This window comes from Aotus nancymaae, unplaced genomic scaffold, assembly GCF_030222135.1.
Source record: "Aotus nancymaae isolate 86718 unplaced genomic scaffold, 86718_ANA_hifiasm-v0.15.2.pri h1tg000049l, whole genome shotgun sequence".
Lineage (NCBI taxonomy): Eukaryota > Metazoa > Chordata > Mammalia > Primates > Aotidae > Aotus > Aotus nancymaae.
The window spans coordinates 3,030,211-3,159,515 of record NW_026988463.1 but is presented as its reverse complement, the minus strand read 5'-3'; the positions used below and the strand labels follow the sequence as shown (position 1 = coordinate 3,159,515).

At 53.9% G+C, this 129,305-nt stretch overlaps 6 protein-coding genes, 2 long non-coding RNA genes and 5 other non-coding genes across 25 annotated transcripts; 4 read left to right on the top strand and 9 right to left on the bottom strand.

Moving 5' to 3' along the window:
* Positions 1-3,052: 3,052 nt before the first annotated feature.
* Positions 3,053-3,125, bottom strand: TRNAK-CUU (transfer RNA lysine (anticodon CUU)). The gene has a single exon. It is a non-coding gene; the product is annotated as a tRNA-Lys (tRNA).
* Positions 3,126-13,131: 10,006 nt separating this feature from the next.
* Positions 13,132-13,203, bottom strand: TRNAP-UGG (transfer RNA proline (anticodon UGG)). Its single transcript has one exon. It is a non-coding gene; the product is annotated as a tRNA-Pro (tRNA).
* A 1,065-nt stretch (positions 13,204-14,268) lies between these two features.
* Positions 14,269-14,341, top strand: TRNAK-CUU (transfer RNA lysine (anticodon CUU)). Its single transcript has one exon. It is a non-coding gene; the product is annotated as a tRNA-Lys (tRNA).
* Positions 14,342-16,700: 2,359 nt separating this feature from the next.
* On the bottom strand, positions 16,701-16,773 carry TRNAR-CCU (transfer RNA arginine (anticodon CCU)). Its single transcript has one exon. It is a non-coding gene; the product is annotated as a tRNA-Arg (tRNA).
* Positions 16,774-20,111: 3,338 nt separating this feature from the next.
* TRNAR-CCG (transfer RNA arginine (anticodon CCG)) lies at positions 20,112-20,184 on the bottom strand. The gene has a single exon. It is a non-coding gene; the product is annotated as a tRNA-Arg (tRNA).
* Positions 20,185-20,484: 300 nt separating this feature from the next.
* Positions 20,485-26,874, bottom strand: LOC105709715 (caspase-14-like). 5 transcript variants are annotated; one of them, XM_064362365.1, is made up of 11 exons: positions 26,390-26,874; positions 26,160-26,300; positions 25,838-26,033; positions 25,665-25,753; positions 24,717-24,827; positions 24,414-24,581; positions 23,322-23,544; positions 22,653-23,018; positions 22,430-22,504; positions 21,796-21,899; positions 20,485-21,139 (listed from the first exon to the last, which is right to left on the bottom strand). In XM_064362365.1, the coding sequence occupies exons 1-11, from the start codon at positions 26,462-26,464 to the stop codon at positions 21,026-21,028; spliced, it is 1,662 nt and encodes a 553-aa protein (XP_064218435.1). In that variant the 5' UTR covers positions 26,465-26,874; the 3' UTR covers positions 20,485-21,025. The 5 variants fall into 5 exon arrangements, 4 of the variants coding, with proteins under 4 accessions (XP_064218435.1, XP_064218437.1, XP_064218434.1 ...); XM_064362367.1 differs by having other exon boundaries at positions 22,902-23,018; XM_064362364.1 differs by having other exon boundaries at positions 21,080-21,899.
* Positions 26,875-29,036: 2,162 nt separating this feature from the next.
* Positions 29,037-34,381, bottom strand: ZNF213 (zinc finger protein 213). Of its 2 annotated transcripts, XM_021667239.2 has the most exons (6): positions 34,238-34,381; positions 32,090-32,600; positions 31,232-31,355; positions 30,975-31,048; positions 30,679-30,802; positions 29,037-29,702 (listed from the first exon to the last, which is right to left on the bottom strand). In XM_021667239.2, coding segments are annotated over exons 1-6 (1,422 nt in total). In that variant the 5' UTR covers positions 34,240-34,381; the 3' UTR covers positions 29,037-29,115. The 2 variants fall into 2 exon arrangements, with proteins under 2 accessions (XP_021522914.2, XP_021522913.2); XM_021667238.2 differs by having other exon boundaries at positions 32,090-34,381.
* Positions 34,382-51,752: 17,371 nt separating this feature from the next.
* LOC135269007 (uncharacterized) lies at positions 51,753-68,120 on the top strand. Of its 2 annotated transcripts, none has more exons than XR_010337338.1 (5): positions 51,753-51,840; positions 59,968-60,082; positions 60,763-61,165; positions 61,932-64,319; positions 67,081-68,120. It is a non-coding gene; the product is annotated as an uncharacterized LOC135269007 (long non-coding RNA). The 2 variants fall into 2 exon arrangements; XR_010337337.1 differs by having other exon boundaries at positions 60,251-61,165.
* Positions 56,232-64,043, bottom strand: ZNF205 (zinc finger protein 205). 5 transcript variants are annotated; one of them, XM_064362370.1, is made up of 7 exons: positions 63,924-64,043; positions 63,123-63,261; positions 60,754-60,967; positions 60,425-60,516; positions 59,817-59,937; positions 57,837-57,950; positions 56,232-57,607 (listed from the first exon to the last, which is right to left on the bottom strand). In XM_064362370.1, exons 2-7 carry the CDS (start codon positions 63,177-63,179, stop codon positions 56,538-56,540), a joined length of 1,668 nt encoding a protein of 555 aa, XP_064218440.1. In that variant the 5' UTR covers positions 63,180-63,261; positions 63,924-64,043; the 3' UTR covers positions 56,232-56,537. The 5 variants fall into 5 exon arrangements, with proteins under 5 accessions (XP_064218440.1, XP_064218441.1, XP_064218439.1 ...); XM_064362371.1 differs by having other exon boundaries at positions 63,123-63,193; XM_064362369.1 differs by lacking the exon at positions 63,924-64,043 and adding an exon at positions 63,675-63,888.
* A 10,307-nt stretch (positions 68,121-78,427) lies between the features above and the next one.
* Positions 78,428-89,112, top strand: ZSCAN10 (zinc finger and SCAN domain containing 10). Its single transcript, XM_012441694.3, has 7 exons — positions 78,428-78,473; positions 81,562-81,712; positions 84,644-85,117; positions 85,346-85,613; positions 85,800-85,864; positions 86,032-86,089; positions 87,356-89,112. Exons 3-7 carry the CDS (start codon positions 84,722-84,724, stop codon positions 88,909-88,911), a joined length of 2,343 nt encoding a protein of 780 aa, XP_012297117.2. The 5' UTR covers positions 78,428-78,473; positions 81,562-81,712; positions 84,644-84,721; the 3' UTR covers positions 88,912-89,112.
* A 5,920-nt stretch (positions 89,113-95,032) lies between these two features.
* Positions 95,033-98,681, bottom strand: IL32 (interleukin 32). Its single transcript, XM_012441905.3, is given in 8 exon segments — positions 95,033-95,251; positions 95,253-95,561; positions 96,302-96,361; positions 96,529-96,555; positions 96,923-96,982; positions 97,121-97,159; positions 98,470-98,515; positions 98,619-98,681. Coding segments are annotated over 7 exon segments (555 nt in total). The 5' UTR covers positions 98,485-98,515; positions 98,619-98,681; the 3' UTR covers positions 95,033-95,206.
* A 90-nt stretch (positions 98,682-98,771) lies between these two features.
* On the top strand, positions 98,772-110,173 carry LOC105709806 (uncharacterized). 3 transcript variants are annotated; one of them, XR_010337334.1, is made up of 5 exons: positions 98,772-99,087; positions 101,013-101,108; positions 104,908-107,487; positions 108,493-108,541; positions 108,638-110,173. It is a non-coding gene; the product is annotated as an uncharacterized LOC105709806 (long non-coding RNA). The 3 variants fall into 3 exon arrangements; XR_010337335.1 differs by lacking the exon at positions 108,493-108,541 and having other exon boundaries at positions 109,990-110,168; XR_010337333.1 differs by lacking the exon at positions 108,638-110,173 and having other exon boundaries at positions 108,493-108,619.
* A 158-nt stretch (positions 110,174-110,331) lies between these two features.
* On the bottom strand, positions 110,332-123,896 carry MMP25 (matrix metallopeptidase 25). Its single transcript, XM_064362743.1, has 11 exons — positions 123,341-123,896; positions 123,116-123,300; positions 122,588-122,720; positions 119,745-119,880; positions 119,344-119,636; positions 112,355-112,531; positions 112,171-112,255; positions 111,956-112,038; positions 111,223-111,375; positions 110,888-111,145; positions 110,332-110,735 (listed from the first exon to the last, which is right to left on the bottom strand). The coding sequence occupies exons 1-11, from the start codon at positions 123,894-123,896 to the stop codon at positions 110,464-110,466; spliced, it is 2,331 nt and encodes a 776-aa protein (XP_064218813.1). The 3' UTR covers positions 110,332-110,463.
* Between the last annotated feature and the right edge of the window lie 5,409 nt (positions 123,897-129,305).

Genomic DNA, 129,305 nt, shown 5'->3' with positions numbered 1-129,305 from the left:
TTCCTGCTATCCCGGGTTCCCGACCACACTCCCAGCTCTGGCATCGACGTTTATGGACAGAGCAGAGAATGGAAAGTCCTGGGTTCCAGAAAGATAAAGGGGGCGGGTGGGGGTGGGGGAGAAAAGGTGGTGCTTCCCGCCACCGAGGCCTGTAGTCTAGAGGTATGATTCTAGCTTTGGGTGTGAGAGGCCCGGGGTCCCAGTCCCAGAGGAGCCCCTGCAGCCCGCCGTGATCAGCTGCTGTTTATGTTAGCCTGGGAAATCCAGCGCGCGAGAGCGAGAATGGAGCGAATGAAAGAATCTTTCGCAGGAACAGCCGGCTCTGCTTCCCTCTCCCACCTTCTCCGGCCCCTCAAACTGCAGCACGCGACCCCACCAGGCGGGGCCTTGGACCTGGGGCCCGGGTTCAGGAACCCGGGAATCAGCTCCACTGCCACCTCCTGTATGCAGGACTCTTGGACAGCGTGCGACCGGCTGTTTTTCTTGTTTTAGGGAAGGACTGCAGGTCGAGGTGCTTGACTAAGGGTGAGAGTGGGTGAAGATGGTGTCCAGGGGCCCGGGTGGCCCCAGCCAACTCAGTCTCCGCGTCCCTCGCATGTTGGCCCAGAGAAGTAAGCGAACGAGGCGGACGCCTTCCCCGGCAGGAGCCTGTGCACTGCGCGGGGGCAGGCGGGCGGTCCCGACCGAGCAGATGGAGCCCGAGTGCCTGGTCACCCCGCCCCCCAGGTCCCCGAGCGCCAATACGCTCAGAGGCCCAACTGTCTTCCTTTTTCGACCCCCTTTCCTCCCTGCGATCTGAACCTAGAACAGTTCTCAAGTTCACACCCCTTTTCCAAAGTAAAAGACCGAGCCCTTATTTTAATTTTTAAAAAGAATAAGTTAGGTTGGGCGGGTGGCTCAGGCCTGTAATTCCAGCACTTTGGGAGGCCTAGGCAGTTGAGGCCAGGAGTTCAAGACCAGCCTAGCCAACATGGTGAAACCCCATCTCCACTAAAAATACAAAAATTAGCTGGGTCTTGTAGCACGCACATGCAATCCCAGCTACTCGGTAGGCTAGGCAGGAGAATCGTTTGAACCCGGGAGGCTGGGGTTGCAGTGAGCCAAGATTGTGCCACTGCACTCCAAGCTGGGTGACAGGAGCGAGACTCTTTCTCAAAAATAAAATTAAATAAGTCAGGTCTAGATTTATCTACATGGAGTCAAATTTTTATTGTCAAGGATCATAGGCATCATGTGTTAGAGCATGCACCTAATTTTTTAGGGGGTGCAATGGTGAGCACAAAATAAAGAGCACACAGTTCAGAGTGAAGATTGACAATAACCAAGAAAAATACGTTTAAAAGAACAGCCAGTGTTCATTTCCTGACATTGATATTGAACTACAGTTATGGAAGTCTTAGGGGAAACTGGGTGAAGGGTACACAAGAGTTTTCTGCACTTTTTTTTTTTTGCAACTTACTATGAATCTATAATTATTTTAAAATAAAAAGTAAGATAGGCTTGCCTAATGGCGCACATCTGTAATTCCAGCATTTTGGGAGGCCAAGGAGGGAGGATCACTTGAACCCAGGAACTCAAGACCATCCTGCACAACATAGCAAGGCCTGGTAGCTAAATTTAAATAAATAAATCAGGCCAGCTACGGTGGCTTGCACCTATAATCCCAGCACTTTGGGAGGACAAGGCAGGTGGATCACTAAAGGTCAAGACCAGCCTGGCCAACGTGGTAAAATTCTGTCTCTACTAAAAATACAAGCATGGTCGTGTGCGCCTGTAATCCCAGCTACTTAGGAGGCTGAGGCAAGAGAATCACTTGAACCCAGGAGGTGGAGGTTGCAGTGAGCTGATATTGGCCATCACTGCATTCCAGCCTGGGTGACAAAATGAGACACCATCTTAACAAATAAGTAAATAAATAAATAAAATTAGCCAGGCATGGTGGCATGAATCTGTTGCTCCAGCTACTTGGAAATCTGGGATGGGGGAGAATTCGTGAGTCCAAGAGGCTGAGACTGCAGTGAGCTCTGATCACACCACTGTACTCCAGCCTTGGCAACACAACAAGACCCTGTCTTGGAAAAATAAAATAAAATAAAATGAATAGATTTTCAAAAATTACAGACTGAACAGTTCGTACCATTCCGATGTTACAATGGTGGAATTGGCAGGTGTGCCCAGGCCAAGCGGTGGGGCTGGACACAAGGTCAGTGGTACAAAAAGAGCGCTCAACTTTTGCTGCACGAGCTTAAAAACGCAGAGAGTAATGCTGAACTTAGGAGTTTCAATGCAGATTCTCTGGTCATTGGGCATATCCAAGTGAACAAGGCACCTAAGATGCACCGCCGAACCTACAGAGCTCTTGGTCCCTGCCGCATTGAGATGATCCTTACTGAAAAGGAACAGATTGTTCCGAAACCAGAAGAGGAGGGTGCCCAGAAGAAGATATCCCAGAAGAAACTGAAGAAACAAAAACTTACGGCATGGGTAAATTCAGCATTAAAATAAATGCAATTAAAAGAAAAAAAATTACAAACTGTGATAAGGGCGTTGTCAGATACAGATGAGTTGCCGAGATGGGAACAACAAGAGTCTGTGAGTGACTTTTAAGCTGAGGCAGGAGAGAAAATAAGAGGCCCAGCCCCTGTTGACCCATGGTCTCAGCTGAACTGTGTGGGCCCTTCTCCCCTGGCTGAACTTTCAAGCAGCGTGGCTACCTTGGTGTCTCCAACCCCAGCCTTGGGACTGTCTCCTGGGTGAGGGGGAAAAAACCTTGGATCTTGTGCTAAAGGAAGGGCATCCAGGTTCTCTATCCCAGTTTAGGGGTGAGCAGACAGACCTTCCTAGGGTGCAAAACCACTGGGACACTGACCCTGAGAGATGACACAGCAGCCATCACCTTGATGAATTTGGTAGTAGGTCCTGGAATCTCCCGTGGGGACAGGGATTGAGTCGAGACTGAATGAAAGTTTACCGTTGAGTTAGGGGCCAAGCATCAGAATCTGGATCACCTGTGATTATGCTGAATTCTGTGTACCAAGGATGGTAAAAGTTGCGCCCAACGTGGGGCTCGAACCCACGACCCTGAGATTAAGAGTCTCATGCTCTACCGACTGAGCTAGCCGGGCTCACAGGGTAGTGATGCTTCCCACACTAATATTCAGAATCTTCAAAGCAGATGCTGCAAAACAAAAACAAAAACAAAAACAAAAAATGGCCGAGACGATTCTAGTTCCGAGGAGGTGGTACAGGAGTGGCTACCCACAAAGCCAGCCTCTGGCATTCAGACAGCTGGGTGCACAGTCCCGTCCCTGCCAGGGTCTCTGGACATCTGGGACCTCACATCTGCCCCCACCCTCCCTTTCTCAACCAGCTGTGGGCAGAATGTGAATCCTTTAACTTCAAGCCCGAGTCTCCAGTCAGGTGGAATTTGTAGTCAGGAGGCATTAGCCATGGCTCCAGGCTGGGACCTCTCAGGGTGGTCCCGAGTGGGAGGCGGGGAGGCAAGGAACAACCTCTCTCCTGGGCTCAAGTGCGGATATGAAGGGGCCTGGGTCCACACTCTGCTGCCAATATAAATCCCAATCCCTGCTTAATATTAAGCCCAGCCTCTGTATAGCTCCAAGCTGTTTCAAATGACCCAAAGAGCTCACCTCTTCTCACGCCACCTCAGATCTGCGTGCAGGGTGGACGCAGCGGACCATGAAGTCCCAGTTGGGGGGCTCCTGGGTTTTCAGAGGTTTCTGTGATTAAAAAAAAAGAAAAGCAAGGTTTTCTTTGTTTGTTTTGTTTTTTTTAAGACGGAGTTTCGCTCTTGTTGCCCAGGCTGGAGTGCAATGTCGTGATTTTGGCTCACCTCAACCTCCACCACCCAGGTTCAAGCGATTCTCCTGCCTCAGCCTCCTGAGTAGCTGGGATTCCAGGCAAGCACTACCATGTCTGGCTAATTTTGTATTTTCAGTAGAGACGGAGTTTCTCTATGTGGTTAGACTGATCTTGAACTCCCAACCTCAGGTGATCTGCCTGCCTCGGCCTCCCAAAGGGCTGCGATTACAGGGCATGAACCATTGTGCCCTGCCAAAAAACAAGTTTTTGTTTGTCCCTGGGTAGGGGCCTCGCGTCTGCAAATCCACGGAGCCACAGCTCTGCCCGCCATGGCCAATGTCTCAGGAATATCTTGGAAAAATCCTAAGCTTGGTGCTGGCCCTTGCCCACAATGACTTGGGTGTGAGAAGGTTCCTGGGAGAGGGGCTCACTGCCTCCCCTTGCTACTCACACTGGGTGCAATTCCCCACCTGGGGCAGTTTGGAGGCGGGGTGTTGTTGAAGGGACTTTCCTCAGCTTTCTTCCTGCGCTTGGCTTCTCCCAAAAGTCCACACTAAAAAATCTGTCACCACTGGGCCAGGCTTGGTGGCTCATGCCTGTAATCCCAGCACTTTGGGAGGCTGAGACGGGTGGATTATCTGAGGTCAGGAGTTTGAGACCAGCCTGACCAACATGAAGAAACCCCATCTCTATTAAAAAATACAAAATTAGGCCGGGCATGGTGGCTCACACCTGTAATCCCAGCACTTTGGAGGCCAAGGTGGGCGGATCATCTGAGGTCAGGAGTTCAAGACCAGCCTGACCAACATGGTGAAACCCCGTCTTCAAAAAAAAAAAAAAAAAAAATTAGCTGGGCATGGTGGCGCATGCCTGTAATCCCAGCTACTTGTGAGGCTGAGGCAGGAGAATCACTTGAACCTGAAAGGCGGAGGTTGCAATGAGCTGAGATCTCACCATTGCACTCCAGCCTGGGCAACAAGAGAGAAATTCCATCTCAAAAAACGAAAACAAAAAACAAAAACAAAACCAAACTGTCACCATGAAAAGTCAAAAAAGAGGCCGGATGCGATGGCTCACACTTGTAATCCCAGGCCAAAGTGGGCAGATCACCTGAGGTTGGGAGTTCGAGGCCAGCCTGGCCAACATGGCAAAACCCCTACCCTACTAAAAATACAAAATTAGCCAGGCGTGGAAGGCTGAGGCAGGAGAATCGCTTGAACCCAGGAGGCAGAGGTTACAGTGAGCTGAGATCACAATATCACAACATTGCACTCTAGCCTGGGCAACAGGAGTGAAACTCCATCTCAAAAAAAAAAAAAAAGAAAGAAAGAAAGAAAGCCCAACTCCATCCTACTGGGTCACTGGGCCTTACCCTCACCCAAGGGCTCCTCCCCTCCTTCCCCCTTCATCCCACCACCTACCACACGCCCCACAACACCATATCTTTGCCTTCCTCCTCTTACCTCAAGGGCACACCTGAGTCAGCCCCTTTCCTCCAGCCCCCATCCCTCTGGTTCAGGCCTGTGCCAGGTTTTCCCAGGTAGATGTTCTAGACTTGCTCCCTACAGAGTGCCCAGCACAGTGCCTGGCCCAGTATCGGGGTGAAAAGTTTGTAGGGTGAATGGAGGATGGTTGTGGGGAAGGTCAGCAGGCAGAAGGGGCACAGGAGAGGGCAGTTGGCCCGGGGCCCCTCGCCTCCGTAAGAGAAGGCTGGAGAAGCCTAGGCTTGACCTCTTCTGAACATTTTGCCAGGGGGACTGGAATTCCCGGGGAAGAGGGGCTAGGACCCTCCACAGAGCTCTGGGGAGGACGGGACCCCTGGGCTGGAAGAGCTGGGGGCTGTGACCAAGGACACCAGCTCAGGGATGCGGGCCCCTGAGGGAGGCCCGGGAAAGACCACGCTGGCCATGCAGGGTGACTGTGCACTTGACCTGAAACCTCACAACCCACACTTCCTCAACTCCAAATTCGTGCCTCGTCTGTGCTTATTGGGATGCAAGAATCTGAGGACGCAGTCCCGGCCCTGCAGAATCTCTGAGCCTGGGCCGGGGAGGCCGGGAGGGACCCACAGCTCCTCACGGGTCGAGGCCTCAGTTTAGAGGCGGGGAGGAGCCACCAGGTTCAGGACTGGTGGGAGCAGAATGAAGTACCGAACCCTCCAAAGGTGCAGCCCTTTGACTTGGCACCGGCAAAGTCGGACACGCTGAACCGTTCCTTCCCCCAGGGCTGAGCGTGGAACACAAAGGAGCTCACTGCGGACGCTGTGCAGCGGGAAACGCGGGCGCTGTTGCCAGGCTGGGGAAGCGGCATGCAAGCGACCAGGGGCAGGCCAGCTCCAGGGCCTCCCAGGAGGCTCGTGGTTCCAGGGGTACGGGTCTCGCTTTGGGTTCGGGAGATCCCAGACGAGCTCTGCTCTCTTTCACCTCCTTCCTCAAAGGGAAGCAGCAGCGGAGGTTGGAACACCGGGTCTTGGAACCCAGTGGGACCCTTGGGGATCGACCCCAGGCCAGGAAGCCTTGAGCTGGCGCAGACCTGGGGTCCGTCTTTCTGCAGGAGTGCGGTGTGGCTCTGTCGTGCACCACCTGTCCCCACATATCGCAGCCCACTAGCCCGGTGGGAAAGGCCAGCCGATCCCCAATATCAGAGTCCTGAGTTGGAGCCCGATGGGATAGTGTGGGGGTGCTGGGGCTCCCAGGTTCCCAGACGCCGGGGTAGTAGTCTGCGCCCCGAAATGCGCCGCCCTGAGCCCCCACTTCGCAACGCCTGCACGGTGAGGCGCAGCCGTTGGGAAGAGCTGTCGGGCTGGGAGGGGGCTCCTCCCCGCTCAGGGGGAAGTGAGAGGGCGCGGGCGATCCCGGCAGCCGGCCTGCGGGGCTTCTTCGGTAACGATCAGGGCGGGGTCGGAGGGGCTGGGGAGGCCGGGAAGGAGGGGCTGAAGTGGGGAGAACAGGGGAGCGGGGTAGGACCTGTCCTGAGTGAGCCCCTCACGAAACGGACCCCTCTCCGGTTTGGGCTCCAGTTCCTCCTCGCCTCCCCTTCCCTTCCTGAGATCGGAACAGGAACTGCAGGGCGGCCTCGACGTGTGACCCAGGGCCCAGCAGCAGCCTCCGGCGGCCCCGCGGTCATCGGACATAGGCCCAACTTCCTCTTTGTCCGCATGGGGAGCAGTCGCAGGCGCCCCTCCTGCTCCCAGCCAGGGAGTGTCAGCGCAGACCTGGTCATTCCAAAAGCCTGGGAAATTCCAACCTGAAAATGTCAATCAACTGACAGACACCGTGTTGCACCATCTGACAGGATGACAAAGGCGGGGAAGAGGCCACCATAAACATGCTTCAGGGAGCAACTAAAATCCCTGCTTCATGCAAATGAAAAGACAGGAAGTCTCAGCAAAGGAGTAGAAAATATAAAGAATAACCAACCGGAAATGAAACACACATACACAAAAGAAAAGAAACAAGAAAAAGAATAACCAACCGGAAAGTTTAGACCTCAGAAATACAAAACCAAAGGAAAGAGCTTTAATGAATGGACAGCAGCAGAATGGAAAAAAACAAGAATCCTCACACTTGACAGAACAATAGAAATCACCCGGAGAGACAATAAACTTAACAAAACAAAACAAAACGAAAAACAGAACTGCTGGTGTTTGTGGGACTTTAACAAAAGATCTAACACTGGAGTTATTGGAGACCCAAGAGAAGAAAAATGTGGGCTTAGAAAACAAAAGGAGGCCGGATCACAAATGTAAACCCAGCCCTTTAGGAGGCCGAAGCTGAGGTCAGGAGTTTGAGACCAGCCTGGTCAACGTGGTGAAACCCCGTTTCTACTAAAAATACAAAAATTAGTCGGGTCTGGTGGCGCACGCCTGTAGTCCCAACTACTCGGGAGGCAGGAGAGTCAACTGAACCCGGGGGACAGAGGTCGCAGTGAGCCAAGAGATCACGCCACTGCACTCCAAGTCTGGGCAACAGAGTGAGATTCCATCTAAAAAAATAAGATAAAATAAAATATAAAAGTAAAAATGAAAGCTTTTTGGCTAGAGTCACAGAGGGGGGAAAATAGAAAGCAAAAATACAAAAGTATTCAGCCGGGTTTGGTGGCAGGCGACTGCGGTCCCAGCTATTTGGGAGTCTGAGGTGGGAGGATTGCTTGAGCCTGGGAGTTTGAGGCTGCAGTGAGCCCTGATCGCACTAGTGGACTGCAGCCTGGGTGACAGAGTGAGACTCTGTCTCAAAAAGAAAAAGCAAGTGGCCGGGTGTGGTGGCTTATACCTGTAACCCCAGCACTTTGGGAGGCCAAGGTGGGTGGATCACCTGAGGTCAGGAGGTCAAGACCAGCCTGGTCAACATGGTGAAACCCCGTCTCTACCAAAAATGCAACAAATTAGCTAAGCGTGGTGGTGCCTGCCTGTAATCCCAGCTACCTGGGAGGCTGAGGCAGGAGAATCACTTGAATCTGGGAGGTGAAGGTTGCAGTGAGCTGAGATTGCACCATTGCACTCCAGCCTGAGCAACAAGAGCAAAACTCTGACTCAAAAAAAAAAAAAAAAATTCAAAAATAGTAGCTGTAAATTTCCCATTCATTTTAAGACATTTTAAGAGCAGTTTTAGGTTTTCAGCAAAATTTAGTGGAAAGTGCAGAGTTGCAAATGCCCTTCTGTCCCCACATGTACACAGCCTCCTCCATTTCCATGTATATTTTTGTTTGTTTGTTTTTTGAAACAGGCTCAAGAGATCCTCCTGCCTCAGGTTCCTGAGTAGCTGGGGTCACAGGCATGCACCATCATGGCCTGCTAACTTTTAAAATTGCTTTGTAGAGGTGGGGTCTCACTATGTTGTCAAGGCTGGTCTCTTTTTTTTTTTGAGACGAAATTTTTTGTCACCCAGGCTGGGGTGCAATGGCATGATCTCGGCTCACTGAAACCTCAGCCTCCCGGGTTCAAGCGATTCTCCTGCCTCAGCCTCCCGAATAGCTGAGATTACAGGCACCCGCCACCAGGCCCAGCTAATTTTTTGGATTTTCTATAGAGACAGGGTTTTGCCTTGTTGGGCAGGCTGGGATTACAGACTGAGCCACCGAGCCCGGCCTAGGCTAGTCTTGAACTCCTTGTGCTCAGGCGATTCTTCCACTTTGGCCTCTCAAAGTGCTGGGATTGATTACTGAGCCACCGGAGCCGACCGCCGTGATTTCCAACCACTTTCTGATGGGCGCGTCACAGGGGCCGAGGGAGGCGGGCATGAATGCCCTACAGTCCTGAGGTCCTGATGAGCATGGTGCCAGGAGGGGAACTCCAGGGTGGCCACCTCTGCGGCCACTCTCTTTTTTTTTTTTTGCCCACCTGCAACTGTCTTGATCGAGTTATATGCTGCGCCCACTCTCCGGGGGACCTGAAGTGCCTGATCATCTTGATGATTTGACAACCACGCCCCTGCCGCCTGTGCAGCCCGGCCTTGTGCTAGCCGGCCAAAACTCTCTCTACAGTGGATACCAGCCCCGTTTCATTTCTCTCTGACCAAGGCAACTTTAGAATAAGTCCTATCGGGAATTTGAACCCAGCTACCAGAAAAAGTCACCCACTAGTTTTCCTTAGTTTAGTCAACGGAGTGAGGCACTGCTATTAGCCTTGCATCTGCGGGAGAGCCCCTGCGCAGTCGTAAAAGCTCAATTTCCGCGAGACTTGCTCCCTTGAGGGAGAAGGTTTTGTCTGGGAGCTCCAGGTCACAAGCCTCACTCACCCCGGGATGAAACCACCACTCCAGTCACTCGGGGATTCCCTCAGGGCAGATCTGTGCTGACTGCCCCCACCCCCAAAATCCCCTGGTTAAACAGCCTGTATCCTGAGACGCACGTGCCCAAGGGATAACACAACAGGCACAAACACTAATTTTTTTTTTTTTTTTTTTTTTTTTTGAGACGGAGTCTTCCCAGGCTGGAGTGCAGTGGCGGGATCTCAGCTCACTGCAACCTCCGCCTCCCGGGTTCAAGTAATTCTCCTGCCTCAGCCAGAGCGTGGGCCCCTCTGGGATTTTAACCCGGGACCTCTCGCACTCTAAGCGAATATCATACCCTTAGACCAACGACCCACACTGGGGGTCATGGACTTTGTCGCCCTTAATGAGCCCAACGCAGCTCCGCCCTCTCTGGTCTGGATCGGTCCTAGATTCTTTGGTCACAAACTGTCCGCCTTTCGAGATGCTTTTCCTGGACCGGATTCTGGTCCTCATGGGGAGAAGGGGAACGGCAAGCTTCAGTATTGCCTCACCTCACGACTCCAAGTAGGAAACCAAGCTCGGGTTTGGGGGCGTCTCGCTTTCCCCGGCGCCCTTGCAGAACTGAAACCATCAGCTAGGCGAAGCTCCCTAGGTCCTCGGGCAGAGGGCTAGGAGCCGGACTTGGACCCCTCAGAGGCTTCCCAGTCTCCTGGAATCGCACCCCTTTCCTGCCACGCCACATACGGGAGGGACGCACTGCGGCGACCGTAGGACCTGGAGCCTCCATCTCAAAGGCTTCTCAGCTCTGGACCCCCTGCAGAAGTAGGGGCCCTCCGGAATTTCACACCCTTTCTCACGCCCCGGCGGTTCCAGCTTGGGTGCAGACACCTACCTCCAGTAGTCCAAGCTTCCCCTTCAAATGAGTGAGCTTAAGACACAGGATGGGGAAGCAGACTGAGCCCTCATGGGAAACACCCGTGGCCCGGGTCAAGGTGCTCCTCTGACCACCCGGAAACCCGGCCTCAGTGCCCAGGCCGATCTAGCCATTCGGTTCCAGCTGGCATTTGTGTTTGCTGCACACTGAAGCCGTCTCTGATCCAAACTCACAAGTGCAGACCCCAGGCAGCTCTGCTGGGTGCTCCATCCATGCCCCAAAATGACAAAAGCAAACTGTGGTTCCTCTGGGATTTGATCTAGAAGACAGTTAAGACCTCCTTTTCAGGGACCTTCTTCCACAGTGTGGGTTTCACCCTCAATTATCTGCTTTCTGTTCGTTGGACAAATGGAGGCTGAGCCCCAGCATCACCAGGTCCTGGGCTGAGGGCACCGTGCAGAAGGGAGTGGCCTGGGTGTGGAAGTGGGGAGGGAGTTAGGGCAGGCCTGAGGAGGGACGCCCCTGGCTCCCAAGGGGACTTCGGAGAGGAACTGTCCAGCTGGTGGAGGCCATAGTGGTTTCCCTTTAAAGAACCAGAGCCTTAAAATGTTCTGGCCACTAGAGAAAAACACGCCTGCTGGGGAACCTGCTTATCTGCCCTCAGGATCAGGAGAGGCCTCATCAGGCAACCTAGTGGCCCCTCGGGTTCTGTGCAAGACAGCTCCAATTACGGGTTTGAGAATCAGGAGGCATGAAAGGGGCACCCAGCACATATATCCTTGGGCTTAAGAAGAGAAACTAAGGTCCCTTTGGGTCAGAGACAAGGCCGCTGGTCTGGACCCTTCCACGCCCTGGAGCTCAGGCTCTGCTGCTCGGCCCCACCCTGGTGGGGGCAGTAATCCCAGGTGGGTATGAATCTGGGTTCACATCAGGATCAGGCAGCTCTTCTGAGCTTGGGAGGCCCCAGAGTTTCCGCCGAAGACCTGAGCCCCTGCCTGTATTCATCGTGTCTTTTCTTTTCTGTATTTGGGTACTTTGACATCTGGTACCTTGTTGACTCTGGCAGGACTGCTCTTCCCAGGGTTAAACCGTTTCCTAGAGGTTGCGAATTTCAAATGTAAACCAACCAATCCAGAGCTCACACGCTGGCCGCCTCCCCTTCTATCCGGTCTCACACTCCAGGCCACCCCAGGGCCAGGTACCAGACTAAGGACAGCCCCAATGCCCCAGAGCTCGCTGAAATTACCCAAACAAGTTAATCCTAAGCTTTCCTACGCTGCCTGCCTTTTCCTTCCATAAAAACTACAGTACAGGCTTTTGCTTACCAACCCCCCTCCACTGACGCTGGTACTTCCCTGAGTGGTCCCCAGTGGCATGGCGTGCCCCTCCTCTTGGAAACTGTGAGTAACAATCTTTTCAATGGCTGTCGTCTCTTGATCTGGTAGCCTCACCATAAGAGAATAATGATAGAACCTACTTAAGGCCAGGTACGGTGGCTCACGCTTATAATCCCAGCACTATGGGAAGCCTGGGAAGGTGGATCACCTAAGGTCGGGACTTCGAGACCAGCCTGACCAAAATGGAGAAACCCTGTCTCTACTAAAATTACAAAATTAGCCTGTAATCCCAGCTACTCAGGAGGCTGAGGCAGGAGAATCGCTGGAACCCGGGAGGTGGAGGTTGCAGTGAGCCGATATCGGGCCATTGAACTGCAGCCTGGGCAACAAGAGTGAAACTCCGTCCTCCCCAAAAAACAAAAAACAAAAAACCAACCCACTTAAATGCTGCCATTCTTCCCGCATAGAGAAAAGTCACCCCATTCCTGGAGCGCAGCCCACTGGACTTTCATGGTGACCTCACGCCCTTCATTGCCCCAACACGAGGTACAGACCTTGCCATCCTCAATCTCGGTTTCCACTCCCCTCGGTTGTGAAAGCACCTCTGGCAGCCTCTCAAGAAGGAAAAGGAGCCAGCTGGGCATGGTGGTTCTGGCCTGTATCACAGCACTTTGGGATTGGAGGCTGAGGCAGGAAGATTGCTTGAGTCCAGGCTGGAGACTAATCTCCAGATCGCAGTGAGACTTCCGTCTCTAAGAAAATTGTATCTATATATCACACCAAAAAAAATTAGCCTGACATGGTGGTGCCCACCTGTAGTCCCAGCTACTTGGGAGGTGAAGGTGTGGGAAGATCCTTGAGTTTGGCAGGTTGAGGTTGCTGTGAGCCAAGATTGCACCACTGCATTCTAGACTGGGAAAGAAAGAAAGAAAGGAAGGAAGGAAAGAAAGAAAGAAGGAAAGAAAGAAGGAAGGAAGGAAGGAAAGAAGGAAGGAAGGAAGGGAAAAAAAGGAAGAAGAAAAGATAAGGAAGGGTTCAAAATCCTGGGCTCGTCTAAAATTTAAACTTAGACTCTTCCCACTCAAAGGAAAACCACACACCCAGACCAAGTTCCACAGTCACCTGGGATCTAGGGCCATGTCTGCAGAGGCAGACGAGGCTGGGGAGGGGGTGGCCCTACTTTCGGGTCCCAGGTCTGGGATTCCCTGGTCTAGCGCCTGGCCTCGGGTGCACCCAGAACTCAGAGGTGGAAGTCTCCAGTCAGGAGGCTCAGGCGGGTCCTGCCTGAAGGTGAGCAAGGCGAGGGGCTGCAGGCAGGACGGAGGCGGGAAGTCGGATCGGCCCCGGCGCCTCTTCACCGTGAAAAAATGAGGTGTTCGAAAAAGACGGGCTCGTCCGGGATTTGAACCCGGGACCTCTCGCACCCAAAGCGAGAATCATACCCCTAGACCAACGAGCCAGCGTGACAACGAACTTCTGACGTCTCTCTCTGGATGTTCCTACCCGTGGCTCCCCCCTCCTCCAGCCCCACACAGCCCCGCCTTCAGTCCGCCACTACCCCGCCCACACCCGGTCCCGGCCACAGCCCAACTTCAAGCCCAGCGGGGAGGGTTGCGCGGGGGCAGGTTTCCGTTTCGATCCCAGGAAGCTGGTGGGAGGTGCAGCGCCGCGGGGACCAGCCCCTGGAGGAGTCCCCGCAAGACCCCCGCCCTCAGGCACGCAGAGGCGGACCCCGCACCCCGAGCGCCACCCGGCTCCCAGCGGTTCCAGGCGGCCCCGGCACCCAGAGAAGGCCCAGTGACCAGGGGCTGCGGCCCGCGTGAGGGGGTCTGTGTGGCCTGCGTGAGGCAGGGGTCTCTCAAGCTCAGCCCCAGCCGGACGTCCTAGGAAGGGATCCCCTGTGCCACGCAGGCCCCGGGCCCCTGGGTCCTCAGCCGAGCCCCCTCTAGGCCTGAGCTACGCCCAGGCGACCCTCGCAGCCCTGGGACCTCCGTTACGGGGGCCAGAGCTGGGGTCAGAGTTCATTTCTTCCCAAACGGGCGGCTCTACGAACGCTCCGGACTTTTCTTCCCTTTTCCACTGGCAAGGGACCCAGCATTTTACCGGGAGCCTAAAGAGGAGAAAGGTCTTCCGGTCTTGTCCCTCCGGTGAGGCCTCGCTGCCCGCCCTACACAGGGATGAGGGTTTGAAAATGAGGGGACCTCCGTGATTTGACCCCGGAACCTCTCACAACCCTAAGCGAGGGTCACGCCGAGTTTCCCCCTGGCTGTTTGTAGCGACCTTCAGCCCTTCAGCCCTTGTCCCCGACGTTGCCGCTCCCGGGAGCTGCAGGCGCCGCGCACCCCCGTGAGGGACGGCAGACTAGATGGACCTGGCAGCGTCTTTGGTTCGCGCCGAGCTCAGTGCTCTAGCGCTCAGGATGTAGCGCGCCGTGGATCCAGAACTCAGTCTCACCGATTTTATATAGTACACGAAAGTTCTGGAAAGCTCCAATAGACCTATGAGAGACAGGTCCACCATCATTGCCCGGCTAGCTCAGTCGGTAGAGCATGAGACTCTTAATCTCAGGGTCGTGGGTTCGAGCCCCACGTTGGGCGTAGGTTTTGTCGGAACAATTAGTCTTGCAACTTGGAAGATACTTAAGAAAAGGTGAAAATGTGAAGGTAATCAGCGTCGGGGCGGAGCATCACAACAGCCTCCACCAACCAGCTGGCTTCAGGATTCATCGGGACCTCTGTGGTTTTGTTTCATAAAAAATAGGCCGAGCGGGTGGCTGGTACCTGTAATCCCCACACTTTGTCGCCAGGAGTTTGAGACCAGCCTGGGCAACATAGTGAGACCTCAGCTCTTAAAAAAATAGAAAATTTAGCTAGGCCTGGTGGGGCGTGACTGCCCAGTTACTCCGGAGACTGAGGCAGGTGAATCGCTTGAACTTGGGAGGCAGAGGTTACAGTGAGCCAAGATCGTGCCAGTGCACTCCAGCCTGGACGACACAGTGAGACTGTGCTTCAAAATAATAAAAATAAATAAAAATTACATATACATAAAATTTACATATACAGTCCATATTCAGTACACAGAGCATTTGGGACACTCTCTGCATAATATTTGCCCTGACAGGAATTCCCCTTCTATTTCACCCCAGATTAACACTGGCAAAAATCCTCATACTTGCACACTACAGCACACCAGGGACTCTCACCTACCATCAGGGATGTAGTCCTCATTGCCAGCCAGCCAGCATGTAAGTCAGCTTTAGAATCTCACCCTTAAATTCTGGTTCTAGGCTAGGTTCCATAGCTCAGGCCTGTAATCCCAGCGTTTAGGGAGGCCAAGGCAGGATCATCACTTGACCCCAGGAATTTGAGGCTGCAGTGACCCACGATCGTGCCACTGCAACCTGGGCAATACGTGAGACCCTATCTCCAAAAATCAAAAACAATTATTTATATCCATTTAATAACTGTCATATTAAATATTTCTGTGAGGATAGCTGATGGCAGGTGTGGTGGCTCATGCCTATAGTAACAGCACTTTGGGAGGCCAAGGTGAGAGGATTTCTTGAGCCCAGAAGTTTGAGAGCAGCCTGGGCAACATAGCAAAACCCTGTCTCTACAAAATATAAAAACATTAGCCTGCGTGATGGCACGTGCCTGCAGTCCCAGCTACATACGAGGCTGACTGGGGAGGATTGCTTGAACCTAGGAGGTTGAGGCTACAGTGAGCCGTGATCACATCACTCCAGCCTGGGTAACTGAGTGAAATCCTGTCTCAAAAAAACAAAAACAGAAACATAGCTGATGGTTTTCTGACTGCTACCTGGACACTGGGTTGGTAACAAATTTTGGCTTGAATCCAGTGCTGAGGTCCTTACCAATGGAATGTGAGATACTATAATTCACAGCACACAAGGGCATTGTGATCAGGCAATGCATGACCTGGTTGATTACAAGGAAGTGCAGACTGAAGCAAGTGCCCTGGGGGTCCAGTGGCTGCTGCTCGTGACTGTTGCAGCACAGGTGACCACATGGGCTTTTATCAGTTCATGGCATGGAAAAGAAGTCTTCTGAAGGCTCTGGTCTGCTTATAGAAAGAAAATGATCAGGCCCTTAAACTTTTAGACTAGGTCATGTTTATGGCAACCATACAATAACCTTAAAGGCACAAGGCTGATATTACTTAAAATCAAACATGTTGGCCGGGCGCGGTGGCTCAAGCCTGTAATCCTAGCACTTTGGGAGGCTGAGGCAGGCAGATCACCTGAGGTCAGGAGTTCAAGACCAGCCTTGCCAACATAGAGAAACCCCTCTATTAAAAATACAAAATTAGCTGGCTGTGGTGGCACATACCTGTAATCCCAGCTACTTGGGAGGCTGAAGCAGGAGAATCGCTTGAACCCAGGAGGTGGAGGTTGCAGTGAGCCAAGATTGCACCACTGCACTCCAGCCTGGGCAACAAGAGCAAAACACCATCTCAATAAGAAGAAAAGAAAAAAAAAAAAAAGAATACTAGGGACTATTTCAAACATGTATTAAAACAGAGAAAATAGTACAATGTCCCCTTATGTCCCCCATCATACCGTTATCTACTCATGGATAAGTAGTTTCATCTATACTTCCATCCAGCTTATGATTTTAAAACAAACCAGTTATCCCTGTAATTTAATTCATAAATAATTGTTTTATAAGAAAATAAGGATTTTAAGAATATACGTAACCATAATAGAATTAACAAACCTGAAAAACAATCATTCCCCTTTTTCAAATTGGATAGTTCTTAACATCCTGTTAAAGATTCAAGTACTTTTTTCTGTAATCTGAAAATACCCTTCCTCTTATTTGAAACCAAATACAGTATTTCTAATGTAGAGCTTGTCGGGGAACCCTCCCACGGCTCCACCGGGCAATAACAGCTTCATTTTTCTCCCTGGTAAAGATCCTAAAATTCAGCCCTTATTACCCCGGGTGGGACTCGAACCCACAATCCCTGGCTTAGGAGGCCAATGCCTTATCCATTAGGCCACCGGGGCAGACAGTAATGAAGCAGTACTTGTCTTAGACCAGTCTCTATCACCCCGCTGCGGTTCCCGCATAGCCTACCAGCCCCATCCTGGCTCTCCCCCGCCTCTCCAAGGGAATCCAAGCTCCGGTTCAGATTTTGTCTGCTCCTGAGCATTCTCAGGACCGCAGAGAGACCGCGCACGTGCAGAGGGAGCTGAAAGACACCGAAATCAGCTTTTGGCTCGGCCCTTTGGTCTAGGGGTATGATCTTGGGGTGAGAGGTGCCTGGATCAAGTCCCTCGGGCAGCCCTAGTCTCCATTCAGGAGAGAACGCAAGTCCAGGGGTAATTGGTCGCGAAAGACGCTTTTGCGACGGAGCGTATGGGAAGGGGCACGCGATGCCTGCTCAGCAACTGACTCCTCATCCCGAGCCCGCCGCTTGGGGAAGTGCTGGTCTTCGTCCTCCTCTCCGCTTTGTCTCTTAGACAATGGGTGCCGCTGTGTGGTCGGAGGCCTCTTAATAATGACTCTCCAAAATCCGCCCTCTACATCCCCAGCTGGCTCGATGTTAATCTCAGGATCGCCACGTTGCGTGTTTACTTTCCTGCCCCAACATGTGTGTTATTTTCCTTTTTTAAAAAAATCTGTATTTTCATTAAGTACACACTCATAATAACTAGTAAACGCTTTTGCTCAATACCTAGAAAACGCCCGAGGCCAGGAGTTCGAGACTTCGTAAACCACTGGAGCATCAAAAAAAAGTTAAAGGAGAAAGTGACACCCTGCATGACCCGAGTCACCAGGGTACGTCGATCGGAGGACATGCCTGCAGCTGTGACTTTTCGCAGCCTTCACCCCGTGGAAGGACACCCCACGCGGCGCTGGCTTGGCACCCGGACTAAACTCGGGTTCCGCTGGTAGACATTTTTTTTTTTTTTTTGGTAGACATTTTTTACTCGGTGAGATGTTAATCCTGGACATATTCTTTGTATTGAAAATTTTATATGTATTTTATTTTATTTTATTTTATTTTATTTTATTTTGAGACGGAGTCTCGCTCTGTCGCCCAGGCTGGAGTGCAATGGCGGCTCACTGCGACCTCCGCCTTCCGGGTTCAACCGATTCCCCTACCTCAGCCTCCCGAATAGCTGGAATTGCAGGCGCGCGCCACCACGCCCGGCTAATTTTTTGTATTTTGGTAGAGACGGGCTTTCACCATGTTGGCCAGGATGGTCTCGATCTTCTGACTTCGTGATCCGCCCGCCTCTGTCTCCCAAAGTGCTCGGATTACAGGCGTGAGCCACCGCACTCCGCCTGTATTGAAAATTTTAAAGGCTGGGACTGGCGACAGAGCAAGACTCTGTCTCAAAAAAAAAAAAAAAAAAAAAAGAGAGAGAAAAGAAAAAGAAAAATTTAAATACACGTTTACAGTAGTCATTTTAAAGGCACTCTCTCATTGCAAGAAATCTAAATAAACTAATATGTGTTTTTTGTTTTGTTTTGAGACGGAGTCTAGCTTTGTTGCCCAGGCTCGAGTGCAGTGGCGCGATCTCAGCTCACTGCAACCTCCGCCTCCCGAGTTCAAATGATTCTCCTACCTCAGCTTCCGGAATAGCTGGGACTACAGGTGTCTGCCACCATGCCCGCTAATTTTTTTGTATTTTTAGTAGAGACCAGGTTTCACCATATTGACCAGGCTTGCCTTGAACTCCTGACCTCAGGTGATCCACCTGCTCTCAGCCTCCCAAAGTGCTGGAATTAAGCGTGAGCCACCGCGACCGGCCTAGGTGTTCTTTTTTTTGTATTTTAAAATTGTGTATATAATATGTATGTGTGTGTGTGTGTATATATATAAACATGTGTATGTATATATATGTATACACCTACGTATATATGTATGTGTATATATACATGCACATACATATATATGCACAGTTTTATATATAAATATATACAAAAATATTTGCCATTTTAACCATTTTCTAGTGTGCGATTCAGTGGCATCAATCACATTCACAATATTGTGCAATCACCACCACTATTTATATATTTTTTTCTTTTTTACTTTGTTATGATCAGTTGATAGAGGTTACAAAGTTTTTCACCACAGTAATCTGCTGGAGACCCCAGATATAATGTGGGGCGTGACCAACTCAGTATACCTCTGGAGGCTATATAAGCAAACCCAAATTGTCCTCAAGAAAGCAAGATGTCGGCGAACTGACAAACTGCGTCTGTCGCCAGAAGGAATGCTGAGGGCAGTCACGTCCCAGGTCCTGTGCTCCTTGAGGTTATCTACCTGAACATCTGGAACCTGTTGAACAAGGAAAGCAGTACCCGTGATAAATCAAGTAGCTGTAAGAATTACCCTCTCCTCCCTATTCTCTTTATTTCATAAATACGAAGGGCTGTAAAAGCTCAGGGCGTTTGCTCACTAGAACCAAAGAGCCCCCCGACCCCTTCTTTCAAATAGAACCTTTTGTCTTTGTCTTCAATTCCGCGTTCGTCCTCCTTCTTTCATGAGATAACTACGGCAATAATCAATTAAGCTGGCCGGGCGTGGTGGCTCATGCCTGTAATTCAAGCACTTCGGAGGCCAAGGAGAGCGGATCACCTGAGGTCGGGAGTTCAAGACCAGCCTGACCAACATGGTGAAACCCCGTCTTTATTAAAAAAAAAAAAAAAAAAAAAAAATCAATGAAGCTACACTTGTCGCCGGGCACGGTGGCTCACGCATGTAATCCCAGCACTTTGGGAGACCGAGGCAGGCAGATTACCTGAGGTCGGGAGTTCGAGACCAGCCTGACCAACATGGAGAAACCCTATCGCTACTAAAAATACCCGGTCGTGGTGGTGCATGCCTATAACCCAGCTACTCGGGAGGCTGAGGCAGAAGAATCGCTTAAACCCGGGAGGCAGAGCTTGCGGTAAGCCGAGATCGCGCCATTGCACTCCAGCCTGGGCAACAAGGGCAAAATTCCGCCTCAAAACAAAAACAAAAAACAGAAACTACACGGGTCCTTTGACCCCTTTGGGGCAACTCCTCACCGCAAGCAATCCCAACCCCGCATCTGTCACGGTTTCTATCGCCTGAACCTTAATTTGTGAAGTCAGTTCCCTAGTGGCTCCCAGCACTCGCGGTCTCGGGCTCCAAGCTCCGCAGTCCGCCAGGGACCTGCCAGCGGTCTTGGGGTCGCCCTTGCTGCAATTCTAGCCCTGGGTCCTGAGTTGCGCGATTGCAAGCGTAGGCGACATCCGAGCATTCGGCTGGCTCACTCAGTTCGAGTGTCCTAGGCAGAGTCCAGGGTGCAGTACAAGGAAAAGAAATTTGTTTAATGCAGCGAGAAGAAAAAGGAGAACCTTGCAGCGACCACGAAGGGACTCGAACCCTCAATCTTCTGATCCGGAATCAGACGCCTTATCCATTAGGCCACGCGGCCTTGCGCGCGGCAATCGGGCAGCTTTCGTCTTAAAGCTTTTTCAGCGTCAATGTTGTGCGCTTCAGTGCGCATGCTTAGAGCGAGGGAGGCCCCGCCCCTCGAGCTCCCGGTGGGCGGGGCTACGAGCTGCGCCGCTGCGCCGGGTCGCTGAGGCTGCTCGGCGGAAACTGCCGCCGCGGGCCTGGGCTGCGAGTTCTAGCCCTGGCGAGCCTGCCAGATCCCACCCGCCCAGCAACAGGCCCCTCCGAGACGCCGTTTGGAGGTCTTTCCCCTATGTGCCTCCCGCCGCTTTGGGTCAAGGTCTGCAAGCTGCTTCCCCAGCCCCTGTGCTTGCTCCATCGCCGGTGAACCTGCAAAGGTGTGTTTCAGAGGCTTTTGGCCCCAGACTTTATTCTGGCCGCCTGGAAAGCGGAGGCCGTGTCTTCTGCGTTTCCATCGCCCAGCGCGGGGTGGAGGTGGGGCGCGTGTGCACAGGGACATGGCTGGGAGAAGGTTATGCGGTCTTTTCCCGGGACTCCTCTCCCCTCAGACGCTCCCGTAACCAAACCGCCAGCCCAGCCCAGCCCAGCCCATGTTGGGTTCCTAAGTCACAGAACCTGGGCACTGACCCCAGCTCGGTTCCCAGGGACACCATTGCGTCCATATGCCGTGAAGGCGCTTTACACACATTATCTCACTTATTTCACACTTCCTTGAGAACAGGAACTGTTCACGGCAGACGTTTATTGCACGCCCACCCCCACACTGCCCCGCCTCGCTCTCAGAGGAGGAAACCGCGGGGTGGGTGGTGGATGGAGGCAAAAGTGGCGGTCTCAGCAGCCCCTGGGTGGCCCCGGCGCTGTCAGGCCTGGAGGCAGAGCCGGCGCCGGAGCGAGCTGCAGATCTCCAGGCAGGCCTTTCGGGGTTCATCGCAGTCGGGGCCCAGCACATCCAGCTCACACACCCGCCTGTTGACCTGAGGACCACAACCAGCCTGTGCCTGGGGCTCCAGCCCTTCGGGGCTTAGCCTGTCCCAAGGGAGGGCTCCTGGCTTGTGCATTGTAAGCTCTAAAATTTCAAGGGCTGCCTGGACATCTTTGAGGCTCGCCGGGCTCCAGCGGCCTAACAGTGAATTCCTCCACTCTGGCCAGACATGTCCCTACCCAGCAGGACAGGCTCCCACACCCTAGTTCCCCTCTCAGCCAGACCAGCTGTACCCCACCTGGTCCTTACCCTAATGGACTTCAGCCCTCTGTCAGGCCTTGGAAATACTCAAACCAACCAACCACATCTGCCTATGGGAACCAGGGACATCTCACTCTCTTGCCACTACAAAGCCAGCTTCCCATAGGCCCTGCAGGTTCACCCTGCTTTGAGCACAAGCCCAGGTGGCCCCACATGGCGTGCAGCATCCTCCTCCCCCTACTGTGGTGCGTGGGACTAAGAACTACGGTCGATGGCATCTATGCAGCGTTGGGCATCCTGGGTTTGGTTATTTTGTACTGTTGAGGGCAGAGGATCCCTCCTTCGCCAATGGAGTTTACCAGAAGTAATCAGAACACACACCAGGGCTGGTGAGAAGGGCAAACCCAGCCCCTCACCGCTTGTCACCCTGGAACCCCCCCAACATACCTCAGTCAGCAGCTCTAGAAGGTCTCTCCCGGGGTTGGCTCTGAGGACCTCCACCAGGGTCTGGATAAAGTCTGAGCCCTTCTCATCCCGATAGGCCACATAGCCTAGGTCAGGGGACCAGGGCCAGAGCATCAGACCAGGGCCCCAACCCTCTGCCTTCCAATCCCAGGGGTCCTATTATTGGTGGAAGCGGGGGTACAAGCAGGCAGGACTTGGGGATCAGGCAAGAGAACAGGGCAGCGAACCGGGACTTCTTGCATCTGGAACAAGTTGTTGCTAGATATTTGCAGAATGAGCCTATGAAGAGATTCACTGCTATTTACTGCGCACCTACTATGTGCCAGACACTGAGCGGGGCCTCAGGGCGGGCAGATCTGCCCTGGCCTTGTGGAACTCACAGCCTTGAGGAAGCCTGCACACACAGTGGTTGGCACAGCAGCGCCTCATAGCGCTCACCATCACTGCTGTTACTACACGTCATAACCCATGCAGGGAACATGGCTTGCCCACAGCTGGGCTGCCATCTCTGTGCCCCAACCCTAAGCCCTTAGTCGCCCCTAAGGCTATTCCAGATCTTAGGCCAGGAAGCTGGGCCCTGTGTAACCACCGGCTTCCTGATGACCCATCTCCTTACCCTCAGCGGCGGCGTAGACCGTCAGGATGTCTGCCTGGTGGGAGCTCCCTGAAGGGGGGCCCCTGCCGGAGCTGTCTGCAACAGGAATCAGCTCCAGTGATCAACATCCTGGAAGTCCATCAGCCCCAGGGGCTCCCCATCTGTGGCTTAAGGGCAGCCCAGGGAGGTGGAAAGAATGCAGGGCAGGAAAGACAGAAGTTCAAAGCTTGGCCCAGCGACTTACCAGCTGTGACCTCAGAAAAGCTATTTGACCTTGCTGATTCCAGGGTTCTTGCCAGGCTCCAATAGGGGACAAAGCTCCCACTTCCCAAAGGCCCTTGCAGTTTAGGAAGATTTTTTTTCTTCCTGTTGTCTTGGCAAACAGGATGCAGGTGGCAGCCATACCCCAGCTGAGAGTCCCGGAGATGCTCTCTGGCGGTCCCCACCACCAGCCCTGCCCAAGCCCAGGCCCTGGAGGGAAGGCAGAACCCACCTTGGGCCTCGGCGTAGATCTGCAGGACATCTGCATGGGAGGGGATAGACGGAGGTGCCCGCAGCCAGCGCCGGTACCAGGGGAGAGCTGTGGGCCCCACACCAGCATCCCTGTTTCCTGAAGAGGGCGTGGAGGGGCAGATAGTCTCATTCTGGGGATACCTGGGGGTGCTCAGGGGTCTCATGTGAACATGGGGTCAAGATGAGAACCCAGCCCCAGAGCTCCAGGGCAGGCTTGCCAGACTGGAGACATTCAGAGTGCTGAATGACAAGTGTTGAGGGTTAAGGGTTCGAGGTCGTGGACTTGACCTCTAGGAGTGGACAGGACAGGGGGCAGGGAAGGACAGGTACCCAGACTCCCTGGAGGAGGTGGACAGTGAGTCCTGGGGGCTCTTGGCCAGGAGGAGGTGGGGCCGCTCACCCCCACGGCAGGCCTGCAGCAGGAAGATCTTGGGATGCCCCCGCAGCACCCGACAGCGGCTCAGCTCCTGCATCAGTGCCTGGGGATGCACCTCTTGCCCGTCAGACCCCAGCAGCTGACCCCGCGGTCCCCCATGGGCCATCAGGGCCACAAGGGCACAGCTCACAGGGCCCCTGCAAGTGTCCAGCTGCTCCCGGAACTGGGCTAGCTCCTCCTGGAAAGCCTGGGATGGAAGCAGTGTTGAGGCCTGGGCAAAAGCCACCACCTCCCCAGCCCCTAGCTGCCCTCTGTGGGGCTGAGAAGGTTTCCCAGCCCCTGCCCACCTGGCCTCCCACCACCTGCCACTCACACACTCACAGGCCCAGGGAGGGCCTTCTTTTTTTTTTTTTTTTTTTTTGAGACAGAGTCTTGCTTTTATTGCCCAGGCTGGCCAGGCTGGTGTGCAGTGGTGTAATCTCGGCTCACTGCAACCTCTGCATCCTGGGTTCAAGCGATTCTCCTGCCTCAGCCTCCCAAGTAGCTGGGATTACAGGCACCTGCCATCACACCCAGCTGATTTTGTCATTTTAGTACAGACAGGGTTTCACCATGTTGGTCAGGCTGGTCTCAAACTCCTAACCTCAAGTGATCCGCCGACCTAGGCCTCCCAAAGTGTTGGGATTACAGGCATGAGCCGCTGTGCCCGGCCAGAAGCCCTTTTCTGACTCCCTCCTCCAAGAGTTGACATAGGCCCAGCTTCCTAGAGCCGGTTCTCCTCCTGCCCTGGTGGGGAAGCTGCACCAGGAAGTCGAGAGGTGTGAGGAGAGGGCAGTGGGCTGCTGGGAGGGAAACCAAGACTTGGAGCTAAGCTTTGAGCTGGGCGGGTGGGGAGGGCAGAGAACCAGCCAACGAGGGAGGCCTCGGGGACCCTGGAGACCGGGCTTCCAGAGGCAGGGAAGTGACGGCCTGACGCAGGCAGCAGGGAAGGCAGAGGCTAGACCTGTGGTGCACTTCCTGCCAGTGATGGAGAGAGGCTCAGGAGAGAGGCCCCAGATTCCTAGGGAGGGGTGGTCTTCCTTCAGAGCACCAGCAGTATTCTCAGCTTCCCCTCACCTGGGCTGTAGGGTCCGTCCTCACGGTGGTCTCAAAGCCCAGGGCCCGGCACAGGCCCCCCAGCGCCTCCACATCGTGCTGGGCCCCTGGCCGGCCTTGGATCACAGCCAGGAGGAGGGCAGCCCTGGTCTTGGACAGGTCATACTGAGTGCTGGGACCAGTGGCCGGCTGCAGAGAGGGTTAAGACACATCCATGTGGCCTGAGAGGACTCCAGTTCCTAGCCTCCCCAACCTGGGTCTCCCTGAGCCTCTGTCCCACTAGAAACTGTGGCCATGTGATGACCCCTGCCCTGTACCCCTCACCTCGGGCCTCCAGGGCTCCACACCTCCCAGGCACAGTGCCCCCCGCAAGGAGCTCTGAAGAACAGGGCAGCAGGTGCCCCCCGTGGACTCTTCAGCCACCCTGTGGAAGAGCTGGGATGGGGCCGAGAAAAGACTCAGCCAGACTCATGGCTTCTATAGTTTCTTCAGGGTCACCTGCCAGAACACAGAAAGGAGGCCAGCAAAGGACAGGCAGGCAGGATGGCCTCAAGCAAGACCCAGGCTCCAGTTCAGGCTCAAGGTCATGGACTTTCCTGGCCATAGATGGCCTCAAGTGGACAGTGGCCACACCATTAATCCCTGCCCTGGGATCAGTGTGCACAGAGGTGGGGATGCTCCCTAGAGCAGGGCAGGGCAGGGCCTGTTGGGAAGGCTCACGGGGTGTGCACTGCCTTTCTGGGTGATCCACAGAGGACAGCTGGGGCCCACACCCCCTCACCTCCAAGGCTGCCCAGGGGCCACCCAACTGCCCAGTGAGACCTTCACCCCTGGAGACCAGACTTGAATCATTCCCAGTCCCAGTCTCCAGGGTCCTGCGATCTAACATGGCGGATAGTTACTGCCTGGTGTGAGAAGGGGCGGCCTGAAATGCAAGCGTGGTTGCAAGGAAGGGTGTCGCTGACAGCCTGGAGAGGGCCGTGTGGGCTGGCCGGGACAGCAGGAGTGTGTGGCAGGCACAGGAAACTGCTTGGGCCAAGGCATGGAGTTGGGAGGAGGCTGGAGTGTTGGGGGATCCTGAGTGGGTCGTGGGGGTCCCTAGTTGGGGGTGGGGGAGTGACACCATGTGCGTAGACAATAAAGGTTTGTAGAATGAATGGGAGGGAGGACACGTGAATGAATTTAACTGTAACTGGCTCTGGGGGCGCCACAGAACCAGGGGAGACAGCAGGCCCAGCCCGCTTCCCTGGGCCTACCCTCCAGTGTCCCCACCTCTGTCAGCAGCTGCACCAGGGACCAGTGAGGAGAGCGGCCACAGAGCTCTCTCAGGCCATCAAGGAAGGCTCCGGGCTCCAGGGTGGCTGCGTGGAGAAGCAGTGTGTTGGCCTGGAGTGAGGCCTGCGGCTCCCCGGCCCAGCCTCTGTGTCCCTGCCCAGCCCACTCACCACCAGGGCCACTTGGGAGCAGCAGAAAGACTTTGGGGCAGCCCTGAAGGACCCCACAGCTGCTCAGCTCCCGGACCAGCTGCTGTGGCTGCCACAGCTGCCCTCTGGGGGCCACCAAGGCCACTAGGGCACACCCCACAAGGCACCCGTGGGCATCCAGCCGCTCCCGAAACCAAGCCAGCTCCTTAAGGAAGCCCTAGGGACAAGAGTGAGACCAGCCTGAGTCAGTTGGGGGGTTCTGGGTAGGGAGGAGATTCTGGGTCAGGGGAAGGTGGGGAAGGGGTGCTAATCCTGAGGGTGGAGGTGAAAGGCAAAGGCTCACCTGGACCGGTACCTCCCTCCTCTCGCAGCTCTCAAAGCCCAGGGCCTGGAACACATCCTTCAGGGCAGTGACTGCAGCGGCCGCCACCCCAGGGCTGCTGAGCATCAGGGCTGCCCTTGGACCCTGCACGTTGTACTTTCCCTGGGGAGGCAAGGCCAGAGCTGGGCTGGGCTAGGCTGGGGCTCGGCTGGGAGGCAGCAGTGGCTGGGCCAGGCGGCGCCTCCTGCTACCTTTCTCTCCAGGCTGTCTCGAGTATCTGCCATCTGCATGGCCACCCGCAGGGTCCCAGCCACCAGGAAGGCCATGGTGCCAGGTGGGGCTTCCTCCAAGCACCAAGCACGGAGCTCGCCTCCTGACCCTGGGCTCCCAGTGCCCTGGGTCCTAACCCTTGCCCTCTCCCCTAACGACTGCTATCAGCTCTACTTATGAGCTAAGCTGGACCCTGCCCTGTCCCTGGAACCCTGGTGCCTGGCCCTGCTCCCCCAGCCACAGCTCCATTCTCTGGCTCCTGCTGGTGACTTCCTTGCTGGCATTGACATGCCCCCACCTGAGCCAGGAACCTGTGCCCAATCCTATTCTTAGCTCCTGACCCACGTGCTTATCTGATCTCCTTACACCCGAGTGTCTCCTTTTGGAGCCAGCCACCACCACCAAGAAGTCCTTGTACTGTTCTGGCCACCTGCCACCCTCATGCACATAGCACCAGGCCCCCAGAGGTAAAAATCGCCAACTGGAATCACCCCCGTCTGCAGCAAGACCTTGCTTGCTTCTTGTGGGAAATTGGGACCACGGCAGCAACCGCAGGATGATGCATGCATGGGAGGTTGGCTGAGAAGGGCCTAGGGGCAGAGAGGGCTGGCACATGCACACCTGTTGCCAAGGAACCAGAGCATCTTGTCTCTACCGGCTTCCACCTCCCCTCAGGTAGGGCCCCTGATGCCACCAGCAGGTGAACGGGGAGGGACCAGCACGGATGGAAGGAAGGGTCATGCCTGGGTGATCACCACTTCTGACCACGAACCCACCAGCTCTTGGTGGGCCCCCACCTGGGGCTCTTGGCAGGAAGAAGTTGGATGTCAGGGGCTGCCGGGGAGGAAGGGTAGGCCCACTGTCAGCCCCTCCTCCAAGGGACTCAGCCTGGGGCAGCCTTGGGTTCAGATCCCCAATGCGCAGCATGAGGGTCCCACCACTGACCAAGCAGCCGCCTTCTCCAGACCCTTCTTCCTTTCCCGGTTGTGGAAGAGGAGTGGCCTGGCGAAGACCCTGAGTCCTGCTCAGCTCCTGTTCTGCTGGGCCACAGACAGTGCCCACAGAGCAGGGCAGGCACTGGCCGACACAGGGGGATGAGTCCCAGGGGACATGGCTGCCCATTGGGGCCCGGCTGCCCACTGGGGCCCAGCTGACCTGAAAGCCAAGGATGTGGCTCCTCCTGGTGACGGCACAGCACCATGTCCCACCAGGACACAAGGCCAGGCCAAGGGATTTATATTCCAGGTATCCCCCACCCACTACCACATAAAGAACAGAATAGCCTGGAGGGAAGTTTCCACGTTTATTAAAACTCTTCTGTCACCCTTTGGAGGCCTGCGGGGCTGAGTCCTTGCAGGGCCTGTGGTCCGTCCCTGTCCATGGAAGGCAGTGCTCAGGGGCAGCAGCAAAGTGCCAATGGAGCAGGGGGCGCTATTGCCGATGGAGGGGGGGAGGGCTAGTGCCGATGGAGCGGGGCACCATTGCCGATGGAGGGGGTGGCTAGTGCCGATGGAGCAGGGCACCATTGCCGATGGAGCAGGGGTTGCTAGTGCCGATGGAGGGGGGAGGGCTAGTGCCGATGGAGCGGGGCACCATTGCCGATGGAGGGGGTGGCTAGTGCCGATGGAGCAGTGGACGTTATTGCTGATGGAGTGGGGGAGGGCCAGTGCCGATGGAGGGGGTTGCTAGTGCTGATGGAGCAGTGGACGTTATTGCTGATGGAGTGGGGGAGGGCCAGTGCCGATGGAGGGGGTTGCTAGTGCCGACGGAGCAGGGGGCGTTATTGCCGATGGAGGTGGGGAGGGCTAGTGCCGATGGAGCGGGGCACCAGTACCGATGGAGGGGGTTGCTAGTGCCGATGGAGGGGGTTGCCAGTGCCGATGGAGGGGGGGCCTTAGTGCTGACGGAGCGGGGTGCTAGTGCCGAGGAGGTGGAGCACCACTGCTGATGGAGTGCCAGTGCTGAGTACCGTGCAGCTGCACTTCTAGAGGAGCGGACGGCAGCCAGATGCCCTGTTCTTCATCTACAGGGTTGTCACTGGAGCCACCATTATCCTGACCAGACTGGTGGGCAGATGGCTCTCGAGGCTCATGCTGGGGCACGTAGGCCGAGGGTAAAGCCAGGACGAGTCCGTGTGGCCAGGACAGGGCAGAGTGGTCATGGCCTGGAAACGGGAGTGGGTGGGGCCAAAAAGCCCCTGCGGCCGTGACTAAGACCCGGGGTCCCACAGGTGTGGGTTGACTGTCCCTCCCAAAGCCCAGCAGCCCCCTGGGAGGCCAAGGCCAGTCATTGATGCCCACTGAAAGGCACAGGTTGGCAGGGCAGAGGCCTGACCCATGGACCCACCCCAGAGGGTGGAGGTCAAAGAGCCACAGTGAAATGAGGCTGGGGGGCTTCTGGGAAGGGACCCAGAGCTGAGTCCTGGCCGCCCTGCTGCCCGTCAGGAATGTGTTGACGCTCCAGGAGACTGGAGGGGAAGAGAAACGCTAGGGGCAGAAGGGGGAAAGACAAGGTGAGGGGGGGCTTCCGTTCCCTTTGAGTGCTGGGCAGGTCCTCTGAGCACAGCAGGGCAGGCAAGCTCTGCGTGTAGGGGGCCCTGGAGTCCCTTGGACAGCCCGGGAGGTGGCCACAGATGGGAAGAAAGTCCCACGGTCGAAACGATGTGCCGCGGCTGGGCCTCCCCCGTGTTTGCGGCCAAGGCGGCTGCTCACCCCACGGGCTGGGCCATCTTGGCGTGCAGGCTCTGGTGTGCGATGAGGTGCGCGCGCTGCTTGAAGCTCTTGTCGCACTCTCCGCAGCCGAAGGGCCGCTCGCCGGTGTGCACGCGCCGGTGGTCCAGCAGGTAGGAGCGCAGCGAGAAGCTCTTGCCGCAGTCGCTGCAGCCGAAGGGCTTCTCGCCTGTGTGGATGCGCTGGTGGTCGGCCAGGTAGGCGCTGCGGCTGAAGCTCTTGCCGCACTCGGAGCAGGAGAAGGGCTTCTCGCCCGTGTGCACGCCCTGGTGGCGCACCAGGTCCGAGGAGCTGCGGAAGCTCTTGTCGCACTCGGGGCACTTGTGCGGCTTCTCGCCCGTGTGCGTGCGCTGGTGCCGCGCCAGGTCCGAGCCCCAGCGGAAGCGCTTCCCGCACTGCCCACAGCTGTGTGGCTTCTCAGCCGCCAGGTCCCGGAACTGGCGACGGCGCGTGGGTGGCCGCCCCCGTCGCGCGCCCACCACTGGACCCAGGGCCGCCTGTCCTGGCAGCGCTGGCACCACCTCCTCCAGCCGGGACCTCTCGCTTTGGCCTTTGAGCCCCAAACCTACAAGGGGAAGGAGGTGACCTCTTCAGTCCCACTCGGTTCTGGGGCCAGAGCTGAGGTGAGGAAGAAACGAGGCTGGGGAAAGCTCCCTGGCCTCCAAGTTCAGACAGCTCTGGGCTCACACAGCAGAAGCCTCAGATTCCTCATCTATAAAACGGGAATGATGAAAAAATGTGGCAGAGCAGCAGTCTGAGCAGGCCTCTGATCCCGCCTGCACAGGCCAGCCCCCAGGCCATCTGTGCCCTGCAGGCCACACTCGAATCCAGTGTCCCACTCTGAACCCCAGCTACTCAAGCTCCACAGCTGAACAGATTTACAGTAATTTTGAAAATGTTCCCAACTGTCACAGTCAGAAACTGAGGAACCAAGCTGGTTTATTTAGTGTGGCTCCCGTCACCATGCAGGCTCCAGCTCTCCAAACTCAACACACAACAGACCTGGATAGGGCTCGAAGCCCATCCTGCTAGGAGTGCGGACTGAACAAGATGATCCCTGAGGGTGCTGAGAAGGGGCCTGGCATGAAGAGGGACCTGGTGAGTGCAGGTCTGATGAGCAGAAGGCCAGGCTGGTGAGCAGCTGGGGTTCCCCATCAGCACCCATGGTCCTGGCAGCCCAAGGTGGCCTCACAACTATGCCTGATCCAAGTCCCAGTTATGTCCCTTCAGCATCCACTGGCTTGAGTCTCAGGTCCCTTATGTATAAAATGGGAACAATACTTCTATGCACTAGGTTATGAGAATTGAAGAAGTTGCCCTTATGAGTGCTTGGCGCAGGGCTGAGCAGCGCTGGCACCATCTCGTGCTGCATGTGAACAGGCACAAAAACGGATCCTCAGCCAAGAAAGCAGTCACACAGGCTCTTGGCGAAACCTGGGGAGAGCCTGCTCTGGAACCAGCTAAGGGCAGCATGGGAAAGAAGACTGAAGTCCCAGAATGGGGAGCAGCCAGCCTGGACCCCAAAGGCCCTAGGTGCTTACCCAGAGTGGTGTTCCGGGAGTTCCCCCGCTTTATGTCCCAGAAGAGATCCCTCTGAGCAGGGTCCAGGGTGCCCCATTCTTCCTGGGAGAAATAGAATGGAATGTCTCCTGATGCCACAGGTCCCTGAAATGGGGCAAGAAGACCCAGTTCAGGGCTGCCTTGCTCAGGCCTCCCAGCAGCGCTGGCGGGCATAGGATGGGTCAGATGAAAGAGGCCTGATGGGACAGAAAGTCCTGTTTTACAAACTCAACAGAGCTGAGCACTTTAAAGAAGACCAAAAGGACTGGTGACTCACATGGACGCCGGAGACAAAGCAGGTAGCCATTGGCTCTCTGGTCTGCCCCTCTTTAAGAAGAGCAGGAAGCTGGGCTGAAAGAGAAGAATGGAGCCTTAGAAAGGCCAGCTAGGCCTGACACCAACACCTTAAGGCCGCCCCGGCCTGTGTGCATGCCCTAGGCTTCACAGAGGGAACTGTTCTGCCTGTGACCCTTAGGGCAATGCTGGTGCCATTGCCCAGCCACTCTACCACCCACGGAACAGAGGCTTACTCACCGCCATGGCTGTGCTGCTCCTGGGGAACAGGCGGCTGCCTCCGTGCCCCTACTGTCGAGGGAGGCCCCTTGGCCTGAGATCCCTGGCCTGCAGCCTTGGGTTCCGCCTCCTCCAAGGGCACATCCTGTGCAGGAACCACAATATGCTCATCAGCCCGAAACCAGACCGGGGGAGACAGAGTTTATTTCCTGGGAAGGAGACACAGGACATGACCCTCAGGATGCTGGGGAGTGGGAAGGAGACCAATAATGTGCCCCAGGAAAGTCCAGAGCAGAATGTGATACCAGGCAATGCTGTGTGCCCAAGGAAACTCCCTGATCAGTCACAAAGCAAGAACCAGCCTGAAAGGCCAGAATCACAACCACTTAGCAAGGTGGGAGCCGGGGACCCTCCTGCCAAAGGCAGAACCCCATCCCCCAGCCACTCATTAGAACCTCCCCAGATGCATCCAGTGTGAACAACCCAACATCCCACAAGGTAGTAAGGGCCCCGGACAGCTCCACCTTCTCACCCTACTCTGGAGCTGACCCTATGCACACCCCTGTGTCCCCAGAGCCAGGCCTACAGCAAAAAGCAAATAAAACATCTGCAGAACCTGAATGGAGCTAAAACCTCCTGAATGAACATTCCCACTTCATTCCTACTACTGCCTTCCAAAGCCGCAAAAAATAAATTGCATTTACTTTGGACTCTCCATCTTTCAGAAAGGCACCCATGGCACACTGTGCTCCTGTGCCCACTCCTGGGGGCTGTCTCCCCTACCCTGTCAACTTCTGGGAGACTTATCTCTGCAGGGTGCCCACTTCTCTTCAGCTCAGGTACCATCCAGGTGCCCCTGGATGTGGAAGGGCCCCTCACCTGCGGCCAGGCTTTCACTGGCTGCTTCTGTAGGTCCTCCACCAAGGCGACAGCCTCCTCGCCACTTCCTGGGTGCTGCTCACGCACCCAGCCCTGGATCTCCCCCGGCAGCGCCGTCAGGAACTGCTCCAGCACGAGCAGCTCCAGGATCTGCTCCTTGGTGCGCAGCTCGGGCCGCAGCCAGCGGCAGCACAGCTCCCAGAGCTGGCTGAAGGCCTCATGAGGCCCATGTGCATCCCTGTAGCAGAACTGCCGGAAGCGCTGGCGGCAGGCTTCGGAATCCCTGCTGTCATGCTGGGCAGATTCCTGTTCCCAGGAGGAATCTTCCACTTTCACAATCAGCAGCCCTTCTCCCTCCCCAGGGGCCTGGTCCTGGGGCTCCAAGGGGGCTGCCATTCCCCTGGCCTGAGGGTCAGGGCTGGTCGGCCTCGACTCAAGCCCCAGAACCTGTCCTTTCAGTCTCCCAGCGGGATCCCCTGTGGCAGCTGGGCTGGCATCTGGATGTGTACTCCTGGGGAAAGAGCAAAATGGCAGGACTGAGGAGGAAGGATGTGGAATACATGAGCAAACACCAGACTGAAGAGCCATCCAGTCCCCATCCTTTCATGGCCCTGAAGCCTTTTCCAGGCTCTATTGGAATGCCTTGCTCACGTGACTGTCTCTCCTATTAACACAGGCCCGCAAGCTCTCATCCCAAAGTCAGAAATCCAAAACCCAGGTATTGTATAACTCCTTTGACAGCAAAACCCAATGTCACTCATTTCGCAACACCACTTGACCTGATATGAGCATATTTATAATCTCAATTTATTCCACTAAATGTAAATGTTCACAATTATGGCAGAAACATTAATAACATATATCTTCAGTTTATAAAAATTCTTTGAGGTACAGTGGTGTGTTTTTCTGTACATACATTATACATCAATTAAAAAATGTTAACTGGTATGTTTCATTATTTAGTGTTGCCCCAGATCCCTCTGGAGATGTGCTTGATATATTGTATATGCACTGTATTATCTTTCTCAAATTTGAAAATCTCTGAATTCCAAAACACACCTGGCCCTGAGGTGTCACAGAAAGGCTAACAGACACCATCCAAAGCCCTTTATCCACAGGTACATATAAATGTATGACACGTGGCCAGGCATGGTGGCTCAGGCCTATAATCCTAGTAGCACTTTAGGAGGCCGAGGCAGTCAGATGACGAGGTCAGGAGTTCAAAACCAGCCTGACCAACAGGGTAAAACTCCATCTCTACTGAAAACAAAAATTAGCCAGGCATGGTGATGCACACCTGTAATCCCAGCTATTTAGGAGGCTGAAGCAGGAGAACTGCTTAAACCCACAAGGCGGAGGCTGCAGTGAGCCGAGATTGCATCACTGTACTCCAGCCTGGGCGACAAAGTGAGACTCCATCTCAAATAATAAAAATAAATAAATAAATAAATGACACACTTATACCTTACATCGTCACTTTTCTTTTTTGTTGGTTTTTTGTTTTTTTTTACACTGTTACTCTTTACAATGGTTATGAAAAGTGTATTTTACAATTTTCATTAATCGATGTTTTGTTTCAACAATAAAAATACAAACTGGCTGGGCTTGGTGGCTCATGCCTGTAATCTCAGCATTTGGGAAACAGATACAGGAGGACTGCTTGAGGCCAGGAGTTCAATACCACTTTGGGAAGACAATGTGAGATGCCATCTGTACCAAAAAAAACAAAAAATGCCGGGTGTGGTAGGGGGGCTCCTGTAGTCCCAGCTACTGGGGAGGCTGAGGAGGGAAGACCGTTTAAGTCCTGGAGTTTGAGGTTGATCGCACCACTGTTCTCCAGTCTGGGCAACAGAGTGAGACCGCCTCAAAAAGAAAAGTTAAGAAAAAAAGAAAAAACAGAAAAGAAAAAAATACAAACGATCATAATAAAAAAGGGGGGACGTTCAAACAATATAGAAACCCATAACACTCTCCCTTCCTCAGTGCAACTGCACCCTCCCTTAATGGTCTGACAACTGACGTTCCAGACCTTTTCCTGTGCTTTTCCTAAAAATGCCGTCCATGGTGGGGGGCGGGGGGTGGAAAGAAAAGAGAAAAAAAGAAGGTGCTTGATGTGTTTTTACATAAATGAGACCTTACTGCACATACATTAGCGGCACTATGAGCTTCCGCGGTATGGATATGCTCCAGTTTCTTAATCGAGACTCGAGTGATGCATTCGGGTTGTTTCCAATTCTTTTACTCCACCCTAAGCGCTTTATTTATTCTGCTCCTCACAAGACCCCTGAAAGGTGCGCGCGCCATTCTCATCCTCTGGTGAGGGCCAGGACTCACCAGGGTCGCTCAGCAGGACACGGCAGGCAGGAAGGAAAGCCGGCCGGAGCCCCGCGGTGTCCCCCGCAGCCTCGCCCGCGAGGCGGGCGACGATCGTGCAGGGGCGTCTGCCCGGGGACCAAGCAGGCAGGGCGGTGCGGGGGTCCCAGCACTTCCTAGCAGTGCGCTCGGCCTCTGGCCTCTGCCCCGGGACGCTGATCCTGGCCACCCGGAGGCGGGTGCTGGATGTCGGAGCTCAGCAGCCAGAGCCCGGATCCCCGCCCCTGAAACACATTACGCCAACGGCGGTCCAGAAGATCCCACTTCCGCCGCCAGCTCCCGGCGCCGGAAGTCCTCGCGGGTCTCGCCGGGAAACTACGCAGCGCATGCGCTGGGGCAAGCATTGCCCCCCCCGCCCCCGCTACATTCCCCGGTTCCCAAAAAGCCGTTAGTACTCTGAGCCCGCCTTCTCCCTGACTGATGGCCAATGAACAGGAAGAATTCTCAGGCTGGCTATTAGAAGACGGAAACGCCATACGCGTCATACACCTGCATCCGGGCGGAAAGGTGAGGTTCTGAGTCTAGATTTGCTCTGTTCTTCGTCTCTGCTTTTGATTCACATTTTCCTGCGCCTCTGGCCTTTGAGCGGCAAAAAGGGGAAGCCAAGGCTGGCCCGAGGAGCGGAGAGGGCATATGGTCTAGCCACCAGTGGAGTGCCTGCTCCACCGGAAGGGATGCGCTAGAGCGACCTCTTCCTTCTGCCACCGTCTTTTCTAAACCAACTAGTTAGTAGGTGAGGGCCAGGAGGCCGCGGACCGGGAGCTGGAGCTCGGACCGGGGAGACTCCTTTCCAGCCTCTTGGGTCCCGCTCCTCCCAATTCCCCGGAGAGGCATGTAGCTTCCTGGGAAATGGCATCGGATGAGGAGCGCGGAGCCTCCTGCCACGATCCCCTGCGTGGGGTCGCCTTAGAAGGACGCAGCAAGCGGGACGCTGACCTGGCTGGAGTCCCGCGCTCTCCCACCGGCGGCTTCGTCCACGAGGAGCTGCGGGGCAGCAGGGGTTCCGGGGCCCGGAGGGATCCAGAGCATAGGGGCTCGGGGTTCTCTTTTCCATAACCTCGGATCCTCTCCCACTCTCTTCACGCCTCGACCGGGAGATGATCTCAGGCTCCAGATCTCTTTCTGAAATGGAAAGAGGTTTCTTGGTTTCTTTTAATTTTGCAGGAATTGCATGCTTGGAAGAGAAAATTAATTGGAAAAGCATAAAGCTATCTTTCTTATGGTAGCCACAAGGCTTGCTGTCTCACTCTGCTCATAATGTCACCCCCTCAAAGAGGCCTTCCCCAGCTCTGTAAAGAGCCAAACAGCCTCGGCTCTGCCTTATTTTTCTCCCTAATGTTTATCACTACCCGACATTATATGTTTGTGTAATATTTGTTTCCCATGACTCAACGATAAGTGTCCATGAGGGCAGACACCTTTATTTCTGGGGGTGGGGGGTGGGGACAGAGTCTCCCTCTCAGGCTGGAGTGCAGTGGTGCGATCTTGCTCACTGCAACCTCCGCCTCCCGGGTTCAAGCGATTCTCCTGCCTCAGCCTCCTGAGTAGCTGGGAGTACAGGCACCTGCCACCACGCCTGGCTGATTTTTTGTATTTTTAGTAGAGATGGGGTTTCACCGTGTTAGCCAGGATAGTCTTGATCTACTAACCTTGTGATCCGCTCACCTCAGCCTCACAAAGTGTTAGGATTACAGGTGTGAGCCACCGTGCGCAGCCCTGTGAATATATTTCTAATACAAATCAGGAATTGCTCCATAATGTTTTGTTGACACAATAGTACATCAGGGATATCTTTCCACATCAGCATGTATAAATAAAATTCATCTGATAGTATTTAATACAAGTATTTAATAGTATTTAATTTAATTGATAGTATTTCATACAAAATTCAAGCTGATAGTATTTAATACAACGGAATTTTCAGATTTTAAGTCCCCTACCCTTGGACATTTAGATTGTTTCCATCTTTATGTATCTGCAAATATGCTTCTACAGATAGCTTTACACATTTCCTTGAACACTTCCCTGAGAAAAACTATAAAGAGAATTGCCAAATTACTCTGTGTACTTATTTCCAAACTGTCCTCCAGAAAGAATGTAACGCTTTGAACTTCCACTTGAAAATCAAATGTTTACCTTCCCGTATTTCTCCTGATTTGGACATTTACAGTGTTCAGCTGTTGTTGTGGTCATTCCAGTTCAATTGGGAAACAGCTTGATGTAGCGTCCCCATAAGTTCCACAGTAATACATATAAAACTTTTTTTTTTTTTTTTTTTGATGCAGTGATGCAGTTTCACGGCTCACTGCAACCTCCACCTCCTGGGTTCAAGCAGTCCTCCCACCTCAGCCTCCTGGGTAGCTGGGATTACAGGTGCCTGCCACCACACCGGGCTAATTTTTGTATTTTTAGTAGAGATGGGATTTCACTAGGTTAAGCAGGCTGCTCTTGAACTCCTGACCTCAAGGGATCGCCTACCTCAGCCTTCCATGGTGCTGGGATTACAGATGAGAGCCACCACACCCATCCTATTAAACTTGTAAATTATGATAGTTACCATGTATAGAGTGTTTATATGTCAGGCACTGACCTGAGTACTTTACATATCCTGCTCATTCTGTGCAACAGCCTCATGGGAGAAATTCCGTGAATATAGTTAACCATTTCCTTGATTTCTAGGGAAGTTGGATATGTTTTCTTTTCTCAAGTATTATTTCTATTTATCCTTTTGTGAATTGCCTGTTGTTATTTCCTGTTATTTCCATTGGGATCTTCTTGATGTATTTGATTTTATATATTAAGGATGTGTGAGCACAGTCTGATACTCAAGTATTTTATTTGTTGAAGACATTGACCTACCCTTTAAAATATGTTACAAGTATTTTCTCATATTGTGGTTTATCTTTTGATACCAATCACATGCTTGGATGTAGGTTTTTATTCCAACAAAGGAGTTTTAAATATTGAAGCTCTCATTCTTTTCTCATATGGTTGATTCCATTGAAGTCTGACTAAAGAGCTATTGTACTCTAATGTTGTATTTTTCTGTTTTATTTATTTACTTTTTGAGCCAGAGTCTCAGTCTGTTGCCCAAGCTGGTGTGTGATCTCTGCTCCCTGCAACCTCCACCTCTCAGGTTCAAGCAATTCTCCTGCCTCAGCCTCCCAAGTAGCTAGGATTACAGGCATGCATGCTACAGTGCTGGCCTAATTTTTGTATTTTTAGTACAGACGGTGTTTCACCATATTGGCCAGGCTAGTCTCTAACTCCTCACCTCGGGTGATCTGCCCGACTCAGCCTTCCAAAGTGCTGTGATTACAGGTGTGAGCCACTGTGCCTGGCTGACTTCTCGTTCTTACTTCACTGAATTCTATCATATAGTGTTCTATTGTACAGTAGGGTGACAGTAGTTAACAATAAGGCATACTTCAAAATAGCTGGAAGAGAGGATTTTGAATGTTCACGCCGTTACCAGGAATTCTGCATTAGGATAGATCGTTTGACTGAGGAGATCAACAGAGCTGGAACTCTGGACCAACAATCTTGGCTCTTGTAATAGTGAGCAAAGAATTGCAAACTAACACCAAAATGCAGGCTCAAAGCAAAGTGTATTGAAGCACAGTACTGCTCAGACGGAGAGTGGGCTGATGTCTGTGATATGAAGCCAGCAGCTCTTTAACAAAACTCAAGGTGCTTTTAAAACTCCTGGGGTTTGTTGGGAGGAGTTGAGGTTTGGGCTATGTAAAAATGACAGGATGATGTTATTATAACTAAAGTTAAACTGCTCATGTTTTTACCCATAATTTGTTAAGAAAAGTGTGGGGTGGGACAAAAACCGCATGTAAATTTTATTATAATGATGGCATACTGAGCTTGGCATGAACTTGAAGATATGGTTCTATGTTGCTGGATATGCACCACTTTAGAGGATTTCCACCTGTGCCCTGGTTTCTCCTACAGTGCTGGGCGCAGGCTGTACCACAAACTATCCATTAGCGTGGAGTTGGGGCTGAAGTTAGGTGGGCCAGGGCCTGTCTTAGTCACAGCTTTTCTGCTTTTCTTTTTACCCCCTCCCAGCTACTAATGTCTATCTAACCACCTAACATCACCAAAAAAAAAAAAAAAAAAAAAAAATTTAAGGTGATACGCTGGTTACCCCAATTCAATGATTACCTAACATAAGCATGTATTGAGACATCACATTGAACCCCATAAACACGTACAAATATGTGTCAATTAAAAAAACATGGCTGGGCATGTTTTGGAATTTGATAAAGTTGCTCTGAAATTAATCAGGAAAAATGCACTAGTCAAGAAATATTTTACCGAGTACCAGCTCTGCCGGAGAGACCCCACCCAGGCAGCGCTGAAGGAAATGAGAGGCAGACACCCAGACAGAACAGCAAAGTGAGTCTATTTTGGGGGCCAGCAGCCTTCTGAACTGAGAGCCTCAGGGGCTGACAGCAATCCAGGGTGAGGGCCCCGAACAGATTCTGATCCATGTATTTATCCTCTCTGAATAGGTTATTATTATTAACAGGAGTTTATCTTCTCATAACTCAAAAACATACCAAGTAGGCAGCTGTTGCCTGCTTACCACTGATGACAGGTATTCTCCATGAGGAAGCCACGGGGGCAGGGTCAGGTATCTCAGACTTGTTTTAACCGGTGTATGATACTTATACATTGTCCTGCCAATTTGGAATGCCCCAGGTGGTTTTCCACTTGCCAGGGGGACCAGCTAGGTTTTCCTTGCCATCTTTCTTCCCAGCAAGCAATATAGTATATCATACACTCAGTATTCATCAATATTCATGACAATATTTCTCAACAATCTTTAAATGTGGGAAACTGCCCTATCATATTATAAAACTACTGGAAGGCCAGGTGCAGTGGTTCACATCTTTAATCCCAGCACTGTGGGAGGCCAGGATAGGTGCACTGCTTGAGCTCGGGAGCTCTAGACCAGCCTGGGCAACATGGTGAAATCCTGTCTCTACCAAAAATACAAAAAATTAGCCGGGCATGGTGACGTGCACCAAGTAGTCCCAGCTACTTGGGAAGTTGAGATGGGGGATCACTTGAACTAGGGAGGCAGAGGATGCAGTGAGCCATGATCGTGCCCCAGCACTCCAACCTGGTGACAGAGTAAGACCCTGCCTCAAAAACAAAAACAGAAAAACAATGGAATGTAGAAAGCCATATAACATAACTGGAAATTGAGAAACAAGTCTGTAATAGTTTATTTTTTAGTTTTTTTTTTTTCCCCGAGACGGAGTGTCACTCTGTCACCAAGGCTGGAGTGCAGTGGCACGATCTCAGCTCAGGCTCACTGCAACCTCCACTTCCTGGGTTGAAGGGATTCTCCTGGCTCAGCCTCCCGAGTAGCTGGGATTACAGGCGTGCACCACCACACCCGGCTAATTTTTTGTAATTTTAGTAGAAATGGGGTTTCACCGTGTTGGCCAGGCTGCTCTCGAACTCTTGACCTCAGGTGATCGGCCTGCCTCAGCCTCCCAAAGTGTCAGGATTACAGGCTTGAGATCCCGCGCCCGTCCACACCAGTGTTTTGAAGAGAAAATTTAATAAAAAGAATTGTTCAGTTGTAAAGGTGGTTAACTACCAACTGGAAAAGAGATTTCTAAGACTTACAGAAGAGCAACTGCAGGAAGGAACTTGTGCCCTTGGGACTGAGGAGATAAAAAGGGAGGAAACTTGGAAACACGAAAGAGCCCGTCAAGCCCTTTCACTTTAAGGCGGAGACTGGACCTCAGAAAGACGGGCTGTCGCGAGAACTCACAGCTGGCGGATGGCGGAAACGCGGGTAGGAGCCGGACCAAGGTGAAGACGGCGGAAGTGAGGGCCTCTGGCTCCCTCTCCTGCCCTCTGCTGGCCGCATTGGAGAACTGCACCAGGAGGAAAACAGTCCCTCCCTTCCCGTTTGACCTGACGGTGTTCCTCCATCGCCCTCTGTCGGCAAAGAACTACATGAAGCTGGCTAGCAAGGAAGTGTGTGCAGTGTCCAGCTGGGTGCCAAATCTGAGGTGCTATCCAGCTCAGTATCACAAAGCAGAACAAAAAGGGTGTGTTTGGGCTGAGAGGCCATGCATTGGTAACTATATTTTCTGCTTAGCATTGCTGGTATATGCAAACTTGAATAAAATTATATTGAAATTGACCACCTAATTGCACTTTCTTATTCCTTCTGATAATTTTTCACGTTGCTTGTTCTTTTTTTTTTTTTTTTTTTTTGAGACGGAGTTTCTCTCTTGTTGTCCAGGCTGGAGTGTAATGGCACGATCTCGGTTCACCGAAACCTCCGCCTCCCGGATTCAAGTGATTCTCCTGCCTCAGCCTCTCGAGTAGCTGGGTTTACAGGCATGCGCCATCACACCCTGATAATTTTTTTTAGTAGAGACAGGGTTTCTCCATGTTAATCAGTCTGGTCGCGAACTCCTTACCTCAGGTGATCCGCCCACCTCAGCCTCCCAAAGTGCTGAAATTACAGGTGTGAATCACCGAGCCCAGCTCTTTTTTTAGTTTCGCTCTTGTTACCCAGGCTGGAGTGCAATGGCGTGATCTCGGCTCACCGCAACCTCCGCCTCCTGGGTTCAGGCAATTCTCCTGCCTCAGCCTCCTGAGTAGCTGGGATTACAGGCACGCGCCACCATGCCCAGCTAATTTTTTGTATTTTTAGTAGAGACGGGGTTTCACCATGTTGACCAGGATGGTCTCGATCTGTTGACCTCGTGATCCACCCGCCTCGGCCTCCCAAAGTGCTGGGATTACAGGCGTGAGCCACCGCGCCCGGCTTTTTTTTTTTTTTTTTTTTTTTTTTTATCTTAAATGGAGTCTAGCTGTGTCACCCAGGCTGGAGTGCAGTGGCTCAATCTCGGCTCACTGCAACCTTCCCCTCCCAGATCAAGCACTTCTCCTGCCTCAGCCTCCTAAGTAGCAGGAATTACAGGTGGCCCACCACCATGCCCGGCTAATTTTTGTATTTTTAGTAGAGACGGGGTTTCACCATGTTGCCCATGCTGGTCTCAAACTCCTGACTCCAAGTGATCCACCTGCCTCAATCTCCCAAAGTGCTGGGATTACAGGCGTGACGCATCACACCCAGCACACTTTTTTTTTTTCTAGCTATAAAATAGTCTATAAATGAAGAAAGTAAAGGGTTTTTCTGTGAATTTATACTCATTCTGTCAATCTTACAGCATTGCTCACAACTCTCAAAACGATGTTAAAAATTGAAGACTGCAGGCATAATTGTCTGGGATCTTAAGTTCATGAAATTGCTTTTAATGGCATTCAATTGAGTACTGTTGTTGGTCTGTGATATGTATTTGTGCGAAATAACAAGTCAGGGTCTCGTTCTTTCACCCAGGCTGCAGTGCAGTGGTGCAGTCCCTGCTCACTGTCACCTGGAACACCCAGGCTCAAGTGATCCTCCCACCTCAGCCTCCCGAGTGGCTAGAACTACAGGCGCCCACCGCTATGCCTGGTCGATATTTCTGTTCTTATTAAGGAAGTTCTATATATTCGTATTTCCAGCAGAAAGACTTCTAGTTATTCTCCAATATCGCTTTTCCCCTTCTGTGATGGGAGCTTTTTAATGGACACATGGCCATTCAAAATAGAGAGGGCTGGGTGTGATGGCTCATACCTGTAATCCCAGCACTTTGTGAGGCCTGGGCAGGAGGATAACTTGAGGCCAACAGTTCAAGATCAGGCTGGATGACATAGTAAGACCTGCCTCTACCAAAAAAAAAAAAAAAAAAAATCTTTTAATTAGCTGGGCTTGTTGGCACCTGTAGTCCCAGGTACTCAGGAGGCTGAGGGGGGTGGATCGCTTGAACCCAGGAGTTCTATCCAGGCTGCTGTGAACCAGGATCATGGCACTGCACACCAGCCATAGCAACAGAGCTAGATACTGTCTCTAAAAAATAACTGAAAGTAAAGAGTATCAGCCGGGCACGGTGGCTCACACCTGTAATCCCGGCACTTTGGGAGGCCAAGGTGGGAGGATCACGAGGTCAAGAGATTGAGGCCATCCTGGCCAACATGGGGAAACCCTGTCTCTACTGAAAATACAAAAATTAGCTGGGCATGGTGGCACACACCTCTAGTCCCAGCTACTTCAGAGGCTGAGACAGGAGAATCGCTTGAACCCAGGAGGCAGAGGCAGTGAGCCAAGATTGCGCCACTGCACTCCAGCCTGCTGACAGAGCAAGACTCCGTCCCAAAAAAATTTTTTTTAATTAAATTTAATTTTTAAAAAGAATATCTTTACTCCTTATATCTATTTGTATAGTTTCTTCTATGTGACATTGGCTATTCAGAATTTCTGTATCTTCTTGAGTAAATTTTGATAGTTTATATTTTCCAGGAAATCATTTATTTCATCTATGATTTCAAATTTATTTATTGATTTTGAGATGGAGTTTTGCCCTTGTCTCCCAGGCTGGAGTACAATGGCACAATTTCGGCTCACTGCAACCTCTACCTCCTGGTTCAAGCGATTCTCCTGCCTCAGCCTCTGAAGTAGCTGGGATTACAGGCATGCACCACCACACCCAGCTGTTTTTGTATTTTTAGTAGAGACGGGGTTTCCCCATGTTGGTCAGGCTGGTCTTAAACTTTGAACCTCAGGTGATCTGCCTGCCTTGGCCTCCCAAAGTGCTGGGATTACAGGGTGAGCCACCGCGCCTGGCCTATTAAATGGATTTCTGTATCGGGAAGCAGTAGAGCTGAGCAGTTACAGTCAGGCACTCTGGAGTTCAGTGGACCTGGATTTCAATCTCAGCTCTGCTGCAAATATCATAGATCCTGGGAGTGACAGCCTCTCTGAGCTCAGTCTTCTTTTCTGTAGAACGGGGATAATAATGACACCTTTAAGGGTTGGTGTGAGGATGAAATGACATAGGTCAAGTGAAAGCATAGGATGCGGCATGGGGATGGCCAGCAGATGGCAGTATTAGCCCACAGTATTGGCATATTACTGCAGTAATATTTATTTATTTATTTAGAGACAGGGTCTTGCTGTGTCACACAGGCTAGAGTGAAGAGGCATGACCATAGTTCACTGCAGCCTCCACCTCCCCAGCTCAATTCTATCTCTTCAGCCTCCCCAGTAACTGGGACTACAGGTGCATGCCACCATGCCTGGGCAACACAGTGAGACCCTGACTCAAAAACGAAATATAAATACAATAATAGGCCGGGCGCGGTGGCTCACACCTGTAATCCCAGCACTTTGGGAGGCCAAGGCAGGCAGATCACGAGGTCAAGAGATCGAGACCATCCTGGCCAACATGGTGAAACCCCATCTCTACTAAAAATACAAAAATTAGCTGGGTGTGGTGGTGCGCACCTGTAGTCCCAGCGACTTGGGAGTCTGAGGCAGGAGAATTGCTTGAACTGGGAGGCAGAGGTTGCAGTGAGCCAAGATCATGCCACTGCACTCCAGCCTTGTGACAGAGCAAGACTCTGTCTCAAAAAATAGGCCGGGCAAGTTGGCTCATGCCTGTAATCCCAGCACTTTGGGAGGCGGAGGTGGGTGGATCACCTGAGGTCAGGAGTTCAAGACCAGCTTGGCCATCATGGTGAAACCCCAGCTTTAAAATAATAATAATAATAATAATAATAAATAAAATAATAGAATAAACTGTTTCATTGAAGCCCCTGTGTCTTCTGAAATATACTTGCTGCTGTTCTTTGCTTTCATTGGAAAGCCCCATAGTGCATGGCCAGACCCAATCCAATATGCCCATTCTGTCTGCTGCACCCATGGGAGGTTCTGAGTTACCCCTTGGATCTAGGGCTCCTGTGGCTGAGACACAGGTATCAAGCAGGTGGCATGGCCACCCTGCCCCCATTGCTTCCCTTGTCCCTTGGAACAAAGAGATGGGAAGAGGAATTAGAGTCCATGCAGTAAAGGCTCCCAAGTCTCCCACATTTTTTTTAAAATTAATTTATTTATATATATTTTTAAAGATGGGGTTTCACCATGTTGGTCAGGCTGGTCTTGAACTCCTGACCTCAGGTGATCCGCCCACCTTGGCCTCCAAAGTGCTTGGATTACAGACGTGAGCCACCACGCCCGGCCGGCTCCCACATTTTTGGTGCTACCGACATGGCCCCGGACTTACCTACTTCTTCAGTACAGCCTCATTGGCCTCGTTCTGCCTCTAGCTGTGCTGGCTAGAGTTTCTTTAGTGTTTACTCAGGGAAGTGGTTTACCTCAAATGCTTTGAAGCAACAGAATTTCCTTGTTCAGGAATCATAAGAGGAAGCCCAATGTGTAGGAGATAGCAGTGGCTGCTCCGCTTTTAGCTGGTGCTTGAGATTTGCCCAACTGGCTATATCCTTCATAGTCCTTAAAGCTCCAAAATGTGCTGTTAGAGCCCCACGAGGGCCACAGTTTGAAAAATGCAGGCTCCAACACTGTCCGCTGCCTCTAGTTCCACGTGGGTGCTGCCTGCTTGGCCGGAGGCGCTCGTAACCACCCAGTGAGTTCTCCTTGCCGGCTGCCCAGAGGGAGCCAGTTAATCAATACTGGAGAATTGCAATAGAGAAATGGTTTAATTCACACAAATCTGGCTGAATGGAAGACCGGAGTTTTATTACTCAGATCAGTCCCCCTGAAAAGTCAATGACTGCGGTTTTTAAAGGATAATTTGGCAGCTACGGGGCCAAGGAGTGAGGAGTGCTGATTGTTTGGGCCTGAGATGAACTCACAGGTGGTCCAGTGGGTTCTTCCTACTGTGTCCCTTTCCTGGGTGGGATTGCAGAACTGGTTGAGCCAGATTAATGGTCTGGGTGGCGCCTGCTGGTGCATCAGAGTGCAGGGCCTGAAAAATAACTCCAGCGCTAATCTTAGATGTTAAGATAGTGATGTTATCCCTAGGAGCAACTGGAGAGGTTTGGAATCTTACAGCCTCTGGCTGCATGACTCCGAAACCATGATTTCTAATCTTGTGGCTAATTTGTTAGTCTTACAAAGGCAGTCTGGTCCCCAGGCAAGAAGGGGGTTTGTTTTGGGAAAAGGCTGTAACTATAAACTAAATTCCTCCCAAAATTAGTCACCCTACACCCAGAAATGAACAAGGGCAGCTTGGAAGTTAGAAGCAACATGGAGGCCGGGCGCAGTAGCTCCTGCCTGTAATTCCAGCACTTTGGGAGTCTGAGGCAGGCAGATCACCTGAGGTCAGGAGTTCAAGACCAGCCTGGCCAACCTGTTGAAACCTTGTCTCTACTAAAAATACAAAAATTAGTCGGTCATGGTGGTGGGTGCCTGTGCCTGTAATCCCAGCTACTCGGGAGGCTGAGACAGGAGAATCCCTTGAGCCTGGGAGGCAGAGGTTGTAGTGAGCTGAGATCATGCCACTGCACTCCAGCCTTGGGTGACAGAGTGAGACTCCATCTAAAAAAAAAAAAAAAAAAAAAAAAAAAAAAGGATGGGTGCAGTGAAATCCCAGCACTTTGGTAGACCGAGGTGGGCAGATCACTTGAGGTCAGGAGTTTGACCTCCATGGTCAAACTGGTGAAACCTCATCTCTACTAAAAATAAAAAAATCACCTGGGTGTAGTGGTGCATACCTGTAATCCCAGCTACTCAGGAGACTGAGGCACAAGAATCATTTGAACCTGGGAGGTAGAGGTTGTAGTGAGCTAAGATCGTGCCTCTGCACTTCAGCCTGGGTTATAGAGCAAGACTCTGTTTCAAAAAAATAAACAAAAAACAAACAACAACAACAAAAAAAAAAAGGAAGAAGAAAAGAAACAGTGTGAGCGGCTAAGCTAGGTAGTTCTGGCTCGAGATCCCATGGTACTGCAGACACCACACCGACAAAGGCCCTAGTCCTCTGGCACTGGAGGACCCACTTGGAAGGCGGATCACTCACATGGCTCTCGGCAGGAGGCCTCAGTTCCTCCCCACATAGACCTCCCTGTAGGACTGCTTGAGTGTCCCATTTGCCAAATGTCTAAATATGTTCCAGTTTTGATTGGCTGCTCTGCAATGTGGGCCGTCATCTGGCAGGTTCAGTGGTGCCTTGTAGGGGGAGATCCCATAAGCACCGAGGCAGGAGCAAAAGGCCTCGGCCTATTTCCACATAAATAACGACGAAGGAAGTAACTAGAAATATAACCATAGTAGTTATTAGTTATTCATATGTGATCTTAGTTATTCATAGGTGATCTTAATTCTTTGACTAATGCCTCTCAGCTTGGAAGTGTGAACCTGGGGTGACACTGTGAAATGAATGACACTAAGGCAAGATGCTGTAAGCCCTCTGTGACACCCGCACAAGGGCTGCTGGAGGGCGCCCCAGCTGTGCGGCAGCGCCAGCGCTGGGAAAGCCCCGGTGTTTCGCCAGCTAGGGAAGTTAGGAGAAAACTCCGCTTCTCCAAGCTCTCGCGGTAGGCCTGACGGCCTGCAGTGAGAGTACAAGCAAGCAGCCACCTGCAGCGGATTATGAAGTGCCAATGAAAGCGTGTACCTGGTGGGAACAAGTAGCTGCCGCACGTGACCATTATGTGTCCACAGAGGTGTAATGGCATGGGATACATTCTTTTTAGTGCACTTGAGCATTTACAGTGAGAAAATGGCAAGAAGTCCCTTAGTTCTGTTCAAGTCATGGTCAGAGACCCTGAGAACTTCTGTGATAGCTTAGAAGCAGCTCTTCTTCTTCTTCTTCTTCTTTTTTTTTTTTTGTGATGGAGTCTTGCTCTGTCACCCAGGCTGGAGTACAGTGGCGCAATCTTGGCTCACTGCAACCTCCACCGTCCAGGTTCAAGCAATTCTCCTGCCCAGCCTCCCAAGTAGCTGGGACTACAGGTGCGTGCCACTATGCCTGGCTAATTTTTTTATTTTTAGTAGAGATGGGGTTTCACCATGTTAGCCAGGATGGTTTCAATCTCCTGACCTCATGATCCACCTGCCTCAGCCTCCCTGTAGGGTGACAGCCCTACAGGCTTGTGGGGTGTCCCCTATCACTGTGCTGAGGTGCAGGATTCAAGAAATAAAGAGACAGGACACAGAAGTACAAAGAAAGCACAGCTGGGCTCGGGGGCCACGCCACTTATAAGCAGAGACAGGCGAGGCCCCGAATGTCCAGAAGCGTCTGTATTTACTGGGTATAGGTTAGGGGGCAGGGTAATGAGTGAAGTCATCTTTAGGATAGTGACAGGGTTGTGAGCAATAAACAAAGGGTCCACCCCCATTAGGTCACCGTGGCATGGAGGTGGGCCATGCACAGTGAGGGGTCCATCCCCATTAGGTCACAGAGGCATGGAAGTGAGCCGTGGCAGTGAAGAGGGTACAGTGTGCAATATATACTATCTATGGGCATGCTACTTCTAAGGATATCTGTAGAAGGTTGCTCTGAGTCACACAGCAGTGAAAGAGCTGACAGGGTCTACCGCCACCTGCTGGCAGCTTCCAATAAGTTCTATAGGAAGATGCTTTTCGAGCAGCACAGTAGCAAGAGCTGATAAATTCACAGTCACCAAGGTGGATTGCCGGTCTGAGGGCAGCCCTCCACAAGAACTGGAGCAAGGTCCTACAACTCCTTTATCAGGAGGAGTGGCTCTCGCCCCAAGCCTGCCATACAGCGGGTATCTTTACGATACTGAACGCTGCCGCCTGGGCCATGGGTTCTTGTCCTGGTGTAACTGTTTGTCCCTTAAATCATGCTCTGCACTGTGTCCGCTCTGGGCATTCCTCCGACTATGAACTAAGATATAATTATATATATATGGAAATAACTGAGGGGTAAGATATTCTTCAGGCACTAATTCTATAAACTAATATATGATTATATATAAAGGATTATATAAAAGGAAATAGCTGAGTAGTAACACTATAAACTCAGATATTCTTCAGGCACTAATTGTGCCGGGAATCTGCTTAACTTTTCATCCTCGGTGCCTAGATGGGGGGTTACTCACACTCCCAAAGTGCTGGGATGACAGGTGTGAGCCACCCTGCCCGGCACAGCTCTTATTTCTTATAGCCACAATAATATCACTGAAAATCAAACACAAAACTTAACTGTAGAATTACTGAATAATAATGATAGCTAAATTTACAGGCCCAACAAATCTCTCATGTGAAAGTTACTGTGCTGATTGGTAAAGAAGGTGATCCTAGGGCCGGGCGCGGTGGCTCACGCCTGTAATCCCAGCACTTTGGGAGGCCGAGGCGGGTGGATCACGAGGTCAAGAGATCGAGACCATCCTGATCAACATGGTGAAACCCCGTCTCTACTAAAAATACAAAAAATTAGCTGGGCATGGTGGCGCGTGCCTGTAATCCCAGCTACTCAGGAGGCTGAGGCAGGAGAATTGCCTGAACCCAGGAGGCAGAGGTGGTTACAGTGAGCCGAGATCGTGCCATTGCACTCCAGGCTGGGTAACAAGAGCAAAACTCTGTCTCAAAAAAAAAAAAAAAAGAAGGTGATCCTGGCCAGGTGCAGGTGCCTGTAATCCCAGTTACTCGAGAGGCTGAGTCACTTGAACCTGGGAGGTGGAGGTTTCAGTAAGTCGAGATGGAGCCATTGCACTTCCAGCCTAGGTGACAGAGCAAGACTCCATCTCTAAAACAGAGAGAGAGAGAGAGAGGAAAGATACACATTATGACCCAGGAGGAAATAGCTTATACACTTAAATTATTCAGACTTTGCTAATATATACTAGCAGAAATCTGAGCGACAGGCCCAAGAGTAGGGTCTAGGGACAGCACACCAAAGTGGACAGAATACAGAGATGAGATGAGGCCGGGGACAGTGGCTCACACCTGTAGTCCCAGCACTTTGGGAGGCCAAGGCAGGGGGATCATCGCTTGAGCCCAGAGGTTTGTTATCAATTTGGGCAACATAGTTGAAACATAAAATATAAAAATTATCAGGGTGTGGTAGTGGGCGCCTACAGTCCTAGCTACTCAGAAGGATGAGGTGGGATGATCGCTTGAGCCTGAGAGGTCAACGCTGCAGTGAGCTGTGATCATGCCACTGCACTTCAGCCTGGCTGACAGAACAAGACTCTGTGTCCAAAAAAAAAAAAAAAAGAATATAGGTGCATTTAGTAGACTTCAAATTTAATGTTAGCGTGTGGCTGTTGGTGGCTTTTTAGCAGTTTACTCCATTGATTGGGTGAAATTTGGACTCAATGGTGGCCTTCAGTTAACAAGACTGAGATGCCTGAAGTGCATGATAGGAAAGAAGGAATCCAAAGGCTCCTTCTCCTTAGGAAGATGGAAATGTTGAGTGGCCTTATCATGTGTGACCTGTGTACCCACCCTACCCCCAGCTATCTTTACCAGTAGACAGTGGCTTCACTAAGTCTCTGAGAAAGGCATTAATGACAGGATCACCTGATTCCTTGAAAAGCTCTGTGGTTGCTCTGTGAGATCTGTGTTCATCTTCATGACTGCCTGGGGCTTTCTTAGTTGAGAACACAAAAATCACTGTCTTAAGTTACTGAGGTGCAGGCCATTCATTGGGTGCTGCCTCTACCCCAGGCAGGAAGCCCACCTGACCCCACATCTCAGGCTGCCAGAGAAGCGTGCGATGAGGAAGGCTGGACTGTCTTCGCCCCATTCTCCACCCTTCACAGGACACTGGGGAAAAGCCTGAAGCCACAGCCCCCTGACAAGTCTCATCTCCTTATCGCCTGGCTCCCCTCCCTTCCACACGGGGGAGTGGGGTTTGGGGGGGTCATTTCAGCTTCTGGGCACCAGTCTTCTCCTCATGTTTATCCCGTTCCCTTTGCTTGAAAGGTTTTTACTCCAGATCCTTGTAAATTGCCTTCACACCCTTCAAGTCACAGCTTAAATGTCCCCACCTTGGAGGGGGCTTCCCTGACAATGAAGCGCCGACCTCCTCTGCTGCCTCACCTAGTTCATTTCTTTCTGGCATCTGTCACTACTTGAAGTTAAAGTGTGTGCCATGTATGTGTCTGTCAGTCTACCCCACTACACTGGAACCCTGTCAGGGCAAGGGTCTTGTCTGGAATTTTCATCACTTAGGACTCAACATTTAGCAAAGGACTTTTGCTAAATTAGCAGGCATTCATTTTGTATTTTAAAAACGAACCAGTGAGGCTGGGCACGGTGGCTCACCTCCGTAATCCCAGCACTTTGGGAGACTGAGGCGTGTGGATCACTTGAGGTCAGGAGTTCAAGACCAGCCTTACCAACATGGTGAAACCCCATTAAAAATATAAAAATTGGCCAGGCACAGTGGCTCACACCTGTAATCCCAGCACTTTGGGAGACCGAGGCGGGCGGATCACCTGAGGTCGGGAGTATTTAGCCGGGTGTGGTGGCGCATGCCTGTAATCCCAGCTACTAGGGAGGCTGAGGCAGGAGAAGCGCTTGAACCTGGGTGGCGGAGGTTGCGGGGAGCCGAGATAGCGCCACTGCACTCCAGCCTGGGCAACAAGAGCAAAACTATGTCCCCTACCCAAAAAAAAAAAAAAAGGAGAAAGAAAAGAAAGATGAACACGTGAGGAATGGAGCAATGCCCCTACTGTTTTGTTGTTGTTTTTCGAGACGGAGTCTTGCTCTGTTGCCCAGGCTGGAGTGCGGTGGCGCGATCTCGGCTCACTGCAATCTCTGCCTCCCACGTTCGAGCGATTCTCCTGCCTTAGCCTCCCGCGTAGCTGGGATTACAGACGCTCGCCACCACGGCCTGCTAATTTTTTTTTTTTTTTTTGAGGCGGAGTTTCGCTCTTGGTACCCAGGCTGGAGTGCAATGGCGCGATCTCGGCTCACCGCAACCTCCGCCTCCTGGGTTCAGGCAATTCTCCTGCCACAGCCTCCTGAGTAGCTGGGATTACAGGCACGCGCCACCATGCCCGGCTAATTTTTGTATTTTTAGTAGAGACGTGGTTTCACGTTGTTGACCAGGATGGTCTCGATCTCTTGACCTCGTGATCCACCCGCCTCGGCCTCCCAAAGTGCTGGAATTTACAGGCGTGAGCCACCACGCCTGGCCAGCCCTAACGCTCCCCCGCGCTCTCCGCCGGCCGTGGCCGCACGGCAGCTGGCAGCACAGTCAGCCAATGCTTGGGAGATCGGAAGATGCTCCAGCGCCGCAGCAGGTGCTGCGAAGCCACTCAGCCCTGGTGCAGGAACCAGTGCAGCTAATTGGCGGGCAGTCATCGGGGACGGAAGTGGCCGCCTAAAGCCAGAAGTGATCCTGGCCCTGAGCCACATCCTCTCTAGGACTGCAGGAGGCTCGGCATCTCGGTGATAGACCCAGGAAGTCAGTGGCGGGGCGGGGCGGGGCGGGCTATGAGGACTGAGGTCTGCAGCAAAAGGGAGTCCAGCCCTTTGGTCTTTGCTTCCTTCGGTAACGAACGCCCTGCGAAAGGTAAGAACCCAACGTTTCAAACCCTGGAACCTCGAGTAGTTGCCGGGGCAACCATGCGGCTTGGGGTGTGGCAGGGGGAGGGCCGCACTGGGAACAAACGTTCGCCGTGATCGGTTGGTTTTGCTAGAGCCGCCTTTCTCCCCGCCCCGTTGTCTGATTGGCTGAGGGCAGAGCGGGGGCGTGGCCTCTTGGGACTCAGTCTGGCGGGCGATGGGGCAGCAGAGCGAAAGGCTGGGCCCTGGGACCCCGCGGATTCCCGGCCTCACCACCGGACCGGGCCCGGGAGCTGGGAGTCGCTGTCCTACGCTAGGACTGCGTTGAGGCCGACGCCCCCGGCTCATGGGGGCAGAGCCGCCAGCCGATCCGTTAGCGCCTGCAACAGGGACCTGGGGCCGCAGGGAAGCAGGTGGGGAAGCCAGGATGGAAACCTCGTGCCTCTCCGCCTCCGCCCTCACCATGCTCCAGACACAGCGTCAGTGATGATCTAGTGGGGTTTTCCAGTGGGCGAGAAGCCCCAGGGAAGCCAGGGAAACCGCTGAACCTGCTCACCCTCTACCCTGGGAGACACCAAGACCGTTCGGTGGCTTCTTCCCTCCAGCCTCCCATCAGTGACGCCCATCACCCACCAAGCTATGAGAACCCATAAACCTGGCGTTCCAGGCCCTTCCATGGCACAGCCCGTACTCCCCCGTGTCTTACTTGCGATTGTCGAATATTTCCCAACTGCCAAGTTCCACTCTTAAGATACTCTTGCCAGATCTATGGGCAAGAGTAATGGGGCCTCTGGAGGGATCCCTAGAGGACGAAGTGGACCCAGCCCTAGGAAGTGGCGATCTGCAGGCACCCTCCAAGGGACCCTTGGAGCCCGTGCCCCTGCACTCTCCCACCAAAGGGGAAACGTCTCAACAGGATACTGTGTGCTGTCTGGGCTCCCTGGAGGCCAAAGTGAAGTTTTTAAATGACTCCCTGGATCACTCAACGGTCTTCTCAACGACCTACTGGGGCTCAGCCTCCCCACCTCAGCCTCCCACGTAGCTGGTACTGCAGGCATGTGCCACCATGCTTGGCTCTTTTTTTAAATTGAATAACCTTGCTATGTTGCCCAAGCTGGTCTCAAACTCCTGACGTCAAACGATCCTCCTGCCTCAGCCTCCTTAATTACTAGGATTACAGGTGTAAGCCTCCACACCCAGCCTCAACAGACCTCTGAATCACTCAAGTCCTGACACCTGGTCCCTGGGACGCTGACCACGCAGCATAAGGAACTGAAATTAATGCAAGCAACACTCACTGTGTGAGTGAGGACTCTGCTCAGCTCTCTTGCCAAGTGATGACGGCTTCCAGGGTCATTTTAGCAACTCTCCTACCTCTGTTGCTAAGAAAATGACCTCTTTGGCCTGGCACGGTGGCTCACACCTGTATTCCTAACACTATGGGAGGCCGAGGCAGGCAGATCACAAGCTCAGGAGATCAAGACCATCTTGGCCAAAACAGTGAAACCCTATCTCTACTAAAAATACAAAAAATTAGCCGGGCATGGTGGCATGCACCTGTAGTCCCAGCTACGGGGGAGGCTGAGGCAGGAGAATCACTTGAACCCTGAAGACGGAGGTTGCAGTGAGCCAAGATTGCACCAGTGTACTCACTTGGGTGATAGAGTGAGCTTCAGCCTGGGTGATAGAGTGAGCCTCCATCTCAAACAAACAAACAAACAAACAAAAAACTCTTTGAGAGCAACCTTGCTTTACAAATGAGTCTCCCTTCACCCCTCACCCTGAGCCGAGCAGAGCAATCCTATTTCTGTCTGAGTGACTGGAGCCATGAAGACAAGCTGAAGGGAGGAAACAGCTTTTTTTTTTCTGGCCTGATAAATAATCATTTAATTCAACCAATCCTGCCAGCATCCCTAGCCTAGATTCTAGAGACCACCTGAACACCATCAAGTCCTTCCTGGCTTCTACTGGTAAGCAGCTCCCTGGTTTCCAGTAGATTACATCCCTCTACCCGTGTCTCGCTGAGTCTAACATTCCCGAAGGTCAAGTCTATTGTCTTTTTTTTTTTTTTTTGAGACGGAGTTTCGCTCTTGTTACCCAGGCTGGAGTGCAATGGCACTATCTCGGCTCACTGCAACCTCCGCCTCCTGGGTTCAGGCAATTCTCCTGCCTCAGCCTCCCAAGTAGCTGGGATTACAGGCATGCACCACCATACCCAGCTAATTTTTGTATTTTTAGTAGAGACAGGGTTTCACCTTGTTGACCAGGATGGTCTCGATCTCTTGACCTCGTGATCCACCCGCCTCGGCCTCCCAAAGTGCTGGGATTATAGGCGTGAGCCACCGCGCCCGGCTGTCTTTTTTTTTTTTTTTTTTTTGCGACAGTCTCACTCTGTCGCCCAGGCTGAGTACAGTGGCAAGATCTCAGCTCACTGCAATCTCCACTTCCTGGCTTCAAGTGATTCTACCTCAGCCTCCCAAGTAGCTGGAACTGCAGGTGCCTGCCACCATGCCTAGCTAATTTTTGTATTTTTAGTAGAGACTTTCACCATGCTGGCCAGGCTGGTCTCACACTCCTGGCCTCAATTGATCCACCCGCCGTGGCCTCTCAAAGTGCTGGGCTCAGAAGTGTGAGCCACTGTGCCCAGCTTTGTCCTCCTCCTTTTAGATAGCCCTGCATGGGGCTTAGTGGTGCACACCAGTAGTCCCAGCTACTTGGGAAGCTGAGGTGAGTGGATCACTTGAGCCCAGGAGTCCAAGGCCAGCCTGAGCAACATAGCAAGACCCCATCTCTATTTTTAAAAAGACAAAACAGCCAGGCGTGGTGGCTCACGCCTATAATCCCAGCACTTTGGGAGGCTAAGGCGGGCGCATCACCTGAGGTTGGGAGTTCAAGAGTAGCCTGACCAACATGGAGAAACCCTGTCTCTACTAAAAATACAAAAAAATTCGCCAGGCATGGTGACACGTGCCTGTAATCCCAGCTACTTGGGAGACTGAGGCAGGAGAATTGCTTGAATGTGAGAGGCAGAGGTTGCAGTGAGCTGAGATCATGCCACTACACACTACACTCCAGCCTGGGTGACAGAGCGAGACTCTGTCTCAAAAAAAAAAAAAAAAAAAAAAAGGAAAGGAAAAACCTGGGCTAGCAATTCCCACTCACATTGTTGTGGAAAGCCGGGGCGCTGAGTCTACAGTGCCTGGCCACGTGCCTGGCCCCGTGCCTGGAAGAGCAGCTGCTTAACAACTGGCAGCTATGATTACTCTCCTCAGTCCACTGTCCTAGGCAAGCCACTCTTTTTGTTTGGAGCTGGGAGCCAACCAGGGCTGTGGCCACCCTGGTGGCCCCATAATCCACAGAGACAGGTGGGGTCTCTATGGCCTCCCTGGTGCAGACATCCTCATGATCAGTTGGTGTCAGAACTGAAAGTTATCTCAGGAGCTGGGCCACAGATATGGGATGACAGCCAGGCTGAGCTCATCCCCACCCAGGGGAAAAAGCAGAGAATGGGAGTTGGGAGCTGCAGAGCTTAAAACCAGGGGAAGAAGCCAGGCAAGAGTCTCATGCCTATAATCCCAGTACTTTGGGAGACTGAGGCAGGCGGATCACCTGAATTCAGGAGCTCGATACCAGCCTGGCCAACATGGTGAAACCCCATCTCTACAAAAAATACAAAAAATTAGCCGAGCATGGTGGCACATGCCCGTAGTCCCAGCTGCCCAGGAGGCTGAGGCAGGAATATCTCTGGGACCCAGGAGGCAGAGGTTGCAGTCAGCCAAGATTGTGCCACACTGCACTCTAGCCTGGGTGACAGAGCGAGACTCCATCTCAAAAACAAAAACAAGAAAACAAAGCAAAAAAAAAAAAAAAAAACAGGGGAAGACCAGGAGTAAATCAGAGCCAGGCAGAGGCGAATAGGGCAAATTATAAAGGATATATACCAAGAGGCCAAGGAGGTGAGACAAAGCAGAGGCAGGTGGCAGCAGCTGCAACATGGGCCAAGAAGGGAAGTGGCCCCTGGTGAGTGAGGAGCCCTCACTGGACCACAGACAGGCCATGGTGGGAGCAGATGGAAAAGACCAGTCACAGAACACAGCCACCGGTGCCTGGGTGAGAGACAGGGCAGGCAGCAGTTTCCAGACCCGCTCTGCCTGCTCCTGGCTTCCAAAGAGAAGAGCCAAGGGGGAGTGCGGGTTCAGTGAGCAGTGCTCTTGGGACAAGTGGCGGCAGCAGCAGACAGCCTGGCAAGAGGTTCCCAGGTCCAGGAGTGGCTGGCTGGTCTTGAAAACCTCTCTGAAGTCATGGCTTGCCAATGTGTGCAAGACTCTGGAATAGGCCTTTCACGAAAGGGACCCCAACCCAGAGGTGGAGGCTGGGGAGGAGAAGATGCTCAAGCCAATGAGGCCTCGAGGGATGCCTCACTGAGGACAAGGGATTGCCCCAGGAGCTCCCCCATGCTGGGGGGATCAGTGCCAAGGCCTCAGGAGACAGAGCTGTAGGCGGGAGCGTCAAGTCCAAGGCCTTTAATTTCGCAGCCACAGTGCCTGCCCTTTCTCGCCCTCGCCCCTCCCACGTCGCCATGACCCACCCCATGCCCTCACCGCCCCAGCTCCCTTCCTGCGCCCCTCTCTCCTCCCTCGGGGCCTTGACTCCAGTGGGGCTGTCCCAGCGGCCCCAGGCGCCCCGCTCCCCCCTCCTGGCCTCCTAGGTGGGAGCGGGTGGGGGCACGGCCAGAGCCCCCGCCGCCGCCGCCCCCAGCATCAGCATGGCCAGGGCCTTGGGCCCGGTGGTGTGGATCTTCTCGTGCCGGTGCAAGTTGGAGCGCCGGCTGAAGCTCTTGCCACACAGCGGGCAGGCGTAAGGCCGCACGCCGCGGTGGGTGCGCTGGTGCGCGGTGAGGTGTGAGCTGTGGCTGAAGCTCTTGCCGCAGTCGAGGCAGTGGTAGGGTTTCTCGCCCGTGTGCGTGCGGTTGTGCGCGATGAGGTTGGAGCGCTGGCTGAAGCACTTGCCGCACTCGGGGCACGGGTAGGGCTTGACCCCGGTGTGGGTGCGCTGGTGGGTGACCAACGCCGAGCTCTGCGTGAAGCACTTGCCGCAGATGGGGCACTTGTGCGGCTTGGCGCCCGTGTGGGTTCCCTGGTGGGTGACCAGGTCCGAGCGGCGGGTGAAGCGCTTGGCGCAGCGGTCGCACACGTAGGGCTTCTCGCCGGTGTGGATGCGCTGGTGCTGGATCAGCGTGGAGTGGTGGCTGAAGCTCTTCCGGCAGGCGGGGCAGGTGTATGGCTTCTCGCCCGTGTGGATGATCTGGTGCTGGATGAGGTGCGAGCTGCGGCCGAAGCGCTTGCCACAGTCCGTGCAGGCGTAGGGCTTCTCGCCCGTGTGCGTGCGCCGGTGCGTCACCAGGTGCGAGTGCCAGCTGAAGCCTTTGCCGCACTGCTCGCACCGGTAGCTCTTCCTGCCCGCCTCGCCGTCGGGGGCCAGGCCCTCCTCGCCGCTCTCCGGGGCGCCCTTCTCCTCCTCGCTGGGCTTCCCTGGGACACGGCCCTCCTGGGGCTCCGGGGGACTGGGGTCGGGCGGGGCTGCATCCGGGGTGCTGTCTGGATCCGCCGGCTGCCCCGCGTCTCTGGCCAGCCCTGAGCTCCAGCCGCAGGCTGCTTCCTGTGTGCACTGCGGGACGGCCCCCTGGACTTTCCCTGCCCTGATTCTGAAGGGCTTCACATCTCCAAGGGCTGCCACGGGTGGGATCGGCACCCCCTGCCCCTCCTGGATGGGTCCTGGAAAAAGAAAGTCGTTTCCGGTGAGGGACAAGCTTCCCTAGGGGCCCCATTGGTGGAGAAGGCAGAGCTGAGGGTGGGGGCTGGATTCTGGGAGACCAGAAAGTGCAAGGGCTGCCCTCTACAGAGGAGGGGGTCTGGCGGCCCTGCCCTGCTCCCACAGACAACAGCCAGAAGACCCGCGTCTGGACCCCACTCACCTAGACAAAGGCGCGCCCCCATCCCTCACCTGTGCACACGCCTCTCCAATCCTCCTTCTCATCTCCTGTCTGCCGGCTGGAGCCCGAGGCCTCGCCCTTGCCCTGCACTTGGGGGGCCCAGAAAGGCCTGCTGAAGGGAAAGCCTGCCCAGAAAGAGGTGTCATGCTGTCACAGGCCTGCTGGCCCTGCCCAGTGGCAGATATCATCCCCCAAAACTGATGGGGCCAAAGTGGGGGGGTGAGACTCTGGAAACATGGGGTAAAATAAAGCAGCTTCAAGAAGTCCCCCTGGGTAGGGTCCGCCCCTGGCTGGGGGCTGCCAAAGCTGCTCTCCTCAGAGCTGGGTAGGGGTCCGCCCCTGGCTGGGGGCTGCCAAAGCTGCTCTCCTCAGAGCTGGGTAGGGGTCCGCCCCTGGCTGGGGGCTGCCAAAGCTGCTCTCCTCAGAGCTGGGTAGGCCTGTCTCCTCTTTCCCTGAACAAGCAACAGCATTTGAGGGAGAGGAGTGGGCAACACCCCACATCGTGACCCACTGGACGAGTAACCCACGCCTACACCCACAGCCGGAGTTGGGTAGTGGCTCTCCAAGCGGGAGGACTTGGGACAATGAGGGCCAGGGTTGCCAGCGACTAAGAGGTCATCCCATTGTTGAGTCTCGGAGGTGAGTGGCCCCGGGAGTTTTGGCCAACTCAGTAAGAGAGCAGAGAGGCCCTGGCTTCCACCACCAGTGGGAGGAAAGGAATGTGTTGGACCAACCAGGTGGCTTGGGGAGTCTGTGAGGCCTGCCATGGGGCTGAAATGGGTGCTGAGTTCCTTCTGATTCCCCAGGACTTGCCTGGGCTCGCTGGCCCAGGCCCCAGGGAACCATAAGAGCAGTGGTGTGCAACCTGAGCTAATTAAAGGGGTGACCGTCCCTGGTGCAGGCCAGTGGGGCCTCGGGACCACCATGATGCCACCAGCTGGAACTGCTGAGTCCTGGATTCTGCCTGGACTAGCAAGTGTGCAATAGCTGGGTATCAACTGAATGAATGAATAAATGAATGAATTAATGAATCACTGAACACTGATTTTTCCATATGAAAACTAGAGTCTGGAACTGAGGAGTCAAAAGCTCTGGGATGGCTGGGTACAATGGCTCACACCTGTAATCTCAACACTATGGGAGGTCAAAGCAGGAGGATGGCTTGAGCCCAGGAGCTCAAGACCAACCTGAGCAACATAGTGAGATCCCATTTCTACCAAAAAGAGAAAGAAAAAGAAAAAATTAGCTGGGCCTGGTGGTGCCTGTAGCGCTGGCTTCTCAGGAGGCTGACATAGGAGGATCACTTGAGCCTAGAAAGCTGAGGCTGCATGAGTTGTGATGGCACCACTCCACCGTAGCCTGGTGACAGAGCAAGGCTCTGTCTCAACAAAAAAAAAAAAAAAAAAAAAGCTCTGCGACTCAAATACTTACCATCCAAGAAACGAAGGGAACCAAAGCCCCTCGGAGACAAGCACCTGCCCCTCAAAGCAGTTGGGGCACCCCGGGTCTGCAGGGCCTGGGGAGTTCAGCTCATGTCACTTCCCTCCAGGGAAGGCAGCCCCCAGGCCCCGAAGCCGAGCTCGCTGCTCAGACACCTCTGAAGTTGGGGCTTGGAAAGGGAGCTGGAGCTACAGGAGTGAGCCCTGCGGATGAACCGAGGACAAGCGGACTTCCCGGGTCAGCATCCAGTACAGTAGCTGCTAGCCACACGCAGCTATTTCAACTCTAATCTGAGCTGATTAAAACCAATTAAAGTCAAAAACTTGAGGGCTCTACCCACATTTCAAGTGCTCAGCGGCCACACAGGGCTTGTGGCTACCATCCTAGCACATGGAGAACATCTCCATCGTTACAAAAGTTTCCATGGAACGGTGCTGTCTCGAGGGACAAGAAGAAGGATGGGAGGGAGAGGGAGGAAAGGGAGTAGAGAGGAGACGGCAGAGCAGGACCCCTCCCTGACACCCCAGTCCCCCCGCCAGGCAAGTGCTTACCCAGCGACAGCCCGTTTCTCTTCTGCAGGACATCCCTATAGAAGTTCTGCTGCGTGTGGTCCAGCCGTCCCCACTCCTCCCGGGAGAGGTACAAGGCCACGTCCTCAAAGGTCACTGGCATCTGAAATAATGTGAAACATCCACTCTGCAGGACACGCTGTGGACACGGTGAAGGGACACCATGACATGAGATGTGTGGCGAGACCCCGGACTCCCAACCCGCTGTCTCGAGTGAGGCCGGCCGCTTGCATCTGATGGGGAAGCGGGTGAGTCACCCGAGGCCTTTTGGGGAGTTGAGAAAAGACCAAACGGTATTTTCAGGGACTACAGTTAAGACTCAGATGCCCGTGCAGCCCCCATCCTCAGCTCAGACGGCTCCCGACAGCTTCCAGTGAAAGCCCCCGTGCCTTTACTTCCTGCTGCTTCTCCTCCAGCTTTGGCCAGGCCTGACTGTGGGCCTTGAGTCTGGACAATTCCAGCAGCACTAGGAAGAGCCCCAGGCTTCGGGCTTGGTTGCAAGCGGGGCCAGCGGGGTCCTGGCTTTGCACAGAACCAGCAGATGCAGGAAGAACTGAGCACCATGCAGGGGCCGGGGAAGGGCCACTCACCTGGGACCAGGCGGTGAGGAGCGCCGCGGCCATCTGCCGGTCTCTGGTCCTCCCGTCTCGGGAAAGCACTGGGATCCGGGGGGAGGGGAGGGCTGTGGGAGGAGAGTGGTCCTCAGGGTGACCAGCTCATCCTGCTGGACCTGCTGCTACCCTAGCTGCCTCAAACTCAACCCCCGGCCCAACCCAAGGACAGGGTCAGATGGCTCTGAGGCTGCCAGGGGGCAGGGGGCCATGGGGAGAGCACATCCCCTGCCGGCATAGAGACCCTCAGTCCCACCTCCCCACAGCTGCCTCCCTGGGAAAGCCCCTCTTCCCCGTCCCTCTCCTACCTCCTCCAGGCAAGAAGAGAGCTTTCTCCTTAGAGCCATGACTTAGGGGTGCCCAGCCCCATGCACCTTGAGCCCCGTCCTCCTGAGATGCCCCCTCGGGGTGTGGCTCCTCTGGCTCCATCTTAATGTGTGATGACTCCTGAGTGGCCCCTGAAGGCACCGCCTCCCCCAGCCCAGAAAGCATTTCCTGATGAGGATGTCCGCGATCTGGAACCTAGAAGGAACAGCCCCATCAGGAGCCGGATGAGTGGGAGAGACACCCAGAGCTGCCTGCCAGGCCGTTCCAGCAGGGTCTGAACCCACGTGCAAGACAAAGCTTGAAGGTCTGGCCTTGCTGCCTCGACTCCAGCTCACCCCAGCAAGCACAGGCAGCAAGAGGAGGAACATTCGTCACTCTGCCACCACGGAGCAGGTGGGCACATGCCGAGGACAGCTACCCCTTAAGCTCCAGCCTCACACTGACCACAGCAGTGTTGACCGCTGTTTATTAGTGTATGAGGACACCAAGCCTAGTGGCTTGAGTATGTCCCCTAAGAATCCATGTCCTCCCTGAACCTCAGAATGGGACCTTATTGGGGAAAAAGGGTCTTTATAGAGGTCAGTTAAAGATCTTGAGATGAAATCATCCTGGATTTAGAGAGAGCCTAAAATCTAATGACTTATGTCCTTAAAAGAATAGGGGAGGACACAGAGAAGGAAGCAGACTGGAGGGATGCCCATGCCAAGGACACTAGGAGTCCCCAGGAGCTGGAAGAGGCAAGGGCTGGTCCTCCTAGCCTAGAGCTTCCAAAGGGAGGGTGACCCTGCAGACCCTAGATTTTGGACTTCAGGCCTCCAGGACTGTGAGAAGTCAATTCTAGTTTTTTTTTTTTTTTTTTTAGACGAAGTCTCGCTCTTGTCCCCCAGGCTGGAGTGCAATGGCATGATCTCAGCTCACTGCAACCTCTGCCTCCCGGGTTCAAGCGATTCTCCTGCCCCAGCCTCCTAAGTAGCTGGGATTACAGGCGTGCACCACCACATCCGGCTAATTTTTGTATTTTAGTGGAGACAGGGTTTCACCATGTTGGCCAGGCTGGTCTCGAACTCCTGACCTCAGGAGATCTGCCCACCTCAGCCTCCCAAAGTGCTGGGATTACATGCGTGACCCACCACACCTGGCCAATTTTGGTTGTTTTCAGATCCCCAGAGAGTGGAAACTTGTGACAGCAGCCACGGGAGACGAACACACCACGGCTGGGGAGGAGACAACGGCCGGTGACCACAGAGCTCAAAAGCTTCGGGAAAGTCAGGGAGGGCCCTGGTGGGGCCTCATCTACAGCACAGGGACTGGCCAGCCTTCTGCTGGGGCCTCACACCTTCCTCCGTGCCCTATCTGTATTTGGGTCTTGGAGGGAAAGGACCTCAGGCCAGGAGTCAGGGTCCCTGGGTGCCAGACCTGGCGACACCCCTCCCCAGCCAGGCAGCCTTTGGGACGCAGCTGCTCTTCACCTGCACAGAGCAATCATGAGGTTCACACAGATAATGATGGAGAAGGAGCTGCTGGCTCAGGAAAGTCCTGGATAAACACAGGTTGGCGCCGGTCATTCTTCCCTTCCTGTGCACACCAGACAGAAGCCAGTGCCAGCAGAGAATGCCGACCCGTGGGGCTCCACTCACAGGTGCAGGGTGTTCAGGGCACACGGAAGTGGACAGAAAACTGAATCATGCTAACAATTCTTTGTGCTTCTACGGTGTGAAAACCGTAGATGATGGCATCTCATGCCTAGTATCTCCTTAGAGCCTCTCAATGACCCTGCGAGGCAGGTGGGAACGGCAGGTATGTGATCTGCATGTTACAGTGACACATCTGGTTCCCAGAGGCCGGGGGATTGGCCCCTGGCCTGTTGCTGACTCACACTCCTCCGACTCCAAGCCCAGAGACCCAGGTCCCCTGCAAATAGTAATTACACACACACACACACACACTCAAACACACATGCATGCACACACAGGCAGCAGGTACAGGCAGGCAGAAGGACTGGGAGCTCAGACCCAGAGAGATGAGAAGTTGTGGTTCCAGATAGAGAAGCACAGGGAAGGAGAACAGGTTTCACTGTGTTCTCTGAGTGCTGCTCAGACAGAAAACTTCACCAATAGGACCCCCACCCAGCCCCCTGCCATCTCCTGTGGCCACTGACTACAGAATTCACCAGGAAAGCAAAACTGTTATCCTGTAAATTCCAGACAGAGGGTACTACCCAGCATGCCACCTTCTCTTTGACCCCCCACCCCAGTGAGTCTAACTCTTCCATGGGTCCAGACTCCCTGCCTTGGAAATCTCCGCACCAGCCCTCCCATGGCACGCCTCCCTCACCCGGCCCCATCCATACCTCCAGGGCTGTCTTCTTGTCCTGGGTGGTCTGGATGCCTCCACCGTCTGCAGACATTTTCTATTTCAGAACTAGAAAGAACAGCTGAGTTGTTGCTCCCTCTTCTTGGCCAAGCCCCCTCCAGCTTTTGGCCAGGAGCCTGGAAGAGCAGACAGAAACCAGCCCTCGCTTCCTGGGCACCTCCAAAGAGCCCCGAAAATCCCCATGAGGACCAGCACTGCCTGGTACCCATCGGAAAGAAAGTCTCCCAGACCCTATCTGACAGTGCCACTCTGTGATGTTTTCTGGGTCCTGTTTTTGAAAGAGTGCTATTTTGTACTGTCCCCTTTATTGCTGAAGCAAGAGCCTTACATCTCAGTGCAGTCAGCTCAGGGAAAGCCGGGGCTAAATTGGAATTGATACTTCCTGTCATCAGGAGCAGAAAGTTCTGCAGTGATCCTGCAAAACAGGTGCTGGAGGGACCCCGCCCACCAGAGCCAGGGGAATCCAGGCCCCGCTGTCCCCCAACCTCGGGACATGCACCCCGTGTCCATACCTGACTCCCAGCCCTACCTGGGATTCAGAAATCAACCTGCCTGCTCTCAGCAGCCCCTCTGCAGATGCAACCACCTGCCCCGGGCCTGGGATGCCCATCCTGCTCTCGGTTTTGGCAGACAATGTCCTTCTCCTTCCTAAACCTGGTCCTGGCCCCCTTCTCTCCTGCCAGCTCGAAGCCTTCCACCTTTGACCCCATCCCCTCCTGCATGCTAATCATCTGCGCCGGTATCGGGATCGGAGCCCTCCCCAACACCCCGTTCTCACCGGGGTGGAGGCAGAGAGGGCACCTGCGGCAGCAGGAGCCCCTCCCCGGGGAAGGGAGTCTCCACAGCCTGCACGGGGCGGGGGAGCCGGGTGGAGACTGGGATTAGGGACAACAGGAAGTCCCTCCCAGATCCCATTCCCCATGCAGCCGCAGCCCTACAGCGTTCCCGGTTTTGAGGGTTCCGGGTCTGGAGTCCCGAGCCTCGGTTGCACCTGCTCTTGGCCAAGAGGTAGCTCCCAGATCCGCAATGCCGGCTTGTGAGGATGGCTTCACCCAGCACATGTTTGTAATGCCAGCAAGGCAGGGCCACCAAAATGGAAAAATGGGAAGATGTATTTCGTGGAAAGATTGTGTTATTTGAAGTTTCAAAGAGAGCATTGCAGTCGTCCTCACAGGTAGAAAGAAGGGCATTTTGCAGGGTGGAGAGGGCGGGACCATTCATGTTAGCACACGGGGTTTCTGAAGGTTATTGTCTCCTGAGGGACTCTGAATTCACTTAAGGACTCATAGTCAAGGGCCTTCTGGGTACCCCCAAGACTGGCACAGAACTCTCTTCCTAAGAGTGAACTTGGGAAACAGGATGGGGACTCTCCCCAACCTGGATGCCCCACACCTCAGGAAGAAGTGGGTAAATCAGGCCGGGCGAGGGGTGGCTCACACCTGTAATCCCAGCACTTTGGGAGACTGAGGCGGGCGGATCATGAGGTCAACAGATCGAGACCATCCTGGCCAACATGGTGAAACCCCATCTCTACTAAAAAAAAAAAATTAGCTGAGCATGGTGGCGCACGCCTGTAGTCCCAGCTACTTGAGAGGCTCAGGCAGGAGAATCACTTGAACCCGGGAGTGGGGGGTTGCACTGAACCAAGATCACACCACTGCACTCCAGCCTGGGTGACAGAGTGAGACTCCGTCTCAAAAAAAAAAAGAAGTGAGTAAATCTGATTTTTCCAGACTCACTTCAGCTTGGGATGTGGTCCTAGGTTCTCAAACACCCCTGGCAGCTGGAGATTCTGCTTCTGAGGCACTAGTACCCTTTAGACCCTGAGAAGTAGGCCTAAGATGGAGAGGACAGAGACTGGGCTTTACTTTCTGGGAGAAGGAATTCTTTCTCCTGGGCAGGCATGGGGGCTGGGTGGCAGGAAAAGGGTCAGGGGCCCAGTCCTGGAATCAGATTCCAGGAAGCTTCCTCTAGAAAACATTCTCAGGCCCGCTGTCTTTGGCTCACCAAAATCCCCTGAGACACACAGCTTCACCCAGTAGACAGACACAGTTGTGCCCATACCAGCCCCTGGTGTGTTGTGTGGGCTCTCAAGGGTTTACTTTTTTTTTTTTGTAAGATAGGGTCTTGCTCTGTTGCCTAGGCTGAAGTGCAGTGGCACAATCATAGCTCACCATGACCTCAAACTCCTGGGCTCAAGTGATTCTTTCACTTTAGCCTGCCAAGTGGCTGGGACCACAGATACACACCACCATGCCTGGCTAATTTTTTAACTGTTTTTATAGAGATGGGGGTCTTGCTTTGTTGCCCAGGCTGGTGTTGAACTCCGGATCTCAAACGATCCTCACACCTCCCAAAGTGCTGGGATTACAGGCCTGAGCTGTTGTGCCCAGAGGGTTTAATTTTTGTTTTTTTGAAATGGAGTCTCGTTCTGTGGCCCAGCCTGGTGTACAATGATGGGAGTTTGGCTCACTGCAAGCTCTGCCTCCTGGGTTCTAGTGATTCTCCTGCCTCAGCCTCCTGAGTAGCTGGGATTACAGGCGCACATCACCATGTCCAGCTAATTTTTGTATTTTTAGTAGAGATGGGGTTTCACCATGTTGGCCAGGCTGGTCTTGAACTTCTGACCTCAGGTGATCCACCTGTCTTGGCCTCTCAAAGTGCTGGGATTAAAGGCCTGAGCCATCGTGCTTGGACTTAAATTTTTTTTAACTTAGTTTCTAACATTTAAAAATAAGGGGAGATTTTATAAAATTAATTCTTTTTTTTTCTTTTGAGACGGAGTTTCGCTCTTATTACCCAGGCTCGAGTGCAATGGCGTGATCTCGGCTCACCGCAACCTCCGCCTCCTGGGTTCAGGCAATTCTCCTGCCTCAGCCTCCTGAGTAGCTGGGATTACAGGCACACGCCACCATGCCCAGCTAATTTTTTGTATTTTTAGTAGAGACGGGGTTTCACCATGTTGACCGGGATGGTCTCGATCTCTTGACCTCGTGATCCACCCGCCTCGGCCTCCCAAAGTGCTGGGATTACAGGCGTGAGCCTTTTTTTTCTTTTTAAGACTGAGTTTCGTTCTTGTTGCCCAGGCAGGAGTGCAATGGTTCAATGTCGGCTCACCGTAACCTCCGCCTCTGGGGTTCAAGCAATTCTTCTGCCTCAGCCTCCAAAGTAGCTAGGATTACAGTCATGTGCCACTACGCCCAGATAATTTTGTATTTTTAGTAGAGATGGGGTTTCTCCATATTGGTTAGGCTGGTCTCAAACTCCTGACCTCGGGTGATCTGCCCACCTCAGCCTTCCAAAGTGCTGGGATTATGGGTGTGAGCCACTTCACCTGGCCTATAAAATTGATTCTTTAAAAAAAATCAGAACATTTGCCCATGCGGCACCCAACTTGCCCACCTTCGGAGCCCACTTTCTAGGTGGCCACAATGCCTACTTGGCCCCTGAGCATTTGAGTTTGCAACTCTGCTTTTGGAGTTAAACATGTTTTAGGAGTTCCAAGATTCTGATTGATGGTATTGTCAATTTGATGAAAGAAAAATTCCTCTTAGGGTTTGTCTCTGGTGTTTTCCAAACGTTCTGTTTTTGGGATTTTGTTGTTTTGTTTTCATTTTTGTTTTTCTGAGGCAGAGTCTCGCTCTGTCACCCTGGCTGGAGTGCAATGGCACCATCTGGGCTCACTGCAAACTCCACCTCCCAGGTTCAAGCAATTTTCCTGCCTCAGCCTCCCGAGTAGCTGGATTACAGGCGAGTGCCACTGCAGCCAGCTAATTCTTGTGTTTTTAGTAGAGACAAGGTTTCACCATGTTGGCCAGGCTGGTCTTGAACTCTTGGGCTCAAGCAATCCACCCACCTCAGCCTCCCAAGGTGCTGGGATTATAGGCTGAGCCACTGCACCCGGCCAAGTGTTCTGTTTGTTTTTTATTTTTTAGAGATGTGATCTTGATGTATCACCCAGGCTGGTCTCAAACTCCTGACTTCAAGCAATTCTCCCGCCTCATCCTGCTGAGTAGCTGGGACCAAAGGTGCAAGCCACCACACCTGGCTTCCAGGTGTTTAATCCTCAAGGCCAAGATGGACGTGCAACTTAGCAAGTCAGTATTGTTTTCAAGCCGGAGTGAGCAATGAAGTGGAGACGGGTCCTGGAAATGATGACACTCTTCACTCTGCCAACCTGGAGGAGAGCTGAGTGTCCAGGGTCAGGGAATTCACTCCTGAAAGGGACCCTTTTACCCTACACAGTCCCAGGAGTGCACCAAGCCCCCCAAAAGTGGATGTATCCTGACTCCTGGGCAAAAGTTTCTCTACCAGCAAAAGGGGCCACTTCAAGGATACTGAGGGAGTTTAAAGGTTTGGATCCCAACATGGGATCACCTAAATTAGGTCAAATGAAATCTGAGCATCTATTTAATTGTTCAAAGAATGTTTATTGGACATCTACTATAAAGCAGACATTAACTTCTTCTTGAGAATGAGAGGTATTCCTTCCAGGGCTGGCTTTTGGATGTAGGCAGGTCTAGGAGAGAGGGTTACCACAGTTGCTGTGTGGCAACAGCAGCCCCTAAAAGAGCTCCGAAAGGCATCAGGGCAAGATGAGTCCGTAAGTACAGCAGACATTACAAACTTAAACAGGGCCGGGTGCAGTGCCTCATGCCTGTAATCTCAGCACTTTGGGATGCCATGGGGAGCTGATGGCTTGACCCAAGAGTTCCTGACCAGCCTCAGCAACAAAACGAGATCCTCAACTCTATTTAAAAACAGAAAATTTAAATGCCTCCAGCCACCAGCTAATATAAGTGACCAATAGCTTGGGTGTAAGATGGGAGGGTAAAGGGATTTTGGAGGCCTTTGAGAAACTGGTAAAGAGAAACCAAAAACAATGTGATTCCTCTGTGACCTCCTGACTTCTAAATTGATGACAAAGTTTAAAAATTTAGGCCGTGCGCGGTGGCTCACGCCTATAATCCCAGCACTTTGGGAGGCCGAGATGGGTGGATCACGAGGTCAAGAGATCGAGACCATCCTGGTCGACATGGTGAAACCCCGTCTCTACTAAAAATACAAAAATTAGCTGGGCATGGTGGCGCATGCCTGTAATCCCAGCTACTCGGGAGGCTGAGGCAGGAGAATTGCTTGAACCCAGGAGGCAGAGGTTGTGGTGAGCTGAGCCGAGATCGTGCCATTGCACTCCAGCCTGGGTAACAAGAGCGAAACTCTGTCTCAAAAAAAAAAAAGTTTAAAAATTTAAGAGTCCAGCAGGCCGGGCTCGGTGGCTCACGCCTGTAATCCCGGCACTTTGGGAGGCCAAGGCAGGTGGATCACCTGAGGTCGAGTGTTTGGGACCAGCCTGATCAACATGGTGAAACCCCGTCTCTACTAAAAATACAAAATTAGCCAGATATGGTGGGACATGCCGGTAGTCCCAGCTACTCAGGAGGCTGAGGCGGGAGTATCTCTTGAACCCAGGAGGCAGAGGTTGCAGTGAGCCGAGATTGTGCCATTGCACTCCAGCCTGGGCAACAAAAGCGAAACTCCATCTCAAAAAAAGAAAAAGAAAGAAAATTTAAGAATCCATACAAGTCCAGCAGAACACACCTGCTGTCGGCATTCAACTCATAGGTCACCTGTATAGTGACATACTTACCTCTCAAGAATTGACTATAATGGATGAAGGTACTTAGCAGAGCTTCGGGCTTCACTGACTCCGAGTAAGGAGAGGACTCCTTCTTTAGTAAAATAATCGTAATCTGCTCTCAGAGATCAACCTGACAGTTAAGTCAAGACTTCAAGAATTAGGCCGGGTACAGTGGCTCACGCCTGTAAACCCAGCACTCTGGGAGGCCGAGGCAGGTGGATCACTAAATGAAGAGTACAAGACCAGCCTGGCCAAGACAGTGAAACCCCGTCTCTACTAAAAATACACAAATTAGGGGGTGGGGAGGGATAACATGGGGAGAAATGCCAGATACAGTATGCACCTAAAGTAAAATAAATTTTAAAAAAATACACAAATTAGCTAGGATGGTGGCAGGCGCCTGTAATCCCAGCTACTCGGGAGGCTGAGGCAGAATTGCTTGAACCCGGGGCGGAGGCAGAGGTTGCAGTGAGCCGAGATTGTCCCACTGCACTCCAGCCTGGGTGACAGTGAGACTCCGTCTCAAAATAATAATAATAATAATAATTGGTGCTTAATTAAGGTGGCTATGCCAGGTTGGAGACAGGGCGATGTAGCTTCCCTTAGGAAGAAAGGAAGGAGACGACGATAGGGGAAAATAAAGGAATTGAGCGAGGTAAAGAAAAACAAGAATAATAAAGAGTAGAGCAAATGTTGAACTCTAAAAGAAAAAGAAACCAGCGGAAGTGTTAGATAGGTAGGACCCCAGGAATACACATTTTTTAAAGAAGAAAATAATTCCCGGGGCCACCGGACACCAGGGCGTGAAAGTCAGAGCGGCCCGTGGCCCGTTCACCCCCGGAGGCGCGAAGGCGACCGGGTCCCCAAAACCGACTCGGCCTTAGGAGAACAAGTTCCGAGCAGCTGGAGACCCGCAAGCCCCGCGCGCACCTGTCGACAAGCCCAGCGCAGCAGTTCACAGAACACACACGCGGCAGCGCGTCGCCCAGGCAACGGCCCCGCCCCCGCCTACGGGAGGCGCCGGTGATTGGCCGCAGCCCCTATGGCCCCGCCCCACCGCCCTCACCTGCGCGCTCCCGTCCGCGTCCCCGACCGGCAGCTCCACCGAGCGGGGAGGGTCATCCTAGCGCGGTCGACCCTGGCCGGTGTCCCCGCGTTTTCAGTCCGGCTGCCCCATTACAACTTCCGGCTTGCCGAGCCTTCTCGCGGGGCCCCACCTGTCCCGCCCTGGGGCGCGTAGGCAATCGCCTTGGGGAGCACGAGGGGTGAGGGCACCCGAGCCTCGGGTTGGCTTCTGCCCGTGGGGAAACTGACGCTTCCTGCCCGAGGGCCTCCACAGTGGAGCGCCGAGGCTGCCTCCATGTCTGGGACCCCGGGGTCTTAACGAAGGGAGAGTCCAACCTCCGGGGCTAGGATCCCGATCCATGAGGCGCCAACCCCTGCCGGGGCACCCGGGTACAGTCTCCCCGGCTGAAGGTGTTTTGTTTTGTTCCAAAAATGGGACTATACCGTATGGTCTACCTGGGACTTGTCCCCTCTGTGTGGGTGACATATATCTTAGAGATTGTTCAAAATAAAAAAAAAGACAAAAGGAGAAAAATAGGGAGAAAAAATGCAGCGTTGCTTTGCTCTTTTTTTATTTTAACTAGAGAGCATTCTTTTGTATGGGTCTGTTACAATTAACCAGGCTTCTACCCACCCCCCACATCTTGACACCCTTGCCTTGCAGGGACAGGAACCACCCCAACAACTATGACCATGGAACCTTCATGGCTTTCTAGTGAATGAACAAGACACCTGAGCTTGTAAATAGGGCGGGAGGGGAGGCTATTCTGAGGCGCCTGCCCGCTGGGGTATCCTCAGCCCAGGCTCCTGGCCTAAGCCTGCCTCACGAATCTCAGCCTGGGTATCTGTCTGGGCAGCCTGCCTACCGCAGTTGGGAAAAGCAGACTATTCCTGTCTTGGACAAACCCCGGGGAGGGCACAAAGAGCATCCCTGGGCAGCAACACCAAGTGATTCTTTGCTTTTTGTTTGTTTTGAGACAGGCTGAAATGCAGTGGCATGATCACAGCTCACGGCAGCCTCCACCTCCCAGGCTCAGGTGATCCTTCTGCCTAAGCCCACCAGTAGCTGGGACTACAGGTGAATGCCACCATGCCCGCTAATTTTCGTATTTGTAGAGATGGGTTTTTATTTGTGTGTTTTGAGACAGTCTCGTTCCGTTGCCCAGGTTGGAGTGCAGTGGTGCAAGCTTGGCTCACTGAACCTTTGCCTCCTGGGTTCAAGTTATTCTCCAGCCTCAGGCTCCCGAGTAGCTGGGACTACAGGTGCACGCCATCATGCCCAGCTAATTTTGTATTTTTAGTAGAGATGGGTGTTGAGAAATGCTCAGTGTATGCTAAAATATATTGTTTGCTAAGAACAGCGGCAAGGAAAACCTAGCCAGCCCCCCACCGAGTGGAAAACTACTTGGGGCATTCTAAAGTAGCAAAACAGTATGTGTATATCATACACCGGCTAATACAATGCTTAAAGCATGTGATGTGTGGCCCTGCCCCCGTGGCCCCCTCGTGGAGAATACTTTCTAGTTTGTCCTTGATCAGTGGTGAGCAGGCACCAGCTGTCTACCTAGTTTATCTTGGTTCTATGAGAAAACGCAGAACACCTGTTTGTTAATAATAATCAGCTGTTCAGAGAAAATAACTACGTGGATCAGAATCTGCTCAAGGCCCTCATCCCGGAATGCTGTCAGCCCCTGAGGCTCTCAGCTCAGAAGGCTGTTGACCCCCAGTTAGACCTACTTTACTGTTCTATCTGGGTGTCTGCTTCTCAGTGTCTTCAGCGCTGCCTGGGTGGGGGACTCTGTGGCTGAGCTGGTCTGAGTAGATGGTATTTCACCATCTTGGCCAGAATAATCTCTAACTTCTGGCCTCAAGTGATCTGCCTGCCTCGGTCTCCCAAAGTGCTGGGATTACAGGCTTGAGCCACCACGCCCGGCCAGCACTTCTTTCTTTTTTGGTCAAACTTGTTAGCTTCAGGCAAGCTGTGAACTTCAGGACCAGAAAACCCCACATACCCATATCCTATTATCCAATATATTGTCTCTACCTGGGAGCTGAGACAGCTCACAGGATAGGCAGGAAGGAGACTTTTTTTTTTTTTAAGACGGAGTCTGGCTGTGTCACCCAGGCTAGAGTACAGTGGCGAGATCTCGGCTCACTGCAGCCTCCAGGTAGGAGACTCTTTATTGGAACTAAACTCAATAATCCCTCATGAAGGCTTTGGGGCTGACCCTTGGGGTTGGAAATTAGGGTAAATTAAATTACTTTCCCTTTAGGGGTTGGTGCATTTTTAGGAAACGGCACTCTCACTATCTGAAAATACTCATTGCTGCTGCTGCTGCTACCTGATACTCAAAGCATCCCCCAGTGCTGGATGGAGTTTCTGGCTGCATTCACTCACACAGGAGCCAAACTCACTGAAGCCAGCAGGGATGGGAGCCTGTAGGAGGCACGCCCCTCACAGGGACAGATGGCCAGGACGCCTAGGCACCCGCCTTGCTGTCCTTTTACCTCCTATCCCCACCCCAGCCTTGAGATTCCCTCCTCTCTGTTCTTTCCCATGAATTTCTGTCACATTCTTCTCACTCAATTAGGCGTCAAAAATGTAGAACTTCCATGTTTTTGTCTCATTCTTTTAAAAATTCTATTTTTGTGAACACTTTATACTATTTTATTTTTATTTTTTTATTTTTTGAGACAGTTTCGCTCTTGTTACCCAGGCTGGAGTGCAATGGCGCGATCTTAGCTCACTGCAACCTCCACCTCCCGGGTTCAAGCAATTCTCCTGCCTCAGCCTCCCGAGTAGCTGGGGCTACAGACACTCGCCACCATGCCCAGCTAATTTTTGTATTTTTAGTAGATACGGGGTTTCACCACGTTGACCAGGATGGTCTCAATCTGTTGACCTCGTGATCCACCGGCCTCAGCCTCCCAAAGTGCTGGGATTATAGGCGTGAGCCACCTCACTCGGCCTATACTGTTTTATAAAAAAGAAACCAATTAAGGATAAGAACCAGGGCTCCTTAGGTAAATGGCCAATTCTAGGACTCCGGTAAGAAATACGTGAGATGAACTGGCCGGGTGCAGTGGCTCTTGTCTGTAATCCTAGCACTTTGGGAGGCCAAGGCGGGCGGATCACCTGAGGTTGGGAGTTCAAGACCAGCCTGATCAACATGGAGAAACCCCGTCTCTACTAAAAAATACAAAATTATCCAGACATGGTGGTGCACGCCTGCAATCCCAGCTACCCAGGAGGCTGAGGCAGGAGAATCACTTGAACCTGGGAGGCAGAGGCTGCGGTGAGTCAAGATTGTGCCATTACACTCCAGCCTGGGCAACAGGAGCGAAACTGTTTAAAAAAAGAAAAAGAAAATAAATGTGCGAGGTGAGCCAGGAGAATCTAGTAGGGCCAGGAAGGGCAGGAATGCTAAACAAAACAAGTCAGTGATGGAGGATGTTTTCATTTATTACTTTTTATTATTTCTATTTTGAAATAGAGTCGTACTCTGTCACCCAGGCTGGAGTGCAATGGCACGATCTTGGCTCACTGCAACCTCCGCCTCCCGGGTTCAAGAGATTCTCCTGCCTCAGCCTCCTGAGTAGCTGGGATTACAGGTGCTTGCCATTATGCCTGGCTAGTTGTTTTTTTTTTTGTATTTTTGTAGAAACAGGGTTTCGCCATGTTGGCCAGGCTGGTCTTGAATTCCTGAGGTTGTGAGATGCCCGCCTCAGTCTCCCAAAATGCTGGGATTACAGGTGTGAGCCACCGTCCTAGCCTGCTTTTTGTATTTTTAGTAGAGACAGGGTTTCACCGTGTTGGCCAGGCTGGTCTTGAACTGCTGACCTCAGGTGATCCGCCTGCCCGACCTCCCAAAGTGCTGGGATTACAGGCGTGAGCCACCACACCCGGCCCCATATAATTTTTGTGGAGATGGGGTCTTGTTATGTTGCCCAGGCTGGTCTCAAACTCCTAGGCTCAAGTGATCCTCCTGCCTTAGCCTCCCAATTTGCTGGGATTACATGAGTGAGCCACTGTGCCCAGCTCCTACTCCCATATTGGTGTCTGTTTCTGGGCTAACTCCGTTTACACTTCAGTTTCTGGTTCATTTGAGCCCAGACCTCCATCCACCCTCATGAAGCATCAGATCCCAGCGAAGCCAGCTCGGCCCCTCCAGTAGGGTAAATCTACTGAGTGACCTCAGCCGGTGCCACCCAGAGCAGAGCATGCAGCTGAGCCTGGCTTGCATTCCTGACCCACAAAATCATGAACAAAGGAGCGATTTCAAGCTTTCCACTAAGAATTGGGGGGTAATTAAACAGCCATAGGTAATCAGGACAGGGTGCAGCCCAAGGCCTCTTCAGGCTGCTGTGTGGACACATGATAACACAGACATGTCCTGTTAAAGCATCTCAGGAATTGGAGATGGGGTGGGGAGCAGTAGCTCACACCTGCAATCCTAGCACTTTGGGAGGCCTCAGTGGGTGGATCGCTTGAGGCCAGGATTTTGAGACCAGCTTGGGCAACATAGTGACACCCCATCTCCACAAAAAGATATTAAAAAAAAATTAGCCGGGCATGGGTGGTGTGCATCAGTAGTCCCAGCTACTTAAGGGGCTGAGGCAGGAGCCCAAGAAATCGCTGGAGCCCGAGAGATCAAGGCTGCAGTGAGCTATGATTGTGCCACTGCGCTCCAGCCTGAACAACAGAGCCAGACCCTGTCTTAAAAAAGAAAAAAAAAAATAGAAACTGGGTTATTTTTCATCTCAAAGTTGCTTGCTTGCTTCACACAATTGCCATGATATAGATTCTATTAACTTTCTTTTCTTTTTTTTTTTTTTTTTTTTTGAGACGGAGTTTCGCTCTTGTTACCCAGGCTGGAGTGCAATGGCGTGATCTCGGCTCACCGCAACCTCCGCCTCCTGGGTTCAGGCAATTCTCCTGCCTCAGCCTCCTGAGTAGCTGGGATTACAGGCACGTGCCACCATGCCCAGCTAATTTTTTTGTATTTTTAGTAGAGACGGGGTTTCACCATGTTGACCGGGATGGTCTCGATCTCTTGACCTCGTGATCCACCCGCCTCGGCCTCCCAAAGTGCTGGGATTACAGGCTTGAGCCACCGCGCCCGGCCTTTTCTTTTTTTTAAAACAGAGTCTTGCTTTGTCACCCAGGCTGGAGTGCAGTGGTTCGATCTCGGCTCACTGCAACCTCCACTTCCCAGGTTCAAGGGATTCTTCTACCTCAGCCTCCTGAGTAGCTGGGACTACAGGCACATGCCACCACTCCCAGCTCGTGTGTGTGTGTGTGTGTGTGTGTGTGTGTGTGTGTGTATGGTTTTTTTTTTTTCTTAGTAAAGACAGGGTTTCACCAAGTTGGCCAGGCTGGTCTCGAACCGCCGACCTCAGATGATCTGCCCACCTCAGCCTCCCAAAGTGCTGGGATTATAGGCGTTAGCCACCACGACCCATCGGATCCTATTAACTTTCATCCTGTTCTACCTCTGCTCCTTGTTGGAGGTCTTCTGGATGTGTTTTATATTTGTACTGATCTCCAATCGAGTGAGCTTGGATCTTGGGGCCATTGTAATCTTTGGATTTCCCAAGCTGTGACCACTACATTTTCCTCATGCCCATAAGAATGGAGCGGGACTGTCCAGGGGCCCTGACATGTCCACAGAAAGAACGAAACCCGACGGACCCGGCAGGATTAGCTCATACCCACCTGGGGATTGTGTCCCTGCATTTGTTGTCTCCAGCTGTGAACATTAAGTTTGCTAATTGGTTTCAAGACCTCATTAATACCTGGCTGGGCACAGTGGCTCACGCCTGTAATCCCAACACTTTGGGAGGCCAAGGCAGGCAGATCACCTGAGGTCATGAGTTTGAGACCAGCCTGGCCAACATGGTGAAACCCTGTCTCTACTAAAAATACAAAATATAATACTAAAATACAAAAATACAATACAAATACAATACTAAAAATACAAAAATTAGCTGGGTGTGGTGGCAGGTGACTGTAATCCCAACTACTTGAGAGGCTGAGGCAGGAGAATCACTTGAACTCAGGAGGCGGAGGTTGCAGTGAGCCAAGATTGCGCCATTGCACTCCAGCCTGGGGGATAAGAGTGAGACTTCGTCTAAAAAAAAAAATTAGCCGGGCGCGGTACTGGGCACCTGTAATCCCAGCTACTCCTGAGGCTGAGACAGAAGAATCACTTGAACCCAGGAGGTGGAGGTTGCAGTGAGCCGAGATCATGCCATTGCACTCCAGCCTGGGTGACAAGAGTGAAAAACTCTCAAAAAAAAAAAAAAAAAAAAAAAAAAAAGAAAACACCTTAATACCTGATTCCTCCCAGGCGTGAATAAGAAGCCCACAGGGCGATGATCTTCAGTGTATCGCTGCTGTGCATCTGCTCTTTCCCTGCTGCTTGGAACGTCTACCTTTTCTTTTTGTATTATTACTTGTTTTGCTTGTTTTTAGAGATAGGGTCTTCCTCTGTTGCCCAGGCTGGAGAGCAATGGTGTGATCATAGCTCACTGCAGCCCCCAACTCCTGGGCTCAATGATCCTCCCATGTCCGCCTTCTGAGTAGCTGGCACTACAGATGCACATCACCACAACCAGCTAATTTAAAAAAAAAAAATTTTGTAGAACAGGGTTTCACTATGTTGCCCAGGCTGCTCTCAAACTCTTGGGCTCAAGTGATTTTCTCACCCTCAAAGTGCTGGGATTACAAGTGTGAGCCACTGTACCCGAACGTACTTCCGTAAGTAGGAAGTAAAAAAAAAAATAAGATTTTTTGGGGGGGTCAGAGTCGCGCTCTATTACCCAGGCTGGAGTGCAATGGTAAGATCTCAGCTCACTGCAACCTCTGCCTCCTGGGTTCAGGCGATTCTTATACCTTAGCCTCCTGAGTAGCTGGGATTACAGGTGCACGCCACCGCACCCGACTAATTTTTGTAGAGATGGGGTTTCACCATGTTGGTCAGGCTGGTCTCGAACTCCTGACCTCGTGACCTGCTCACCTCCGCCTCCCAAAGTGTTGGGATTATAGGCATAAGCCACTGTGCCCAGCCTGGCTGGACCTTTTTAATCATAAATTAGCTGCAAATCAAGCAGCCCCGGCTCCATTTTCTCCCTTCCCCGGTGTCCCCTCGCTCCTTCCTCACTTCTCATCTCCCCTTCTTCCCTACAGAAGTTTTAGGATCCTAATTATTTCAGTAAGCAGGTATGTTCTCCAGGGGAGAGGCGAGGCCCTTCCTGCGGGACCGCAGTGCCCTGCACACTGCCCATTGTTGTTCTTCCTCTGCCTTCAGTAGCCACAATAGTCTTTCCCCACAGGAAACATCACAATCCTGAGGTCCCAGAACCGCCCCAAAGCCACAAATGGCTACTGAGTGCTTGAAATGCGGCGAGTCAGAGCTGAGATGTGCTCTCACTGTAAAATGCACTGGATTTTGAAGACTTTTATGAACAAAAATATGCAGCATGTCAGTAATTGTATTTGTTGAAATAATAACATTTTGGATATAATAAGTTAACTAAATTGTGTTATTAAAATTAATCTCACCTGTTTCCTTTTAACTCTTTTTTTTTTTTTTTTTTTTTTGAGGCAGAGTTTTGCTCTTGTTACCCAGGCTGGAGTGCAATGACGCGATCTCCGCTCACCGCAACCTCCGCCTCCTGGGTTCAAGCAATTCTCCTGCCTCAGCCTCCCAAGTAGCTAGGACTACAGGCATGTGCCACCATGCCCAGCTAATTTTTTTTGTAGTTTTAGTAGAGACGGGGTTTCACCATGTTGACCAGGATGGTCTTGATCTCTTGACCTCGTGATCCACCCGCCTTGGCCTCCCAAAGTGCTGGGATTACAGGCATGAGCCACCGTGCCCAGCCCCTTTTAACTCTTTAATGGTGCTACTTCACAAGAATTTTTGTTTCTTTTAGTGGACAGCACCCTGGGAGAGGAGAGTGTATTTTCCAAGACCAGGAAGAATTTGAAGGGACTTTAATATTCATTAAGCTCTTTTGTCCTGCAAAGTCATTCGAGTTAATAAAATTCAAAAAGAATTCAGGGGTTGGTCCGGAGCAGATTCGTGAGCCTCAGGGAAGCAGCACGTGTCTGCTGCACTCAGCACTGCAAGCTTGGTGTCAGGGACATTAGGAAAGCAAGCGTTCCTCGAGTGAGTGGATGGACGAATGAACTAATGATACCTGCACGCAGTGGGCCAGGGGCAGGGATGTTAACTAAAGCCCATACCCGAGAAGAGGTTCAGGAAGGAAGGATGCCCAAAGGTAGCGTGGGTCTTGTCTCACCCCAGGACCTTGCCTTTCTGCCTGGACGCTGATTTTGGGGTCAAGCCGGTTTCCGCTCTTTTGAGAAGTGTCCAGGGAAGGTGACACGCCGGAGTGGGAGGCCCTGGGAATTCACATTCGCAGCCCGCCTCAAACCTTCCGCTAACCTCTCGGTCCGCTCTCCTAGACTCTCCAAAACTCCGGCACGCTCCAGACATGGGGCGCCGAGACCAGCGGGTCGGACCCTCACCCAGACGGGCGTGCCTGCCGGGGTCGCGCACCGCATTCCAGGACAGGACCGCTGCTCGAGGTCCAGCCGCCCGGCTCGCAAGGGCTCAGGTACGCAACCACGCGTCCTCCAAGGCCACGACCACCGCGGCGGAGTGCTGGCCAGCCCTGGAGGGCTCGGGGCCCCTCCGACCCAGGCTTGGTGTGCAGGAGTGCGCGTGTGCGGGCTCCGCCGGGCGTCGGGGGCGGCAGAACCTAGGGGAGGCCCTGCACCCCATCTCCCCACAGGCCTCTTGCTCCCTCCCCTCTCAACGAGGCCACCCGCACTGAGAGCCAGGCCCCTTCCCCAAGGCGCTGAACTCCGCGGAACCGCCGGGCGGACTCCGATGGAAACACTCCCCGTTTTTTGTTTTTTTTTTTAGACGGAGTCTTGCTCTGTCGCCCAGGTTGGAGTGCGGTGGCACGTTCTCGGCTAACTGCAGCCTCCACCTCCCGGGTTCAAGCGATTCTCCTGCCTCAGCCTCCCGAGTAGCAGGCGCGCACCACCACGCCCGGCTAATTTTTGTATTTTTTGTAGAGACGGGGTTTCACCATGTCGGCCAGGGTGGTCTTGAACTCCTGACCTCAGATGATCTGCCCACCTCGGCCTCCCAAAGTGCTGGGATTACAGGCGTGAGTCACCGGGCCTGGCCTGTAATACCCTCTAGTCCTCAGCCTCGCGAGTTTCGCTCCACGCCTCTCCCTCCGGACCCCCTCCGGTGCCACAGCACCCCGCCCCGGACACGCCCCCTCCGGCCCTACAGAACCCCGCCCCGACCCTTGGCCTTCGGGCCCCCTTCCCTGGGGTCGGGATTTTTTAGCCTCGCCCCTGGACGAACTGCGCGGTGGGAGGAGCCCGAGGCTAGGAGCAGGCTGCGCGGGACGCGGACCGAAGAGAAAGACCGTCGCCCGCAGGGAGCCCTAGACAACTAAAATAAAGAACAGGATGAGCTCAGGTGCCAAGGGCAGGAAAACAAAGACCCGGCAGATGAGCCAGTCAGGCGATCCTGGCCCCGACGCACCGAGGGGTCTAGGTCGAGGGCCGGCCGACACCGGAGAGGTGGTCCCGGCTCCCCGGGGGCTCTGAACGCTCAGGGAGGCACCAGCTGCAGCCAAGGGCACAACCCAAGAAGGCACCTTAAGCACAGGGAAAGAGTTAGTTTGGGTTCTGACGCCGTTGGTGAGGCCACTTCCCTCCCGGGGAGTCACTGCTTCGTCATCTGGAACGTTGGGGCAAAAGCCGCCTGGCAGGACTCGGGAGGACTTTAGGTGACCGTGTAGATGGAGCAGCCTCTGCCCTATCACATCCTCCTGTTCCATCTTCTAGCACAGCTCGCTGCTCCTGTGCCCTGGAATGTAAGCCCCTGAGGGCAGGGCCTCGTTCCTTCCGTTTCTCTCTGGGTCCTCGGCGCCGGCTTTGTAACGGTGCCTGGCACACAGCAGGCCATTGTTAGTAGTCACGTGAATGAAAAGTCTAGCTAAGAAGCCGGCACGCTGTGGGCATTTAAAAATGGCAGTTCTTAGCTCGAAAGAAAGACTGGCAGACCCCCAAGGGGCACCAGGCCAGTCTTGATTTGGGAGGTGGTAGTTCTGGCTTGGGGGTGGTTACACTCTCACACAGTCTGGGATTGAAATCTGGATTTCTCACTTTGTCTTCCTGTCTCTGGCCCCGCCCTCTTCCCATCTCACTCCCAAACTGGGAGCTTAAGGGTTAACTCTAGGAAGCCCCTCATCACCTGGATGGGATGGGACTGGGGCAAGGAACTTCCTGTTCCATTTCCCAGAGCCCTTCCCCAGGCTGGTGGAGGCTGACTCTGGCCCTGGAACCCTCAGAGAACCTCCCAGCATCTCTGCCTCTGTAGTGGGGACCCCGAGTGGTGAGTTGGAGGGAAGCCGGGGTGCAGGCTGCCAGGATGGGTGCTAGGAGCTCACAGCAGCTTGAAGAGAGCAGGGGAAGCTCCAGGCCTTGGTGCTGGGGCGGGGGCTGGAAGAGTCTTGGGAGGATGTAGAGGGTCTGCTGGGGAGCTTTGTGCCAGCCAGCTTGGTGGCCCTGTTGCGATGGGGGCTTTGGGGAGGAGGGAGATCGCAGGACTTCCTGTGACATTGAAGAAGGCAGGCTTCACGTGCTCCCAGGTGGACTGATGGGCCTTGCCCACTCAGCCCAGCACGTGGAGAGAAGCCAACCAGCAAACAACTAATCAGGCAGCTGCCAACTGTGTCCAGGGAGAAGGGGAGTGTTCCCGGCCGAGGACCCCACCTTTGCCCCCTTCCCCAGCTCTGGGCGCTCATGTGATCTGGGTGGGTCTCGTGGCAGCATCTCTACCCCGGGCTCCAGATTAAGCTGGTCAAATGTTGGATGGTGGCTGTAGAGCCTCGCCTGCCTCCCTACCCAGCCTACCCCCTACAGTGGTGCATATTAACAGAGCTTTTGTCCTGGAGATCTGGGGGGAGGGAGAGACTCTCTGAAGCCAGCTTGTCTCAAATTCCACCTCTTTGAAACCTTTTAGAGAGACCTCACCTGGAGATTCCGGCCTCCCGGTGTGGCTGGGCCTGAGGGCTGGAATTTGGAATCCTCTTATTTTTTCTAGTTCTTGCTGTGATATTTTGGCTAAGGCTAGGAAAATGGCTCAGAGCAGGACCTACATCAGTTGCTTTTCTGTTTCAGAGCTTTGGCCCTGTGTTCTAGATCTACATTCTCAGCCTAAAGCAAATCCTTGGCTCCATCTGGTGTGACCCTGAGCAAGTCACCAAGTGCAAAGATGGGTCTTTGCACTTGGCAAAGGGAGAAATGATTGTTTAGTCCATGGGCTGGACCGGGATGAAGCGAGCCTAAGCGCCCGACACTCAGTACCTGCCCGCTGCTCCCGCTGGGCAACGGATGAGCAGTGATTGGTTCTCTTGTTATTTTGTGCATGCTACTAAAAACCACTCAAACACAATCCCATTTTCTCCCCCAACTCCGCCTTTTTTGTTACTGTTTTTTGAGACAGGGTCTTCCCCTTTTATCCAGGCTGGTGTGTAGTGGCACGAACATGGCTCACTGCAGCGTCAACCTTTTGGGTTCGAGTGATCCTTCTGCCTTGGCCACCCAAAACGCTGGGATTATAGGCATGAGCCACCATACCCGGCCTCACGCCATTTTTCTGATCATTTGCCACAGACCTCTTCTGTCCCAGACGTTGCTACACACTTTCCTTCGAGATGGTCAGAAGCATTGCCATTTCCTAATTTCTGCTAACAGACGCCGAAGTAACTTCAAGTGCTGGATGAACACTCATTGAACTAGACACAGCTCCTACTCCCAGGCCAGGGTGAGAAGTACACTCATCTGTGATTGGGGCACAGCATCGTCCTGGTTGGGGAGAGATGGGGTGGGGTGGGGTGGGTGCCTGGAGTGGATGCCAAAGGGCAGGAAAGTGTAGTTCCGGCTTGGGGGTGGTTACACTCTCACACATGCAGGGGTTGAAATCTGGATTTCTCACTTTGTCTTCATTTACCCTGTCCCCATCCAGCTCCCAAGCTGAGCGCTTAAGGGTTAACACTAAGAAACCCCTCAACACCTGGATGAGATGAGACTGGGGCAGGGAACTTACACTGTTACATTTTTCCGGAGTGGCGGAGGTTGGCAGATGCTGGGGAGCCGGGGTGGGGGTGGGGGAGCTTGGAAGATACTGTGCATTGGGGGGAAGTTAGGAGAGATGGGTTATGTTCTGGCATCACCTCCCTCTCCTTCTCATCGGCTGGCGTAAAATCCCCCATTGTGTACCACAACCCACATCCCGCTTGAGAAGGAGGTTCAGAGAACCCTCAGGCTCGTATTAAGGGGGTTCACCGAACTGTCCAAGGCTCTGACTAGGCCATCATTACCAGGGAGAGGCTGCCCAAGGCTAGGTTACTTTTTTTTTTTTTTTTTTTGAGACGGAGTCTCGCTGTGTCACCTAGGCTGGAGTGCAGTGGCTCGATCTCAGCTCACTGCAACCTCTGCTTCCCAGGTTCAAGCAGTTCTCTTGCCTCAGCCTGCTGAGCAGCTGGGGACCACAGACGCATGCCACCATGCCTGGCTAAATTTTTTTTTTTTTTTTTTGACAAGTGTCTCACTCTGTCACCCAGGCTGGAGTGCAGTGGCACCATCTCTGCTCACTGCAACCTCTGCCTTCCAGGTTCAAGCAATTCTCCTGTCTCAGCCTCCCAAGTAGCTGGGACTACAGGCACACGCCACTACGCTGGGCTAAGTTTTGTAATTTTAGTAGAGACAGGGTTTCGTCATATTGGTCAGTCTAGTCTCGAACTCCTGACCTCAGGTGATTCACCCACCTTGGCCTCCCAGAGTGCTGGGATTACAGGGGTGAGCCACTGCACCCAGCCACTGGGTTATCTTTTTGCAGAGCCTTAGTGTCCTCAGCTGTAGAATGGGTCAACAGGACTGTGAGTCACTGCTACGGTGCCTGGTGTTGTAATCAGCAGCAATGAGAACAGCAATAGCTCGCGCTCATGGACGCCTACTGTATGCCAGCCACTAGGTGCTGGACACTGCCCTGTGCCATCCAGGTGGGGGGAGTGGTGCTTCAGGCTTTCTTCCCATCCCCCTGCCTGGGGTGCCCAATGGAAGTGGAGGGTGGGAGGCTCTAGGACAGGTTCATTTTTAGCCCTGAGGCTGGAGAACAGGAAGGGCAGAAAGCAGAGGGCAGAAACCCTCTGAGACATGGGTTTCCATGTCTATAAATGACCCCTGCCTGAAAGAAAATGTAAAAGTGCCTCAGAGATCTAACAAAAATACGAGCCTGCTCTGCTCAGAAAAGCTTAAGTCTTCCAGCCTCAATTAGTTGAGCTGGGCTGAACTGAGTCCCCTGTAGGTGGGGCTGAAATTCCAGAGGTTCCCCATGGGGGACAGGGAGGTGGGGGAGGAGGAGGCTGTCAGTACCCCCACCCAGTGCCCCCTAGTGGCTATAGATGACTTATTTTTTATCTTTTGAGATGGGGGATTGCACTGTGGCTTAGGCTGGAGTGCAATGTTGCAGTCACAGCTCACTGCTGCCTCAACCTCCTGGGCTCAAGCAGTCCTCCCACCTTAGCCTCCCAAGTAGCTGGGACTACAGGTGCACACCACCACGACTGGTTAATTTTACATTTTTTTTATAGATGGGGGTCTTGCCATGTTGCCCAGGCTGGGCTTGAACTCTTGAGGTTCAAGGGATCCTCCTGCCTCAGCCTCCCAAAGTGCTGGGATAACAGGCGTGATCCCAACACCCCTAACCTTTTATTCTGAAATTTTGAAAACATCCAGAGAACTTGAAAGAGGAGTGAAAGGAACATTCATATATGTATCTCATTGTCAGTCCGTTAATGTGGCTGAGACTTCAGGCCCCGTCTCCAAACGTTGCAGCATCTTCTGAGAACGCAGCCGTTTCCTGTGTATTACAAGGCTAGACTCTCACCTCCGAAATGAGTAGTCGTTCTATTATCATGTAGTGTCCCGACCATACTCAACATTTTCCAGCTGGCACCAGGATATCTTCTAGAGCCTTTAAGAAATATGAATGAGGATCCAATCGAGGTTCACTCACTTGGTTGTGAGGGCTCTTTGGGCTCCTCTCCAACAGCGCCCCCTACAGGCACTTGCTTTTTATGACACTGACCGGTAACTCAGGCCAGTTTCTTTGAGAGATGGTCTGACTTGTTGCATATTCCGGGCAAGGCCCTGTGCATGGAAGTTGGGTCTAAAGGCCACATTAGGCCGGGACGTGGTGGCTCATGCCTGTAATCCCAGCACTTTGGGAGGCCGAAGCAGGTGGATCACCTGAAATCAAGAGTCTGAGACCAGCCTGACCAATATGGTGAAACCCCATCTCTACTAAAAATACAAAATTAGCCGGGCATGGTGGCGCATGCCTGTAATTTCAGCTACTCAGGAGGCTGAGACAGGAGAATTGCTTAAACCCGGGAGGCGGAGGTTGCGGTGAGCTGAGATCGCGCCATTGCACTCCAGCCTGGGCGACAAGAGCGAAACTCCGTCTCAAAAAAAAAAGAGCTTTAAAAAAACAAATGTTTTTGGCCAGGATCCATCTTGATTCTCCCAATGGCTACATCAGGAAGAAGGGAAGGACAGGTTGTTTTTCTTTCAGGGATGCTTACCCAGTGAGAAAAACAATTCCTCTGGGTCTGTGTATTGGGTGTCTTTTAACATCGATGATGGAGGCATAGGGCCAGCTTCCTTGCAGCAGATCCTAACCCAGGGTGTTCAGCTCTGCAGGTGTGGGAAGAGAGGAGGAGAGAGACCCAAGAGCAGGGGCCGCTGCAGCGAGGCATCCCCACAGTGAAGGATGCTCGAAGAATCAGTCCCAGCTGCCCTGGAGCAGGAGCACCTGGGGGAAGTCAAACTGGAGGAGGAGGAGGCTACTGGCCCAGAGGACCCCAGGCGGCCAGAGTCCAGGCTGAGGCCCGAGGTGGCTCATCAGCTGTTCAGATGCTTCCAGTATCAGGAGGACATGGGGCCGAGGGCATCCCTGAGCCGGCTCCGGGAGCTCTGCGGCCACTGGCTGCGGCCGGCTCTGCACACCAAGAAGCAGATCCTGGAGCTGCTTGTGCTGGAGCAGTTCCTGAGTGTGCTGCCGCCACACCTCCTGGGCCGCCTGCAAGGGCAGCCGCTCAGGGACGGGGAGGAGGTGGTACTGCTGCTGGAGGGCATCCACCAGGAGCCCAGCCACTCGGGGCCACTGGTGAGAGGGTCGGGGCAGCGGGCTGAGCAGCGTGGGAATGACCGGGACTTGATCCCCGCAGTGAGGAATCTCTGGAACGCCACTTTCCCTCACCTGACCATTCCTTCTTCACCTCCTAACTCCTCCCCTGTCTGACTCTCACCCCGTCTCTGTCCCATGTCCCCTCGGAGTTGGTAGGACACAGGTTGCCACTCCGGGAGTCGCTTAACTTGAATATGTTTTGAGCAGGATTTTAGTTGTAATGCTGGCAAGAGCTGTCCCCGTGCGGACACCACCTTGGAGGAACAGCGGTGTGTTTCCCAGGTCCTCAGCCACAGCCCCAAGAAGGAAGTGCCCGCAGAAGAGCCTCCAGTGCTGGGCCTATCGGATGAGCCTCCCCTACTCCTGCCAGAGCCTGCCAAGCCTGCTGAGCTGGGACAGTGGAGACATCCTTCAAGCTCAAAGCAGCTGCCGAGCCCGGGGCCCCAGAAGACATTCCAGTCCTTGCAAGAAAGCAGTGAGGAGCTTGTGCCCCAGGAGGCCAAGGACTGGATGCTGGGGGAGGGGCCTGCCTGGATGTCTGGGGTGGGGTGAGAAGTGGGGCCTTCACAGGGCCTCAATGATGGGTGCATGTCCTGGCAGCCACATGGCAGGCAGGGCTGCCTTCTAACATGCTTCCTCCCCTCTTCCCCAATGCTGTCAGGTCCCCAGGGCCCCTCGCCATGGCCAGAGGAGACTTCCCGAGATCAGGAGCTGGTGGCTGTGCTGGTGAGCTGGGCCACACCCCAGGGAGTTCTCAAGCCCCAGGAACTTCTCTGCCATTGCCGCTTTAGCTAACCTGCATCTGCCCTGATTCAATCCTGCAAAGCGTTTAATTCCCCACAGGTTTCTGAGGCATGTTCCTCACTCACCAAGGGTTTCTGCTCTTGATACAGGAGTCCCTGACCTTTGAGGATGTGCCAGAGAATAAGGTGTGGCCTGCACACCCTATGGGTAAGCAAACCTTCCCTGGAGCGGTGACTACTGATCACTGATGCGTCTTTTCTTTTGCTTTTCTCTCCTTCTGTCTCTCTCTCTCTTTTTTTTTCTTAGAGATCAGGGTCTCTCTATGTTGCCCAGGCTAGTCTCAACTCTTCGGTTCAAGTGATCCTCCCACCTCGACCTCCCAAAGTACTAAGATTACAGGTGTGAGCCACCATGCCCGGCCAACACCTCTTTCATTGACTGAAGTTCCAGACCCCACCTGACCTGGCCTTTTTGTTTTTTGAAACAGGGTGTCACTCTGTCACCCAGACTGTGGCACAATCAGGGCTCATTTTAGCCAGGACCTCCTGGGCTCAGGTAATCCTCCCACCTCAGCCTCCCGAGTAGCTGGGACTACAGGTGTGTGCCACCATGCCCAGCTAACTTTTTGTAGCAATGGGGTCTCACTATATTGCCCAGGCTGGTCTTGGAACTTCAGGCCTCAAGCGATCCGCCTACCTTGGCCTCTCAGAGTGCTGGGAATACAGGCGTGAACCACTGTGCCTGGCCTTTCTGGCCTTTGTGAGGGGCTATTTTGATGACGTTTTCTTGTTAATTTTTACTTTTAGGCTCATTGTGTCTGGTATAATTGTCGCTGTTAATTTTGAACTTTAAAATAGTCAATCGGGGGCATCATTGCTAATGGGTATGGAGTTTCCGTTTGGGGTAACGAAACAGTTCTGCAACTAGATATTCATGATGTTGACACAGCCTTGTAAATATACTTGATGGCCGGAACTGGACACTTAAAAACAGTTATTGTGGTAAATTCATCTTTTGTGTATTTTACTGAAAAAAAAAAATAAAGAGGGGCACCCTCGCTTGACCCCCCCACCCTCTCTACCCACCTACAAGGCTGGAGTGCAGTGGCACAATCTCGGCTCACTGCAACCTCCCCCTCCCGGGTTCAAGCGATTCTCCTGTTTCAGTCTCCCAGGTAGCTGGGACCACAGGCATGTTTCGTCACACCCAGCTAATTTTTGTATTTTTTGTAGAGACGGAGTTTCACCATGTTGCCCAGGCTGGTCTCAAACTCACTCCTGACTTCAAGTGATCTGCCTGCCTCGGTCTCCCAAAGCGCTGGAATTACAGGCGTGAACCACTGCCCCTGACCCCTCACCGGCCAGCTTTGCAGGATCCTGGGTTTCTTTCTACTTCCAGGCCAATCTGGTTCTGGCGATTGATAGGAGCCCTGGGAATAAGCCTGACCATCTCTTGTTTTCTCTTGTTTCCCAGGATTCAGAAGCAGAACCCCAGACAAGGAGGAGTTTAAACAAGAAGACCCCAAAGGGGCTGCCTGGCCCGCTGCCATCTTAGCAGAGTCCCAGGCAGACAGTCCTGGGGTGCCAGGAGAGCCTCCGGCCCAGACGCTCGGACCGGGCGCTGCGGACAGCGGCCCCGGTGAAGATGGGTCCCTTGTTGGTGGCAGTGAAATATTGGAGGTCAAAGTGGCCGAGGGCGCCCCCGAGCCCAATCCGGAGTTGCAGTTCATCTGCGCGGACTGCGGGGTGAGCTTCCCGCAGTTGTCTCGCCTGAAGGCGCACCAGCTGCGCTCGCACCCGGCCGGGCGCTCCTTCCTGTGCCTGTGCTGCGGGAAGAGCTTCGGCCGCAGCTCCATCCTCAAGCTGCACATGCGCACTCACACGGACGAGCGGCCGCACGCCTGCCACCTGTGCGACCACCGCTTCCGCCAGAGCTCGCACCTGAGCAAGCACCTGCTCACCCACTCCTCCGAGCCCGCCTTCCTGTGCGCCGAGTGCGGCCGCGGCTTCCAGCGCCGCACCAACCTCGTGCAGCACCTGCTGGCGCACGCCCAGGACCAGAAACCGCCCTGCGCGCCTGAGAGCAAGGCCGAAGCGCCGCCGCCACCTGATGTCCTGTGCTCCCACTGCGGACAGACCTTTCAGCGCCGCTCCAGCCTCAAGCGCCACCTGCGGATCCATGCCAGGGACAAGGACCGCCGGTCCTCCGAAGGCTCCGGCAGCCGCCGCCGGGACTCCGACCGGAGGCCCTTCGTGTGCGGCGACTGCGGCAAGGCCTTCCGGCGCAGTGAGCACCTGGTGACCCACCGGCGGGTGCACACGGGCGAGCGGCCCTTCTCCTGCCAGGCTTGTGGCCGCAGCTTCACGCAGAGCTCGCAGCTGGTCAGCCACCAACGGGTGCACACCGGCGAGAAGCCCTACGCCTGCCCGCAGTGCGGCAAGCGCTTCGTGCGCCGGGCCAGCCTGGCCCGCCACCTGCTGACCCACGGTGGCCCTCGGCCCCACCACTGCACCCAGTGCGGCAAGAGCTTTGGGCAGCCCCAGGACCTTGCCCGCCACCAGCGCAGCCACACGGGTGAGAAGCCCTGCCGCTGCAGCGAGTGCGGTGAGGGCTTCAGCCAGAGCGCCCACCTGGCGCGCCACCAGCGCATCCACACTGGGGAGAAGCCCCACGCGTGCGACACCTGCGGCCACCGCTTCCGCAATAGCTCCAACCTGGCCCGCCACCGCCGCAGCCACACAGGCGAGCGGCCTTACAGCTGCCAGACATGCGGCCGCAGCTTCCGACGCAACGCACACCTGCGGCGGCACCTGGCTACCCATGCGGAGCCCGGGCAGGAGCAGGCCGAGCCCCCACAAGAGTGCGTGGAGTGCGGCAAGAGCTTCAGCCGCAGCTGCAACCTGCTGCGACACCAGCTGGTGCACACGGGCGCCAGGCCCTACGCTTGCACGCAGTGTGGCCGCAGCTTCAGCCGCAACTCCCACCTGCTGCGCCACCTGCGCACGCACGCCCGTGAGACACTGTACTAGCTTAACCCACCTTCCGCCAGCCATGCCCTGCGCCCACCTGCCTGGGATCCTCTACAGCCGAGGCCTGCAGGAATGTCCCTTCCCACCGTACCCACTTCCCTCTGCCGCCACCTCCACAACTGTCCTTCCCTGCCCCAGGCGTTGGTTCCCAGCCTCGGCAATGTAATTAAAACGCCCAAAGTAAAATGGCCTTCTCCAAAATGGCCCCTCTTTACTTCTTTTTAAGCCCACAAAAATTCGAACTGTCAGCTTTCCCTCTGGGGCACAGGGACACAGCTATGCCTTCTGGAGTAGGCTGCCTGGGAGCAGGTGTGGGGAGAGGGTTGCCACCCAGAGTGGGGAAGAAGAGGAGATGTCAGCCATCACAGCCAGCCATGGGGAGGACCAAGGAATCTGACCGTGAAATGTTTTCTCCTCTGGACACTACCCTTGATCTGTGCTGTGCAGTAAGTACTCACTAGTCACATAAGACTCCTTCAGTTGGCTGGGCGTGGTGCCGGTGCTCCCAGGACTTTGGGAGGCAGAGACGGGTGGATCACCTGAAGTCAGGAGTTCGAGACCAGCCTGACCAATATGGTGAAACCCCTGTCTCTACAAAAAATACAAATATTAGTCAGGTGTGGTGGTATGCACCTGTAGTCCCAGCAACCAGGGAGGCTGAGACAGGAGAACTGCTTGAACCTGGGAGGCAGAGGCTGCAGTGAGCTGAGATCACGCCATTGCACGCCAGCCTGGGTGACAGAGTGAGACTATGTCACCAGATGTCACAGGAGAAATTCCTCTCGTGAAAGACCCCAGAGAAGGTCATTTCAAGGAGGAGGGATCAGTCAACTGAAAGATGGAGGGTAAGGGGTTGGGAGAGGCCACATTTGAAGCACAGGAAGCCCTCCTGATGTATTGAGTGCCTACTGTGTGCCAGAGAAGGTGCTGGGTTATTGAGCAGAGTGAGGGGAAGGCGCCCTGGGAAGGATGTGGGAGGGGTGGCCCAGGCAGAGAGAGTAACAGGAAACCAGGTGGGGGAAGGGAGGAGCCCCAGCTGCAGCTGGACAGCATCTGTCCCAGAGGGGGACAGGAAAGCTCCTGATGACTGGCCTGACAGGACAGCCCTGAGCCCATATGCAGTGGGAGGCCTGCAGAGGGCACAGTCAGGGAGGGATTTCTTATCTAGTAATAGTCACTTCTGCTTTGGCTACTGCATGGAAATGACTTGAGAAAGGCAAGGCTGGGGAAGCCTGCTAGGCGGTGGAGACAGTGGGGCTGCCAGAGCCCCTGGGGACCACAGCACAGCAGGAGGGATTTCTAGGTAAGAGGAAGCCATGGGGCACATGAGAGGGGTGAGTCGTTGGGGACACGGGGTCACTGGAGAGGTCAGGGAAATGGAGAAAGAACTGGAACGGTGGCAGAGGGGAGATCCCACATGTGGCCCAGGGTAAGGTGAGTCAGGACCGGGCCCTGGCTGTGGGCGGCCCCTCAGAGCTGCGGGCTCAGGCCAGAGACAGTCCTTCCAGGTAACGGGACGTCAGAGCGATCTGCAGGATGTGAAGGAGGAAAGCCTGCGGGGTCCTTTGAGGCTCTGTGGAGAGGAACTTGGGATCCAGCTGCCTCTTTCCTCAGGAAGGCTGGGGACAGCAGGGCCCAGAGAGCCTGGTGACACCCTTCTTCCTGGTCACCTTTCCTAGCCCTGCAGGAGCTGCTGGGACAGGGGCTGGAAGCAAGCAGGGCCCCTTGGGGTGACCAGGGTCCCTTAAGGTGAATGTCAGGGTCACTGTCCAGCTGTCTCCCCTACTGGGCTCTAGGCTGGGCCCAGGGAGTGCTTGTTCCAAAACTCAAGAGTGCAACCTTTTTTCTTCACACATTACCCAGTCGCAAGTATTCTCTAGAGCAGTGTGAAAAGGGCCAGACCAGGGAGGGGCATACTGACCCCCAGGAATGTTCCTGGTCCCCAAGCCCTTCACATCCTCAAACACACCAGCGCCCCTCCAGACAGTGGGCTCAGCCCTGGGACAGCTGCTCAGGGAGCCTCCCCTGCGAATGCTGGCTCCTCCCCAGACCATGGCCCATTTCCCCCTCCTTCCTGCTCAGACCGAAGGCCAGGGTCATGGAACCCCAGGATGGGACGGGACAGGCTAGGCCAGGGCCCCCAGCCCCATCTTTCTTTCAGCAGCTGCTGGTGGTTGCCAAGCCTCCCCTGAGTGGGAGAGGCTGGTCTCTGTGAGTCAGCAGAGGCAGGAAGTGGAGGAGCCTCTGCAGGACTGTGAGAGCATGGCCTCCGAAATGGTGAGAGGTGCCCTCCCAGGAGTTTCTTCTGGCTGTTCCAGGCTCTGCAACTAACTGCAGGGTGGTGAGGCCTCAGGCCCAGAGATCTAACCCCTGCCTTCTTGCCTCTTCCCTGAAACTAGGGCCCAGTGGGAGGCTCCTGAGTCCCCTTCCGCCCCAGCCCCTGGGGCCTCTGATCTTGGGAGAAAACCAAGGTGATTTAGTGGCCCCAGCCCTGCCAGAGGGATGAGGGCAGAAGAGGGAACCATGACAAGAAAAAAGGGGCCCCAAAGTCCCCTCCCGCCGCAGGCCCAGGGGTGGTGGTCAGGGAGCCGCTTCTGTGCTTCCAGCTCTGTAATCAAGGATGCACCAGGGCTAAAATCCTCTAGTCCTCAACCAACCCACCAGAGCACGGAGACCTATGCACCATTATCCATAAGAAAGTCAGGGGCCGCTGGGTGTGATGGCTCACACTTATAATTTCAGCACTTTGAAAGGCCAAGGCAGGTGGATCACCTGAGGGCAGGAGTTCGAGACCAGCCTGACCAACGTAAGAAACCCCTTCCCTACTAAAAACACAAAAAATTAGCTGGGTGTGGTGGTCCATGCCTGTAATCCCAGCTCCTCCGGAGGCTGAGGCAGGAGAATTGCCTGAACCCGGGAGGCAGAGGTTGTGGTGAACCAAGATTGTGCCATTGCAACAAGAGCAAAACTCTGTCTCAAAAAAAAGAAAAGAAAAAAAAAAAGTCAGGAGCCTGACCTTGCTCTTCCACATCTGCAACCCGGGTTCGTCCGTCGCAGCCACATTCTCTGCTGTCACTACTGGGCCCCCTGCCTCCCTGTACCCGCCTGTCAGAGAAGCCTGGAGGCAGGCACCTGATTCCATTGGAGCAACTGTTATTTTATTGTGTTGCTTTCAGGGGAAAGTATGAATGCAGTGCCCACTACCACAAATGATGCAGTCGTGTGTCCCACACTTGCAGAAGTCGCAGGGGTCAGCACATCCGGAGTGCAATGGAGATGGTTTGGCTTCGTGTCGCACCCAAATATCATCTGGAACTGTAATCCCCACGTGTCAAGGGAGGGACCCGGGAGGAGGTGACTGAATCATGGGGGCAGGTTCCCCCTGCTGTTCTGGTGAAACTGAGTGAGTTCTAATGAGATCTGATATTTTAAAACTGTTTGGCAGTTCCCTGCTCTCTCTCTCCCTCTCTCTGTCTCTTAGCTGCCACCATGTAAGACATGCCTTGCTTTCCCTTCACCTTCAACCATGATTGTAAGTTTCCTGAGGCCTCCTCAGTTTTGTGGAACTGTGAGTCAATTAATCCTTTTTTCCTTATAAATCACCCCATCTCAGATATTCTTTATAGCAGTGTGAAAATGTACCAATAGAGAAAATTAATATCACTGCTATAAAGATAATCTGAAAATGTGGAAGCAACTTTGGAACTGGGTGACAGGAAGAGGCTGGAGCAGTTTGGAGGGCTCGGAAGAAGACAGGAGGATGTGGGAAAGTTTGGAACTTCCTAGAGACTTGTCGAATGGCTTTGAGCAAATGCTGATGGTGATACGGAGAATTAAGTCCAGGCTGAGGGGGTCTCAGGTGGAGATAAGGAACTTGCTAGGAACTGGAGTAAAGGAGACCTTGCTATGCTAGAGCAAAGAGATTGGTAGCATTTTGCCCCTGCCCTGTGGTACTTTGAACTTGAAAGAGATGATTTAGCTTGTCTTGTAGTAGAAATTTCTTTTTTGAAGGGCAGGGGTGGGCTGGAGTGCAGTGGAATGATCTCGGCTCACTGCAACCTCGCAGCCCCTGGTTCAAGTGATTCTCCTGCCTCAGCCTCCCGAGTAGCTGGGATGACAGGTATGTGCCACCACACCTAGCTAATTTTTATTTTGTTTTGTTTTTTTGCTTTGAGATGAAGTTTCGCTCTTGTTGCCCAGGCTGGAGTGCAGTGGCAAGATCTTGGCTCACAACAAGCTCCGCCTCCTGGGTTCAAGGAATTCTCCTGCCTCAGCCTCCCGAGTAGCTGAGATTACAGGCATGGACCACCTTGTCTGGCTAATTTTGTATTGTTAGTAGAGACGGTTTCTCCACGTTGCTGAGGCTGGTCTTGAACTCCTGACCTCAGGTGATCCACCCACTTCGACCTCCCAAAGTGTTGGGATTACAGGTGTGAGCCACTGCACCTGGCCTACTTTTTGTGGTTTTAGTAGAGACAGGGTTTCACCATGTTGGCCAAGATGGTTTCGTCTCAATCTCCTGACCTCGTGATCCACCCACCTCGGCCTCCCACAGTGCTGGGATTACAGGCGTGAGCCACCGCTCCCCACCAGCAGTAGAAATTTCTAAGCAGAAAAGCATTCAACACGTGATCTGTCTTTTCCTGAAACTGTATGGTTCTATGCACTCACAAAGAGATGGTTTAGAATTAGAACTTACATTTAAAAGGGAAGCCGACTGTAAAAGATTGGAAAGTTTGCAGCCTGACCGTATGGTAGAAAAGAAAAACCCATTTTTCTGGAGAGAAATTCAAGTTAGGCCCAGGATCCTGCTGCTCCGTGCAGCGTTGGGACACGGCGGCCTGTGTCCCAGCCATTCCAGCTCCAGCCGTGGCTCAAGAGGGCCAAGGTACAGCTCAGGCCGTTGCTGCAGAATGTGCCGGTCGCAAGCCTTGGCAGCCTCCACATGGTGTTGGGCCTGCAGGTGTGCAGAAGACAGGAGTTGAGCTTTGGGGGCCTCCGCCTAGATTTCAGCGGATGTATGGAAGTGCCTGCACGCCCAGGTAGAAGTCGGCTGCAGGGGCGGGGCTCTCATGGAGAACAGCTACTAGGGCAATGCAGAGGGGAAATGCAGGCTTGGAGCCCTCACACAGAGTCCCCACTGGGGCACTGCCTACTGGAGCTGTGAGAAGAGGACCACTGTCCTCCAGACCCCAGAATGGTAGATCCACCAAGAGCTTGTACCCTGTGCCTGAAAAGGCCCAGGTGCTCAACACCAGCTCATGAAAGCAGCTGTAGGGGCTGGACCCAAGGCCCTGGGAACCACCCCTTCATCAGCGTGCCCTGGATGTGAGACACGGAGTCAAAGAGATCACGTTGGTCAGAGCAGCCTGACCAACATGGTGAAGCCCCATCAGTGCTAAAGCAACAACATCAGCCAGGCTCATTTCAGCTACTCCACAGGCTGAGGTAGGAGAATCACTTGAGCCTGGGAGGCAGAGGTTGCGGTAAGCCAAGATCACCCTATTGCACACAGCAACGCTCCATCTCAAAAAAAAAAAAAAAAAAAAGGTGCTTGGTAGTTCCCAACGCCTTGTTTCTCCTGATGCCATGCAGAACGTGCCTTGCTTCTCTTTCACCTTCCCCAGTGATTGTAAGTTTCCTCAGGCCTCCCCAGCCATGTGGAACTGTGAGTCAATTAAAATTCTTTCCTCGGCCGGGCGCAGTGGCTCACGCCTGTAATCCCAGCACTTTGGGAGGCCGAGGCGGGTGGATCACGAGGTCAAGAGATTGAGACCATCCTGGTCAACATGGTGAAACCCCGTCTCTACTAAAAATACAAAAAATTAGCTGGGCATGGTGGCGTGTGCCTGTAATCCCAGCTACTCGGGAGGCTGAGGCAGGAGAATTGCCTGAACCCAGGAGGCGGAGGTTGCGGTGAGCCGAGATCGCGCCATTGCACTCCAGCCTGGGTAACGAGAGCGAAACTTCGTCTCAAAAAAAGAAAAAAAAAAATTCTTTCCTTTATGATTACCCAGTCTCAGGCATTCTTTACAGTAGTGTGAAAACGGACTAATACAGCAACGAATGAGCCTTGTCCTGGGAAAACCACCTTTGCGATCATAGTATCTCCTCTGCCAGGTAAGTTTAAGAAAGTTTTATTAACATGCCATCGTGACAGTGCCAGGTCAGAGCTGCAGCAGGATCGCAAGGCAGCGGGGTTGGGTGCGTGGGAGGGGGGCAGGGCACAGCAGAGCTGAAGGAGGGGTCAGGGTGGGTTCGAGGTGAGGGGAGGGCAAAAGTGGCATCAGAAGCTTCACTGGAGTTCAGAGCACTTCTCGGCTGACAGCTCCTCCGTCCCCTCCGTGGGGTTTCTCAGTACTGCAGAAGGACCTGAGGAGCTCTGCCAGAGAGTGGCAGAAACTCTCAAACACTTCCCAGAGGGCCTTCACTTTACGGACCACGGCCGCCGCCATCTCCTTCACCCAGGCCACAAACTTCTGCCACCACGTCTGCAGCCGCTGCAACATGGCGCGGAACCATCTCATGACCTTGTCACAAAAGCTCTCCTTGGGCTCCTCAGTTTCGGGATCCTCAACTTCCAGAACAGGGGGTCTGTTGCTTCTGCGCCGTAATTCATCTCTTTCTTTTTCAAGTAGAGGAGTGAGCTCCTGTGGAATGGAGGCACCATTCAGGGACTGCAGGTCGGGGTGTCAGCCCCAGCCCTGGCCACACCCGGGCCTCTCAGCCTTTTCCTGAGTCTGGGAGATGGAAGCCCACAGGTGTTGGTTTTGCAGCCACAGCCCCATGGACAGGAGGGACTTTTCCCAGAGTCCCCTCCTCTCCACTCCCCTCCACGGCAGTGACACAATGGCTGTGTCTGCTTGGTCACCAGGCCAGGGCCCCCATCGGGCCTTGAGTTGAAGGCAGGGCTCTGCCGCTGTGTGCCGGAGGAGGCTGGGGGCAGGTCCCAGCTCGGCTGTCACTCCCAGCCCTCCACCCTCAGCTCCAGGGCTGGGCACACCCTGCCCACGCCAACATCAAGACAGGGCAGGGGTCTGCCGGGTGCGGTGGCTCACACATGAAATCCCAGCACTTTGGGAGGACAAGACAGGCAGATCAGAAGGTTGGGAGTTCAAGACGAGCCAGGACAACATGGTGAAACCCTGTCTGCACTAGAAATAGAAACTAAAATTTAGCCCGGTATGGTGGTGCGCATCTGTACTCCCAGCTACTGAGGAGGCTGAGGGAGGAGAATCACTTGAACCTGGGAGAGGGAGGTTGCAGAGAGCCCAGATTGCTCCATTGCACTCTGGCCTGGGTGACAAAGTGAGACTCCGTGTCAGAAGAAAAAAAAAACAGGGCAAAGGTGAAGGGAGGAAAGGCACACAGATGGGTGCCTGATACTCACCGGGTGCTGTCCCTGGTAACAATTCTTCACAGTGTCCAAAATCTTCTCTTTGCACTTGTCCTGGGGAGAGGAGGACACAGGTGCTCAGGCTGCTCCTGCCGCCCCTCCCCACTGTGGCCCCCACTGCTCCAGGCTGATTCCCAAGGGGACCCAGCGCCCAGACCTAGTAACCTGTGGAGCCTAAGACCCAGGGACTAAGCTTGGTGGACGGGGAGGCCATGGCTCACCTCCAGATCATTCATGCTCGACTTCACCTGTAAGGAACAAAGCACATGGTTCCAGGCCCAGCCTCCCCTGCACTCAACACCAGTCAGTCCTCACGCCCAGCCAGTCCTCAGCTCCCACACACCCCAAACTGGGTCCTGCAGGGTCCCAGGCCACATCTGCCACCCCTGCCATTTCCTCAAGGAGCCCCGGGGCTTGGATGCCTCCCTTAGTCTCCCTGGGGGTCCAGATCCCCACCCGTGCACTCACTGCCACCCAGGTGCAAGCCTTTGCCCAGGGTAAGGGATGAGGGAGCCTGCGGGTCCCTCTTCATCCTTCTCACCCTGAGCTCCCCACAGTGAGGAGAGCCTGAGGGCGGAGACATCTGACCTGGCGATTGAGGGAAAATCCACCCACCTTTTCAGGTTCTGATTCCTCATCTTTTATTTTATCAGTAAATTCGTCTACCAACTGATGCTGTGAAGAGAGGCAGAGTTGGCATCAAAGGGCCTGATCCTTGTCCCTCCCGGGTCCCAGGTGGTCCACAGTGTCCTCAGTGTCACAGACTAAGACCCAGACCCCCCACCCCTGAGCAGACGTGGGGAAAAGCATTACCATTTCAGCATTCAGTTTCTTAATGTCATCAGACTGGCTCTGCAGAAATAATGGTGACACTCAGGCCCCATGTGTAACCTTGCCCTTTCCCCCAAGAGAAGTTACACACACACACACACACACACACACTCACTCACTCACGGCAGGGGTGCGGGATGAGAGGAGACACCACTCCCAGGAGCCCCTCACAGCCCGGAGAGCCCAGGGCAGGGGCAGGCAGGGCTCTCCTCTCAGGAGCCAGCTCAGCTGGGCAGGCCCAGAGGCAGGGCCCGCATAGGCCTGGGTGACCCTTCCAAGAGCAGGACCTGCGTGACCCTGGGGTATCTTCCCTGCACACACATCCTCCTCCACACACACACACGGGGGGATGGACGCTGCCCTGGAACAGGCTGGCTCAGCTGGGATTCCCACAACCACTGTGGTCCCAGGTGAGAGGTGGCCATGAAAAAACTTTTAGGGAGGTCACAGTGGCCATTCCTCTCTGAGGAGCTGATTAAGATTCAGGGGTGCCAGGTAGGTCCACCCTACAGCCTGCCACTCTTTCCAACTGCCAACCTGCACCCACAGTGCCCGGGCCATTCCTTCCTGCAGACATGTGGCTGCACCCGCAGAGGCAGGAGGCACCCCACAGACTCCCCGCTGAGCCCCCATGTGAAGGCCCTAGTCGGGGGTGACATGCCCGGCTTCCCCCACTGCAGAGTGGTGAGTGTCACCACAGATTGCACAGGGCCTGGGAGGTGTTCTGGGCAGGGCAGCTGTCTGCACACTTGGAGGCAGTGATGGTCCCATCCCGCCAGCCCCACTTTCCATGACACGGCGAAAACATCCACGTGCCGGCCTGTGGGAGCCACGTATCTTCCGGGTCCCTGTCTTGAACCTGGGCCAGGCCACAGCCTGGAAAATCCCATTGTCACGGGACACAGAGCTCCCTGGAGGGTCTGGTGGGCCTCGAATTTGGGGTGGGGCAGGGGTAGAGGACGGGAAGTGGGAGGGGACCCAGGAAAGGAGGAAGACACACCCAGGTCCATATCCGCGCCCTGCTTTCAGGCCTGCCCAGCTGAGCCAGCTCCTGAGAGGAGCATTCTCTGAGCGGTTTCCAGGAGAGCTCTGCCCGCCCCTGCCCCGGGCTCTCTGGGCTGTGAGGGGCTCCTGGGCCTGGTGCTTCCTCTCATCTGCACCCCTGCCCTTCTCCAGCGCCTCCAATGATACCTTCATCCCATCGCTGTCCTGTCATTCGGCGCCCCTGACTGAGCCTCACACACAGGCAGCTGGGAAATACTAAGGGCACACACGACCTTACGGTGTTTTTTCAGACAACTCCACAAAAGCACACGCAGCCTCTCGCTCACCTTGATGAAGCACATGGCGGCCAAGAGTTCCAGGAGCCAGGACCTGCTGGTGAGTGACAGGTGTGAGGAAAGGTGTCAGAGAAGCACCCTCCTCCCCAGAGGGTCCTCACCTTCAGAGACCCCAGCTCCCCAGCTCCCCAGCTCCCCACCTGGGTTGACCCAGCACCACTGACAGCTGCCTTCTCTACCCAGTCTAGCACGAACTCAGCTGCTTTTATTGGTGGAGGGAGAGTAATGGGTGGAGCCTCTCCCAGGGCGGAGGCCGGGCTGAGTGGCTGAAAAAGAGACAGACACAGAGACAGACAGAGATAGAGACTTACCTGAGAGAGACAGTGGTCTGGAGTCCCTGGGAGGGATGAAGTCCCTACCTGGCTGCGGTCTTGCACCCTCTGAGCTGGGGTGGGATTCTCTGAGCCCAGGAATGGGTTGCTTCCCCCACCCTGCCAGCCTGAGACGAGGAGGGACAGAGGAAAAGTCCAGACTTGGGAAAGCAGGCTGGGGAAACTCCCGGAGCCCAGGAAGGAGACCTCGGCCAAGTGGAGTCCAAGGACAAAGGAATGTGGACCCTGTCCTTGCATGAGGTGTGCCCTGACTCCAGAGGGCCAGAGAAGCTTCTGGGTGAGGAGGAGGCAGGACCTGCCAGACCTAAAAGGAGGCCCTGGAGGGCGGGGGCCTGTGCAGGTCGGAGGGGCGGCTAGTGGGGATGCAGATCTACCTGCGGGACAAGATAGGACCCTCTGCAGGGTGCAAGGCATCCTGCTGACCGTCTGAGCTTGGCTGGCCAGGCTCTCCTGACCCCTTCTGGGCCAATGCAAGGCCGGAAGGGGCCGAAGGTCACTGGTCCCAGCAATCCTGAGGCTCCCCTGCCGGCTTCTCTAGCCCCACAGATTCTGACCCACCAGCCTGGCTGGGCCTCATGCCCCACCCTGGTGGCCAAGCCCCCCCAGCTGAGCACAACCACAGCCTTGACATCGGGATGGCTTCCTGGGGCTGCCCAAAGACAGTAGCACAAGCGGCCCTGACTCAAGACATCGCACAGTCTGCAGGCTGGAAGTCCAAGGTCAGGGTGGGCAGTGCTGCGTCCTTCTGAGGGCGTGGAGCTGGGATCCTGTTCCGGCCTCTCTCCTGCCCTTGTACATGGCCATCTTCATCTTCATCATGTTCTCTCTGGGTATGACTGTCCACACTTCCCCTTTTCATAAGGACACCAGTCATATTGAAGTAGGGTCCACCCCAGTGTCCTCATTGTCACTTCATCACCTCCATAATGACCCTGTTTACAAATAAGGGCACATTCTGAGGTCCTGGGGTGAGGACTTCAGCTAGGACACAATGTGTCCCATTATATTCTCAAAGGGGACCCGGAGAGACAGAACCTAGAAATCACGCTTCCCTGGTGAAATCTTCACTTGGGTGGACTAGACACTGGTTGTCACCTGCCTGCCACTTAGGAGTCCATTCCACGGCGTGCAGCCCCCTCTCCACCGTTAGGAAGTCCAGATCTTTCCCTGAGCCATCTCTGAACTGTAGAGTGGGAAAGAGAAGGAAGCCACTCCTGCACCAGCTAAAAGTCTCGCTCTAGGCTTCAGCTTCAGGAGACTGTCTCTCGCCCGGCAACCCTAGCCCCTCCGCGACTCTCACAAATGCCACATCCAAAGGCATCTTGTCATCCATCCAGACCGTTCCCCGTTTTTACGGCTTCATGGTGACGTAACTCACAGGCAATGCAATTTACTCGTTAAGCTGTGCAGTTCAAAGCAGAGAACCGTGTGCCTATCACCACCACCCATTTTAGAACGTGTTCATCACCTGAGAGGAATTCTGCCCTCTGAGACATCACCAGCAATCCTCATTTCCATGGACAACCACTCATCTACTTTTTATTATTTTTTTCTTTCTTGAGATGGAGTCTTGCTCTGTTGTCCAGGCTGGGGTGCAATGGCGCGATCTCGGCTCACCGCAACCTCCGCCTCCTGGGTTCAAGCAATTCTCCTGCCTCAGCCTCCCGAGTAGCTGGGACCACAGGCACGTGCCACCATGCCCAGATAATTTTTGTATTTTTAGTGGAGATGGGGTTTCACCTTGTTGGTTGTAGGAAGTAGAAAAGTTCCTTTTAATGTTGCCTTTCTTGTTAAAGAGTAGGTGTGCTAATAACTTTGTTAAGCCCTATCCTATGTAGCTGTTAGACACGCCACGCTTACAGGCACGTAGTACAATCTATGTCCTTGTACTTTAACCAGGATATCTGTGCTGGACGTGCTCACAGGCATGTCCCAGCTCTCCACTGCTTTCACCTGTTTAGAAAGTTTTAAGTTTTTAGCCAGTCGGGTTTTAGATTACATTGAGGTCTGACTCCAGCCAACGGAGATCAGACACAACAGTAAGGGTGACCCCAAATGGGTAAGGGACAAATTTGTGTGATTTCTTTTGTCCATTGTGCTCTCATGGCCCGATGGCTAGCGAGGGTACCCTTCCTGCAGTCCAGGAAGTAAAAATTATGTTGCTGAAAGATCCTTTGTCTCAGTGCTGATTTTTCTTTGCAGCACAGAGCATCTGTTTCCAACATTGATCAGAACGTCTCGAGCTCCTGACTGCAAGTGATCCGTCCGCCTTGGCTTCCCAAACTGCTGGAATTACAGGTACGAGCCACTGTGCCCAGCCTCATCCACTTTCTGTCTCAATAGACGCATCTCTCTCTGACGTTTCATATAAGTACAATTATACACGAGGTGGTCTTCTGTGTCTAGCTTCTTTCACTGAGCCTAGTGTCCTCGAGGTTCGTGTGTGTTGTGACATGGACAGTCCTTCACTCCTTTTTCTGGCTGCATGATCTACTGTATGGACAGACCACATGTCGGTTTCTCCATTCATCCCGCGAAGGACATCTGGGTTGTTTCCACTTTTTGGCTATTCCAAATAGAATGCTGCTGTGAACATTCATGTGCCAGTTTCTGTGGCACGTGCGTTTTCAGTTCTCTTGGATATGTGTGAAGCAGCAGAACCGCTGGGTTACATGGGAAACGTGTTTTTCACCTTTTGAGGAACAGCAGCCTATTCTTCAGTGTCTGTGTCGTTTTCGATTCCCAGCAGCAGTATATGCGGGTCTGATTCCTCCACATCCTCAGCAACGTTGGTTATTCTCCGCGTCTTTTTAATTCTAGCCATCGTAGTGGACTGAAATGGTATCAAGTGACAATTTTTTTTCTTTTGAGACAGAGTCTCACTTGGTGGCCCAGAATGGAGTGCAGTGGCTTGATCTCAGCTCACTGCAACCACCGCCTCCTGGGTTCAAGTGATTCTCCTGTCTGAGTTTCCTGAGTAGCTGTGATTATAGGCACATGTCATCACGCCAAGCTAATTTTTGTTTTTAGTAGAGATGAGGTTTCACCGTGTTGGCCAGGTTGGTCTTGAACTCCTGACCTCAAGTGATCTGCCTGCCTCAGCCTCCCAAAGTGCTAAGATTACAGACGTGAGCCACTGTGCCAGGCCAATTTTTTTAATTTTTATTTTTTGAGACAGATCTGTTGCTCAGGGTGGAGTGCAGTGGTGTGATCATGGCTCACTGCTGCCAAGACTTCCCTGCCTCAAGCAATTCTCTTAACTCAGCCTTCCCAGGAGCTGGGACTACAGATGTGTGCCACCACCATGCATGGCTAATGTTTTTCTATTTTTAGTGGAGACAGGGTTTCACCATGTTGGCCAGGCTGGTCTCAAATGCCTGACCTCAAATGATCCGCCTGCCTCTCAGCCTCCCAAAATGCTGGGATCACAGATGTGAGCCGCCGTGCCCTCCCCCATTCTTCCTTTTTAGATTCCCCAGCAACCCTGGATTCCTTCTTCTGCAAAGTGAGGAGATTCAGGTCGGTCCAGTTCCCACCACCACACTTCTCCCCAGGTCCATCAATGCTCAGAAGAATGGAAGGGCATTCTGTCTATTCATTTCTCTTGTCCTGAGTGGGATGAGTAAGCTTCTAAAATACAAGTTTCCCCGTCCTCATACATGGAAAAGAAACTGACAGAGGCCCAAATCATTTCCTAGCAGCCCAGAATTCCCAGGTAACTGACCAAAGCCTCCTTCCTTCCATCCTCAAGCTGATCTGTTTGTATGAGCAACTGGGGCAACCCTTCCCTGGTGGCTGCCCACAGCCTTGGCTCCAGGAAGCACTGGGGCCACTGGGGCTGGATGGCAACCTAGGAAGTGGCCCCTAAGTGACTCTACCCATGGAGGTCAGGCCGTCAGTGTGGCTCTGCAGAGAAGATATGAAGAGATTGGTCCTGGGGTGGGGGAGCACCACAGAGCCACAGAAATGCCATGAGACAGCCAGCGGCTGGCCCCACAATCCCCCCAACTAGTGAAAATGCGTTTCCTGACCCCACCCTGAGTGAGGATTCAGGGTGAGGTGTGGGATCTGCAAATTTAAATTTCCCAGTGATTCTGATGTGGAATAGTCTAGAAGAATAGTTCTAGAAGCAATCATTTAGATCCTCAATCTGTGGGGAGTGGGGACAGGGTGAACGAGGTGGCCCCAGGTTCCACCCACCCCTCACTCTAGAACTAGGGCCACCCGGGAGTGCTGAGGAGGCAGTGACTGCGCCTGAGCCAGGGTTCGTCCCCATCTTTCCACCAGCGTTGAGTTGATGGGATCCATGCTATTCTTTCCAGGGTGCAAGCAGGGAAGGGCTTCTTGGGGATAGACTGTGTAAGGTTGACTCAAAGGATGGAGAGACAGACCCAGGGTCAGGTTTAGCAAGTTTATTTTAACCTGCCAGGCTGTCTCAGCACAGGAAGTGAAGGCAGCAGCCTGGCTTACAGACTATGGGGGTTACAGAGATGGTTTGCAGGTAGCTGGGTGCTATTCTAAGAAAAACCGCATCTTGGTTCTCAGGGACTGACATTCTGCTTACTTGGGTTAACATGCTGAGTTTCAGAGCCGGGTGTGACCACATCCTGGTGCCCTGTTTACCAGGCTTGAGGCTGTTTTTGTTATGAGCTCGGCTTAGCAGGGGAGAATGGGGAGGGGGTCTATGCACATGCCTTGCTGTGACCCTAACAGAAGGGTGCCCAGTTGAATGGGAGGCAATTCTGGGCCCAGGGAGGCTGGGTGGCCTTAGGGGGAAGTGGGGTGACTGGAAACGAGGTTAACGGAGTCTGGAGAGCAAGGGTCGTCCCTCCAGCCACTGATGCCACCACCCAAGACATGGCACCTGGGTCCTCAGGGCGGTCTCTGGGCTGGGTCCGAGGCTGGGTCTCGGGTCCCCACCAATGTGGCAGTGACTATAGGGGGGCATCGTGGGAGCAGGTGGGAGAGGGGCTGGGCCCAGCTTCGCAGTCAGGCCGGTGTTCAAAGGATCCAGGAGCGCCAGGCACTGTGGGCAGGCGGGGCGGGGCTGCGGAGAGTCTCCGAGAAAAGCTGGCTCTTCCCGGAAAAGGACGGTCTTGCGGGGTTAGCGAGAGCGGGGGACAGCCGTTTCCTTCGTGTGACTCAGTGGGCTGGCCCTCCTCGCCGCCCCTCCCCGGGCTCGGGAGAGTCCGACCGTCCCCTGGAGGCCACAGGGAGGGAAGGACGGGGGCGGTGACCGACGCGTGGTCTCTGCGCGCGGGCGCCCCCTGGCGCGGGCTCCGGAGGTGGCGCGGGGAGCGCAGGACCCAGCTGAGGCTGAGCACAGCGCCAGGGGCGACCAATTCCCGCCGCCGCCGCCGCTCCGCGAGAGATCCGCCCTGCTTAGCACGCGGGAGCCTCAGTCCCTGGGAACAGACAGGGGGCCTCCGCAGCGCCTCACAACCCCCAACCAGGGCCAGCGGCGGGTGACTCGGCCGTGGAGGGCGCTGTTCCGTCGGGATGCGCCCCCCGTCAGCGGGAGGCGACACCTCGCGCGAGCAGGGGCAGGAGGAGCAGCGGAGCGGGGCGCGGGCTGCGGTTCTGAGGCCTGGTTGAGCTCGCACTGACAATCGCAGGTTCCGGACTCGGGGGTTGCTTTGGGGGCCTGAGGGCGCGGGGCCCAGCAGTGGGAGCGGGGCAGCCCAGCTACTTGGGCCCAGTGGGCTGGAGGGGCGTTTGGCTCGGTCTTTATGTTGCCCTTGGGGAAGCGCCTGTAGAGGGCGCCCTTGAAGAAATAGGTGTCACCTGCGGGAGCAGAGCTTGAGTCCTGGGCCGGCTTCTGTGCTTCCGGGCTCTGTGATCAAGGAAGCACCAGGCTGAAATCCTCTAGTCCTCAATCAACCCACCAGGTCACCGAGACCCATGCACCATTATCCATAAGGAAGTCAGGGGCCCGGCCTTGCTCTTCCACATCTGCAACCCGGGTTCGTCCGTCGCAGCCACGTTCTCTGCTGTCACTACTGGACCCCCTGCCTCCCTGTACCCGCCTGTCAGAGAAGCCTGGAGGCAGGCACCTGATTCCATTGGAGCAACTGTTATTTTATTGTGTTGCTTTCAGGGGAAAGTATGAATGCAGTGCCCACTACCACAAATGATGCAGTCGTATGTCCCACACTTGCAGAAGTCGCAGGGGTCAGCACATCCGGAGTGCAATGGAGATGGTTTGGCTTCGTGTCGCACCCAAATATCATCTGGAACTGTAATCCCCACGTGTCAAGGGAGGGACCTGGGAGGAGGTGACTGAATCATGAGGGCGGGTTCTGGTCAAAGTGACTTCTCACCAGATGTGATTTTTTTTTTTTAGACAGAGTTTGCTCTTGTTGCCCAGGCTGGTGTACGATGGCACAATCTTGGCTCACTGCAACATTGTCCTCCTGGGTTCTCCTGCCTCAGCCTCACAAGCAGCTGGGATTACAACACACACCACCACTCCCAGCTATTTTTTGTATTTTTAAAGAGACAAGAGTTTCACCATGTTGGCCAGGCTAGTCTCGAACTCCTGACCTCAGGTGATCCATCTACCTCAGCCTCCCAAAATGCTGGGATTACAGGTGTCAGCCACCACATCCCGCCGAGGTTTGATGTTTTAAAAGTGTTTGGCAGTTCCCTGCTTCCTGTCTCTCTCCCTCTTTCTCTCTCCTGCCCCCAGGTAAGATGTGCCTTGCTTCTCCTTTGCCTTCCACCATGATTGTAAGTTTTCCTGAGACCTCCTTGGATTTTTGGAACTGTGAGTGAATTAATCCTTTATTCTTTATAAATTACCCCATCTCAGATATTCTTTATAGCAGTGTGAAAATGTACCAATAGAGAGAATTAATATCACTGCTATAAAGATAATCTGAAAATGTGGAAGCAACTTTGGAACTGGGTGACAGGAAGAGGCTGGAGCAGTTTGGAGGGCTCGGAAGAAGACAGGAGGATGTGGGAAAGTTTGGAACTTCCTAGAGACTTGTCGAATGGCTTTGAGCAAATGCTGATGGTGATACGGAGAATTAAGTCCAGGCTGAGGGGGTCTCAGGTGGAGATAAGGAACTTGCTAGGAACTGGAGTAAAGGAGACCCTTGCTATGCTAGAGCAAAGAGATTGGTGGCCCCTGCCCTGTGAAACTTTGAACTTGAGAGAGATGATTTAGCATGTCTTGCAGTAGAAATTTATTTATTTATTTATTTATTTCCTTCTTTCTTTCTGATAGTCTTGCTCTGTCACCAGGCTGGAATACAGTGGCCTGATCTCAGATAACTGGTATCTGTGACTCCTTGGTTCCAGCGATTCTTCTGCCTCAGCCTCCCAAGTAGTTGGGATTCCAGGCACGTGCCATCACGCCCAGCTGATTTCTGTATTTTTAGTAGAGACAGCGTTTCACCATGTTGGCCAGGATGGTCTTGATCTCCTGACCTCGTGATCCACTCGCCTCGGCCTTCCAAAGTGCTGGGTTTACAGACGTAAGCCACCAAGTCTGGCCGGTAGTAGAAACTTCTAAGCAACAAAGCATTCAACAGGTGACCTATCTTTTCCTGAAACCATATGGTTATAAGCACTCACAAAGAGACGGTTTGAAATTAGAACTTATGTTTAAAAGGGAAGCAGAGCGTAAAGGAATGGAAAATTTGCAGCCTAACCATGTGGTAGAAGAGACAAACCCATTTTCTGGAGAGGAATTAAAGCTAGGCCCAGGGCCCCGCTGCTCTGTGTTGGGCCTGCAGGTGTGCAGAGACAGGAGTTGAGCACACCCTGCCCACACCGACATCCAGACAGGGCAGGGGTCTGCCAGGCGTGGTGGCTCACGCATGAAATCCAGCACTTTGGGAGGCCGAGGTGGGCAGATCACAAGGTTAGGAGTTTGAGACCAGCCTGGGCAACATGGTGAAACTCTGTCTGCACTAAAAATAGAAAGAAAAAAAAAATTAGCCCAGCACGGACACAATGTGTCCCATTATTCTCAAAGGGGACCCGGAGAGACAGAACCTAGAAACCACGCTTCCCTGGTAAAATCTTCACTTGGGTGGACTAGACACTGGTTGTCACCTGCCTGCCACTTAGGAGTCCATTCCACGGCGTGCAGCCCCCTCTCCACCGTTAGGAAGTCCAGATCTTTCCCTGAGCCATCTCTGAACTGTAGAGTGGGAAAGAGAAGGAAGCCACTCCTGCACCAGCTAAAAGTCTCGCTCTAGGCTTCAGCTTCAGGAGACTGTCTCTCGCCCGGCAACCCTAGCCCCTCCGCGACTCTCACAAATGCCACATCCAAAGGCATCTTGTCATCCATCCAGACCGTTCCCCGTTTTTACGGCTTCATGGTGACGTAACTCACAGGCAATGCAATTTACTCGTTAAGCTGTGCAGTTCAAAGCAGAGAACCGTGTGCCTATCACCACCACCCATTTTAGAACATGTTCATCACCTGAGAGGAATTCTGCCCTCTGAGACATCACCAGCAATCCTCATTTCCATGGACAACCACTCATCTACTTTATTTTTTTCCTTTCCTTTTTTTCTGAGGTCGAGTCTTGCTCTGTGGCCCAGGCTAATGTGCAGTGGCGCGATCTCTGCACACTGCAATCTCTGCTTCCTGAGTTCAACCAATTCACCCGCCTTAGCCTCCTGAGTACCTGGGATTACAGGCGCCTGCCACCATATCCAGGTAATTTTTATATTTTTACAAAAAAAAAAAAGAGAGAGAGTCTGGGTTTCACCCCGTTGGCCAGGATGGTCTTGATCTCTTCGCCTTGTGATCCACCTCAGCCTCCCAAAAGCTGAGATTACAGGCATGAGCCACCACGCCTGGCTTATTTTTTATTTTATTTTATTTATTTTGAGTCGCAGTCTCACTGTGTCGCCCAGGCTGAAGCACAGTGGCATGATCTTGGCTCACCGCAACCTCTGCCTCCCAGGTTTAATCAATTCTCCTGCCTCAGCCTCCGGAGTAGGTGCAATTACAAGCCCACGCCATCACACCTGGCTAATTTTTGTATTTTTAGTAGACACAGGGCTTCAACATGTTGGCCAGGCTGGTCTTGAACTCCTGACCTCCGTTGATCCACCCACCTAGGCCTCCCAAATGCTGGAATTACAGGCGTGAGCCACCGCACCAGGTGAGAACATACCATTTTTAAATGACACCATTTAAAAAATAAAAGTAATCACTTTCACATGACATTTTTGTGTAGCAGACATAAAGCTTTAAAGGTTGTAGAACTCTACATGGAGTCATGAGGCAGTCTCAATTCCACAGTGGCCGTCCCCCCTCTGGGTGCCTCATAACCAACTTCTGGGTTCCTCTCTGCTTCCTCCTCCCACTCTTCTTTCTTCTTTTTCTTATTTTTATTTTTAGGTTTTTTTTTTGAGAAGGAGTCTTGCTCTGTTACTCAGGCTGGAGTGCAGTGGTGAGCCTCTGAGCTCACAGCAACCTCCCTTTCCCAGGTTCAAGTGACTCTCCTGCCTCAGCCTCCTAAGTAGCTGGGATTACAGACTTGCACCACCATGCCGGGCTAATTTTTTTAAAATATTTTTAGTGCAGACAGAGTTTCACCATGTTGGCCAGGCTGGTCTCAAACTCCTGACCTCAAATGATCTGCCTGCCGCGGCCCCCCAAAGTGCTGAGATTACAGGCATGAGCCACCGAACCTCCCCAACTCTTTCTTTTTAGAATCTCCATCAACCCTGGATTCCTTCTTCTGCAAAGCAAGGAAATTCAGGTTGGTCCAGTTCCCACCACCACACTTCTCCCCAGGTCCATCAATGCTCAGAAGAAGGATTTCTGTCTATTCTTTTTTTTTTTTTTTTTTTTTTAGACAGAGTCTCGTTCTGTCACCAGGCTGGAGTGCAGTGACCCAGTCTCGGCTCATTGCAACCTCCGCCTCCCGGGTTCAAGCAATTCTCTTGCCTCAGCCTTCCGAATAGCTGAGACTACAGGTCTGTGCCACCACGTCCAGCTAATTTTTGTATTTTTAGTAGAGACGGGGTTTCATCATATTGACCTGGATGGTCTCCATCTGTTGACCTCGTGATCTACCCGCCTTGGCCTCCCAAAGTGCTGGAATTATAGGCGTGATCCAATGCGCCTGGCCTGTCTATTCATTTTTCTTGTCCTGAGTGGGATGAGTAAGCTTCTAAAATACAAGTTTCCCCGTCCTCATACATGGAAAAGAAACTGACAGAGGCCCAAATCATTTCCTAGCAGCCCAGAATTCCCAGGTAACTGACCAAAGCCTCCTTCCTTCCATCCTCAAGCTGATCTGTTTGTATGAGCAACTGGGGCAACCCTTCCCTGGTGGCTGCCCACAGCCTTGGCTCCAGGAAGCACTGGGGCCACTGAGGCTGGATGGCAACCTAGGAAGTGGCCCCTAAGTGACTCTACCCACGGAGGTCAGGCCGTCAGTGTGGCTCTGCAGAGAAGATATGAAGACATTGGTCCTGGGGTGGGGGAGCACCACAGAGCCACAGAAATGCCATGAGACAGCCAGCGGCTGGCCCCACAATCCCCCCAACTAGTGAAAACGCGTTTCCTGACCCCACCCTGAGTGAGGATTCAGGGTGAGGTGTGGGATCTGCAAATTTAAATTTCCCAGTGATTCTGATGTGGAATAGTCTAGAAGAATAGTTCTAGAAGCAATCATTTAGATCCTCAATCTGTGGGGAGTGGGGACAGGGTGAACGAGGTGGCCCCAGGTTCCACCCACCCCTCACTCTAGAACTAGGGCCACCCGGGAGTGCTGAGGAGGCAGTGACTGCGCCTGAGCCAGGGTTCGTCCCCGTCTTTCCACCAGCATTGAGTTGATGGGAGCCACGCTATTCTCTTCAGGGTGCAAGCAGGGAAGGGCTTCTTGGGGATAGAAGAGTGCCCAATTAAATGGGAGGCAGTTCTGGAACCAGGAAGGTGCCCAGGCTGGGTGGCCTGGGAAGGGCGGAAACGAGGTTACTGGGGTCCCTCCAGCCACTGATGCCACCACCCAAGATATGGAGCATGGGTCCTCATGGGTGGTCTCTGGGCTGGGTTCGGATCTGAGTCCCGGGTCTCCACCAATGTGGTAGTGACTAGAGGAGGGCGTCGTGGGAGCAGAAAGGGGTGAGAAATTGCGGGTGGGAGAGGGGCTGGTGGGAGAGACACCAGCTTCACAGTCAGGCCTGTCCTCTAACGATCCAGGAACGCCAGACGCAGTGGTCAGGCGGGGCGGGGCTGCGGAGAGTCCTGGGACTGCGCTCGTAGAAAAGCTGGCTCTTCCCGGAAAAGGACGGTCCTGCTAAGGCAGCGCGCGCGGCGGGAGACAGCTGTTCCCTTCGGGTGACGCCACGGCCCGCCCTACTCACCGCCCCTCCCGGGCTCAGGAGGGTCCGACCGCCCCCTGGCGGCTTCGGGGAGGAAGGACGGGGGCGGTGACCGACGCGTGGTCTCTGCGCACGGGCGCCCCCTGGCGCGGGCTCCGGAGGTGGCGCCGAGAGCGCCAGACCCAGCAGAGGCCGAGCCCAGCGCCAAGGGTGACCAGTCCCCGCCGCCGCCGCTCCGTGGGAGATCCGCCTGGGAACAGACAAGGGGCCTCCGCAGCGCCTCACAATCCCGATCAGGTCCAGCGGTGGGTGACTCGCCAGTGGAGGGCGCTGTTCTGTCGGGATGGGCCCATCAGCGGGAGGCGACACCTCCCACCAGCAGGGGCAGGAGGAGCAGCGGGAGGGGCGCGGGCCGCCGTCCTGAGGCCTGGTTGAGCTCGCACTGGCAATCGCAGCCTCTGGACTCCGGGGTCGCTTTGGGGGGCCTGGGGGCGCGGGGTCCAGCGCTGGGGGCGGGGCAGCCCAGCCACTCAGGCCCCATGGGCTGGGGGGCATTCGGCTCCGACTTGATGTTGCCCATGGGGAAGCGCCAGTAGTGGGCGCCCTTGAAGAAGTAGGTGTCACCTGGGGGGGTAGAGCTTGAGTCCTGGGCCCGCCCCGCCCCTCCCTGCTGCCCAAAGACCCCCATCCCCCCAGGGTGGCCTCCATGTCCCCATTCCCCGCACCCCTCTCCCCACCCCCAGGCCCAGTAACCCGCAGGTTCCCGCGCTCCCCACCTGTGTTGCTGACGGTGACATCGTCGGGGGAAGGGGGCGCGCCCTCCCAGAGGCTTAGGTCACGAGGGTAGCCGGGGTCCGGGCGCGCCGCCGCCTCGTCATAGCGCCAGTACTGCCGGCCGCGGACCAGGTAGGTCTTCCCATTCTGCGGCCACGAGAACACGGCGTCCACCTCCTCCCCCGAGGGCAGCCCCAGCTCGGTGAGCGGCCGCGCCCCGCCCTCCAGCTGCCGGTCCTTGAACACCCAGAACTGGGGACCTGCAGAGCGGAGGCCGGGAGGTCAGGGTGGGCTCCCCGCGCTGGCCCCAGCGAGCCCCGCCGCCTGCCCCACTCACCGCTAAAGAGGAGGATTCGGCCGTCTCGGTGCCGGGCATAGGCGGCCTGCACTACCCTCACCTGGGCGGGCAGACCCTCCCAAAAGCGGTGCAGCCGTGCGGGCCGCGGGGACACCAGCTGTCCCGAGGGCTGGAGACGCCAGAACCAGGGACCTGCAGGGGACGAAAGGGTTGGCAGAAAGGCATGAAAGTGCAGGAGGTCTCCTCCCCCAGGGTATGCGGCTGGGTGGGAGGGGTCCCATCTGGAAATCAAGGGTGCAGTGGATCTAGGGTGACCAGCCCATCCTGGCCTGCCTGGGGCTTTTCCCTTTTTAGCACTAAAAGTTGCACTGGTCGGGCCCAGTGGCTCAGACCTGTAATCCTAGCACATTCGGAGGCTGATGGGAGAATCACTTGAGCCAGGAGTTTGAGACCAGCCTGGGCAACATAGTGACACCCCTATGTCTACAAAATACAAAATAAATTACTAGCAAGGCATGGTGGCCTGTGCCTGTGGTCCCAGCTACTAGGGAGACTGAGGTGGGAGGATCACTTGAGCCCAGTATTTAGAGGCTGCAGTGAGCCATGATCACACCACTGCACTTCAGCCCAGGCAACAAAGCAAGACCTTGTCCCAAAGAAGGAGAAGAAAAACAAGTTTCACTTCCAAGGTAAGCCCACAGCCCCAGGGGGTCACTGGAAGTGGGTAGGAAGTCAACATATGTGAGGTCGGGGGACACAAGAAATGACTCACCTTTGAAGAAGAAAGTTTCCCCTCGGATGTTGGCGATGGCGTCAAAATTGCCCTCACATCGATCAGGGATGGGGGAGGATGGGCTGGGGAGGAAAGGAGAGGTGAGCAGAGACTGGGGGCTCGTTTCCTCCATGGCAGACCCCACCATCCCCATCTCAGAGGGCACTGAGGCTGGGCAGCAGGTCACCCAAGGTCACAGTTGGAGGGGGACTCACCTGTCTGGGGGTGCGGCGGGGGGCTGTGGAGGAGGAGCCAGGGGTTTCCTTGTGGGCTTGTCATAGGGGGTTTGGGGTGCCTTCCCTGTGGGGAAAGAGTCAGGCAAGTGTGGATCCCCTGGCCCTGCTGCAGAGGACACTGGGCAGGGCACGTGATGGTCTGGGGCAGGCCCGCTCCCCCTACCATAGAGCTGCTGCAGGCCGTCGCGGTCATCCTGAGACAGGCGGTACTTGTCTGGGTCACCCACCGGGCCCTGGTAGAAGGGCCTCATGATGGAGTTGGGGGCTGAGGAGTGGCCCAGGCCCAGAGCATGGCCAAACTCATGCACAGCCACGGCAAACAGGTCGGTCCCCACGCCATCTGTAGGGGAAAGCGGGCAGGAACTGAGGCCCCCCTGCACTGGGAAGCGGGGGCACAGGAAGGCCCTGTGAGTGCGGCTGCTGGCCAACAGGAACAGCAGGACGCCCTCCAGAGATGGCCCCAGATTCCCCTGCCTAGGCCCTCCCCAGCCTTCCATCATCCCTGTCTCAAGTCACCCGGTCAGCATGGCGGTGCTGGACACTGGACCACAGGCTGAAGAGACCCAGAGAACACACAGAGGAAGGGGCGATCTTACACAGATGGGCCCCTCCCCTGAAAAGGGAACACTCTGTGCAGAGAAACTTGACAGGGAAGAGCTGGGTGTGGTGGCTCATGCCTGTAATCCCAGCACTTTCGGAGGCCCAGGTGGGAGGATTGCTTGAGCCCAGGAGTTCAAGACCAGCCTGGGCAACATAAGGAGACTCCTGTCTCTACAAAAAGAAAAACAAAAAAGTCAAAAACTTAGCCAGGAGTGGTGGCACACACCCATGGTCCCAGCTACTCAGGTCCCAGGCTGAGGCAGGGAGGCAGGAGGATTGCTTGAGCCCAGGAGGGCGAGCCATGACTGTGCCACTGCACTCCAACCTGGACGACAGAAAAGAAAAGAAAAGAAACTCGAGGGGGCGGTGGGGCCGTGGGGGGGAACCTGCAAGGTGTGGGCCATTCTCTGCAGGCAGTGCCAGCCCTGGGAGCATCCCCGCCCCACAGCTCCAGTCTATGATCAGCGACCCCCACCCCTCTCCCCCTTGCCACCCACATCTGCTGGGGATGTAGGTCCTTGTCCTTAACCCAAGATCTTCCCCCATTCCTGCCCCATCCCTCCTCGAGGCACATTCCTTCCCCATATCCCTTGAGTCCTCCATTCCCTCTCCCCCATCTCCCTGCCCACTGCTTCAGCCCCTCATCTCCCCACCCTTTACCACCCCCACTCAGGTCTTCCTCCATCTCCTTGGAAACACGGAGCTCCTCCAGCAGGCACTCTCAGACCACAGCCTGCTGGCCCCAGCACCCGGCCTTGCTCCCAGCCTCTTCCCACCACAGCAGCCTCTTCCCTTGGGACTCAGCCCAGGCGCCAGGACCGCCAGGACCAAGACGCTTTGCAAGCGCAGCTCATCGATCCGAGAGCTGCCTGCCGGCTCCTGCTCCCGCGCTGCTGAGAGGCCGAAAGAGACCAAGACAGAGACACGGCATGGCAGCACCGCAGGGAGGCACCGATGACCCCATGCCGATCTGTTTCACAACCAGCTCTAAGGTCAGCACTGTTCAGACAGATTCATAAGTAACCACCTGGAGAATTGAAAAGCAAATTTCTCTCGGTCCCTAAAGCCACTCGCTGAGTGTCTTTAGCATGAAACGTGAGTCCTGAGAGGAGTAGCAAACACGTTTTCGTTCACTTCTCACCAAACCTGTCTCCTATGCCCATTTTACAAAGGAGGAAACTGAGGTATAGAGACTTCAAGGTAGTGGCCAGGTACCCTGGCTCTGCCGGCCTGCCTCTCAGCAGGGGCTTCAATGGTCTGTGAAATCGCATTCGCACTGATGAATTTCCATGTTGACTGTACGTTCTCTTGTTCCTCTGAGTCCTTTTTCTGAGAAACTGGGGGAAGTTTGGTGTCTCAATCAGGGCAATATCAGTCACCTTTCACTTTCTTCCCTGCCTTGCCTCTCCTTGGCCACACTAGGCTTCCGGGCCCTGCACCTCTTCCTGCACCCTTGTCACGCCATGCATCTGGGGGAAATTACACAAGCACAACTGTGCAGACCCAGCCCCATGAGATTCCTAGAGGGCAGTCCACGGGGGCACCTCCTATCAGCCTTGCCCCGGGCTCCAGCAGGCAGCTCCATGCCAGGCCCACAGCCCCTCAAGCTTCCACCCAGCCCCAGCCTCCAACTCTCAAATGACAAATGTGTTTCCTGTTTCATTAGGACAGGACATCGATGTCATCTGTAACTTCCGGTGCACTGGGGCACACAGCTGCATATCCCCACGGTCACCTCCTGCCTCCCGCCCTGCCCGGTGTGAGGACTTAGCCTTGATCACCTCCTCCATGATAAGAACGTCCTACCCCCATCTATCCATCCAGACCCACCCATCCATCCCTGCCTCTGTGCATGCATCTGTCCATCCATCCATCCCTGCCTCTGTGCATGCATCCATCTACCCATCCATCCCTGCCTCTGTGCATGCATCTGTCCATCCATCCATCCCTGCCTCTGTGCATGCATCTGTCCATCCATCCATCCCTGCCTCTGTGCATGCATCTGTCCATCCATCCTTCCCTGCCTCTGTGCATGCATCTATCCATCCGTCCATCCCTGCCTCTGTGCATGCATCTATCCATCCATCCTTCCCTGCCTCTGTGCATGCATCTATCCATCCATCCATCCCTGCTTCTATGCATGCATCCATCCATCCCTGCCTCTGTGCATGCATCTGTCCATCCATCCTTCCCTGCCTCTATGCATGCATCCATCTATCCATCCATCCCTGCCTCTGTGCATGCATCTATCCATCCATCCTTCCCTGCCTCTGTGCATGCATGCATCCATCCGTCCATCCCTGCCTCTGTGCATGCATCTATCCATCCATCCTTCCCTGCCTCTGTGCATGCATCTATCTTTCCATCCATCCCTGCCTCTGTGCATGCATCTATCCATCCATCCTTCCCTGCCTCTGTGCATGCATCTATCCATCCATCCATCCCTGCTTCTATGCATGCATCTGTCCATCCGTCCCTGCCTCTGTGCATGCATCCATCCATCCTTCCTTTGCCTCTGTGCATGTGTCCATCTATCCATCCATCCCTGCCTCTGTGCATGCATCTGTCCATCCATCCTTCCCTGCCTCTGTGCATGCATCCATCTATCCATCCATCCCTGCCTCTGTGCATGCATCCGTCTATCCATCCATCCCTGCCTCTGTGCCTGCATCTGTCCATCCATCTCCACCTCTGTGCATGCATCTGTCCATCCATCCATCCCTGCCTCTGTGCATGCATCTGTCCATCCATCCATCCCTGCCTCTGTGCCTGCATCTGTCTATCCATCTCCACCTCTGTGCATACATCTGTCCATTCATCCATCCCTCATCCCTTTCTTTGTATCAGCTCATCCAGTGTTGAGTGTTCACGACTCCCTCATCCTAAGATGGTCATTGGACCCATTCCCTCCCCACACCCATGCTGCACTCTGCTCTCCCTTCCCGGTCAAGTTCTTCAGCCAGTGGTCTCAACCCACTCTTCACTTCCTCCGCTTAAATTCTTCCCAACCCGCTGGGCTTAGGCACTAAAAAAGTTACTTTGTCCCTGGCTGACCAAACACAGGCCCATGTAACTTACTGGGCTTGTTTGCTGCCCCAGCTCGGCTGACCACTTCCTCCTTCACTCTTGTTCTTGATCACCTTTGGGCTCAGTCTTTCTCCGTCTCTGTTGAGTCCTCCTCCCCTGCCACCTACCGCTTTGTGGTGGGGTTCTCCGTAGCTCTGCACCTGAACTTCACATTCCACCCTTTCTTCCCAGAAGCTCGCCAACCCCCATGGACTGCTGGCTCTCAAGGCGGCCACCAGCCCAGCTCCGATAGCAGCTGGCAATGCGCAGTGTGCGGCCCGGCCCAGGCCCTGTGCTGAGAGGTGTGGGTGAATCGCTTATTTCATCAGCAAGCCCACTCCGCCAGCAGGTACCATTCTCATCGAATTTCTCAGGCGAGGAACCTGAGTACAATGAGGTTAAGGAAGTTGTTCATTACAAGAGGAAGTTCCCTGACTTACTTGAGTTCAACTTTGAAGCCCACATTCTTTTTTTCTTTCTTTTTTGTGACAGGGTCTCACTATGTCACCCAGGCTGGAGTGCAGTTGTGGAAACACAGCTCATTGCAGCCTCAACCTCCCCAGCTCAAGCAATCCTCCTCCCTTAGACTCCTGAGTAGCTGACACGACAACCATGTGCCACCACGCCCAGCTGAAGCCCATATCTTTTTCTTTTTCTTCTTCTTCTTCTTTTTTTTTTTTTTTGAGATGGAGTCTTGCTCTGTCACCCAGGCTGGAGTGCAGTGTCAAGATCTTGGCTCACTGCAACCTCCACCTCCTGGGTTCAAGCAATTCTCGTGCCTCAGCGTCCTGAGTAGCTGGGATTACAGGCATGCACCACCACGCCCAGCTATTATTATGTTTTTAGTAGAGACAAGGTTTTACTATATTGGTCAGGCTGGTCTCGAATTCCCGACCTCAGGTGATTGGCCCACCTCGGCCTCCCAAAGTGCTGGGATTACAGGTGTGGGCCACTGCGCCCAGTCTGAAGCCTGTATCTTAATGCTGCAGCACACAGCCTCCCCAGGCTTTGCCTCACCCAATCCTAGATTTGCCTCACTCAAACCTAGACAGGGCCTAGGCACCCTTCCCGGCTGCCCCCTTTCCCGGTCACTCAGGCTGTCTAGCAGCCCACAGCCAATGCATTTAATATGAGGCTACAATTCAGGGGGCCTCAGGCAGGACCACCGCCCCTGAATTGCTGTCCCTGCTGCAGAGCTCCCAGAGGATGAGGCTCCTCTGCAGCTGAGACCACATCCTCACTCAGCTTCTAGGCTGTTTCTGCTTCCCGTTCCACTCAGCACATGGCCCCTGAGAAACTGCTGGCACAAGAATTTCCCTCTGGAGCTCCACCTCTGCGGAACCTGACCTCAGACAGAGGAGTCCAAACTCTAGGGCAGGATCCTCAACTTCCCATGCCCCACCTGCATGGCCAGGCCGGGCACACTGCAGACTCGCATCCAGACCAGCACATGTGCCAGCCTTCTGCCAGCCTGCTCCTCCCGCTCCCGCTTCCCCACCTGCATTCCCACCTGCGTTAACAGCCATCCTCCAAGGGCCTTAACCTCATCTCCCCTGTCCCAGAATCCAGCCAGATCTCAGTCCTACCCCTGGCCCCCGACTGAAGCTGGCGATAGATCTAGAATGCAAAACCCCTTAACGTCTCCCTCATTGTCCCAAGTCTTCCACATGCTTTCTAGGCCCTTCGTGATCCGGGACCTGCCGCCTTCTGATGCCACATGTTGGCCTTCTGGCTTCTGATGTCCTAGGGCATTTCCCTGCACACTGGCTCCTCGTACCCCGACTCAGCTGGCTCACTGCCTTCCTATTGTATCTCAACCCTGTGTACCTGGGGAGAGCAGAACCCTATCTGTCTTGTCTTGTGCTAGTAGGCGCTTAGTGTGTATACGTGGATATTCATACACACACACAAACATACACACACATATATATAATTTTTTGAGATGGAGTTTTGCTCTTGTTGCCCAGGCTGGAGTGCAGTGGTGCAATCTGGGCTCACTGCAACCTCTGCCTCTCAGGTCCAAGTGATTCTCCTGCCTCAGCCTCCCGAGTAGCTGGGATTACAGGCACCCACCACCACACTCGGGTAATTTTTTGTATTTTTAGTAGAGACTGGGTTTCGCCATGTTGGTCAGGCTAGTCTTGAACTCCTGACCTCAGGTGATCTACCCACCTCAGCCTCCCAAGGTGATGGGATTACAGGTGCGAGCCACTGCGCCCAGCCGATATTCATATATATATTGAGGCAACGAAGTCACCTCTTTCAGGAAGTCTCCCCTTGCCCAAGAGCTTTGAACCAACATCTCCAAGCCCCTGCAGGCTTGAGGACTTCCTCTGCTGGGATTCTGTGCAGCTGCGTCACTGTGGGGGTTGTCATTGCCAGTCACTCTTCTGACTCAGCTGCTGGGCAAAGATGTGTTTCTGTCTCTGTAACCTCCAGCCTCAGCTGAAGGCCTTTGTGATGGTTCATTGTGTGTGTCAACTTGGCCTGGCTGTTGTGCCCAGCTGGTTGGTGAAACACCAGTCTAGATGCTATGGTGAAGGTGCTTTGTAGATGCAATTAACATCTATAATCAGTTGACTTTAAGTAAAGCAGATCACACTCCATAGTGTGGCTGGGGGTGGGGTGGGGGCACAGCTAGTCAGTTAGTTCAAGGCCTTAAGAGCAAAACTAAGGTTTCCTGGAGAGCAAAAAATTTTGCCTCCAGACTATAACTGCCTAACAAATTTACGATTTGCTAGCTCCTACAATCCCCGTGAGCCAATTCCTTAAAATAAATCTCTTTATACACACATGCGCGCACACACACACACATACATACACACACGCGCACACGCGGGCGCACACACACATACACGCGCGCACACACACACGCACACGCGCACACGCACATACACACATCCTATTGGTTCTGTTTCTCCGGAGACCCCAGTTCATAGAGCCCCCCCATCAATAAATATAATTTAAACCTAATTATTGGCCACGAGTGCTGGCTCATGCCTATAATCCCAGTGCTTTGGAAGGCCAAGGTGGGAGGATCACTTGAGCACTTGAGCCCAGGAGTTCAAGACCAGCCTGGCAACATAGTGCTACAAAAAATTTTAAAACTAGCCAGTTGTGGTGGTCCTGGCTATGTGAGTGGCCGAGGAGGGAGGTCACCTGAGCCCAGGAGGTGAAGGCTGCAGTGAGCCGTGATCATGTCACCGCACTCCAGCCTGGGCAACATAGTGAGACCCTGTTTCTACAAAAAGTCAAACAAATAGCCAGGTATGGTGGCGTGCACCAGTGATCCCAGCTACTCTGGAGACTGAGGTGGGAGGATTGCTTGAGCCCAGAAGCTCAAGGCTCCAGTGAGCTATGATTGCACCACTGCGCTCCAGCCTGAGCAACAGAGCGAGACCCTGTCTCTTAAACAAAACACACAACAGAAAACATATTCTTAAGACCAGATTGGAAGAGGAACTCTCATAAGATAGGAGATTTTACCTTTTGACCCAAAAGTCCAGGTCTCCTCATCGTCAAAGTGAGTGTCCCCAGAGATGGGGTGCTCACCAGGGAAGAAGGCATGGGCTAGGGTGCCCCCCACCCCATCGAAGGGGTAGCTGTCCTGGTGGAAGGCACTGGCAAAGTCGACGAGGATGTCAGGCTCCTGGCCCTGAGGGGACTCCACCTCATGGAATTTGAGATCTGTCTCCATGCCCCAGGCCATCAGGGCATAGTTCATGAGGACCCGCACGGTCTCCGGCCTCAGCTGGGAACTCTGGGGGAAGGAACGCACCCTGGGGAGAGGGGAGCGCGGTGTAAGGGCGGCTGTGGATGGTGCAGGCAACCATTCAAAGCTGGGGCCCGGCAGGCCCGCCCAGGGTGTGGGTGACCCAGCGACCTACCTCCACGTCAGGGTACGCTTGTTCCACACGCTGCCGCTCAGAGCGTACCGGCGCCGCCGCCTGACCAGCCCCGCCACCCCCAGCACATCAGGCAGGGAGCAGCGGGGCTTACGCATGGTGGCCACAGTCCTTGGGTCTGTGGGAGACATTTGGCAGGGGAGGGTCCACAGTAGGAGAGCCTGCCTTAATCATGGCACCAGTTAACTTTCTACATGGGGAAACTGAGGGTCAGAGGGGTTAAGAAATGGCCAGGTGCTGTGGCTTACACCTGTAATCCCAGCACTTTGGGAGGCTGAAGTGGGCAGATCACAAGGTCAGGAGTTCAAGACCAGCCTGACCAACTTGGTGAGACCCCGTCTCTACTAAAAATATAAAAATTAGTCAGTCGTGGTGGTCTGTGCCTGCAATCCCCACTACTCAGGAGGCTGAGGCAGGAGAATCACTTGAACCTGGGAGGCGGAGGCTGTAGTGAGCCGAGATCATGCCATTGCACTCTAGCCTGGGCAACAGAGGAAGACTCCATCTCAAAAAATAAAAATAAAAGAAAGAAATGTGCCCGTAAAAGCCCCACAGCCCAGATTTGAACCCAGGCAGTTTGTATCTGGACGCCAGCTCGTAGCAAGCCATTACCACTGCCCTTCAGAGTGGCATCACCTGGCCCAGGACAAACTGGATGCATCCAGGTGGTGCTCAGAGACTCAGGCCAGGATCTCAAATCCAGCTTCCCTGGGCCCTGGTGGGTGGAATCTGCAGAAAGGAGCTATGGGTATGTGGTGAGGACCTTTTGAGGTTGGAACACCTTGGGAGCTGTGCAGGCCTCACACTATCACTGCCAAGTTCTCCTCAAACCCAGATTAAGTCCAAAGTCCCCAGGCCGGCGGGGTCTCTGGCCTCCTGCAAGCCACTCCTCCCGGGTTAGGTCTCCCCAGGGTCCCCTTTCCCAGCCGGTCTCCATCTCCAGTAGCCTTATCTCCAAATTAAGGTCAAACTGCACCTCGTTTGTTGAGGCGGTAAATAGTAACGAAGAACATATAGCTGCCAGACACGGTTCTAGGTTGGTCATGAGTCACCAGGACAGAGAAAGGGCCTGCCTTTCCTTGTAGTGAACCAGATCCTTCAAATTCCTCTCCCTGCCCACTTAACCCCACAGAAGAGTCCCTCAGCCCTGCCTCCAAAATATACACCCTGAATCCAACTGCTCCTGGCCACATCTGCTACCCGTTCTCCTGCCACCATCCCTCCCCTGGACTCTGTAGCCGCCTTCTGCCTTGTCTCAGAGGTCCCGCTTCCATTCTCCATCGGGACCCGTAGGAAGCTCAAAACCACAAGTCAAGGCCAGGCGCAGTGGCTTGTGCCTGTATTCCCAGCACTGTGGGAGGCTGAGATGGGTGGATCACGAGGTCAAGAGATTGAGACCATCCTGGTCAATATGGTCAAACCCTGTCTCTACTTAAAAAAAAAAAAATAATTAGCTGGGCGTGGTGGTGTGTGCCTGTAGTCCCAGTGACCGGGAGGCTGAGGCAGGAGAATTGCTTGAACCTGGGAGGTGGAAGTTGCAGTGAGCCAAGATCGCACCATTGCACTCCAGCCTGGACAACAAGAGCGAAACTCCGTCCCAGAAAAAAAAAAAAAAGCAAGTCAGACCCAGTTCCAAGTTGCTTCCCTTCTGAGAACACTTGGGAGTTGCTAATCACCCTTGAAATCAACCCCAATCACCTCTCATGGCCCCTGGCTGAGGCCTCTCACCAGAGCTCTCCAATACTCCTTTCACTCCAGGCACACGAGCTTGTGCGTGCCACGGGGCCTTTGCACTTGCCTGGCACACTCTTCTTCCACACCTTCCCGTGGCTGGTTCTTAGCTATTATCTCAGCTCATACACCCTTCAGAGAGACCTGCCCTAACCAGACCAGCTCCTCGATGCCAATAGCACTTTACTTTTTTCCAAACACTCACCACTATCTGAAATTATCTTGCATATTTATGTTCTTTTTTTTGAGACGGAGTTTCGCTCTTGTTACCCAGGCTGCAGTGCAATGGCACGATCTCAGCTCACCGCAACCTCCGCCTCCTGGGTTCAGGCAATTCTCCTGCCTCAGCCTCCTGAGTAGCTGGGATTACAGGCATGCGCCACCATGCCCAGCTAATTTTTTGTATTTTTAGTAGAGACGGGGTTTCACCATGTTGACCAGGATGGTCTCGATCTCTTGACCTCGTGATCCACCCGCCTCGGCCTCCCAAAGTGCTGGGATTACAGTCATGAACCACAGCCCCCGGCATATTTATGTTCTGGATCTGTCTCTCTCTCCCTTGAGAAAGTTAGCTCCATGAGAGCAGGAGCCTTACCTACTTTATTCATCACTACACCAGTGGGGCCTGAAAGGACGTGGCATCTGGGATATGCTCAAAGTATATTTTGTTATATATTTGTTTCCATCTGTTGCCCAGGTTGGAATGAGGTGGTACAATCAGCAGATTGCAGCCTTGAACTCCTGGGCTTAAGCAATCCTCCCACCTCAGTGTTCTGAGTAGCTGGGACCACAGGCCTATGCCACTACACTCAGCTAAGTTTTAAAAAATCCTTAGACATGGGGATCTCGCTTTGTTGGCCAGCCTGGTCTCAAACTTCTGGCCTCAAGCAATCCTCAAGCCTCAGCCTCCCAAAGCCTGGGATTAAGACATAAGCCACCAGGTTCTTGATAAATGCCTGAGACCCTCTGGGGTTGGGGCCTGAGAGCAGCATCTTCCTAGCTCCGTGTTACAGGAGCAGCTGAGATCTGAGACTGTTGGGTGGTGATCAGGCTGGGTGCAGACACAGGGTTGGGGAGGGGTGGGGGCCACCTACCCATTAGGCCGGTCTCTGGTAGCCCCGCGAACCTCTGCATGACCTTAATGGCATCGCTCAGCTTCTCAGGGCTCTGCAGCTGGGCCTGGGCAGGGTCGGGTGGCGGCAGGTAACCATAGCGCGTCAGCCACTCCTAGTGCATCGGAGGGGACAGGTGAACGGACTGGGTGAAAAGCATGGGGTATTCCTGCCCACTACCATCCTAGCAGCCCTGCCCCTCCCAGAGAGCCAGAACCCAGGGCCCCAGCCCGGATGTCCGCCTGCTCTCCTCTGGAGGTCCTCGCTTCAGTCCCGAGTTTGCCAGTCTTTGTCTGGACTTCAGCTCCTCACCCCAGCTCCCTTCCAGAACTCCAAATCCCAGCCCCAAACCTCCCGACAGACCCAAGAATCTGGGCGCCCAGATCCCATCCTCGGTCACTCTGGATATTGTAATTTGGCTCCTGCCTCCTCGGGACGCAGGAGTCCGGGCCCAGCTTCCCTCTCCCAGCCTCCTTGCAGATCCCAGGAGCCTGCGGACCCCGCGCTCACCACGCCCAGGCTCACGTCCTGCGCCGAGGGCTTCGGAGCGCGCGCCGGCGGCAGCAGCAGCGGCAGCAGCAGCGCCAGGAGCCGGAGCCTCAGCCGCAACCGCAGCACCTGCAGCCGCATGGCGCGCTTCAGCTCCGGCCGCCTGCGGGGCTCGAAGCGGGCCTGGCCGGGGCCGCCCCGGGGACCTGGGGGAGGAGATCCGGGCTTGGAGAGGGTCGGGGGCACCCGGCGCGGAGTAGGGAGGGATGCACTGGAGGGCTGGGTGTGTCCGGGGGTCCCGGGAAGCGCGCAGTGGAGTCAGCGGAAGGTACAAGAGGTCCCGGGTCAAGCCGCTGGGTCGGGTGGGCCCGGGAATCCCAGGACGGTTGAGAGGGCGCAGGAGCGGCGGAGGTCCGGATTCGTCGCGGCGGCCTCTCCGGGTCCCGGGGCGCTGCGCCGGCTGCCCCTCCTCTCCCGGCTCGTGCAGAGGACTGGGTGGGGCGGGCCGGCGCACCCGGATAAGCAATAAGGGCGCGGCAAAGAAAATGGCCCAATCTTCGGACGTCCAGCGACAAGGGGCGGGCCAAGCGGTGGCCCCCGCCCCGACCCAGCGACCCTCCTCCGATGGAGGACGCTCCGGGGCTGGGGGCGTCCACTGCTTCAACTTCGTCGTCCGCAAGTTTCTCTTCCCAGATCCCCGCTCCTGTGGGACTCCCCGGGGCAGGACTCGTTTCTGCTTTCTCGAAGTCGCGCGGCCGGGAGGAGGGCGTCCCGGACCTCTGGCTCGGCCAGCCCTCCCCATCCCCGTATCCCACCCCCCTTCTTCCCCTAGGACCCCATGGTGCTGGTCTTTTGAGAGCTGGGGGGATTTCCGGGCAGCTGGAGGCTGGGAAGGAAGCCCTCTTCCCCGCGGGGTCCCGGCGCGCCTCCCTCCCAGCCAGCTCCAGCTGTGCGCGGTTGCGGCTGCCAGAGGGCCGGATACTCAGTCCCCCAGCCCACGTGAGCTGCGCGCCGGGCTCGGCCTCGGCACGCGGGGGTTTGGGCCCCTCTAGGTCCCGGGGGCAGGGGCTGCTCCGCGACTGCGCCCTTCTCCCCACGTGGGCTGCGCGCCGGGCTCCGCCTCGGCACGCGGGGGTCTGGGCCCCTCTAGGTCCCGGGGGCAGAGGCTGCTCCGCGACTGCGCCCGCGCCCGTCTCCCCAGGTGCCAGACATTTAAATGCAGCAACCTCTTCGCGGAAGCCGCAGCTCAGGTCTGTGCCGGGAGCCGGGGACAGGGGAGTGGATGGGCGGGCGGCGGAGATCCGGGAAGCAGAGACCTGGGGGTCTGCGAGCCGCCCCCTCCCGCGCCCACAGCACGGGGCTAGGAAGCCCGGCAGCTGGGGAAGGAACTGGAGGAAGCGGGCGGGAGGCTTCCTGGCGAGGGCGAGTGAGTTAAACTGCTCAGTCCGGGAGCAGCTGGGGGGCCGCCGCCCGGGCTGCTCACAAAAACAGCGAGCAGGATGCGGAGCTGGAGAAGCAAAGGCAAACCCTGCGATCCCGTGCCCGCTCGCTGGGGCGCCGGAACAAGACACCACGGACTGGGAGGCTCAGCCAGAAGTTCACGTTCTCACAGTTCTGGAAGCTGGAAGTCCAAGATCAAGGTGCCTGCGGGGCGGGTATCTCCTGAAGCCTCCTAGGGCGGGCAGAGGGCGTCCTCTTGCTGTTTCCCCGCACGGTCCCCCCAGGTGTCTCGACCTCTTTTTTTTTCGTGGGGGCGGAACGGAGCCTTGCTGTCTCCCAGGCTGGAGTGCGCTGGCGCAATCTCGGCTTACGGCAGCGTCTTACTCCTAGGCTCAGGCAATCCTCCCACCTCAGCCTCCCAAGTGGCTGGGACTATTGGCCCAAGCCACCATCCCCATCTTTTTTTTTTTTTTTTTGGTAGAGGCGTGGTCTCACTATGTCGCTCAGGGGTTCTTGAACTCCTAGGTTCAACCAGTTCTCCTGCCTCAGGCTCCCAAAGTGCTAGGATTACAGGGATTACAGGAGTAAGCTGCCACCCCCGGTCCAACAAAAATTTTGATAGGGCACAATTTATTCCATAACAGATTCCATGTTTGTCATCAGATTGGCAAAATTTTAAAGTCTGACAATGCCAAGTATTGGACAGGTGTGGCCCAGATGAAATTCGAGCTCTAGCCAGGGTGTGGTGGCTCACACCTCTCATCCCAGCACTTTGGAAGGCCAAGGCAGGGTGATCCTTTGAGGCCAGGAATTTGAGAGACCCAGCCTGGGCAACGTACTGAGACGACATTTCTTTTTTCTTTTTCTTTCTTTTTTTTCTTTTTGAGATGGAGTTTCACTCTTGTTGCCCAGGCTAGTGTGCAGTGGTGCGATCTTGGCTCATTGCAACCTCCACCTCCGGGGTTCAAGCAATTATCCTGCCTCAGCCTCCCAAGTAACTAAGATTACAGGTGGACGCTGCCACGCCTAGCTAGTTTTTTCCGTATTTCAGTAGACAGGGGTCTCACCATTTTGCCCAGGCTGGTCTCAAACTCCTGAGCTCAGGCAATCCACCTACGTCAGCCTCCTAAAGTTCTAGGATTAGAGGCATGAGCCACTGTGCGCAGCTGTAAGACCCCATTTCTACCAAAAACAGAGTGAAATGGATGCTCTGCAGGATAGGCAGCATTTGTTCATATAGAAATAAAATAAAGAAAGAGAAATTTACCCTCTGCAGATAGAAGGATGTTTTGTGATTTATCCTATGCCCCAAATTTGTGTTTTGTTTTGTTTTGTTTTTTGATAGAGTCTCTCTCTGTCGCCCAGGCTGGAGTGCAGTGGCTCTGTCTCTGCTCTATCTCTGCTCACTGCAACCTCCACCTCCCAGGTTCAAGTAATTCTCCTGCCTCAGCTTCCCACGTAGCTAGGACTACAGGGTTTGCACTGCCACGCCTGGCTAATTTTTTGTTTTGGAGACAGAGTCTCTTGTCGCCCAGGCTGGAGTGCAATGGCGTGATCTTGGCTCACTGCACTCTCCACCTCAGGGGTTCAAGCAATTCAAGGAGGGGCTTTTACTGTGGTTAGGGGATAAAGTGGGATGAGGGTCCCTTCCAACCAGCCAGGGTTTTCCTAATTTAAATTTCTCTCTAGGATGAGGGAGAGAGCACCAGGACCTTTGGATCAGCCTGCCTTGATGTGGGCACAGGAGCAGAGGTAGGCACGGGGCTTTAAAGCTGTCAGCAGTAAAACATCAAAAAAGGAGTCAGACCCTTTATTACTTAGTATAAATTAAAACCTATGCTTTAGGCCATGCGCAGTGGCTCACCCTGTAATCCCAGCACTTTGGAAGGCCAACACATGCAGATTGCTTGAGCCAGGAGTTCGAGACCAGCCTGGGCAACATAGTGAGACCCCGTTTCTACAAAAAATACACAAATTAGCTGGGAGTGGTGGTGCACACCTGTAGTTCCAGCTACTTGGTAAATTGAAGCGGGAGGATCACCTGTGCCTAGGACATCGCGGCTGCAGTGGGCTGTTACTGCACTCCAGCTAAGTGACAGAGTGAGATCCTGTCTTAAAAATAAGTAAGCCGGGCATGGTGGCTCACGCCTGTAATCCCAGCACTTTGGGAGGCTGAGGTGGGTGGATCACTTGAGGCCAGGAGTTCCAGACCAGCCTGGCCAAGCTGCAGAAACCCCATCTCTACTAAAACTGCAAAAAATGAGCTGAGTGTAGTGGCATGCGCCTGTAATCCCAGCTACTGGTGAGGCTAAGGCGCTCACTATGTTGTCCAGGCTTGTCTTGAACACTTGGGCTTAAGTGATCCTCCTGCCTCAGCCTCCCAGAATGCTGAGATCTCAGGAATGAGCCACTGCTCCTGGCCACAAATTGTTGTCATAAGCCTCTAAATTGTAGAGTACAGATGATGCCACAGGAGATTATTGAAACTCTCACCCACTAATTTCACTTGTAGGTAGGTGACAGAATGGGGATTCCACCGATGTGTGAGATCTGTGTACAAGGACATTCTCTCATAATTCTATGAGAAATGGCAGTGGAGAAACAGTGGGAGTTTTTTTGTATTGTATTATTTTATTTTTGTTTGTTTGCTTGTTCCTTTCATTTGTTAGTTTTTTTTCTTTGTGGTATTTTTTGGCGGGGGGTTGTTTGTGTGTTGATTTGTTTCTGAGATGGAGTTTCGCTCTTGTTGCCCAGGCTGGAGTGGTACAATGGTGCAATCTTGGCTCACTGCAACCTCTGCCTCCCGGGTCCAAGCGATTCTCCTACCTCAACCTCCCGAGTACCTGGAATTACGGGCATGTAGCACCACGCCTGGCTAATTTTTTGTATTTTTAGTAGAGACAGGGTTTCTCCATGTTGGTCAGGCTGGTCTGGAACTCCCGACCTCAGGTGATCCACCCGCCTTGGCCTCCCAGAGTGCTGGGATTACAGGCATGACCCACCTCGCCTGGCCTTTTCTTCGTGTTTTGGGGGATTTTTCTGTTTATTTTTCACCTTCTTTTTGTTTTATTTTGGTTTTTTTCTAGGAGTTTAAACATTGGATGGAACGCTATAGAGTGACTTGTAAACACAAGCTCAATCCAGATGCATCATCCTGGAGAGATCTCAGGAATATGTTTTTTCTTAGACAGGGTCATGCTCTGTCACCCATGCTGGAGTCCAGTGGTGCAATCATAGCTCATTGCAGCCTCTATTGAGCCTCCTGGGCTCAATTGATCCTCCTGCCTTGGCCTCCCAAAGCATTGAGATTACAGGAATACACCAGTGGGCATGGCCTCAGAAACACTTCAGAAATAAGTGCCTGAATTCTTGAAATGTGAATGCCTGAAAGACACAGAAGAAGGCAAGGTGACTATTTAAGATTAAATGAAACTAAATAGGGCTGGGTGAGGTGGCTCTCACCTGAAATCTCAGCACTCTGGGAGGCCGAGGTGGGTGGATCAGCTGAGGTCAGGAGTTCAAGACCAGCCTGGCCAACATGGCAAAACCCCGTCTCTACTAAAAAAAGAGTACAAAAATTAGCCTGTCATGGTGGTAGGTGCTTGTAATCCCAGCTACTCCGGAGGATGAGGCAAGAGAATCGCTTGAATCCGGGAGGCAGAGGTTGCAGTGAGCTGAGATCGAGCCATTGCACTCTAGCCTGGGTGACAGAACTAGACTCCATCTCAAAAAAAAAAAAAAAAAAAAATGCCGGGCGAGATGGCTCACGCCTGTAATCCCAGCATCATTTTGGGAGGCCAAGGTGGGCGGATCATCTGAGGTCAAGAGTTCAAGACCAACCTGACCAACATGAGAAACCCCATCTCTACTATAAATACAAAAATTAGCCAGGCGTGGTGGCCGGAGCCTGTCCCAGCTACTCGGCAGGCTGACGCAGGAGAATCAAACGCGGGAGGCAGAGGTTGCAGTGAGCCGAGATCGTGCCATTGCACTCCAGCCTGGGCAACAAGAGTAAAACTTCATCTCAAAAAAATGTATATTAGCATGCGTTGTGGTGTACACCTGTAATCCTAGCTACTCAGGAGGCTGAGGCAGGAGAATCACTTGAACCCTAGAGGCAAAGATTGCAGTGAGGCGATTGTGCCACTGCACTCCAGCCTGGACAACAGAAAGAGACTCTGTCTCAAAAGAAACACAGAGACGGGGTCTTGCTCTGTTGCCCTGGCTGGAGTGCAGTAGCTATCCGAAGGCTCCGTCAGAGCACACTGCAGCCTGCAATTCCTGGAGAGTTGGAAAGAGAAAAGGAAAGAAGCAAGCAGAGTGGTGGGTGCCAGGGGTTGGGGTGGGGAAGAGACTGATTGCAAAGGGGTGAGGACAACTGTTTGAGGTGATTCATCATGATTGTAGTGGTAGTTACGTTACCAAATATATTTGTCAAAACTCATCAATTGAAAGACATAAAATTGATGAATTTAATTATATGTAAAGTATTCCTTGTGGTGGGTTAAATTTCGTGTCCCCGGCTGGGAGAGGGGTCATGCCTGTAATCCCAGCACTTTGGGAGGCTGAGGCCAGCGGATTGCCTGACCTCAGGAGTTCAAGACCAGCCTGGGCAACATGGTGAAACTCCATCTCTACTAAAATAACAAAAATTAAGACTGGGCGAGGTGGCTCATGCCTGTAATCCCAGCACTTTGGGAGGCTGAGGAGGGCGGATCACGAAGGCGGGACATCGAGACCATCCTGCCTAACATGGTGAAACCCCCTCTCT

Bases quoted from the DNA above. Each gene is read 5' to 3' on its own strand.
- LOC105709715 (XM_064362364.1), bottom strand. From the start codon at position 26,464: ATGGCCTTCCTGGTGGCTGGGACCCTGCGGGTGGCCATGCAGATGGCA. The intron at 26,301-26,389 runs GTAGCAGGAGGC...TTGCCTCCCCAG, and splicing joins GAGACAGCCTGGAGAGAAAG to GGAAAGTACAACGTGCAGGG. The intron at 23,019-23,321 runs GTGAGCGGCCCC...CGCCCTCTTCAG, and splicing joins GCTGCAGGCCTGCCGTGGGG to GAAACAGGGATGCTGGTGTG.
- ZNF213 (XM_021667238.2), bottom strand. From the start codon at position 32,677: ATGGCTCTTCAGTCTGGTGTTTGCTCATGTATTCCACATCCTTCCTCC. The intron at 31,049-31,231 runs GTGAGTAAGCCT...CTTCTCTTTCAG, and splicing joins GGAGCAGCACAGCCATGGCG to CCCAGCTTCCTGCTCTTCTT. The intron at 29,703-30,678 runs GTAAGCACCTAG...TTCCCCTTGTAG, and splicing joins CTCCCGGAACACCACTCTGG to GTTTGGGGCTCAAAGGCCAA.
- ZNF205 (XM_064362370.1), bottom strand. From the start codon at position 63,179: ATGTCTGCAGACGGTGGAGGCATCCAGACCACCCAGGACAAGAAGACA. The intron at 57,951-59,816 runs GTAAGCACTTGC...CTTTCTGGGCAG, and splicing joins GAGAAACGGGCTGTCGCTGG to GCTTTCCCTTCAGCAGGCCT. The intron at 57,608-57,836 runs GTGAGGGATGGG...TTCTTTTTCCAG, and splicing joins TTGGAGAGGCGTGTGCACAG to GACCCATCCAGGAGGGGCAG.
- ZSCAN10 (XM_012441694.3), top strand. From the start codon at position 84,722: ATGCTCGAAGAATCAGTCCCAGCTGCCCTGGAGCAGGAGCACCTGGGG. The intron at 85,118-85,345 runs GTGAGAGGGTCG...TGTTTTGAGCAG, and splicing joins CCAGCCACTCGGGGCCACTG to GATTTTAGTTGTAATGCTGG. The intron at 85,614-85,799 runs GTGAGGAGCTTG...CAATGCTGTCAG, and splicing joins CCAGTCCTTGCAAGAAAGCA to GTCCCCAGGGCCCCTCGCCA.
- MMP25 (XM_064362743.1), bottom strand. From the start codon at position 123,896: ATGGGGAGGGCTGGCCGAGCCAGAGGTCCGGGACGCCCTCCTCCCGGC. The intron at 119,637-119,744 runs GTAGGTCGCTGG...CCCTCTCCCCAG, and splicing joins AAGCGTACCCTGACGTGGAG to GGTGCGTTCCTTCCCCCAGA. The intron at 111,146-111,222 runs GTGAGTGGGGCA...TCCGCTCTGCAG, and splicing joins CCGAATCCTCCTCTTTAGCG to GTCCCCAGTTCTGGGTGTTC.